Genomic DNA, 132,087 nt, shown 5'->3' on the forward strand with positions numbered 1-132,087 from the left:
GGGCAGCCACAGCTTCTCTGGGCAACCTGTGCCAGCACCTCACCACCCTCACAGGGAAGAATTTCTTTCTTACATCTAATGTAAATCTTCCCTCTGTCAGTTTAAAGCCATTCTCCCTTGTCCTATCCCTACAGACCCTTGTCAAAAGCCCCTCTCCAGCATTCTTACCTTTTAGCTAGTGGAAGGCTGCTCTAAGATCTCCCCAGAGGGATCTCTTCTCCAGGTTGAACAAGTCCAGCTCTCTCAGCCTGTCTCCAGCCCTCTGAGCATCTTCATGGCTTTCTCTGGACTCACTCCAACAGGTCCATGTCCTTCTTCTGTTGGGGGCCCCACAGCTGAACACAGTACTCCAGGTCTGGTTTGCTGTTTGTAATACAGAGAAAACAAGTGGCTCCTATTAAAGGGAAGAAGATGAGGATAGGACAAAGCCTGTACTGCAGCTCATTGCAGGAGCATGATGGAAATCCGGGTATTCTGAGATCATCCATGGCCTTAAACATAGTACATCCCCCTACCCTGGATAATGTATTCCTGGGGGCTTAGAGGATCCTTTTAGAACATCCTTGAGAAGTTCATCAAGAAAAGTAAACTTATTGTTCATAGACTTATAAGCAGGGGTCTTGCTTCCAGCAGAAAGTATTTCACAGGGTCCGCAGTTAAAGAAATGTTGGAAACGATGCTGCAGAACCAGACTGAAGCTGGGCATCAGGTTTTAACAAATTACAGGTTTAATGAAGGTCTTTGCACACTAACAGTAAATTTATTGGGTGGGCTTGGCCAGGAACAGAAAGGTGAAGGAGAAATTTCAGAAAAGTAAAAATGTCACCACCATGTAGGCAGGACCTTCAGGCCTTGCTTCTAGAAGAAGGTTTTGTTTAGAAACTCAGCTAGAGCCATTTTTCAAAGGAACAGATAATGTATGTGTTTCTTTTGCATCAGTGAGAGAAGATGAGAAATTGTTATTTAAGGCTGACCCAAACATTTCTCCTTGTTTCTTCCTACCCCACTCACCTCTTCTCCTTCCTCCCTCACAGTTTTTCAGTTTGACCACTGAACTGAAAAATTAATTATTCTTACAGCTCTATTAAAGGATGATTTATGCCAGGCTGCTTACAGTCAGTCTAGCTGATGTATATAAAATATCTCTATTTCTTATTTGGTTTTCCCTTTCTTTTAACAACTGTCCATTCTTTCGATAATTTCAAAATGCTCAAGTGCTCATAGGGTGCAGTGGATTGCACATTAATATGTGCTAAAATGAAATAACATATGAACCCTAGTGTTTAAACGCCACTATTTTAACGTAGGACACCTACTCAGCAATTAAGCACCACACGGTCACAGAATCACAGAATCCCAAGGGTTGGAAGGGACCTAAAAAGATCATCTAGTCCAACCCCCCTGCAAGAGCAGGGTAACCTACAGTACATCACACAGGAACTTGTCCAGGCGGGCCTTGAATATCTCCAGTGTAGGAGACTCCACAACCCCCCTGGGCAACCTGTTCCAGTGCTCTGTCACTCTTACAGTAAAGAAGTTCTTCCTGATGTTAACGTGGAACTTCCTATGCTCCAGTTTACACCCATTGCCCCTTGTCCTATCACTGGATATCACTGAAAAAAGCCTAGCTCCATCATCCTGACACCTACCCTTTACATATTTGTAAACATTGATGAGGTCACCCCTCAGTCTCCTCTTCTCCAAGCTAAAGAGACCCAGCTCCCTCAGCCTCTCCTCATAAGGGAGATGTTCCACTCCCTTAATCATCTTTGTGGCTCTGCGCTGGACTCCTTCAAGCAATTCCCTGTCCTTCTTGAATTGAGGGGCCCAGAACTGGACACAATATTCCAGATGCGGCCTCACCAAGGCTGAGTAGAGGGGGAGGAGAACCTCTCTTGACCTACTAACCACTCCCTTTCTAATGCACCCTAAGATGCCATTTGCCTTCTTGGCCACAAGAGCACATTGCTGGCTCATGGTCATCCTCCTATCCACCAGGACCCCCAGGTCCCTTTCCCCTTCACTACTTTCCAGCAGGTCAACCCCCAACCTGTACTGGTACATGGGGTTGTTCTTCCCCAGATGCAAGACTCTACACTTGCCCTTGTTAAATTTCATCAAGTTGTGTCATCAGCAAACTTGCTGAGGGTGCACTCAGTTCCCTCATCCAGGTCATTGATGAAAATATTAAACAGCACCGGTCCCAGTACCGACCCCTGAGGAACTCCACTAGTCACAGACCTCCAGCTAGATTCTGCGCCATTGACCACAACTCTCTGCCTTCTTCCTTTCAACCAGTTCTCGATCCACCTCACTACTTGATCGTCAAGCCCACACTTCCTTAGCTTATCTATGAGGATGCTGTGGGAGACAGTATCAAATGCCTTACTGAAATCAAGAAAAACTACATCTACCGCTCTACCATCATCCCTCCACCTAGTCACTTCCTCATAGAAGGCTATAAGGTTGGTCATACATGACTTCCCCCTCATAAAACCATGTTGGCTGTTCTTAATGACCCCCTCATCCTTGATATGCCTAGTGATGGAGTCAAGAATAAGTTGTTCATTCACTCACTCCTCCCTAGTGGGGTGGGGGAAAGCATCAAAAGAGCAAAAGTGAGAAAACTCATGGGTTAAGATAAAGACAGTTGATTGATAGGTAAAGCAAAAGACGTGCATACAAGCAAAGTGAAACAAGGAATTCATTCACTATTTCCTAGTGGCAGGCAGGTGTTCAGCCATCTCCAGGAAAGCTGGGCTCCATTATTCATAACATGTACTTGGGAAGACAAACACCATCACACTGAACACCTCCCCTGCTTGACACCCCTTCCTTCCTCTTTCCCAAGCTTTATAAGATAAGCATAAAGTTATATGGTCTGGGATATCCATAGGGTCAGTTGGGATCAGCTGTACTCGCTGTGTCCTCTTCCAACTTCTGGTGCCCCTTCAGTCTGCTATCACTAGTGGGATGGGGTGAGAAGCAGAAAAGGCCTTGTCTCTGTGTAAGCACTGCTCAGCAATAATGAAAAAAAAAATGTATTTTCAACACTATTTTCAGCACAATTCCAAACTTTATTCCCATGCTAGCTACTGTGAAGAAAATTAACTCCATTATGGCCAAAACCATCACATTCTCCACCCCTTAGTCCATACCGTTTGCATCATGCTCAGGTACAATACTGTCCCATACAATCTCATTACCCACCATTCCCCTTCCTATCCTTTGATATAATATATAGATATCATTCCCTTAGTCCATGAACCACCCCTGTGAAATGCCTGTAACTTGCCTATAAAATATCTATTGAGTCCACTTAGTCTATGACTTTGGGCTCCACCTGTTACGGTGGTCACTTAAGACAGCAGAGGTGGTGTGTTGTGTGGAGTTACTCAGGTTGGGTCACTGCTGCACTTACTCTGCTTCTTGTAAGGCTTGTGCTTCACTGGTTCAGATGGTTCTTGCTACAATAATTCCTATAATATGCAACTCAAATCATGGTCTACAACATTTTTGCTGAGGTGAGTGGCTCGAGAGAGGGCGCCTCCAACACCGGAGCAGGGGAGAGATCAGCGTCCGAGAGCCTCACCTCAGAGCGGCCAGAGCCGCCGAGGCAGCCCGAAGTCCTCGACAGGCCCTGCCCAGGAGCCGGCAGATCCGCGGACGCGAGCAGGGACTCACAGGGGGCGGAGCCAGGAGGGGCGGCACCAGCCCTGAGGGGGTAAAACCTGCCCAGGGAGCGCGGCGACCAGGAGCGCGGCGAGAGCAGTTTGGGGGACAGCTCGCGTGGGCAGGCGAAGGGGATGGTGGGCACTCGCCGTATGACCAGGGCCTGGTCTGGGAGCTCTGCTCTGGCTGCCACGGCGGTGGCGCCGCAGGCACCCAGACAGAGCCGATGAGAGGGGAGGCTGCAGCGCAGAGCTCAGGGTGCAGAGGGTGCCGGCACTGGTCTGGTGAGGGAACGGTGCACGATGGGCAGGGCTGCACCCGGTGCTCCCTGGTGGAGGCCCTCCTGCAGCAGGGGCTGAGCTGCGGGACGCTGTCAATGGGCTGCAAGGTGTCAGGAAAGCTGAGAGGGAGCAGGGCTGCTTGCTCCAGGCCCAAACTGTGCAGGGGCCTCCAGCGTCCACTGTAGCTCATGGAGGAAGGAAGGAGGCCGTTAACCTGGGAAGAAGGTAAACAGTAACAAAAAAGAAAAAAAAAAAAAAAAAGGAGGAAGAGGACACTTAAAAGCAAGGAGCTTCCTCCTAAATCTGCTGTCCCCACCCAGAACCGCTTTTCTGTCCTGCAGGGGGCTGGTGAGGAAACACCCTCACCAGAAACAACCGGCTGGTGCACTGGTAAAGAAGATGGCTACTGGTGCTGCCAGGAAAAAGCAGCAGGTCATAGTAGTAGGGGACTCTACTTTGAAAAGAACAGAGGCACCCATCTGTTGGCCTGACTCAGTCTCAAAGGAGGTGTGTTGCCTACCAGGGGCATGGATCAGGGATGTTGCAGAGAAGCTGCCTGGTCTAGTAAACCCCACTGACTATTACACACTTCTAGTGCTCCATGTGGGTGCTAGTGATATAGATAGGAGTAGCCTGGAGAACATAAAGAAGGACTGCAGAGCCCTGGGAGAGGTGGTCAGGGGCTCTGGAGCTCAGATTGTCTTTTCGTCAATTCTCCAGGATACAGGGGAGGACCCCAAAAAAGGCTAGGAGGATTGGCCAGGTTAATAAATGGTTAGAACAGTGGTGCCATAGTCAGAGGTTTGGGTGTCTTGAAAATGGGACCCAAGTCAGTAGGCCAGGTCTACTGGGGGCTGGTGGAGCTAGTCTGACACCCAGTCAGCTGCCAGCACCTATAATAAATGCTTGGAGCAATGTAGAGATGTTCCAACCGCTCCAGCCAAAGAGCTGGCTTCATTTGGAGCTCGGCTCAGATGCCTCTGTACAAATGCCCGTAGCATGGGGAACACACATGAGAAATTAGACTTGTGTGCACCTCTGCAGGCATATGATATAATAGGCATCACAGAAACATGGTGGGATGGCTCCTATGACTGGAGTGTTGGAATGGAAGGCTACAGGCTCTTTAGAAAGGGCAGGCCTGGCAGGCGGGGGGGGGGCAGTTGCTATTGATGTTAGGGGTAGGCTGGAGAGTATGGAACTCTGTCTGGGGACAGGTGAGCAGTCAACAGAGAGTTTGTGGGTCAGTGTTAAAGGGAGAACAGCTATGGGGGACATTACTGTGGGGCTCTGTTACAGACCGCCTGCTCAAGAGGAATCTGTGGATGAAGCACCCTACAGACAGATAGGAACAGCCTCACGCTTGCAGGCCCTTGTTCTCATGGGAGACTTCAACCACCCTGACATCTGTTGGAGGGACAGTACGGCCCAGCACAAGCAATCCAGGAGGTTCCTCGATTGTGTGGAAGACAACTTCCTTCTGCAAGTAATAGAGGAGCCAACAAAGAGAGGTGCCATGCTTGACCTCGTGCTCACCAACAGGGAAGTGCTGTTTGGAAATGTGACTCTCCAGGGCAGCCTTGGTTGCAGCAATCATGAGATGGTTGAATTTGAGATCCTCAGGACAGTGAGAAGAGTGTGCAGCAAGCTCACTGCCCTGGACTTCAAAAGAGCAGACTTTGGCCTCTTCAGGAGCCTGCTTAGTAAGGTTCCATGTGATATAGCCCTAGGGGGCAGGGGGGCCCAAGACTGTTGGATGATATTCAAGGATTGCCTACTGCAAGCTCAGGAGTGTTGCATCCCAACTAGAAGGAAGTGCAGCAGGAGGGCCAGGAGACCTCCTTGGATGGATAAGGAGCTGCTGAGGAAAATTCAAAGGAAAAAGAGGCTTATAAAATGTGGAAGCAAGGACAGGCGGCCTGGGTAGAGTACAGGTATGTTGTCCAGGAAGCTAGGGACCAGGTTAGGAAAGCTAAGGCCCAGTTAGAATTAAACTTGGCTAGGGATGTTAAGGATAACAGGAAGGGATTCTGTAGGTATGTAGTGAATAAAAGACAGACTAGGGACAACATAGGCCCCCTCCGGAAGCTATCAGGAGAACTGGCTATCCTGGATTTGGAGAAGGCTGAGGTTCTTAATGACTTCTTTGCCTTGGTCTTCACTGGCAAAGGCTCTGACCGCACCACCCAAGTCTTAGAAGGCAGACACAGGGACTGTGAGAATGAAGACCCTCAGCCCACTGTAGGAGAGGATCTGGTTCGAGACCATCTTAAGAACCTGAACAAGTCCATGGGACCTGATGAAATCCATCCGCGGGTCCTGAAGGAGCTGGCGAATGAAGCTCATAAGCCACTGTCCATCACATTTGAAAAATCATGGCAGTCAGATGAAGTTCCTGATGACTGGAAAAAGGGAAATATAACCCCCATTTTCAAGAAGGGGAAAATGGATGACCCAGGGAATTACAGACCAGTCAGTCTTACCTCCGTGCCTGGCAAAATCTTGGAGCAGATTCTCCTGGAAGGCATGCTAAGGCACATGAGAAACAACAAGGTGCTTGGTGACAGCCAGCATGGCTTCACTAAGGGGAAATCCTGCCTGACCTATTTGGTGGCCTTCTTTGATGGGGCTACGGAACTGATGGACAGGGGTAGAGCAGTTGACATCATCTAGGTCATCTTGTGCAAAGCGTTTGACACTGTCCCGCATGACATCCTTGTCTCTAAATTGGAGAGACATCAATTTGATAGGTGGACCACTCAGTGGATAAAGAACTGGCTGGATGGCTGCACACAAAGAGTTGTGGTCAATGGCTCAATGTCCAGCTGGAGACCAGTAACAAGTGGTGTCCCTCAGGGATCGGTGTTGGGTCCGGTCTTGTTCAACATCTTTGTCGGTGACATGGCCAGTGTATTTGTGTGCACCCTCAGCAAATTTGCTGATGACACCAAGCTGTCACAGGTGACACAGACATAACCATGGACACAGAGACTTTGAGATGTACCTGCTCTGGTATGGACTTATTTACTGCCACAGACCCTTTGGTGTGTCCTGCTCCTACATAGAGAGCCATAGTTTGAAGTCCCTTCAACTCAAGTTCATAGTTGAGTTCCAGCCTCTGCAGTACAGCAGCATAGAAACAGTAGTGATGCCCTGGCCATCTGCCAGACCAAACACATCACCATTGCTGTTATCAGAATGTTCGCAGGCACAGCAGAGTTGGATGATAAGCTGCACAGTGAGCAGTGGAATCAAAAAGCAGACACTAACAAGCACTAGGGTCTAAGACAAGTAAGGCAAGCAAGACCCATGGCAAGCTCAGAAGCCTGCTCTGAATAGCTAAACAGCAATAACACCGATAAGAATAATGCTGAATTTGAACTGGAAAGGTAAAATTGCCTCATCACTTCATAATCAGAATCTTGTGTTACACAAAAATCTTTAGGTACATGTTATCTTCACTGTACACAGTGATGATTTTCTGTGTAGCAAAACTGCCTAAAATGCAAAAAACCCTAACATTCATGCAGCTGGTTAAGAGGAGCAGCATGCAAAAAAAAAAAAAAACATGAGGAGTGATTATATTGTGTTCTACTTCTTCTGCTGCCTTGTATTGTCTCTCTACACAGAAATGCATTATCCTGAGATACTCCACCATGTAGGAGCAGAAGGTATCCAGGAACACTTCTCTGCAGCCAGCAACAGCCCACCTTTATGGACAAAGTAAGACAATTCATGGCTTTGGGCTGTTTCTGTTTCCAAGAAATAGCAAATCTGAACAAAGGAGAGCACAGAAGTATAGATTCCACAGGAGAAACTTCTGAGCATGAGCTACAGCATGCTGCTAAGAGATATCACATAAAGCTAGGGGAAACCAGGATACTCACAGGCAAGATCCAGCAGTTAGGATAAAAACGTCAGATGCTTCTTTTTGTAGCTCAGTAAGGTCTTCCTGAACTCTCAGGAAAATTCACTACCTTAACCATCTTCTTGTGTAAATTATTCAGCCAGGAGGGTAGGAAGCACACTGCTTGAGTGAGGTGATGAAGAGAATTAGTAATCAGCTAGAACTAACTACGCCTTGTTCTTCATTTGTCTCTTCCCATTCTCTCAAAGATATTTGTGCTTTGGGGACTTTGTGCTAACTGCTTCCAGCATGGGCAAGGCTGTCACACCTATGCTTTTCATGGCCACAAAGCCAAAAATGAATCTGTCCATTCCTACATTAGAAACTACATGTCCAACTATGAACCAGCAAGGCGGCGGGGTTCACAGCAGATGTAAACCCAAAGATGAAACAGCTGGAAGTAGACATCAAGCATTCTTGGTCTATGGAATCTAAGCTAGGAAATTACTTCCAGAAAAAATTACATAAATATAGAGTCCAGCTGGATTTACATCACATCATGAGACATCTAATGCACTTGGAAGAACCTATAGTGAGCAGCCCCACAGTGTCTTGCTGCAAGAGACAAATGCTTACAAATCCTACCTGCTACTACCTCCTTGCTTGTCTCAGACACAGTAGCACTGGCCATTGGTTCAAAACACAGACAACCAAAGGACCATATAAGTTACAGTGCTATTTAACTTATTACATCATCTTAACCAGCATTTCAGATTGTAGAATACACCCCCTGTTCTGACCAAAAAGGTCTTATTTTTTCCTCTCATTTAATTTCAGACAGGTGTATGGAAACATTTACTTTCTAGCCCAGCTAAGAGAGCTGGCAGGAACAAATAATAAAATGTTCAGAACATCTTAAAGAGCAGAGTTGGTGCTTTTTATTGTTGTTTTACAACTGTGCTTTAATCAATTTTTTTATCCATTGACTCCCTTGCAAGTTCCAACCAATATAATTAGCACTATCTAAATTAGTTATCACTCAAAATTACTTTCTTCTTGGAAAAACAGTTCTATTTTAAAATTATAGGTGTTGCCATAGGCTCTGTCAGACCTATATACATGGGCACATTTTAAGTAGATAATATTTTAATCCTAATTAAAAAAATATTCTCCCCCTCCATAAAATGTTAAGATTTGTGAATGACCTTATTTTCCTTTTGATAGACATATTGTGACGATCAACTGCTTTTCATTCATATACGTACTCTTCACCTTCCATTGAAACATTATATTGTTCAGCTAAGCTCTTATATAAACTAAACATACATCTTGTCAGGTTTATCTTCATTGCAGATTTGATAGAGAGCGGAGAAGCCAACATTTCCAAAGAGTGCCTATTTTAGACCCTGTTATTTACACACTCTCATCAGTAAGTAAGACTGTGTCTTCAGTTGTTGCCAAACACCATCAATTCCTATTAATTTCAGTGCAAAGAGCAATATATCAGTACATCTGATAAAACATCAGCAAGCTCACACCAGCGTGAGATGAGAATGGAGATGCTAAGATACCACATCTCCCAGATGTGGCTTTGGACCCAGGACCTGTCTGGGGTGTCTGGTACTCTTAGGTAACCCAGCTAAGCCACTTCAAAGGCACCAAACTTAGTTAAAACAAGTCCACAAGATTGTTAGCTGACTTTGAAAATGTTGGCCCTGATGGAATTTTTTAGGCATCGATGTTTGGAAATACTGCCAGGAGATTTTATACATTCTCATAATTGCTCAAGCCATGGAGAGGTATGCATGCTCAACATTACTGCAAAAAAGTGTTTGTGGATCTGCACTGAGCAGATTACGGGAACAGGCTTTAGTTCTTAATCTCCAGCTATCTTAAATTGATGGGTCAGTTGCTGCGGTATCTCCAGAGAGGGCGCCTTCTACACGAGAGCGGGGGGAAGCTCAACGTCCAGCAGCCTCAACTCAGAGCAGCGGCAGCCGCCGAGGCAGCCTCAGGCCCTTTCCAGGCCTTTCCCAGGAGTTGGCAGCTCCGCTGCCGCGAGAAGGGACTCACAGGGGGCGGAGCCAGGAGGGATGGCCCCGCCCTGAGGTGGAAAACCCGTCCTGGGTAGCTCTGCGCGGCCGCCGGAGCGGCGGTTGGCCCTTGGAACGTGGGTGGGCGGTCTCGGCTTGGCGAGCGCTCGCCTCATAACCAATGTATGGGAGCTCTGCTCTGTCTGCTCCGGCGGTGCCAGCGTAGGCACCCAGACAGAGCCGGTGAGAGGGGAGGCTGCAGCGCAGAGCTCGGGGTGCAGAGGGTGCCAGCACTGGTCTGGTGAGGGAAAGGTGCGCAATGGGCAGAGCTGCACCCGGTGCGCCCTGGTGGAGGCCCTCCTGCAGCAGGGGCTGAGCTGCGGGACACTGCCAATAGGACGAAAGATGTCCGGGAAGCTGAGAGGAAGCAGGGCTGCGTGCTCCAGGCCCAAACTGTGCAGGGGCCATAGGCATCCACCGTAGCACATACAAGGAAAGGAGGAAGGCATTAATCCGGGAAACTGGGAGCTAGTAGCAGAAAAAGAAACAACAAAAAACAACCCACCACAAACCAAAACCAACCAACCAACCACCACCACCAACAACAAAACCACAAAAAACCCCCAACAAAACTAGGAGGAAGAGGACAATTAAAAGCAAGGGTCTTCCTCCTAAATCCAACATCCCCACCCAGAACTGCTTTGCAGTTCTGCACATCGTTAATGAGGAAGTGCCCACCTCACCACATGAACAACCGGCTGATGCACCAGTAAAGAGGATCACTACTGGTGCCACCATGAAAAATTAGCGGGTCATAGTAGTAGGGGACTTTACTTTGAAAGGAACAGAGGCACCCATCTGTCAGACTGACTCAGTCTCAAGGGAGGTGTGTTGCCTACCAGGAGCTCGGATCAGGGATGCTGCAGAGAGGCTGCCTGCTCTAGTAAGTCCCACTGACTATTACCCACTTCTAGTGCTCCATGTGGGTGCTAGTGATACAGATAGCAGTAGCCCAGAGAACATAAAGAAGGACTACAGAGCCCTGGGAGAGGTGGTTAGGGCCTCTGGAGCTCAGGTAGTTTTTAAATCAATTCTCCAGGATAAAAGGGAGGACCCTAAAAAGGCCAGGTGGATTTGGCAGGTTAATAAATGGTTAGAACAGTGGTGCCGTAGTCAGAGGTTTGGGTATCTAGAATATGGGACTCAATTTATTAGGCCAGGTCTACTGGGGGCTGGTGGAGCTGGTCTGACAGAGAAGGGGAAGAGCAGTTTTGGTAGGAGGCTTGCCAGACTGGTCAAGGATGCCTTAAACTAGATGTGTTGGGGGAGGGGGGGCATCATTCCATCCCAACACACCCAGTCAGTTGCCAGCACTTATAATAAAAGCTCAGAGCGATGCAGAGTTATTTCAGCTGCTCCAGCCAATGAGCCGCCTTCATTTGGAGCTCGGCTTAGATGCATCTCTACCTCTGGAAAGCATGCTAAGGCACATGAAAAACAACAGGGTGCTTGGTGACAGCCAGCATGGCTTCACTAAGGGGAAATCCTGCCTGACCAATTTGGTGGCCTTCTATGCTGGGGCTACAGAACTGATGGGCAGGGGTAAAGCAGTTGACGTAATATACGTTGTCTTGTGCAAAGTGTTCAACACTGTCCTGCATGACATCCTTGTCTCTAAACTGGAGAGACACCAATTTTATAGATGGAGCACTCGGTGGATAAAGAACTGGCTGGATGGCTGCACACAAAGAGTTGTGGTCAATGGCTCAATGTCCAGCTGGAGACCAGTAACAAGTGGAGTCCCTCAGGGGTGTTGGGACTGGTCTTGTTCAACATCTTTGTCGGTGACATGTACAGTGGGATTGAGTGCGCCCTCAGCAAGTTTGCTTATGACACCAAGCTGTGTGGTTCGGTTGATAACACTGGAGGGAAGGAATGCCATCCAGAGGGACCTTGACACGCTTGTGAGGTGGGCTGATGCCAACCTTATGAAGTTCAACCACGCCAAGTGCAAGGTCCTACACCTGGGCTGGGGTAATCCCAGCATAGCTATACCAGGTATAGCTATAGATATAGGTTGGGCAGAGAAGAGATTCAGAGCAGCCCTGTGGAGAAGGACTTGGGGGTGTTGGTTGATGAGAAAATGAACCGGCTTCAGTGTGTACTTGCAGCCCAGAAAGCCAACCATATCCTGGTCTGCATCAAAAGGAGCATGACCGCAGGTCAAAGGAGGTGATCTTGCCCCTCTGCTCTGCTCTCGTGAGACCTCACTTGGAGTACTGTGTGCAGTTCTGGTGTCCTCAACATAAAAAGGACATGGAACTGTTGGAACAAGTCCAGAGGAGGGCCACGAGGAGGATCAGGGGGCTGGAGCACCTCCCATATGAAGATAGGCTGAGAAAGTTGGGGCTGTTCAGCCTGGAGAAGAGAAGGCTGCGTGGAGACCTTGTAGCAGCCTTCTAGTATCTGAAAGGGGCCTATAGGGATGCTAGGAATGGACTCTTCATCAGGGACTGTAGTAATAGGACAAAGGGTAATGGGTTCAAACTTAAACAGGGGAAGTTCAGGTGAGATACAAGGAAGAAGTTCTTTACTGTGGGGGTGGTGAGGCACTGGAATGGGTTTGCCGAGGAAGTTGTGAATGCTCCATCCCTGGCGGTGTTCAAGGCTGGGTTAGACAGAGCCTTGGGTGGGATGGTTTAGTGTGAGGTGTCCCTGCCCATGGCAGAGGGGTTGGAACTTGATTATTTTAAGGTCCTTTCCAGCCCTAACTATTCTATGATTCTGTGTGAGAGGGGACAGCAACTCCTGTGGAGTCACAGTTCCAAATATGAACCTATCTGACAACTTTGAGCCACTGTGTTTTTGGACCCCAAGAGGAGAAGATGTTCAGGGAGCAGTTTACAGCCAGAGGATGACAAAGGCTATTTAGAGAGCCCATTTCTCTGTAGAAGGATCTCTTGGTGACTGGAGGATATTTCCCTTGGCATTCCTTGGTGGCTGTCTTCCTCTTAGAGATGAATTAGAGTACACCTATCTACCTGCACAGCACCTGTCATTTATCCCTTCCCTAGGGAAAGAAGTACGGGGTGGGGATGCTGGAGAACGGCCAGTCTCTTTCAAACACAGAAGAGGGGCAGGGTGAAGCACAGGATGGAAAATATCAGAGCAAGACTGGCTGTGGGCGCATGACTGCAAGGTTAGCTGCAGTGCCTCACTGGGGAAAGCACTGGTCTTACTGAAAGACCATTTTAATTCTTATATCTCAATGTCCTTTAATGAACCTTCAGCACAGGGCACCTGAATCAGCTTTACCGTTCACTCAGTTACTGCAGGAACTCACTGCAATAACATCTATCACAAACTGCTCCTTCCATGTATTCACCCTCCAGTCCCTCTCACCCTCTTATTCCCAGTTTCATGTCTTAAGAATAAGGCAGTGGGAAGGGAAGGTTCAACAGGAATCAAAGAGAACTTATCATTTGAAATTTGGTAAAGAGAAAGCTGAATAATTTCCCACAACCTGAGGGCAGTGTTATCTTTCATCCTGACTTACTCTGCTATTTACAAAAAACTGTATAATTACCAGAGCAAATGCCACGTCACAGCCTTCACCTGCTATTGGCAAGATAGAGAATAGTAATAATTGAAAGTAATAATTAAATAAACCTGTCCATCAATCAGCTTCATCTAGTTTTGTAGCTTCTGTGTTCTTTAAAAGGAGCAAAACAATGCATTTGTGCAAAGAACTTTCTCTTCACATTTTAATGGCAATTATTGCATGTAAACCAGATGTAGTAAGAACTATGAAGCAGATGAATATGGTCTAAATAAAACCCCAAACAAACAACAGAAACTCGGGCAAATATACCCACTGGAAAATCAAAAAGCTAAAACTGTAAGGTCACTGTGTGTATAGTTGTGTGTGTGCTGCAAAATGGTTCTTTTTAGCCTCAGCATCTGAGTATTCCCAATGGAAATGTTATTATAAAAGACAACAGGTTGTTTCAGCAGAACTGATCAAAAAGTGATTGCAGTTTCAGGCATGGTCCCATGATGTGACTGACAATCCTGAGTGAAAGAACTATTTTTACCCAGCAGCTCATTCTTGGGTGGAAGAGCCATCCGGGAAGAGATGGACATGCTTGAAATCCTGGGAAGCAGAGACAGGGTAAGGGTGTGAGGAGAGGATTGACTGCAGGGAAGAGTCTTCTCTTCTGCCCTTCATTTCTACTTTGAGCTATGCCAGTAATACTGCTCCGAGGTCTGCCAAGTGTGGCATCCCTCCCAGGCTGCATCCAAAGAGAGGATTGAGGTTTTCTCTGGGGTTGTAGCAGCTTCCTAATGCAAAATTCATCCTAACCCAAGCCAAGGGAAAAGGCAGATGCTGGACCTTCACATAGACGAGACAAAAGCTTGGGCTCAGATATCTGGACATAGCTCACATCTGTCACACACATCTTTCTACATCTCTTCATTACGTATTTTCCTCTCTACCTAACTGACATCTGTGGTGCACATTCCTTTTGTATTGCACTTTAACATACAACTCTGTTGAGCAACTGGATGGGACATTTATCCTGTGTCACCACTGGCAAGAGCCATATGTCACTGCTCCTTGCCTACTAAAAGTCAAATATACAGTATTAAGCCATTTCACATCACAGTTTTGGAAGATGAATGCAAGGTAAGATCATGAGAATTAAAGGGGTGGAGGGCTGTATTTTCCATTAAGGATTTGCTGACAAAGAATCTGTTGGCAATTAATAGATTAATAGACGTTTTTGTACATGTCTCATGAATTCTTATGAGTTCAGTAAGGCAACAATCCCAGTTCAGCAGCCCACAGAGCACTTGATCTGTGGCATTTACAGCTGTGTTTTGTAACTGGTTTTTCACAACTTTCAGTGCTTAAAATTTTACTACAGTGATCCAGCCCCTGCCCAGTGTATTTAAACCAGTTGCCAGTGTTGTTCTTCATTGCCTCCAGAGACCTCTCAGAGCAAGTTCTTGGATGACTTTGGAAACCCTTCTTTTGGACCAAGCAAAATAAGTAAGTTCTGACTTCAAAATGCTAATTTTTATTGCCAACTAAGCCTTTACAAAGTACTGAAGATTCAGTAATACATTGTTGCTACGAAGTGAGTTTGGAAAGGCACCATGTGCTAAATGTAAAGGCAACAGCAACGGTTCAAGAAAACCCCAACAGATGACTCCCACAGGCAAACAGACCTCAGGAAATACCCTTCATAATCACCTCTTCCGACAGAAAGGAAATTACTTCTACTGAAGATATGCTTCCTTTCCTTTTCAGTACCCTAGATATTCAGAAACTCTTCCTGGGATTTGCAGTGGTTCTTACTTAAAGAGTAATTTATTGACACTCCTAAGAGAACACTTTAGTTCACAAAATTTTATTCATCAAAATGCTACAAAAATGGCAGTTTTATTATGATCCTAATCTATAAAGCTCTTTGTCTATCTTTAAAGCTATGGTTATCTTGAAGTGCTTAGTCTCATGTTCATTGCTTTTATAATTGGACAACATAGAACAATGGGAGATTTACTAGTTTATTAAGAACCAAAATTAATGTAATCCAATATCACCCTTTGTTGAAAGCCACCTACAAAAGAATTGCATGAGGATGTGAAATGAATAATCTTTCTTGTTTTTCTCCTCTTGAAATCACTATAGTGACTTTCCAGAGCATAATAAATGGCAGTATGTTATGGAAAATTAGTACAAGTCTTACCAGGTAAGTAAGTTCCTAGATTTTTGGGCACTGTCCTGGGTTCAGCAGTAGCAGTTATTTTTCTCCTTCTTAGTAGCTGGTGCAGCACTGTGTTTTGATGTTTTGGCCTGGCAACAGTGCTGATAACGCCGATGTTTTTAGTTGCTCAAATGTTTGGTCTGGCCAAGGACTTTCTGAGCCTCATGCTCTGCCAGGGAGGAAGGGAATCCGGGAGGAAGCCGAAATAGGACACCTGACCCAAACTAACCAAAGAGGTATTCCATACCACAGCACATCATGCCCAGGATGTAATGGGGAGTTACCTGGAAGGGCACATGCTCTCTTCGGGGAAGTGGAACTCGTTCAGCGGTGGTATTGTATTCTCTTCTCATGTTATTTTCTCTTATCATTATTATCATTGGTGGTAGCAGTAGTGATCTGTGTTATACCTTAGTTACTGGGCTGTTCTTATTTCAACCCGTGGGAGTTAAATTCTCTCAATTCTCCTCCCCATCCCTCCAGGAGCTGGGGGGTGGGGTGGGAGGAAAGAAAGAGGGAGAAAAAAAAAGTGGGGGGAGTGAGCGAACGAGCTGTGTGTATCGGTTTAAACCACGAGAGGCACTGGCACAGTTTATTTCTGTCAAACGTTTTCACAGAGGAATCCTTTATTTGAAGTGATCTTTACAGTCCAGACTTGAAAAAGAAAGTCTTAAAATCAACAACCTAGTTCTTGTTCTACAGGCAACAATGTGGTCATTAAACCCAAACTCATTTGTTTTTTTCATACCATTAAAGACAGGCTTGTGCATGAAGCAATGTTTCTAAGGTGGGAAACTAAAATTTATACCAGAAAAGCTAGGGCAGTTCAGCACCAGGAAATAAACCAGAAAGAATTGTCTCACTTTACAAGATCTAAATCATGCTCCACACTAGTCTCATTAGTCCTTTAAAGACCAACTGAATGATTAATGCTTGCAGGAATCAAATCCTCAAGGATAAGAGCAGTGAAAAAATGGAAGCAATGTGTCACAGTGATGTGTCACAGAGTTTAAACCAAGTAGTCAAACAGACAAAGGGATTTTGATGTTTCCTTGCCATGGACAGAACTAGTTTTTCAAGTCCTACATCCTTACTAGGTTGAGGTGAAGCTGGAAGAGGCTGAAAAAAATTTCACAAATCCTCTTCTGTGTGAAAATGTGCTTTGAATCTGCAGAATTGATTCAGAAAGTGTCTTTCTTTTACCACCTTGGCCTCCTGAAACCTACTTCAAATCAGAGGACCAATTGTCTATTGCAGTACTTTATCATTGTTCGGCTATATCATTAATTACGACATTCCTTCCTCCCCGCCTCTGGCCATCAAAGTGCTTTTATAAAGAAAGAAAATGGCACTATGCCTATTTTACAGTCAGAGAAACTGAGGCACAAAATGACAAAACATTACTTTCTCATTGCAGACTGGACCTTGAGATGAGACCAATGCAAACTATTAAGAATCATTGTTGCCTGATACAAGGAAAGGTCTAGTCCTCTGAACCGAGCAGTCACCAGGAACGCAGACTGATCTTTGTGTTTGATTCTGGTATGCGTGTTGTTTGTTCAGCTGTGAATCTGTTCTTCTGACTGGGTGAACTGTGCACCAAAGAGCTGTCAGGCAGGCAGTACCTGATCACACACATGACCTGTCACATGTCCGGGTTACACTGCTCCCTGAGAAGTCAATGGTAAAATAACACTTATTAAAAGCCTCTTTGGAACACTTTTTTCTGCATTACAAGAAATTGTCATCTTCAGTTATCTGCCTTCTCCTATCTAACCCACAAACAACAGAGCCATTCATGCCCATTTGCTGTGTTTTGTGTTCCTGGGAATGCTGACCATCTATCTGCTAGCTCAAACAACTCTTAGCTTGCTCTGTAGCTTCTGGGCTTTGTTGTAATGCCAAGTAAAAAATGCATCAAGCCATTTGGAATAGACCTTCAGGGAGATATTGAGAGTTTCGGGAAGGGAACCAGAAGGCAGAGGTGTAATAAATTAATCCTTTAGTTTTAATGTATTTAATGTGGTATTTCTGATAGCTCTTATTCTTACCTCACTTTTCTGCACCATGAGCTTGCAGTTTTCTGATTCCTGGGTGAACAAACAGGATGATGATTTCTGTGAGAAAGATGGGAGACATCTCTTCTGCAAGACAGTTCAGCTCCCCACCTCTGGAGAGCTGGGAAGAATGGTGGGAAAGGCTCAGCATGCAAACTTGCCATGGCTCCTGCCTCCTCACCAGCAGTATTGGCAGTAAGCACCAGCTGCTACTGGGCCAGTACATTTAGATCCTTTCTATGCTGAAAGTCACAGGCAATATGCTGCATTGGTGCCAAAGGCTCCACTGACCTCAGTGGCCACTGAAAACCAGATCCTATGGGATCTTCTTGCAATTAACACCTTGCAGAATATCTGTCTGGTTCTGGGAAATGCCTCAAAGGGCAACTATTGCTTCAAGCTCACTCAGGCAAATCATACCTAAGACTGTTTATCAAATAAAACTTTATGCATTGGCTTAAAGAATAACTAAACATTATTGTTGATTTCTCTGCTTTATTGCAGCTAATGGCAGGGCAGGATGTAATTTTTTTCTTTCCTCAGGACTTGTTAGCTCTTTTGCATTTCCCCATAGATGTTTTCTTATAAAGAATAAAAAATATAATAAATAAATTGAAAAAGAATATGCTTGTAGACCCAAAAGAAAGAATGCATCTATTATAAAATAAAATCTCTTCTAGTAGCTATTAGAATGCATTGAAAATATTCCCAGGACTCTCCCCTCCAGTTATGTTGCAAAAGCCATGCAAATAATAATTGTGGCTAAGTGCACTACAGTGACAGTCAATATTGTACTTCCCAAGCTAGTACTCATTATTCTTTATGGAACTCATGCATTTTGTGAAAGATCAAAAGATTTACATATCATATGGAGTGCTTTAGGGAGTGACTTGCTGTGCACTTTAAATGCACAATGTTCCACAGCCACTTAAATACAGATTTCATTTCTGTCTTCTGTGTGATATTAAATCTGAAAAAAAGAGGGAGAAACAGACAAAATCATCTTGGGTACCTTTGTTCACATCATGAAATACAATTTTAATTTGGTTTCAATATAGAAGTGCATTGTTTTTATGGGATGTTATTGAATAATCTTCTAGGCTCAGCGCTGGCCTTTCCTCGTGAAAGAGATGAAGGAAATAATTTTTTTTATAAGCACTACGGGTGAAATCATCTGCTCTTCCGTGCCCTGAGGAAGGGGACAGACTCCAACGGTCCAGTTGGTCTCCCTCCACCGTCAGCTTCTCTGCAACATCCCGCAGTTAGTCTGATTTGCACTTGTGGGTGGAAAGTAGGAGCAAATGAAGAAGCAGCTGCAACCCACTTCCTTAGTGCAAGAAAGAAAGAAAAAGCCATGATTTCTGTGCTGCCCTAGACTGCGGGAATCGAGGCAGATCACTGTGCCGCAGCCTGCTCGTGTGCCCTTGGGTGAGCCACTGCACACAGGTTACTCTGTGGAACGCAGAGACAGAAGTACTTTTTTTTTTTTTTACCTTGCCAGAATGTTGCGAGGGTGAAGAAATACTTTAAGGACAACTGAGTGGTCAGTTACTACTGTATATAATGTGACCCCATGGCTGTGTAGCGAGGCTTTGAGTCTCTGCCATGCCTGCATTCTACATATTCATGCTCCTGAGACTTGCCTTTTAGCATGTACGTAGCTGTGAAAAGATCAGCCGCTTGGACTAGTCTCAGGCCTTTCATCTACTTTCTCTGCCCGTGTGGTTGTGTCATGGGAGCAAAGATGGTGTATGTGTCAGGCGTGGAACTCTGCCTTGGACATTTCCCATTTGAAGGTGAGATGGAATCTACAGACAGCCTGAGCTATGTTCCTTGGAGACCTGGGAGTACACCAAGGTTGGGACCACTCCTGAAAGTAGATTTTCAGCATGATCTTTGTGACCAGAGAAGCATCATACATGAACACCATTTTTGTGTGGCTCCTAAAGGAAGAATTAAGAGCAGTATGTGTCATTCTAGGTCTGCTCACCAGCAACGGGTGGAGTTGAGCATCACCCAACAAACATATCTACACTAACAATGTTGAGGAAATGTATTCCTCTGCTGAAGAAAGAAAAAAAAAAAAAGCTGATCAAGTAGTTAGCCCTTTATTTCTATGGAAGAATGAAAGGGTTTCATGAATAGGAAGTCTGCCCAATTTGTTTGCTTCTAGTACATTCTGCATTATTTTCCAAATAAAGCAAATGGAAAACCTTTTTAATGAAGCATAACTACGTTGTGATTAAGGCTTACTCTGTCTAAATATTGACTTGGATAGCATTTTCTCGGGATGAACAGACCATAACCCATGAATCTGGCATCAAATTCAGGGAGATTAATAGGAAAGATGAATTTTCTGGTTGTCTGAAGAGATTTGACATAGCCAAGGCAACAGTCAGAGACTTCTCACTATTTATGAGATCAGCCAGAGGGTTTTCAAGAGGCTGTAGCTTTCTTGTTCCAGTGGACTTTTGAAAGCTTAGGATAAAATTAGCTCTGTCCTCTCTCTGGTTAGCACAGAGATAGGAAGAGAGTGGCAGGAAATTCTGTAAAACAACCCCATTGTCTTGGAGCAAAGACTACCCAAGGAGTCTCGCAAGCCTTACTGAAGTGCAACTGCTGGGTCTTTGACCTGCACCTGCAGGTAAAATCAGAATAGATTAGGCATACGGACACTAATCCTGGCCTAAACAATCCAGAAGAGGGGCAGATTGACTGGTTTTGGGGAAAAGAGAAGGGTAATTAGTGCAAAGGGTGTTTGGAAATTTAGCTTAAAAGGGGAAAATCAATTGTCCTGCACATAGTTGGTCTTCTGCCAGTTTGTACGCTGTGATATTTTCTCTCCCACTGCAAAAGCACAGATTCATGTTTCATTAATAAATGAGCTTTATTCTCAAGAAGGGTCCTGTTGTGAGGGAAGGCGTTTAAATGATTTTTGGTTTAGACATCGTTATATGCATTGCAGTCAGAGACCCTAGTGCAAACAGGATCCTAAGAAGGAGAAAACAGTGCTACTGCTGTAGGCAGGACACCACCACAGGTATAACCCAGTGCTGCGCTGGGGAGAACATCAAGGGGAGAATGCTGCCACTCTCCCGAGAGGCCTGCAGCGCAGTTTTCCTTGTGCTTTCTGTGTCCTCTTTCTGCATCTCCCCGCTTTTTCCCTCGGGTACAAGTTTGTCATCTGCTGTCAGCTGTGCAGCCTGCAAAACCAGCTCTGTGCACCAAGACCACTTACAGTGGCCGTAGGTCAGCATTCTTGTGAGGCAATCTTGCATGTCCATGAACTCCCTCATTGCCTCAGCTTGAGCATCGGGATCCTGTTCCAGATGATGGAAGAGGTTGAATGGCTGGGCTCTTTGCAAGGCTGGGGGCAAGACGATCTCCTCGGGAATCTTCTCATTCCCAAAGAAGAAGTGGTCGAGGCGTTTCTCCTCCAAGCAGTGGCACAGGTACCGCATGATGTCATCCAGCCGCAGCAGGAAACGTGTCCTGCGCCAGCCTGACAGGGGTGTGGTGTTCAGGAGGTGCATCACCACTGTCTTCAAGGTATAGCTGGAAAAGCCTGTGCCCACCAGAATGCGGGCACAGAGCTGCAGGCATCGGAGGTGGAAGCTGCCATCTGGGGCATGCCTGGCCGTCAGCTCAAAGAACTTTGCCTCTGCCACAGCGCAGCTCAACGTCCAGGTTGTGCTTGGGGTGAAGATAGACTCACTAGCCTGGCTGCTCATGAAGATGTCCGAGTCGCCTTGCCGCACGCCCAGTGTAATTTCAACGATGGTTTCCTCCTCTGCTCTTGCCACCTTGAATTTGCAGGAGCGGCTGCAGGGCAGCATAGTTAAACGCCACTGGCGTGAAAGAGGCAAAAGCACCCAGGATGCTTTCACCAGCTGATGAAGCCTGCAAGCTGTTTTCTGCACATCTAGATAGGAGCTGGTGCAGAGGGTGTGTAGGAGGCTGGGGCCCTGATTCCTTCTCAGCTCCTCTTCGTCATGGTGGAGGAAGCACAGCATGTCCCCCACCAGCTGCTCTGTCGCGCATGTACACTCCAGCTCCACACGGATGCGGAAGTTCCTCTCTGGCATCTCCCCCGGATTGCAGAGCTCCGGGAGAAAGGCGTGACCAGATGGGGGGGCCAGGGGCACAAGCACCCGGTAGATGATGTTTTCTTCATAGGGACTCCAGCCTTCATGTGCGCTGCCTATGCCGAAGCATGGTTCCAGCACTGGGAAGGGGCTACCTACACGACTTGTCTGGCAACAAGGATAAAAGCATTAACAAAGTTCATCACAGATTCCCGCTTTGCGAACAGGTTCTGATTAGGCCATTGTATGTGCTCCTCAAAATGCCTTGCCAGGTCATTTGCGTATTCACTGTCTTCTTCCTCTTCGTTCTGCTCCTCCCGCTCTTCCTCTTGTCTACTGCTGCTGCTGGAGCTGTCCTCTTCACTGCTGCTGCCGTCCTCATGGCTCCTTTTCCTGAGGCACCAGCAGAGGCCAAGAATCAGGAGGAGCAGGATGCCAGCAATCGCCCAGAACTGCCAGTGCTGCAAGGCAGCAAAGGGCAGGGCTCTCCAGGCCACAGGAGTTTGCTCCTTGCTCCTCTGCTCCTGGCTCTTCTGCTCCAGGTCCTGCAGCAGCCGAGCCATCTTCCGGCTCAGCTGCTTGGCACGGTGCTCCATGCGGTCGCGTGCGGCTTCATCCAGCTCATCACTGACGACACGCACATTCAGCATGAGCTGTTGCAGAACCCAGAGTAAGAGCTTTGTGGCAGCCATGGCCTGCAGAAGAGAGAAAGAATTCAGTGGGGCTGGGAGGGAGGGAAGGAGGAAGGGAGCTGGTGGCGGGGGGAGCGGATGCAGGAGCCACAGAGAGCTGGGGACAGGCAGGAGAGGGAGCGAGGCAGCTGGGAGGCAGCAAGGCCTGTGCCCAGGCGCGGTGGCAGCAGCAGCGTGCCCTGCCCAAGGCGCTCGCAGCCAGGGTTTCGATGCAGGGTGAGCACCCACCCCCAGGGCCCCACGTTTCTGCCCCGGCCCTTGTCCAGCCCAGCCTCCCCCCTGCCTGCGCACTCACTGCTGCCCCAGGCCGTTCTGGGCCAGTGCTGCCCGCTGGCACCCTCATATCCATCCCCCATTGTGACTCGTCCCCTGTGGTGTCACAGGCGCCCCGGGCGCATCACAAGCCCTCCTGCCCTGCAGCCCCAGCCTTCGGCCCCAGCCCAGTTCAGCGACTCATAGCTGCCCTGGTGCTCTGGTTACAGCTTGGCACCAGTCAACTTTGTTCAGAGAAGCTTGCATGGTGCTGTATTTTGTAATAAATATATTCTGCCTGCCAATGAGAATCTCATCATCATAGAATATCCCGAGTTAGAAGATGTCTGAGTAGCCTAGCTGTATGCCAAACATCTCAACGAGCACGGCTCTCCGAGAGACATCTGTGGTCTGCACTTTGCAAGAGCAGGTGGAGGGCAGCCCATTTATGCTGTAGCAGTGTAACAGAAGCACCAACATCCTTCTGTGGCATTTTCTAGACACTCTTTGCCATGCCTGTAGTGATACACGGGGTTGTTGTGACTGAAGTGCAGTACCTGGCACTGATCCGTACTGAATCTCATATCGCTGGCCTTGACCTATCGATCCTATCTGTCCATATTCCTCTGCAGAGCCTTCTGATCCACAATCAATAATGGTGTTCTCTGCAAACTAGCCAAGGCTGCAATTGATCCCCTCATCCAGCTCATTGATAATAATGTTAACAGAACTCGCCCCAACACTGAGCATTTAGGAACACCACTTTTCACAAGCTGCCAACTAGTTTTATCTCCATTCGCCACCACTCTTTGGGTCCAGCCTTCAGGCCATCATGAAAGATTGTCTTTTGAAAACAGAAATTCCTCTTCCACCTGTGAGCTCTCTCATTCCTCATCAGGTATTGCCAGTGCTATAGATGGTGCATAAGTCCTCCAGAATAGGTACAATTCATGTGGAAATATTTCCCTATAGTATTCTGCCATTGTATTTCTATATTAATTGGCACACCTAAACTTTCAAATTTCAGCTGCATTCCCATTATAAACTTCCCAAATCTAAGCTTTGAAGTTTCAAGGATTCCTAGATGGACATGCAGGAGAAGTTGCAGGTTAACTAACTGTAAAAGATAAAATTATTATTCTCTAGGAAAACTAAACAACCAAACCAAACCAAACCAAACCAACAAAACACCACTAACAACAGGAGAGACACAAAATAATAACTCAGCAGATCTCTCAAGCTAATTGCCAAAAACCTTTACAGTGATGCTTTGTCTTCCTACCAGCTGCAGATCCCAGCCCTTATTCTGGCCTCTACACTGCAATACTGGGCTTTCCTTTGCACTATAATGAACTAGAAATAAAAGAAATACAGAAACATAAAGGCTGAAATTAAAGCGGAAGAGCAACAGTAACATGGCAATAGTGGTGTTAGTGCTGAAGTATTCCCTGGGAGCGTGAGCTGGCAAATATAGTGGACACCCAGATATTTGAAATGCAGCCAAATAATTTGGCACATCTCTTACTGGCACAAAGCAGTCTTAGTAAAGCTTCCTACTGCTCCTGGCACTTTTACAGCTGTCTTTCTTCATCTTGCTCTTCCCACTGCAACAGCTACTCAACAGGTGTTTCTACAGACACAGTGTGTTTGGCAGCTGTAACCCTTCAATATTATCACTGAAATACATTTTTCTCCCTCTCAACAGCATCACTTGGGTCTGTTGCTCAGAGGCCAGCATGACAACAGGGACAGCTTACCAACTGGATTTGGGAAAAGGGGACTGCTTGTTTGGGCAGCCAGATATTCGAGTCCATAAAACAGTTGGAGAATATCAATGCTTGGCATGACCAAGCTGGAGTGGTGCTTTGTTTAAGTTTATCTGGAACCCATCTTCTGCTCACCTGGCTCTTCCCTGTTTTTGATGTTCTTGCCCCAGGACCTCTTGGTCCCACACACATTTTCTTCATTGCAAACAAGTCCCCATGCCTTTCGGCTCCTTATGATTTTTCATAAGTATTGAGTGCTTGCTCTGATCATGATGGGTTTTCTTTGCCCAACCCTACACAGCCTTCAGTCCAAATGTGCTTAGAGAATAGATAAGAGAGCTCAGATCCTGGAGGAAAACTGGGAACTGTATGAGTTTCAGAAAGTCTGACCCAGGGACATTCAAAAGTGAATAGTGTTCATGAGAACATTAAAATTAATAACTGTCTTATTTTCTTCTTTTTCAGTTTACCTCTGCAGTTTTTTGGCCTTGTGTAGCCTTTTCTGTTTTGAGATCTCATACACACCAGAGCAATCTCAGTTCCTTCAGTGACGCAGTCTGGGGTTTACTGAATGATGGTTTTTTTAGGTCTCTGGTGAATAGTATACATCAGAGAAACAATGCAGAATGAGTTTCTCGTAGGAATTAGTGCAAGGCCACAAGAATCATAGAATCATAGAGCAGTTAGGGTTGGCAAGGACCTCAAGATCATCAAGTTCCAACCCCCCTGCCATAGGCAGGGACATCTCACACTAAACCATCCCACCCAGGGCTTCATCCAACCTGGCCTTGAACACTGCCAGGGATGGAGCATTCACAACTTCCTCGGCAAACCCATTCCAGTGCCTCACCACCCTAACAGGAAAGAGTTTCCTCCTTATATCCAATCTAAACTTCCCCTGTTTAAGTTTTAACCCATTACCCCTTGTCCTGTCACTACAGTCCCTGACGAAGAGACCCTCCCCAGCATCCCTATAGGCCCCCTTCAGGTACTGGAAGGCTGCTATGAGGTCTCTACGCAGCCTTCTCTTCTCCAGGCTGAACAGCCCCAACTTCCTCAGCCTGTCTTCATACGGGAGGTGCTCCAGTCCCCCGGATCCTCCTTGTGGCCCTCCTCTGGACTTGTTCCAACAGTTCCATGTCCTTTTTATGTTGAGGACACCAGAACTGAACACAATACTCCAGGTGAGGTCTCACAAGAGCAGAGTAGAGGGGCAAGATCACCTCTTACGACCTGTTGGTCACGCTCCTTTTGATGCAGCCCAGGATACGGTTGGCTTTCTGGGCTGCGAGCGCACACTGCTGGCCCATGTTCATTTTCTCATCGACCAGCACCCCCAAGTCCTTCTCCGCAGGGCTGATCTGAATCTCTTCTTTGCCCAATCTGTAGCTGTGCCTGGGATTGCTCCGACCCAGGTGTAGGACCTTGCACTTGTCATGGTTGAACTTCATAAGGTTGGCATCAGCCCACCTCACAAGCGTGTCAAGGTCCCTCTGGATGGCATCCCTTCCCTCCAGCATATCAACAAGACCACACAGCTTGATGTCATCGGCAAACTTGCTGAGGGTGCACTCAATCCCACTGTCCATGTCAGCAATGAAGATGTTAAACAAGACCGGTCCCAACACAGATCCCTGAGCGACACCACTCGTTACTGGTCTCCAACCGGACATCGAGCCATTGACCACAACTCTTTGTGCGCGGCCATCCAGCCAGTTCTTTATCCACTGAGAGGTCCATCCATCAAATTGATATCTCTCCAATTTAGAGAGAAGGATGTCGTGTGGGACAGTGTCAAACGCTTTGCACAAGTCCAGGTAGATGACATCAACTGCTTTACCCCTGTCCATCAGTTCTGTAGCCCCATCATAGAAGGCCACCAAATTGGTCAGGCAGGATTTCCCCTTAGTGAAGCCATGCTGGCTGTCACCAACCACCTTGTTGTTATTCATGTGCCTTAGCATGCTGTCCAGGAGAATGTGCTCCAAGATTTTGCCAGGCACAGAGGTGAGACTGACTGGTCTGTAATTCCCCGGGTCTTCCATTTTCCCCTTCTTGAAAATGGGGGTTATATTTCCCTTTTTCCAGTCGTCGGGAACTTCACCTGACTGCCATGATTTTTCAAATATGATGGCCAGTGGCTTAGCAACTTCATTCGCCAGCTCCTTCAGGACCCGCGGATGGATTCTGTCAGGTCCCACGGACTTGTGCGTGTTCAGATTTTGAAGATGGTCTTGAACCAGACCCTCTCCTACAGTGGGCTGAGGGTCTTCATTCTCACAGTCCCTGCATCTACCTTCTAAGACCTGGGTGGTGCACTCAGAGCCTTTGCCAGTGAAGACCGAAGCAAAGAATTCATTCAGAACCTCAGCCTTCTCCATGATTTTTTTTTATTGTCTTTTATTGATACATATACACATGTACACATATGAAGCTAGAAGAATAGCACTGCTGAAAGGTCCGTTTAACTCATCCTTCCTCCAATAGCTATAGAAAGCAAATGGGTAATGGCAGGTTTACAAACCAGACTGATGTTTCTATAGCACATTTTCCCAGAGTGTAAAAATTTGTGTCTGAGAAACTTCAAAAGCAAGAGGAAGATGGTGCTTAATAACTCACAAAAAACTTTATTTTCATGAATTTATCTGCTTACATTTTGAACTGATACGACCTTAGAGCATCCACCAGATCCTGCAGCAAGGAGTTCCACCACTTTACAACGTTGTGTGCAAAGAACTACCTTTTCCTGTTTGTTTTGCACCTATGACCCAAGAGTTTTGTATGATGTCCCTAAGACTTGTATTGGAAGAGAGTTTGAAAGGGTTTCTCTTCCTCCCCATTTCTACAGCAGCCATGATTTCACAGTTATGATTTTACTGATATATGTCATCCCTCCATTCTCTCTTTTCCACAAAGTTTTTGACACTGGCCTAAGAGTATGGAAATGTCTCAGTGGATCTTTACTCTCTTACGTCCCCAGAACATCTCACCCCCCCGAAGTGTCAGAATAGTATTTCTAGACCATATTTTGTTTATGCTAATATTTCTATTTGTAGACACACTTGTTAAACTACAACTAGGTCAATTAAAGAATGTCTATCATGGTATCTCTGCCACAGAATAAAACAGTGCATTAAATCATTGTCCAGAGCATCACAAGCACTAACTTTTTGATTAAGGCTGGAAGGCCGCAAGGCTGTTAAAACCCTCTTTCCATTCTCCCCAATGTTGCCATTAATATGTAAAAAGCTTAAGCTTGCTAAAGGGATTATTTCCCATCCTATCTGATTGTAAACTGGCATTTCAATGATTACATGTATCTTTTTGTCATTTTCTCGTAAAACATCTTATTCTTGAACAGCATAATTGGCCTTGTAGTAATGTTTAATGAATGATTAAATCAGCATAAATGCAATATACAGCTCTGCTTGGAAATCATGTTTACAACCTCCAGAGCCACAGAAACATATTTTGGTAACATAGATTTAAATGCCTGTAATTTTCTAATTTGGACTTTCTGGTATATTTCACATTAAGTACATGAGAAAGTAAATATGAATTTGCCCATATGAGCTCAAAAGCAATTCAGTCAGTTATCTTTAATTTTTTTAATTGTAATTTCTAACCTATGTATTAACAACACCTCTGTGGTTTTTATTTAAGTATATTATATAATCTTCCCAAATTAAAGGCCAATTAAAATTACATAATTTCAGAGCTCAGGCAGGCAAGTCCTTGTAGAGATGGCCAAGCTAAGACACTTTGCACTGACACATTACATTAACCAGAGACTCTAGGTTTTGCCCAGGTGAAAGAGTCCGGGTGAAACGAAGTAACAAAAGTTTATCTGAGTGTAAAGAGAAATGGAAAAGTATTTCTTCAAAGGAGGAAGAAATACGGAAAGGTATAAATTCAGTTTGCTGAAGTTATGAGGTTGAGAGGCATTTAGGAAAAGTGAAAATCCTATGGGAACATGACGATGATCTCAGGAGTCACAGATGTAAGAGTAGTTTAAGAAAGTTCACGTTAAGGAATGCCCCTTAGCTGACAAAAATCAGACATAAAACTGCAATGCGCTATTTTGAGGGTACCTGCAGGACCCCAACGTCCTGTGCAATGGAAAAGCCAGATGCAGTCCTGGGGTTTATCCAGCCAGATGCAGCCGATGGAGTTCGGAAAGTGTCACTGACCCTTTCCAAGAACACTGATACATTCAGGAGAAATTCTTCCATGTTAACAAGTACAGATGGGAATTTCATTTTTCCAAGAGAGGATGCAAAACATTCTGCTTTCCCTGTAGAAACATGGCAGAAAAGTAAGTACAACAAAGCAAAGAAGCCTACTTAGACAGAAAACTGACATTAGTAGAAGAATATACCAGGACAAGCCAAATAGTTTCAGGGTGGAAGTTACATCTCCCAAATTCTTCAGTGTTGAAGCATTTCTTTGACAGATGCTGCAGAGTGAAGAAAATGCATGGGTTTTAAAATGAAGATAGATTTGTTTATGAGGGGGCCGGAGGTCAGTTTTCCCTTCAAAGCTACCACCTGAATTGTTCAGAAAAAAGGTTGTCTATGGGATCAGGAAGCAAAGTGACACCGCACAACAGCATTCTTGAGATATGCAGAGTATATGCCATGCTGCTGGGTTGACCAGGTCTTCTACCCAGGCTGAAGACACAACCCACACTGAGATGTACAAGAGCTGAACACCTGACCCCTCCAGCATCCTTAGGCTCCTTCACATGCCATGTACTCTGTTCTACTCCAGGTGCATTTAGATAGGTGCCTTTGATGACAGCCAGTGTTTATATGGGGTTGTTGAGGTTCATGAAAGTTGAAGTCCATTGAATAGAGCCATTATAGCCTTGTTCAAGAGTGACAGTGTTGTAAAGGTTACTCTTCCAAGCACAATCTGCTGTCTGGCTTTTCACCGCGAATCTGCATGATTACCTGCTCGCAAGTTACTAAACAAGAGTTAACATACACCAGCAAAGCTTTGCAAATGCTTATGTAGTCAAAATAGGTGCCAGAAGGTTCAAATAAAATGCATATAGGCAATTGCTTGAAGAATGACCACTGTTTACTTGTAAGCAATTCAGGCTCAGGAAAAACTGTGGAAAATATTTGAGGATACATGTGATGGTTCAGTTAAAAACAAGCGTTGGACAATGCAGGCCAGCAAATTGCCTGAACATCTCAGCTTTCTTTGTACTTCTACTCAAGAAATACCTATACTGAATCTGGAGAGGAGAAGAAATGTTTCTTTTTATCCAACCAGTCCAGGGTGTTACTTGTACAAATGTAATTTTCTTCTGGTCCCCAACAGTTCTAACTATTCCTAATATGTTTGTACAGCATGACTCCACTGTCAGGACTCCCTCTTTCTGCCACTACCCATCCTGTGGCTCTGTCCATGGAGCCCAGCTAACAGGAATTCTGCCTTGCAGCCTGCTTCACCAGGTAACCCTCCCATCTCTTGCTTCCCCTATACTGGACTGCAGCATTCTCTCAAGGCCATTAAAAAATTAAGATAATTGAGTGGTCTGTTTTGGTGACAAAGGCAGATGAAACAAAAGAAAAAAGCTAAAACAACTCATTGAAATGGAAAGACAATGTCTTACAGAAGGAACTTCAGTATTTCAAAAAAAGGTGGAAAATTAATTTTCCCTTTTCTGAAGTGTCTCTGTAATTCTTCAGAAGGGACAGGGCAGCTTTACCAGGGAATAACATGGGTCAACTAGTACTTCAACAATTCATCCAGCTACAACTGTACCACAGACTAAATCTGAGTTTGGCAAACACTTTGCTGGTCTCATCATCTGGTTTACAAAATCACTGAGGGATTTTAAAGAACCAAAGGCAGGTGGACTTTTAGTTGGCATCACAATTTGGATTAATGAAATGCCCTACCCACCAGCAGGAGCAAGTGTTACAGCTTTCAGCGAAACCAGCCTAGATTAATTAACTAACAATATAAGAATAAAAAAGCAGGCAATGTAATAGATACAGGTTCACCAATCTGCAATAACGAAAAGCCCAAGCAGGAAATACAAGAGCATAATATTTTTACCAAAATGCAAAGAAAAGGTATCAATCAAAACCTTTGGAAATTTCTGGCCAACCTGTCTGGTGTTACAGCAAGGCCACAGCCTGAAGTTAGTGCCCCAGTTTTCAGCAGGATTCTAAGCTGTTTTATAAATGACAAACAAAACCACAGTATCGTATCATCACTCTTCAGTAAGATTTTGCCCCTGCATACCCACCCCTGACAATTCAGCACTGGGTGATGTGGTTGTCTGAAAGCCAATCTCTTCTAAGAGATACGAAAATGTCTGAGAAAGACGTTCCTTTGAAAATATTAGGTGAAAAATTATAATTGAATCAATTTGATAGGTGGACCACTCGGTGGATAAAGAACTGGCTGGATGGATGCACACAAAGAGTTGTGGTCAGTGGCTCAATGTCTGGCTGGAGACCAGTGATGAGTGGTGTCCCTCAGGGAACGGTGTTCAATATCTTGTTCAGTATCTTTGCTGGTGACATGCACAGTGGGATTGAGTGCGCCCTCAGCAAGTTTGCTGATGACACCAAGCTGTGTGATTCAGTTGATATGCTGGAGGGAAGGAATGCCATCCAGAGGGACCTTGGCATGCTTGGGAGGTGGACTGATGCCAACCTTATGGAGTTTAACCATGCCAAGTGCAAGGTCCTGCACCTGGGTCGGAGCAATCCCAGGCACAGCTACAGGTTGGGAAGATAAGAGTTTCAGAGCAGCCCTGCGGAGAAGGACTTGGGGGTGCTGGTCGATGAGAAAATGAACATGAGCCAGCAGTGTGCGCTCGCAGCCCAGAAAGCCAACCGTATCCTGGGCTGCATCAAGAGGAGCATGACCAGCAGGTCGAAGGAGGTGATCCTGCCCCTCTACTTTGTTCTTGTGAGACCTCACCTGGAGTATTTTGTGCAGTTCTGGTGTCCTCAACATAGAAAGGACATGGAACTGTTGGAACAAGTCCAGAGGAGGGCCACAAGGAGGATCCGGGGGCTGGAGCACCTGCTGTACGAAGACAGGCTGAGAAAGCTGGGGCTGTTCAGCCTGGAGAAGAGAAGGTTGTGTAGGGACCTCATAGCAGCCTTCCAGTATCTGAAGGGGGCCTATAGGGATGCTGGGGAAGGACTCTTCATCAGCGACTGTAGTGACAGCACAAGGGGTAATGGGTTAAAACTTAAACAGGGGAAGTTTAGGTTGGATACAAGGAAGAAATTCTTTAGTGTTAGGGTGGTGAGGCATTGGAATGGGTTTGCCGAGGAAGTTGTGAATGCTCCATCCCTGGCAGTGTTCAAGACCAGGTTGGATGAAGCCTTGGGTGGCATGGTTTAGTGTGAGGTGTCCCTGCCCATGGCAGGGGGATTGGAACTTGATGATCTTAATGTCCTTTCCAACCCTAACTATTCTATGATTCTATGAATAACCAACTTTCCAAATTGATGCAAGATGCCATATTTGCATTTTACATAAACTCAAATAAGCCAATCTTGTGTTTTGCAAAAATATTAGTAATAAAATATAAAAATTATGCATTGTCAAACTCCTTCAAGCATCTGCTGAGCTGTCACTAAGGAAATCCTCATCAGCTGCGTTTGAGGGCTTCATATGAACCTAATAGCATGTACTAAGCTCCTCTGTTTGCACTCTGTGCCACATTACAGTAGCTTTGGTCAACACAGATACCTGGATATGACTGACTTCAAACACTGTTTATTGAGCAAGCATCCACCATACAGCTCAAAAGATGAAGAAAAGTAAGAGAAAAATACGGACAAGTATCCCAATGAATGTGACTCAGGGGGGACACAAACCAGCCAAGGATACTGAAGAGCCAGTGGTGAATATCCTATTGCCAGAAGCATTTGTGTAATGAAACAGCCCAAGGACAAAACACCTACTGTACCAACACCTAGAGCCAAAAGTGGACTTGGATGTCTAGATTAAAAGCTCTGCTTAACACTCAAGATGATGGATGCTGCAATTTCCACCAGAAAAGTCTTCATAGTACCTGAATTTCAGCTGTTGGGCACTCACCTGCCCACCTAGGTCCTCCAAAGCATTGGTGGGATTCTTACACTGGATTCTTCTAGAGAGGAAAAAAAAGAGGCTCTACTTACTCAAAAATAAAAAGGAAAGGGCATAGACATGCTAATGGTTAATATGTTCTGTTATACCACCCAGATTTCTCACATGTCCTGTGCTGAACCTTGTGTAAATCAGTGTCAGAGAGAAAGTGGCTCTTGCCTGTATGTTCAAGGTACTAATTGGTCAGATCTGAAGGAACAGTTAAATATTTATGTGCAACAGAACAGTCTCCTCAGTAAAAGACAGAGAGAGACTATACTCAGAACATAGGCCAGTAGCCTGAGCTTCCTTCCAGAAATGGGTTAGGAAGGAGTTCAAAGCCCTGGTCCTTCTCACAACTCAGGTGACTGGTCCCACATCCGCCCAGTCACCTTCCTGTGCATCATGGAGGAAGAAGCTGTCCTGTCCCAGTACCTAGTGCCAGGAGAGAATTTACCTGCATGAACCTGATGTTGCGGAAGCCACTATCACTGCTCCTCAACGTTTCCTAGCTGTTGGAAACAAGCTGCTGCTTTTTCCTTCCAAGACTCTTCCCAGCCCCTTCTAATGAAACCTACCATCTCTCTGTCCCTACCAGTAATTAATATTGCCTTGATAGACCTGACTCTGGTCTTATCACCTGTCTGTTGCAGTTCCACATGTATTTTCTTCCAAGCTGCCTCTAATGCCTCTGAGGACATTCTTCATGTACATTCCATATCTGACCATCATTCCAAATCTCTCCTCTGCACTCTCGTAAGTCCAAATGGTTTGACAGCTGTCAGACTGCTGGATCAATGTAAGTGATGTCAACCATGTGAGCTAACACTGTCCCCTTGTTTCCACCTCTCCACAACTCTCTCCATTTCACTCCTATACTGAGGTTGTCAGCTCCTTGGGGCAGGCATAATCTTTTTGTTCTGTATCTGTACAGTGCCTACACAACAGCACCTTCTGATTTTGAGAGCTCACATTACTACATTTGAGTAATAAATGTGGAGCTCAGCTTGAATTCCTTCCTCCTTCCAATGTTATAGCTGAGTAGAACTGTACTGTACCATGTATAAACTAGGAGACCTAGGGATGTTTCCAGCTTTGAGGTTCAGACAAAGGCTCCAGCTGCATCCCTGACTCCATTTTGTTGTGCGAATTGGGTACAAATCTTCCTTCCCTGAACCTGATTTCTTACCTGTGTCATTTGCTGATTCCTCCATTAAAACCATTCAGGAAATAGGATTTATGGGCCTGACTTGTTTCTTAGCCCAGCCATGACCCCCCTGAAATGTGAAAGAAAGGTCTGGTGAGACAAAGAGCACTTGGCTCATTCTTCAGCTCTTTTTCCTGAGGTGTCTTAGCCTCGGATCCACTTAAACCGTATGGAAGGCTTATGTTCTGTGGCAAGATCACATGAAAGGGAGACCATGTCTTCTGAGTTCTGGCAACTCCTTAGTCTACAGCCACAGTGGTTTAGTTTCTAAATAATAATAAAGTTTCTCACAATCCTTAGCTATTCAGTCACGCCACTTGTGTGGGGGGACACACTGTTGTTATCATGTTGTAAGGCCAGGCGAAGGAAGCAGAGACAAAGAAATCACTTATTTTGCTATTTTAGAATGGTTTCCAGGGGATTACAAATCTACGTGCTTTTGATGTGGCTTACCTGGAAAGGTACATAGTATGGTAAAGCCCTTTTTTCTCTGGAAATGTCATCCCTCTATTGCTAAGGTCAATCTTCTTTTTTTTTTTCACACCAAAAACATAATCTAGAAAAAAGAACTAGAAATGGAGTCAAGGTTATACTGTTAGACGTTACAAAGAGAACTGTGAAAGAGAAGGATATATGCAGAAAAACAGTGAGGAGCACAAGTCAGAAAGGGAATATGGAACATACAAAGCTCATTAAGAAAATCATTGAAGCCTTTCTGAGTTTCTCCACATGATGATAGCTAAAGGCTGTGCAATTGGAACACCTTTTGTACAGCACATTAGAGGGAGAGAAAATGTAAGAGAAAGATCAAACTGGGCAATACGTCATGAAAGAGAAGAAAACATATTATTCTACATTCACGTGGAGGAAGAAAATATGTCGGCATCCTGTTCTGCTCTAGAGGAAGGCTGGGCACTGTGTCTCCTCATTGCCTAGTTGTTGTCACAGTTGATCACCACTGCTGAGCAAGCTTTAGCAGTCTGTGTATGGGGCTACCCTGTATCACTCCTTCCCAGGGAGGGTATGCCCCATTTCTGTCTCAGGGCAGGCCATTTGGCATGGCAGAGCCATCACAGATGGGTGGGCAAAACCACAGCTGGCATTGCAGCTTGCGTTTAGACAATAAAATAACCTGCCGGCGGCCATGCTTCTTGGAAGTGCTCATGCTGTAAATATTTCACTGAGTGTTGCCCATGGCTACCAAATACTGACAAATGCTTCTACAGCAAAGGCTTGGTATCTGGACCTCAAATCTCTTCAGTCCCAAACTTCAGCCTTTCTCCCACTGACTCATCTTCACACTGGTAAGATTGCTGTGGTGGGACAAGGGCAACACAGCTGTACATACTTCCTGCAGTTCTTTTTCTTATTTCTGCCTTTTTTGGGTGGTTGGGGGTTTTGTTTTTGTTTTTTTGTTTGGTAGATTTTTTTTCCTAAATTCTTAAAGTTCTATTGTTTCTGGAGAATTAATTTAAGAAAAAGGCTTAGTTTTTCTGTTTTCTGGGGTTTGGGTTGTTTTTCAAATCAACAAAGCCCACTACAAACCTGTGCCTCCAGTGAAAGGAAAACTTCCCTTGCCACATTAAGTGGAGGTGGTAGAAATGAGGATATTTGAACAAAAGAAGCAGTAGTGATCACTACCTCATCGCTGGAGCACACAGGGAAAGGACAGAGAGAAATGGAACAGCAGCAGTGAGAAACAGGCACACATATTCAGTCCCTTTGTCAAAAACCTTGTGCTGCAGCATTTCAATTAACAAAGTAGGATGGTTTACCTGATAAAATGCTCCCTGTGTGAGTGTAATTACATATTTGTGCCCCACAGAGATTTTTTAATTTCTCCTCAGTTTGTTTGCCTTGAAAGTATTTGTCACTGGAAATGTTCTTGATGTGTAATTTTAAGGCAGGGTTGGCCAAATGTGCGGTTTGTTTTCATTTTAGATTTACTTCACTGGAGAAGGATTAGAAGATAATGTATATTTTCAGCTCAAAGGAAAAAAATCAGTAAGAAAGGTGTTACATCAGCTGGTAGCAGGAAAAAAAAAGAACTCAAGTGCATTAAGAAATGTCGTTGTCTTTTTTTTTCCTCTGCCTTTTGCTTCAAATATATTCTCAGGTGCTTGAACTAGCTTATTGTTCTGCCCCTTCCATTTTGTCCTTGCACCCCAAACCCACCTCTTGTGTTTCCAGAGAGACTGCAATGAACAGGCAGACTTTTGGTCATTGTTTTCTTATTATTTGACCCCCTTCCTAAGCAATCCCTGCCTTGGAGTCTTTGTGCTGAGAAACAGCCCACCTCCAGTAAGATGTTACAGATGTGCTCAAGCCTAAGCATGCAAGTAACTGCATGGCATTCAATAAGCTTCAAGTTACACTTGTCTAAGTACTCTGATGGGTCAGGGGCTGGCAGAATATAAGTGTTGTAAGTTCATTGTCACAGCTTCATTTATCCATAGAAAAGCACAGGCAAGACTTTCAAGAGCTTCTTGAAAGCTTAGTGAAGAGCAGAACCCTAGCCTGCATCAAAATCTAGCATATTGTTGGTTTTCTTCCTTATTTCCCCTAAACTTCTTCAGAAAGGATGGAAAAGGGTCTGAAGGTCAAAACTCTGCATCAGTTTTGGCTGGAGAATAGCACAACAGAAGGTCACTGCTGGCCTTGGCGGTCAGTATCTTTCTAAGAGATTATTAGGGAGGTTTCCACAAGCCATGCAGTAGTTCAGCCAGTGTTTGAGAAGCCACCATGTGAACCATTTTACTGAGGATTATGCTAGCTTAACCTTGCAGGAAGGGAAAAAGTTTGAATGGTGTCAGGAGGCAAATCTGCAACCACATCTGCAGCACTGGATCAGGACTGTCACAGGAATGGTTCTGCTGGAGCAAGAAGAGCTTTAGCTCTGGAGATGACAAATATCCATATTCACATCCTAGACTTAACAGCAATTTTTGACACTGACATGACTGAGTTCATCTTACAGGCGTGGCGGAGATAAACGGAGTCATGAAGTTGGCTTTGCTTATCCCTCTCAGATGGATCCTGGGGGGTCCTAACTAGCATCTGTTCTGTCTCTTTGAGGATGCACAAGGCACGTCTTCTTACTATCAGGTTGTGTGAGAACTCCAGGAGTGAGACTCAGAGATGTTATTTGACTTTGGTTCTTGCCAAACTGTGACACTTCCCTATCACAGCCAGAATTGTCTTTTCTCCCCCAGCTGCCCTGATGCTTGTAAAAGAAAAGATACTAGATGAAAGACAAAAAAAGCTGGCTAAAGCCCAAGACATGGTCATGGGAACTGATCTTGGGGATGAGGAAAACAAGCTAAGGAAACACCCTAAAATCTCAGCCCCTTCAACATGCCACCAGAATAAGTGTTCTATACAGCTTCTATGCAATGTGGAATGGAGGATTTTTCTCCCCCACTTTGGTTACCCAAGAAATGTAAACTTACTTTCATATACAAACCTGAACTGCCACTACTGTGCTGTGTATGGTTCCTGTTCTGCACAAGGGTGTCAAAATCCAAGGGAAAACTGGTAAGGGTTAACATACAAGGGAGAGCATTCTGCTGCTGCACAAGATTTATGCACCCGTTTAAATCAAATGCTAAGCTGCAAAGCATTCACTGGGCCATTACCATCCCAGACACCCTCCCTGTAATCCAAGATGCTATGTGAAACTGAGGCAAGCCATTCTCAGATGCACAAAGTCACATCTGACAACCTAGGCGCAGAAAAACTAGGGTACTGCACACTGGCTTTAAGCTTTCCCCATCCTGCTGGGTGAGATGTCTCACAATCTTTATATGGATCTATACAATGTTTTTCAAATGTTTTCACAGACAAGAAATGCTTGTACTATCACACACATCCTCAGTTCAGCTGGATACCTATTAACTATTTCAATCCTAGCTGTAAGCAGTAGATGTTCCAGCTTCCAGGGGCAGCCATTTGGCTCTCATGCAGCTTGAGTGCAGCTCCCCTGGAACCCAGCATCCCAGACCTGCCATCCAGACCTGTGCCAGCCACAAGAGCTGCTTGGCAGGCCCACTCTGCAGGTTCTGGAGAAAAGTTAGCAGGGACTGCTGACTGGGCTGCCAAGCATCACAGCACCCCAACCGTGCCTAGCCATGTGCAGCATACACAGTGGGGAGTCATTGCTACCTACCACTCTTGAAACCCCTTGAGCTCCCAGAGGCTTGAGGTATGCCTTTTGGGACTTTTTACATCTGAAGACTTTGACACTGAGCCTGTAGGGACAGAAGAGACACCTGCTCATTGATTATATGATCTCCTGAGATTCCTTCTGGCAGCATCTTTCTGCGATTACTCACGACCACTTGCTGTCAGGATGGTTTTGTGATACTGGCAGCTGTTTCCCAGCAGCTGGACTGAGGTCAGACACCCTTTAGTTGTTGACACCAATTTGTTCTGCCTTGAAAGGCCGAAATGATCTGTTCATGTTGCAAGGTAAGGCTACCAGTAACAACAACAAGAAAAGACCCCAACCCAAAATAAACAAACAAAACCCACAGCCTTTTAAATTGTATTAGCTTTCCCTGCTACCTCAGTACAAACTGTAAGACTCAATACACACTCTAGTCTCATATTCTAGTGATGTCTTATTATATTTATATTATCATGAGACAGATAACCTACTATGCTGCAGCCATACGTCCCTCTCAGAAGCAAAAGGCTTCTTACAAGCTTCCAGCTCCAATTCTGGCATATTCCCCTTCCTTACCTACACTTCTCTTTGGCCTTTCCACCATCATTTTTACTCCTTAACCTAGGATGCTCTATCAGGGGCCTATGTCATTGCTGAGTGTTTCTGAATGTATGAAAAACTCCTAAAGGATATTTGAGGGGGTTGCACACCACTCCACATATCACCTTAGAAATATCTGCTCTCTAAAGCTATATGATAATGCACGCTGCATCTGAGATTACAATGGCCCTAAGGGACAAAATACTCTTCCTTACAGCTGACAATTCATGGCTTGGTTTTTTGAGATCCTTATTTTCAGGAGATTGAGCTCTGTTGTTTGGCAGCTGCAGTTTCAAGGGAAATCTCCAAAGATGGTTTAACTTTGAGCATTGCCATTTCTGCCCCTGGGGTACAAGCAATCACTGGATAACATTGACCTGTAGCCTGTGTGCCTGAAGTGGGGCTGAGCATTTCAAACTCAGCTGGCAAAACCTGCAGCCCTCCACCAAACGGCCTCAAAAGTCTCAGGGATGATGCATGCACAATGAAAAGATGCTCTCAGAAACCCCAAGAAGATTGCACATTTCTTGTGGCCTCCTCTTGCTGCTTTGTAGCAGTCTATCACCCACCATTTCCTGCCTTCTGCTCTCATTCCATAGTGCTCCTAGGAGCAGACCCAGCATCCACAAGTCCAAAGGGTGAGACTTTCTGAGGTGGGTTTTTGATCATCCCTTTAAACTATCCTGCTCCTCCCTATTCATTAGCAAAGAATTCAATACAATTCTCATCCCTTCTTTTAAGCCACAATAGGTAGATTAAAAAAAACCAAAACAACAAAAAACCAAAACTGAAAAACACCTGGAGAGACTGGGGGAAAAAAATATCTTTTCTGGTGGGGGGGAGGTAATCTTATAGGACCAGAAGAACTGATCACACCTGTAGGAACAGTTTGCATCTCACTTCAAAATAAAGTTGATATATCCATCTTGTCTCCAGCCCGATCAATCTGAAGAAGCATTGCCTTTGAACTGCATCACTAACGTTTGTACCCAAATATCATTTCAAAAGCAGAACAAATGGGGCAAAAATAAAGAAACTGTTAAAAATGGGAACATCATCAGCACACCGGGAAGCAGACCAAGAACCTCAAGACTCTGTGTACTTAGACTGCCATGTTCAGTGTGCTTGTACAGGGCCCACCACTCTCCTGGCCTGATCCTGTCCAGTCTCTGGTCCGCCACAATAACAGCAGCAACAATAGTGAATTAAGTTCTGCCTGCAGTAGATGTGGCTATTTCATTTTGGCAGCGCAAATGTTGCTAAGTGAAAGCACGTCTTTCTGAACTGCCTTGCTCATGGGAACCATTTAATCATTATAGAGCAATTATAGAGGTCTTTATTCAGTTGTTCCTTAAGTCCTCATTCAGGCAAACCTATTTCAATGGGAACTGTGCCTGAAAGGGACTCATCAAAACCTGACCAGGAAATGGCCAGTAAGAGTAACCTATTTCCAAGAGAGAAAAACTCATGCATTACATCCATAATGGGTAACTTCTTATGAATACACCTATTGAAGTGTGTTATATTCATTAAACTCCATTTGCAGAGGAAGGGCAACCTTCCAGTTAACACAATTTCTATGGGCTCATGAGAGCTACATTCTGTTCCTGGCTTTGACATAGACTCCCCCCGTGACCATAGTCACACCACTTCGTAATTTTACCTTGGATTTAGCAAAATAGGTAATAAACCCGGACAGTGGTAAGCATCAGTTTAACTGCATTTATGGACTGCAGTCCCTGGTTCCTCCTCAGCAAACCAGAAAGAATAGTTTCTCTTCTTTTTTTTTTCTTTTTTTTTCCCCTCCCTTTTTCTGTTTCCTGTTCACATTCTGAGGCAGGGCCAGTCTTTTATTCTGTGTACACCCAGTGTATCGTAAAATTTGCCTTTGATCAGGGCTGTGCTGTATCACAGAGTAGTAATACTAATTGTTATCAATACAAGCAAACAATGCTGTGCTTTTGTGACAAATGTCCACTAGGAGCTTGACTGAGACCATCAACATTTCATTTGGGACTTAAGCCTCATTTGAACTTTTCTTCCAAAGAGAGAGTTTACAAACAATTTAGTCCCTATTTGAGCAGTGCTTTGAAGATGTAAAGTACTAAATTGAGTATCTGTATGTACAAGAGACAGAGACAGAATGTGTAATTTCTTTTTGCATTCAAGGAACACAAGATTTCCTTTTTCCCCCTCTTTTTGGAAGGAAGTTTACTGCTGAGACTATTAGAGAAAATGCAAATGTGCAGGCTGTTTGTTAAGTCTCCAGGAGAGAAAGCACAGGCAGTTGTTACCATGAGTATTTCTAGGAAAGCGGGAAATCTTTGTCTTTAAGTGTATTTATTTAGCTAAAGAAAGTTTGCATAGCTTGTAGAAAATGATTCTGGAGGAAATTAAATTTCAGTGGCACCTCCGTATCATTCCTACATCTGCCAATTCTTCTAACCAGCTAGTAACATTTTGCACCTAGGGCTCCAGCCCGCAAGCACATTTGCAATGCTCACCAAAGTCAGAGATGAGCTGATGTGCACCTTTTCTTTATTTACTCTTATCCAAGAAAGAGGTAACAACAGTACCCCTGAACACAACAGATTACCTGTTGTAGTAGAACCAACCAGCTCCCTGCAGCAAAAGCATAAGACATGAGAAATTTTTGAGGCAAATTCAAGAAAAATAAAGTAATATTGCATATTTGTATGGGCTGGTATAGATAGATCCAAGTGTAAGCCAGGTTTGGTCCAGAAGAAACGGAGCCATATTAGGGAGCTTATTAGAACCTATTAACTTGGACACTGCCCCATGCTAATGTGTATACAGCTTCCAAACTGGATCTAGCTTGTGTCCAGCTAAGTTGGAGAATAGCTGTGGGTGTGATTCCCATAGCCACACTTTATTGCTCTTCTCTGAACACTTGCTTTCAACTTGTGAAATCACCAATCCATAAAAATGCTGCACTCCAGGCAGGTCTAAGTATGCCTTGGAAGCAGTAAGCCAGGATTCCAAACATGAGATAAACCAAAGGACAGCTAGGTGCCTTAAGGGAGGGGGAAGTCATAAGGCTTGGAGGAGAGACAAAGGCCTTTAAAGAGAAGTCTGGACAAGGGACGTCAAAGGAAACATGCTGGAAGAGAGGTCTAGAAGATGTGCTCAGAAAGAATCTGGCCGCAGAGCCCAGCGCTAGCTGTACTTTATGAAAGCTGGAAGATACAGGGAAGCTGGGAAAAAAACTCCAAAACCTAAAATACCCCGACAAACAAACAAAAAACCCAAAACACTACGAAACAAAAACCCACCAAACCCAAAAGTGAAGTGACAAAATCTTTAACTTTTTATGTGTTTTGTTGGCAAAGAAGATCTGAGAATGGAAAATGGTCAAGAAAGACAGAAAAAGGAGGGACATCTGCAATCATTGCCAATGACTTTGGAAACAGAAGAAATGAGCAAAACCAGAGGCCGTTGGTGCACATCACATCTTTCATGAAAGACAGACTGTGGTCAAACAAACTGCACAGCAAGTTAATTTAACTATCACAAATAGTTTTGATGAAAAATACTTTCTAAACTAAATATTTTGGTCCCTCAGTTTGAAATAAATGCTTCCATTTCAAAACACACTTAAATTGTATTAAAAAGAAAAAAAAAATCTTAAGAATTAAAAGAAAGTAAAATCCTTCAAACCACATTGAGATATGTTGGCTAGGATGCAAAGACCTTTAATCATATGTAGAGAGAAATTTTTTCTAAGATTTTGAATATTTAAATTTTTCAAAAACCTTACATGACCAAAAATATTTTCCCAATTTTCAGTTATCAACACTGACACCCCCTACCTCCAAATCCCATTTATCAAAAAGGTTTGTCATTAATTTCATTTAAAGCACGGACATAAACTGATACATTAGTGTTACAGACCCTTTTCAGAAGAGTTAATCATATGCTGTTAATATATTCCCAGTAATAGTTCCATAAAGATTCTGGAGCATCAGGCCTCAGTATGTGCAAATCAGTGCAGCTGCACTGTTTTACAGTACCACAATAATTTCAATAAGGATGAGAGCCAGCCAGCTCCTTTATATGTTAACCTTCTGATAGGATGTAAGTATTATCAAGAAGCATAAGCTAGTTGCCATACTCTTCCCACACACAAGCATCTCAACAACAGGATGAGAAGGCAGAGACATAATGTCACATCATCAGGGCATTGCTAACATTACAAGTGGAAGGGTCAGGTGAATAAAAATGGCTGTAGATTTGGCTCTGAAAAGTGGTCACTTTTTAGGGGGTGAGCAGTTCTTGCTCTACGCTCATTTTGGCACTTTTAGTAGTTTATACATGTCCCAGATTCTAGGCATTCAATTCTAGGAAACATCTAATGTTCTTCTAATTTGTGCAAAATATTTGCTACTCTTCATTGAAGGAAATATTAAAACGTTATTTGCATTTCAGCAACACCAAGAAAGCCCAGCTGGAATCAGAATCATGTCGTGCTGTATTTTATATAGTGCCAGAGGCCTAGTTCAAAGTTACAACAAAAAGGATAAGCAGAGGATAGGAGAAACTATAGAATTATAAAAATAAGTTAGTTATACAGCCAGCGTTAGATTCCAGTGATATGTTTCACCTGCCTATATGTACATGTCTGTCTAAGCTAATCACTCTGGGTTCCCTCTAAAGCCACTGAAGATCTAGTCAATAGAATCAGTGGAGTGTGGGGTGCAATTCACTTTTTCTTAAAATAGCTGTCAGAAGCTGGTCAACTGAGTTGTACAGTAAAAGCATCTTTGTTTCCCACCAGAACCACAGAGTGACTAGCACAGCTGCATGTGTCTATTTGGCATATAGACACATATGCTCACTTACTCAGCTGTGTACGTCTGGGGTTAACCTACCCCAGCTCTCTTGACTTTCCACACAGGTCCCTGTGTACTAAGCTGTGTTGCCTCCCTGCATAGGTAGAATAAACTCATTCTTCAACTCTGCAGTTTTCTACTTTGGTTCAAAACAAAGATCTTCCCCTCTCCAATCATCTTGAAAGAGAGAAAAGTGAATGTACATGGAAACCCTTAACACAAATCGGTAGGATCCTAAAGAACAGCATGGTATGTTCTTGTGTTAAGAGATCTATACTTTGCTTCGGTTTGATTATTTCAGATCATATGCACACACACTATCAGCATTGTGGGGGGAAAAAAAGGAAATTAAAACTATCTTCAGTAGTGAATTAAATTATCTTTCCAGTGATAATTTTCCCCTCTATCTGAATTTAAAATGAGTTGCATCTGGATGGAGGAATACCACTAGATACTTTATGTGCATATGTACTGCGCTGCATGTGCTCCTATACAGGTTTTGTGTATGTGTGTGCATTGTGAATGTGTTAATAATGACTTTTTTTTTGCTTATGGGTTTTTAGTAGATAAAGAGGATAGATGTAGTGTGCTTATACATGGCAGTACACTGGCATTAAAAAAAAATGCATAGTAAGAACTTAATTAATTTATCTGAAGAAAATAAATTCTTTCAAACACCATGCAGAATTAAGACACATTCAGCTAGGTTTCTTGGAGACCAAAGTTGCAGACAGATGCCAAAAGGAACCAACAAACATTTCTTGCAAGTTACCAGCCTAACCTAATCTGTTTAATTGTGTTTATAAATATATGAGGCACCCAGCTGTGTATCCAAATACCACACTTCTGTGGATCAAGTCCTAAAGTACAATGTGTGTGGCATATTACTTCGAGTACTAGACTTCGTTAAAGATCAGTCCCTTTCCATTCCTGTAGAGATGAAAGCTTCTGTTCAGAGCCAGCGTGTCCTCACAGATCTCAGTGGTACATTCCACATTTAGTAAAATCATCCTTTGTAGTAATTATATTTTCTAAGTGAAAGCAAAAGAAATCAGTAGCCTTCCCAAAACATAGTTTCTTTCATTATCCTTTAGCAAGCAGGCTTACTCTGGTTAGATATAGCCAACAGAAGAAATGGATGCTGAGAATCACCCGTATGAACACAGAAATATTGGCCTGAAGAAGGGAAAGAGACAAGGAAAAGAGTATTTATATGTGGCTATTCTATTGAATTTATTCTCTACTGGGGGCATACTGACATGCACTCTTGGACATATTTTTGCAGCATGGAAATGGGTTCATTTCAAATGCTAGCCAAACAAGAGCTATCCGTTTGACTATAAATACCCATTACAGGCTTCCTTACAAATAAGGCTGAGAGAGGAACATAATTTCTCAACCCTCCTCTTGCCTCCAAACTTCTCTCCTCTCAGGGGTCATAAAATTCAAGATAGGAAAGTCCTAAACCACTAATGTTTCATGAAAAACTAATGTTTCATCATAAAATAGAATCTCAGTTTTGAAAGTAACATCCTACTACACAGAAGAGCTAAGAGCCATTCATCTGATACAGAAACCATTGCCTTTTTTCACTGAGCAAAACCACAACATGGCAGGCAGTTGCAGAAATAGCTCTTATTCATACAAGGCTGTATTCTTATAGATATTATTTCTTTTTTCTGGGATAATATTTCATTCTGTGCCACATCCAGCAGGTCAAGTTTTCCCAGGTAGCTGGCAAATGCTAATGGGATGTTCTCAGTAATATTTCACATAATTTTCCTAAGACAGACCTAACCAAAAAACCTACTCAGAGCTCAATATCCCACATCATGAAATCACCCCAATGAAATTGTATTATTTAATTATTTTTTTGTTATACCCCCGACTATTTGGTCAGTGTCAAACCGCCACATGAGAAAGACAATCCAAGTTGGGTATTTACAGTCCTGCATAATGTGCCATAAATATTTTTGGAGCACTTTGGTCACTTTGGAGGGTCTTGAGAGAGATTATACTCTTTAGTGCTTGAACCCTCCAGGAACTGCTTGATATGATACAGACTTTAGAAGGGGGTTGATGTCTTGGTGTGCAAGACTGAATATCTGTTTTTTTCCATCTGATTAATAGAAGGAATACACACCTACTTCATCCATCTACAGAGTCTGTCTCTCCAGTTCAGTTAGTGATAACCGCAGAAATGCTAAGCAGAACAAACAAGGATTTACCCTAAAGTAATCTGCAGGTGCCACATCAGCCAATCTCCCCTTCAGATACACATACAGAAAAGATAACACACAATATTTAGCAATCCATTTTTCTATTCTGTTTCATTACCCCCTCAATGGAATATGTATAAAAATACACACATACACACATATAAATATATATGGAATGGAGTGGGGACAGGAAGAGTGAAGATACAGGAAAATGTAATATTTAAGAAACTTATTGCTTCATAAACAAATAGACAAGTAAATATAAGAATTTGCAGAAGTTCCAAGCTGAGATCAAAAGTGGAACTTGTTTTCCTTCCCCCAAACATTGTTTGACTTTAAGGCATTGTAACCCAAAGCATTGTTTGACTTCAGGGTGTTGTAGCTTTCCACCTTCTATCTGTCCTCAAAATTAAAAAATAATTAACAGTGTAATGGGTATAGGTGCCAGTAATAAAGCCTAGAAACTCTATTTGTCCTCATAAGCAATTGTCATCTCCCTACGTAAGTACAGCCTGGTGCTGTCAATAAATATAAACAGAGTTTTGATAAAGATAAACTGGTTATTTGATCTTCTAAAGAGACTGGGTATTCTGGACAGCTGTTTGGCTGCTGGAGCTGCATGTAATGAGATTCATGCACAAAATTGTTTGCACGTTTGAGTGAGATATTTCACAATGGCACTGAAAACAATTGGGTGTTGTGGGATAAGTACCTTTTACAGTATATCAAGGTCAAACCTCTTACTTGATGTACTTAACTAACCATGTAAAATATTACATCAGCAAGCCTATGAGGCACTTAGAGATATATTCATATTTGCATAATGTCCTCTGTAAGTTAGTCTGCGGTCCTTAAGGGTGTTTAGAATAACTGCATGCAAGAATATACTTAATCCAATCTCATTTTAGCTTTTGCTCTTTTAAGATTTCAAAATTAATAAATCCTCCTGATACTCCAAATTACCATGAGCTTTTATAAGCATAACTTTGTAACTTTAACCCATTTATGAACATACCCTACAGGCATATGTACTAATGAATAAGAAATAACATTAGAAGTTTAAAGATGGTCTCTTTATGAAGTAATGTAAGAAAATCCTGTTAGCTGGATCAAGTACAAAAGTGTGATTTCTTAAAAATAGAAAATCCTTCACAAAATTACTTGTAATTACAATAACCAAAGGATAAAAAGTAAGAATAGTTTAAGTATTGTGCATTATTTAACTTGGTACATGAAATGTTTTATGTTTAAACATGCAAATAGAAATCTGATCTAAAGTGTGTTCCATGGCTATGGGATTTTTATTCATTTATTTATTTATTTTCTACTGTGCTTGATTGCTGTCAAGAATACTGACAGATAAAGGATTTCCAATTACCTTAAATGCTTAGTGCTTCTTCAAGTGTCTTAAGCTCAGCTCTTGTTTCCCTCTAAGACATTTGAAAGAGGTGGGGAAAATCTTCCTAGTCAAAGCTTCTTCCAGCATCCCACAAGTTCTCCAGAATCCACAAGCTACATACCTTCTTTAGAGAATTAAAACTGTGATAAAATCTCAACACAATTAATGGGTCAATAACTAACATTTCTCCTTCTTCTTGCCATGGTATTGAAGCAGCAACTGTGTCTGCTCACCATCAGGAGTCATTACAACACATTAAATTAAATATCCTGGTGACCAAGCCCTGCTAGTAGTGGAGGGAAAGGGGACCAAGTCCCAGACACTGATTCTAGTGGCTTACTGGAAAAAAAAGGCCATGTGAGAACCACATGGAAGTGGGAAAAAGAGGTTTATTTTGCCCACCACCTATTTAATATGGACAGAAAAAGCCCTGAGCATTTCTTGCTTCCCCCCCACCCCTTCCCACTTAAACATTAACTGTCCAAAGTATAGGGATCTCCCCTTTCCCAGTTATTATGATAATCCATTTTGTTCTGTTCACAGATCAGCCTTAATCACTATTCTCCTTGCACAAAATAACTAAAAAAAAGGGATTTTATCTGGTATGAGCAGTCGGTGTGTATCATCAGAGCTGCTTTAGATCAATGGAGCTATGATACTAAGAAAAGCTGAACAGCTGGCCCTGAGACCTTAGTGTTCCCAATAGATTAACTTTGTTGATTTCCTAAAAGTGGCATTTCAGCATATCGAGAATGTATTGCTTTCAGAAGGAGGACAGGTGCAAGTCCCAGACGTCAAAGGAGTCACCCTTTTATTGTAAGGAAGCTGAAGTGTATTGACAGGTCCCACAACAAAACCCATTTCATTCATCACATGTTGACTTTGGCAAGTTTTTGCCCTGCTCAGTAGAGCAAGAATAAAATAAATTTAAAGCAATGACAACTGTGATTTTGCCAGGTGGGTGTGCTATAGAGATGCTCTATCGCTCTTCCACTGGATGTCACTCTGACATTGAGCTGAATTCTAGACTTTCTGCAGACCTAACTGCCTTTGTTCGGGGAATAATATAAGAGCTGAAAGTTGAGAGAAAAGCTAAGTGACTTCTTCTTAATGCAGCTTCAGATGTCCAATAACCCTTTGAGAAGTAGGATCATGATCGTGTCACAGGGATTTGTACGGGCAAAACAGCATGTAAACAATAATACTTCAACCTTAGAAAAACAAGGCTGGGAGGGGATAGATATGTTGTAAATAAATCTGTAGATTTAATGCCTAGAGGTAGAAACCACTGAAGCTAAAGGACAGTAATGCACATGAACATAAGAGAACCTTGATCTTATTTAGACTGGAAATTAAAGGAAGGATTCAAAGTGTAAGATCAGAGAGTACTGATGGAGCTGCCTGGCTAAGTGGACTAGCACTAGTGGCGCTCTCCCTCTCCACCCAAGAAAACAAACCCCAGCTAGGATTAAAATTGTAATTATTCTGTTTATGAATAACGCTTCATCACTGTACGGGTCAGGAGGTGACCTGACTGTGACCCAGGACATTTCTTCTGTTCTTCAGTTATCAGCAGCACCTTAGCTACTACCCATCTGTACTACGCACTAAGGTAAAGGATTTTATGTGGAGTACAGTCCATGGCTGAGAATGCCAGGAGGCAGAAATATTTCCACTCATTCTCCTGCCTCCCCTACCCTTGTTTTGTCACATTCACAGCACGATGGGACAGTCTAGTGGGACTAAGAGACATTCTGAACTGGGCAGGTTTTACACACCCATAGATGAAATCACTAGGACCTGTATTTAACTCAAGTCATTAACACTTGGTCTAGTCATAGGACTCAAAGTGAAGTGATACCTCATGCAATGCTGATAGCTGCTAGAGATGTTACCTGTGGTATCCCAGGAAATTCTTTAATAGAGGCAAGTTTGCTTGCAGAAGCAATTTCATATCACCTCCCTTGCGAAGCCTCAGAGGCAACGCTGGTTTAGGTGTTTTCCACACTCCTGCTCTCCCCCATCTACCTAGCAGGTGTGATACCATCATACAACTGAGCCCACGAGCAACAGGTTCAGAGGGCTTCAGGCCACCTTCTGCTTTCCTTGTGCAAAGCTGCACTGGAGTCTGGCAAATCCCCCCTTCAGTAGAAACATCTGGATTCCCTCATCTCTGGCTTCAGGTAGTGCATCTGCTCCGACAGCGCTAATGGCCAAGGCTCTTACAGCTGCTACCCTCCACAGCAATTGCATGAGGCACATCCAGCCTGCTTTACCCTGGATCTCCTCCTTTCCAGGCAGATTATTAGAAAGACAGCCAACTAAATCACTACCCTAGTAATGAAAAGAAACCCCATTTACAGAGAAATTTACAATATTTTTTGCAGAAAAATACCAGCATGTCCTTGGCAGAGAGAAAAAAGGGCAACTTTAAACAGAAAACAGACTTCTAGTGTCTGCAAAGCCAGCAATAAGAACATTTTGCAATAGAAAGATTATTCTTTACATCCAACAATATGAATTGTTGTCCACAGAATGTGTCTATTTGTGAGTGCATAGTAATTTTATGTACACAGTCAACAGTGTCAAATGTACAGCAAAAAGATGCCACTGAACCTTAGTCATATGACAAGGCTGAAGTTATTTTACCACTGTTATTGAAATTATCAATGAAAGAAGAGTCTGATGCTCCTAAATTTCTCAAAGGATGAATAATTTTTCTTCCCACGCTGAATAACAGATTTACTTGTAAATGCTTGGATGTTCATTCTTCACATAGGGTAAGCACCCTGGACTTGGGGAAGAAACAGTTTATTTTCCTTTATATATAACAATAAGTTCCCCTCATTTACTGGGCTATCGCTGATGCCTCCATAACAGCAGAAGTCAGAGATTTGGGAGTTTTAAAAGGGTTTAGATACTCAAGTTCCATTAGACTCATGGGAACTGTTCCTGTAGATCTTTCAGGCAACTCTAAAAAAAAATCAGTCTAAATTCCTTACCCCTCCCTTTGCATATTTTAAGGAAACTAAAGACAGCTTGGGAGATGAGCGGTAAGCAGAGAGGCAACTGCATTATCATCACTGTTGTCAAGGTGAAACAAGAGAACTGAACTTGATGGTAGGAGAGTCTAATGAAAGCCCTTAGAAGTGCCATCATATTTGTCCTGCATGTGTAGCTGTCATACATGGTATCAAGTAAGTGATGCTGTAACACCATGTAGTAGAAGGTAACATTAGCTGCATATAGCGGTTCATTAGACATGAAAATGCTTCTGAAAGACCGCAAGTTACTACTGAACATAACAAGAAAGATGAGTTGAAAAAGCTGAAGAAAGAAAAGAAATTCATCCCATTTCAATTAACTGAGAAGGCTGAATAGAAATATTTACTCCCAAATAGCACTATCAGCTTCAAGACTTATTCTCCTTCAGGGGACAGAAAGTTTGATAAAAATGTAACACCCTGGTGCTGATTATGATAAATGCTCGTTGAAGACATATTTTGGTGGTGATAAGGAGCTGCATGACCTTGTGGAGACTCAGCGCTCCGAGGCAGACACTTGCAGTAGCAGCAGATGCACTTCCATACAGGAGCAGCCCTTCTGCAGAGAAAACAAATAAAGAAATGAGTACAGCTCTGACACAAACCATCTTTTAACTCAATTAGTGTTTACAAACACAGCTCTGCTCCTGTCTGGGGAAGCAGAGAACAGTTACTGTCAAACTGGATAATGAAATGGAAAAGGAAAAGGAAGGAAAAAACCCAAAAAGCCTTTACACCAGCATCCCTCCTTCTCCTAGCCGTGGTCCCCTGGTCATTTGGAGAAACACATCCAATCCCACCTGGAGATACAGTGGGAATTGGCCTCCCAAGAGGAGCAGACAACATAAAAGTCTGGAATGTACTCTTGTCCTACACCCATCGCAGCATGGCATTTGGATGTTGGATTTAGTGCTGTGCTTCCACAGATATAAAATTAGGCCGACAGAAGTCTGGATTCAGGCCCTTGCTCCATACTGCTAACTTGTAGAGAGCTGGTAGCCAAAAGCATTTGGAACGGTTGTCTCTCTCCAGATGCTGCCATTCATTTCTGTGGGAACAAGACCATTTACATCTAATTACAGTTTCTGCTCAAATTAACAGGACAGAAATGACAGCACAAATACCCCTTGTGCAGGCTAACTGGGAGACCTTTCGTCGTCACGGCTTATAAAGTAGTTGACTTTCAAACACACCAGCTTTTAAGTAATTTAAAGTTCACACCCTGACTTCTCAGTTTCTCTCATCAGCATATTAAAGCAACAGCAAAAGCAAAAGAAATGGGACATTAAAGAGATTATTAAAGAGATTATTATTATTATTATTATAAAAGAAATCTGTGAAAGATATGTTAAGTGACCATGCAGTCAACTATGGAATTGGTATCGTCATGGCATAAAGCATTGCTTTCATTATCAAACCAAATGCCAATTGCACATTACATTGTGATGTGGACTAGGAGTTATACAAAGATAAATGTTTTCACTGACATTGCATATGGACTGAGGCATACTTTTGTAGTCTAGTCTTACAGTTGCATACACGTCTGTGTCTCATTTAATTGTGGAATTGTGTCCAGTTTCACTGAAAGGTAAGAAAATATGTGGTTTTCAGATGAGAATCAAGCCACTCATGTACTGCTTTCCTCCTTGCATTACATTTACCCTCAGGATCATACCAGTAGTCCATTGGATGTGGAATATTTTTGCCTTTTTAAGTCCATAGGAATTTTGCTATTGCAATTAGCTGGACTATGTAATCGTCATTGGTGTTGACTAACTTTGCTTTGACTGGCCCAGTCATGCAAAGGAGGAAAACAGAAGAAAGTGGAAGCCTATGAGATTCCTTCCTTACGGTCCATCAGGCAGTACTGATGCAGTTGCTACAGTCCCATAAGTGCTCTCCACATCCCTCTGGTGCATCAACACCCAATTCAGGTTTTCTTCCTGCCGAACAAACAATTTGCACATGAAAATCATTCTGTGCTATTAGTCATTATAGATTTATTATTATGGTCCAGATAGAGTGTTTAGATTATGATTTTATGATTGGATAGTTGCTGTTTCTTTTAGAACCTAATCAATGTGTAGCAGATAAAATAATTCATGTTATTCCAAAAGAGGGGGTTACACCAACATAGTTAATAGCTTATACATTCAAGGGAAACTTCTGTTCCTTTTTTAACATATATTCATTAGCAAACTGGCTCTTTCGCAGTTTCTTGCCTGCAACACAACTGCATTTGGATATTACATGGATGCATAAATGCAGCCCTGTTCTAAATATGAAAGCAGGACATAGAGCAACATGCAACTGTCACTGTTTAATAATTCCTAATCTCTGAGTGAATCTGCACCAGATACATGCAGATATATACAAGCAAACACTTATCAGCTCAGAATAAGCAAATTACAAACTCGAAAAGGAATGGACAAGTTATCTGGACAAGTCCATTCATGCACAGAAGTTGCTGCTAGACAGGAGCCCTCTGCTTGATACTGCAGGTAGGTAAGGGCCAAAAAAAAAGCAAATAATTATATTTTGAAGACAAACATAACTCATCTTAAGACCCATACTTCTATTAAAAAGCAAAGCAAAAAAAAAAAAAAGGTTTTGTATCGGACTTCCAACACACCAGCTACGAAATTCTCACAGTCATTTCTCCTCCAGATTTCAAAACTGGACATCATTTTGAAGACTCTGATGGCCAAGTCCAGCTCCTGACTTGTGCCAAGAGGCAAAGTAAAATCACAGAAACCATCAGACATCCATTTTATATGTGCCAGTTGTGAAGGCAGGTGATTATGGAGAAAGAATTTACAGACTGCAATGTACAAAATTTGGCTTTCCCTTCTATTTCGGCAGCGGAGCCCTTAAGACTCACCTTTAGCAGAGTCTTAAGACACACCAAACAAAATAGAAATATGAACTTCACCTCACACTGGACAGACTATAGGAAACATCTCAAGCCTGAGATGGACAAAAGAACAGGAGGAAATACTATACAATATATATATATACAATATACAATGGATCTAGACAAATTTGTAGCAAAAACATGGATTAGTTTTAACTGAAGTTTTTCTCCCATTGTGTCTTTCCTTATTATTCTCCCATTGTGCCTTTCCTAAATTATTCTAAAGACGTAGACATCATGTTTCAGCACATTAGGCCTGTTTAAAAGTGATATTTGAAAAAACACTAAAATCTATTGGATGTGCATAGAATTTCTTGCTAAGGGTCCAGCCCAGTTTCCATTGCATTCAGTACTTGGAGCTCTATGACAGCTGTGTTAGACCTTTCAGACGAGATTTTCAAAAGCTTCCCAGGGACTCACAGTGTGTTTACACTGTTAGTTAAGCTTGTGTCTGAGCCTGATCCTTAACTCCGTAATCATCTGCACTGTTAACCCTCAATGTACCAATAATTGATGCTTGAAGAGCTTCAGGAAGTGTAGTGTAAGAGAAGAATCAGTCTTTTCGGGGACCTGTGAGAGAAGGGGATGTGACCTCCTTCAATAGGTGGTGCAATGGGAGCCAAGGCTTAAGGAACATCTTCTCAGGATGCTCCTCAGATACTTAGCTGGTGATGTTAACTCCACTGTTTGACTTTGCACTGAAGGGGAATGCAAGTGTTCCCATGGTTGGTGACAGCAAAGCAGAAACTTAGAGATTTATGATCAACTTTACAATAGAAGCACTGTTAAGTACAGTAAGCACATGAATGCTGCCACTAGAGCTGAAGTCATTTGCATACTTACAGGCACAATCACCTCTTTTGCTGAATCCAGTCTCTAGAACTTCCCTAAAAGTGCTAGCTGACACAGAATTGATATCCTGGCCTACCCCTGCCTGGGAGGCTTCATGGAGCAGGGGACCAAAGCAGTTGTATGGAGTTGTAACTCCATCGTGCTGTGTTTTTTAAAGCACATTAAAATAGTTTTAGTTCCCTGGAACTAAATTCATGCTGGTAGTTTAAAGAAGAAACCAATAGGTATGAACCAGGTAAAATAGAAAAGAAACTTTCAAGCTGGTAGAAGATTCAAAGTTATTTTGTAAGGGACTAGCCAAGTGTTGTTTTGGTTTTTTTTTTTTTTGGGTTTTTTTTTTTTCCCCAGTGGAAAAATTAGAGCATTGAATTTGTATAACAAGGAAACAGACAACTATCAATTTGTGTTCAGCTTGCACCACCTTAGTCTTTCCCATAAGGGATTTCTTTCTAGCCAAATATTAGGGGTATTGTCAGTTCGTTCCAAGGACAAATTCCTGGAATAACAGCTGCTAAGTTGACAGGTTTAAAGCTTTATCTAGAGGGAACTTGATAGGGAATGTGCAACAGAGCAGATTTTTCACTTGAGAGTCATTCCAAGACCTGCAAAACTACAACAGCTTCCAAAATGTAGGACAGACTTCCTCAGGTTATTGCCTTACGCACATGTCCACACAGCCAACAATTAAAAATTCACAAGAACATCTTGTCATACAGCTCAGCATTCAACTTGCTTTCCAGCCTCTGAATCTAATGTTGCCTTGAGCATTCCTTATCTCAGGAAGAAGCTGGTCTTAGAGTTAAGGCTGCAAAACCATAAGAGTTCAAGACCCGGCCCTGCTTCTGAATTTTGAAGAACTTTCATAAACCCTTCAAGATACAGCTTTCCATATGTAGAATGGGAATAATACCACCTGCTTTGAGTTGTCTGTTCAGTCTCTTCAGATCTTAAGTTATTTAGCAAACAGTTTGTTACCATATATTTGCCTTTTACTTTGTGGAGTAGGACATCCAATGCCAACAGAGCTCTTAAGAAATACAGCAATATTAGTGTAAGCTAGTGAACCGAAATAATGTCAAAGGATATCATGGTGTATAGAGTTTTAAAAGCCAGGTTAAGGAAAACCAACAAACAAACAAGAAAGAAAACACAACCAACACAAACAAATAAACCCACCCAAACCACCACCACCAACAAAAAAACCCCAAAACACAACAACAACAAAAACCTCTCCAGAATGTTTTAAACAAAATTGATCCTCTCTTGAAGACCAGCTGCAATACTGCTTCACAATATGGTTCACCACTTAAGAATTGGTATGGGGTTCCTGTGCCTGAAGATTTAATATTTATTCCATGAACAACAGGAAGGCATCATTGAAGATGGAAGTCGGTTTTGTAACTCCTACCCTGACAAAAGCTGAACTGCATTTCAACCTAAAATTGATGGGCCCGATAGAGAGTTCAGGATGAAATTCTCTGGCTAATACAGGGCAGATGTCAGGACAGATGACCGTAGTAGATCCTGCTAGTCTTGCAAAAAATTGGCTAATCCACTGTCAGCTCAGGCTCCTAAGTAAGCAGTGATTTCATACTGTATCAACACGCAGACCATACAGGAAGTAGTCATAGGGAAGCCTTTGCAAAATTCCAAGGAGCAAATACCCCAAATATTGCAGGCCACTAGGTGATTTTTTTGCACATTGGAAAAAGGTAAGTGTTTGGAAGAATACAGCCTGCAAATACTTCACCCTGTTCCACTAAGCCTACTAAATCATCTGGAGGTGTCCAAGTTAAGCAGAACTACAATCCCTGTTAAGTGGCACTCATTGCCACTAAGCATCATTGGACTTACATGATTTCCCTTGTAGATGTCTGGATTAAGTGGTTTTGCCAGCTAAGCACCTCCTTTTTCTAATTCAGTGGAGCTGAATCGTACTGAATCATACGTGTTTTACTGCTTTATGTATTTCAAATAGCAAGAAAACTGGCTGGTTTTGTGGAAATCAAAATACAGTTTATCTGTTGCACAAATTTGCAATACATGTGAGCTCCAAATCACATGGAATACATTTCATCCCATCTATATATACTGTCCTGCATTAAGTATATAGTGGTTTCCAGAGAGTGGCAAACAGCCTTCCTGTGCACTTATCCTGGTCTGATAACAGAATCACAAAATCACAGAATCCCAAGGGTTGGAAGGGACCTCAAAAGATCATCTAGTCCAACCCCCCTGCAAGAGCAGAGTAACCTACAGTACATCACATTCTTATGAAACAGAAATCATATGCTGAACATTAGAATAATGTCAGTTCACAAAGGAAGAAAAAATAAATAAATAAACCCAAAATCCAGGCACCTTGAAGCAAAGCTCTGAGAAACTGTCTCAGTGGAAAATCCTATGGATTTTCCGTATGTACCTAAGGCTGGTACATTCAGCCACTTTCATAGCATAGTTCAGCAAGCAATGCCTCTTTCATTGGACACCCAAAGTTCTAGAGCCACATCTGTTTGTGCTGGCTTGAGATTGGCACGCTGCTCCCACTGATGAAGGCTGAAGCAACGGTGCTGACCTACAGGGAAAAGCATGGTTTTCAGTATTTTTCCTTTATTTCCTTTTGCTGCGAGTATTCTCCTACAGTGCCAAGGTGGTGAGAGGCGAGCACACACAGGTTTTCTTTGGAGGACAAGGAGAATAGAAGGAGGAGGGGGTGAGGAGTGCAGAAGGGTAGAAAGGCTTCTTATCTGAAAGCTGAACCTGCATAGATTTTTATTTTTTTTTAATGATAACAGAACAGGTCAACAATGACCTGCACTGTGGAAAGCAAGGAAGGCTCTCCATTACTTTCTGCAGACAGCTTCAGTCCCTGTGCCTCAGTGGGGCGGGCACACGTTCTGCCAGCCCAGGGTGTGAACATGCCTGATTTTCAGAATATAATCTTTAAAAATTGGTTCCCTTTCTGGTGAGGCAGATGAAGCACTCACAGGTTTTTGGACTCACACGTTTGACCCAAGCGTTTAGGCACATAGGAGTGAGGGGTTACAAAGCCTAACATCCAGGTGCTTGGTCCCAAGGGATCCTACATCTTTTTCATGCATGCGTAGGTTCCTTTATCAACAGATGGGGAGAGCTGGAAGCCTCTGAATTTGGCCGATGAGTCTTTTGCAGCTCATACTTGAAACAGGAACTCTGCCGCCTTTATTCAGCATGGTCTGAACAACTCACATTTGCATTTTTCTCCATTCTGAGATAGGTCAAGGAATAATATCCGCATAGGCCACTCTATAACCCAGGAGATGCAGACTAGTTCCAAGCTGCTACCCTCTCCACAGCATAGAAGGGATGGGACAGGGGTATGCACTTAGTTTCTAGATAGACTTATTAATCTTATTAATCTAAGAATTGATGCTATATTCCACAATATAGGGCTCATCAAGAAATAAATGCAAGACCCAGGGCTCTACACTTCTGATGGAACAGAGGCTGCAAATTGTTTGAAACACAGGTTTCAAACATGGCTCCCCAGACATCAAATGAAAAGCAGGGCCAGGAAAACAATGCATACCCTACTTCTTGAAACAGCATCACCAGAAAGAAAATAGCACATGATTCATGAGGCCAGATCTCAAGTAGGTTTTTGGTGCCTTCACAGGGGAAGATTAAAAAAAAGAAGTTGCAGCAGGACTGAGACTTCACCTGGCCTTATTCTTATGCCTTGTAAAATATCTGAGAATAATTAAATCTGTTTCCCTTCTTTAATTAGCCACTTATTAGAACAGTTCACTGCCATGTATTTATTTACTTGATTATATCATCTCCACACCTTTGCCTTCCCTCATTCACCTAATCTTAACATCTCCCTTTTCCTTCCCTTCAAGCTCTGTATGTTAATGCTTTGATGTTGTGTTGGCTTCCCCACCCATGCTTTGTTTTAAAGAAAAACAAAGATAGAAAATCTATACAGAAAACGGAAGAGTCAACTACATCTTGACAAATCAAGCTTTTAAAGTCACGAAAAGCAGATTTAAAGATGAAAGCTCACTCTTAGCCCAGCTTCCTTCTTCAGAGACCTTAATGTGATCTCTTTGTGTAATGCCAATTAATTCAAAATATAATGCAAGCTGCAATTTCACATAGAGACACGTGTTCATTAGGTTTGTGTTGAATATACAGTTGTAGAGTTTGACTGATTTCTAAGTCTTATTGAGATGTATAGAACAAGATGTCTTTTAAAAACGTCAATTGTCCAAGCAGCCACTGTTTAAATCTATGAATTCACAAGAAACGTACACATGGGTGTACATTTCACGTAGGTGGAAAACATTTATCCTAGCAGAACAGTAACAATCTTGAAGCAGTGACAAGTCCTGTTCAAGTTATGACCCGGATATGGAGAAAACAGCAGTTCATCATCACAGAGTTTGCCTTGATCAACACATTACCAAAGCTTAAAGGCAGCTGCCATGTCCCAGGCTGTGAGACATCATATTCCTAAATATATAAGATTTTAACCTGGAAAGGTTGCTGTAGGCACTTGTTTTCACTTCCATCCTCTTGAATGTGCCCTTGCATTGTACCTATAGTAGAAGGGCACATGGCTTTACAGGTAGACACATACACATACCTAAATCCAGGCCAAATAAAAATAGAAATATGAAAGTTCTTTCCCAATAATTCTGATTGAGAAATACACATCTCAAATGGAAGAGACAGTAATTGCAGGGACATAGGTTTCACTGGCACCATTTGAAAGGCCTTTCTGATTTTATACTTCAATAGTGATGCTACCTCAAAGTTGTTCAGCTGATCCTTCATATAATTGCTTGCTGGCATACTCTGAAATACAAGGAAAGATAATAAGAAACCATAAGCTATGGAATATGTTATTAAGGTTTACTGGCATGTGTTTCAGGTACCCAGAGTATTCATTAAACAGGAAAGGGTTTAATTGAGCTCAACAGATTCAATTTTCAAGGATTCCTGAGTGGAATTAAGAGTCCAAACCCCAATGCCCTTCAGGTCTTTCCAATCCTGCCTTACTGAAAGTCCCTGCCCTGCTTTGGCTCCAGCTGCAGCATTGTTACAGAGCAATGATACTGCTGCAATATGCTGCAGACACAGCCTGAGATCCCATCAAAAATGGGGTTACTGCCTGGGAAAAAAAAAAGAAAAAAGGCATCCAAATCCTGGTATAAACCAAATATTCCCTGCATTTTTCACATGTAAATGGCCTGGAGCATCAAACAGGCTCCCATGCTGTCGCATTTAACAGGACCAGGGAGGAAGATGGCCAGAATCTTTCTGACATACGTTGCAGTAGGCACTGATAAGCTTCCAAGTGAGCCCTCCTCTGCAAGCCTCACATTTCAAAAATTCCTGCCCAGACATTTTTGTCTCATCAACTGAACACACTAGCATATCGAATACTAAAGCTAAAATAAACTGCTAGTTGAGCATTGTCACCTGTAGGATTTGGTTGGAGACCATACCAGCTCTGGAGGCATAAAGACAACCCTCAGGCCCTATTATGTTCTTCAAATATGTAATACAGACCTTACGTTGAACAGTGTACAATAATACTTCTTCAGATAGAGCTCTCCAAGTGTGGTAGGACTCAAACGTTTTATGCCACCAGATCTTAGGTGATGCAAGCCAGGTGGAAAATGAAAAATAAGCCTAGAAACAGCCTGACAAAGGAAGTCAGTTGACAATGAGAGGGAGCACAGTACCAACAAAAAGCAGAAAAAGGAAAGCATGACACTATTGGGTGAAGTGGTCAACTTCAAGTGGTAGAAAAGGAGCAGAAGAGAAAGTATGTTACCAGCAGCATGGAAGCAAGGCACAAAATGAAGTGCCAGACTGTAGCCCAAACACGCTGTCTCCTTAAGCCAGGAGGGGGCCAGGGTTAATCATACTTACTGATAGTTCTACCCTGCATTCTGGGATCAAGGTCTAGTAACAAATGCCAAAACTGCAGCTGATTATGCTCTGACCAAGACCCCTTGCCTACCTTTGGCCACCCTGTTGGTACTCTAGCACCTCAGCATGCATGCCAAACAACCATTCCACAGGCACTCACCACTTATACTTTATTTACTAGTAACAGATCAGGCTTCCCAGGGCTTTTCTCTCCCAACATGTGGCATCTTGCCAGCTGAGTTAGAGGACCAGGAAAAGCTGAGTGCTCAGCTGTAACCCATCAAAATGCCTCTCTCAAGGAGAGCACAAGATATTGTGAGGACATAGGACCCAAGCTGCAGAACAGCTACAGCTGGCTCACAAGACAGGAGGGCAGCATGGGTGGCAGCACTGCACTGCAAGTGTATGAGACACCAGCTTTCAATTTATGGATCTCTGAGCTTCACATTCAGTGCATGAGACCAGAAAAGTAGTAAAGTGGTGATGCTTTTAGCATAAGAATGAATGGACACCAGAATACAGCCTTAGACATGGTTCAGAAAGCTTCCAGTGGTGTCCCCAGAATCCAATGCAGTGAAAGATTATGGGGAAAAAGAAAAAGAAAAAAAAAAATCAACAAAACCTGTAAAAGATGATAATATGGATGGGTTCCTCAAGAGTCACGGATAATCAGGATCCTGGCCCTGTCCTCTTCACTCAGACAAAACTACTGATGAGAGGATTTTCCCCTGTGACAGAGTATGCTGGAAGCATGCCCAGGCTCACTGCGGCTCCATCCCAGTAGTTCAGGGCAGAGCCCCTAGTGCTATTCACAATCAAGAGAGTAAATTCTAAAGCCCCCTGCTTCCCCTTGCCCCACTGGCAGCCAAATTCCTACACTGGTATTACGCAAATCCAGCTCTTCCTTCTGCCCTCCAGTCCTTAGGCTATATAAAACATTTTATTGAGCTAAAAATATCACGTATTGTCTTCCACTGTCGGTCTCAAGCCACAAAGGAAAAATATTCCTGCCCTCACAGATAAGATTTGCAAGGACAGAGCACATGCTTACACCTCATTGATGGTAGCACACTCTCATGATGTACACCAGACTGTAATTGAGTGCAGCCTATTTACCCCTGTCACTGTCCCAACAGTGGGTTTCATCCCTCAGCCACCTTAAAGTCCACTTCTCCAGCATCCAAGGTGAAAAGGTGCAATCCCAGGCACAGCTACAGGTTGGGCAAAGAAGAGATTCAGAGCAGCCCTGCAGAAAAGGACTTGGGGGTGCTGGTCGATGAGAAAATGAACATGGGCCGGCCTCAGTGTGCGCTTGCAGCCCAGAAAGCCAACCGTATCCTGGGCTGCATCAAAAGGAGCGTGACCAGCAGGTGGAAGGAGGTGATCCTGCCCCTCTACTCTGCTCTTGTGAGACCTCACCTGGAGTATTGTGTGCAGTTCTGGTGTCCTCAACATAAAAAGGACATGGAACTGTTGGAACAAGTCCAGAGGAGGCCACGAGGATGATCAGGGGACTGGAGCACCTCCCGTATGAAGACAGGCTGAGAAAGTTGGGGCTGTTCAGCCTGGAGAAGAGAAGGCTGCGTGGAGACCTCATAGCAGCCTTCCAGTATCTGAAGGGGGGCTATAGGGGTGCTGGGGAGGGACTCTTCATCAGCGACTGTAGTGACAGGACAAGGGGTAATGGGTTAAAACTTAAACAGGGGAAATTTAGATTGGAGATAAGGAGGAAATTCTTTCCTGTTAGGGTGGTGAGGCACTGGAATGGGTTGCCCAGGGAGGTTGTGAGTGCTCCATCCCTGGCAGTGTTCAAGGCCAGGTTGGATGAAGCCTTGGGTGGGATGGTTTAGTGTGAGGTGTCCCTGCCCATGGCAGGGGGGTTGGAAATAGATGATTTTGAGGTCCTTTCCAACCCTAAGTATTCTCTGATTCTAGGCACCAAATATCATCCGTAAGTTTGCCCACTGTAGTTTACAGGCAGCTGCATTCCCTGCAGATGGATTTGTATAACTGGAGTTAAAACACTGTTTATAGAAAAGGTCTACAGAGGGCTCTGGACAGGCTGGATCAATGGGTTGAGGCTAACTGTATGAGATTCAGCAAGGTTCAGTGCTGGGTCCTGCACTTGGGTCACAACAACCCCTTTCACTATTACAGGTGAGGCTTGGAAAAATCCCGGTGGAAAAGAACCTAGGGGTATTGGTCAATGGCCAGCTTGTACCCAGGCAGGCAAGAAGGCAAATATCCAACCATATTGTATCAGCAGCAGTGTGGCCAGCAGGCATAGGGCAGTGATTGTCCTCCTGTACTGGGCACTGGTTTAGCTGCACCTCAAATACTGTGTTCAGGTTTGGGCCCCTCACAGCAAGAAGGACATTGAGGTGCTGGAGCATGTCCAAAGACAGGCACTGAAGCTGGTGAAGTGCCTGGAGCACAAATCTTATGAGGAGCAGCTGGGGGATCTGGGGTTGTTTAGTCTGGAGAAAAGGAGGCTTGAGGGGAGACCTTTCAGTCTCTGCAACTGCCTGAAAGGAGGTTGTAGTGAGGTGGGGCTGGTAAGAAGCAACATGACAATATGAAATGGCCTTGCTTGAAGTGTGCCAGGGGAGGTTTAGGCTGACTACTCGAAAACATTTCTTCACCAAAAGGGCTGTCAAGCATTAGAACAGGCTACCCAGGGAAGTGGTTGAGTCATCATCCCTGGAGGTATTTAAAAAATATTTAGATCTTAGAGACATGGTTTAGTGGTGGACTTGGTAGTGCTGGTTTAACAGTTGGACTCTATGATCTGAAAGGTCTTTCCAGCCTGAAAGATTCTATGATTCCAATGGCACTGGGCTCTGCAGGAATTCTCCATTGATTCAAGGAGCCGGGGTGTGTGTCCAAAGCAATTACAGAAGCATGCCTCATCGAGGCAGTTCACTGGTGTAGCAACATTTTATTTCTCCCACCTGAGAAAATAAAAAGCAGGGGAGAATTATTCGTCAGCTCAAGCCCTGTGTTAATCTAGTTGCAAGTATAATGTGATTTCCCTCCTGCCCCAGTAGTAGGTATTGCAACACCTTACATATGGATCATTTTAATCTATTATAATCTGGCTGGCTAGAAAGAAGGTTTCTCTCTACCACAGCTGCTTGTGATTAATACTAAATATACATGCCAAGCTTCAATCAGCAAGAGTGTGCATTTTAGCTAGTCTGTATTTGGTAAATCAACAGTAAACCCTTTAAAATGCAGAAGATGCTGCAAAGCTTTACATGCTTAAGTTATAACCAGCTTTTTTTCCAAATGCTTCTTCTATTTGCCATTTCTAATGTATCATTATCTTTTACTTCTTTTCTTTAAGCAAAATTGATTTAAAACCTGCTGATCACAGAAGATAAGTGTCACCTCACCTTTATATATAAACTGTGGGCAAATATTCATTAACTGCTTTGTCCTCTTCATTTTACATTCACTTACTGCAAACTTCAGCAAGAGGAGAAGCATTTCAGTTGAAATTAAGATCAAGCACATGTAATAATAAAAAAAAAGCCCAAAGGCAATAAATTATAATTCCATAAATCATTATAGAATACAAACATGTATTCTTATTTTACTATAATTATCAAACTAGGATTAATATAATCTTGTATATTACTTCCCTTCACGGTGAATTAAATTATGTAAAAAGTCTCCCACTAGTATTCTTACCCAGCAAGAAACATTTTAATTGTAAATTTGACTTTTAGAGTCTTTAAATTACACACACATTAAAAAAGGCCAGTACTATGGCTACTGTGTATCCACTAATCTGTAAATAGACTCCCAGTCCAGGACTCATCTCTGAAACGCGGCATCAATTGCACAGGCTCCCATTTAGCTTTAGTTGAATAAAGCCATACTAGATACGCAAATAACATCAAACTTGCCGGATTAGAAAGGGGCACCTCATACTCTAAATCATGATTGTCAATCATCACCCAGGATTAAGGGATATAGTTTAAAAACCTAAAAGCAAGCACTTCCTTTTAACTTCTGCCTACTGTGCATTTTGGATTATCGCCCAGAAGCGGCATTACTTGAAACAAGGCTGCCTCCCTTCTACCATCTCAGGGAAGTGCATCTTTACCATATGCTAACCTCTGCTTGGGGAAAAAAAAATTAAAAAGTCTCAGCAAAGCATACAATTTAGATTTGAGATCTACCGCTGACTGTGATTATATTTATAACTCGCTTTTCACAGAAAAATGGGGGGTTATTTTTGGCTTAATAAGTGCTTTCTGAACACAGTCACCACTTTTATCAGAAAGATGTAAGGCAGTTAAAAACCAGAGCAGCTACTCTGTTCTTACACAGAACTGGCAGCAGTCCTGAATCACTGCTTTTCACATGAAGGGTTTTCAGGGAATTACTTGGAATGAATTTCATTGTACTCCTAAAAGCAGAGCAGCATCCCATGAATAACTCCCTGTCCTCCTGCACACAAGACAGTCAACATTCAGCCTTCCAACTCTGTCCCTCACCTCTCCCTTTACCACTTCTCCTGTGGTCCCCTGGTTGAGCTACAAGACACTTTGGCAAAGCTGGAGTTGCCACTTCGAAAGTCTCTCATTTGGCGTCAGAAAAGGCCAAGGGAGAGGGAGATTGGTCAACAAATGTTAAAGTTGAATGCGTATGCAGGTTCAAAGAACTGAGCTCAGGATTTGGTTATAAACTGGGAATTACTTGTGGCAACAGCTAACAGAACTGGCTGCTCAGTTTGGCCCCTAACTCGTGATTTATCACCTAATCTTTCAGGCAAACATGTATGTGGTTTTCCTCATCTGATGTAAAGTTCAGGTCATTCTTGGTCTTTTGGCTATTTCTGTTCAACAACTGTCATGCCAACTGATGTACCTGCATGTGCAAGTTATATGGAGAGCTGGACACAGATGAACAATTTTGGAATTCAAGTATGGCAAAATCCATGTAGAAGAGAAGGTACACAAGGAATCAGTCAGAGAGGGTAGCTGTCTACACAAACAAGGACCTAACAACTGTTTTAAGGTTCTGAGGTTCATCTGTGTTTCAGTGCTTCCATGTCTTTGGCTACTACCACAGACAACAAAATACACGCCATCATGCACATCCATCCTGTCAAACCCAGCTAATACAGAGTACAGCACAGACCCCTTGAAGTTATTCAGGCATGTAAAGCCTCTTCAAAACTGTGGGATTTAGATACCCTGGCACTTTTGTGGATCTGAGCTTCTAAATTGGATGCTGGAGTGTTCAGTCTACTCAGGTCTCCATTGCAGACATCTCAAATGATCTGGCAGGTAATCCTCCGTAAGCAAAGGTTTCTTCTGCATTTGCTTATGAGTGTGTCTCCCCTTCTCTCTCTGTATTTATGAAAATTTATTAAAATGCTCTAATCATACATGTACATGTGTGCAAATGTATGGTATATAATATAGTCAAGTTATGAGGAAGAAAAGACAAACTAGAAGAGAATGAAATATCATCAATGCTATCCTAGACTATAAAAATAGGATTAAATCAACTTCTACAGCTAATAAAAATATTTTTCAAAATCAGTAGTTTGGGACCATCTTTATAATTGAGATGCTCACCAGAATCTGGGGACACGGGTCAGATCCTCAGCTGGTGTAAACTGTCACAGCTGTACTGACTTCATATGCACTTTCACAATCTAATTGAGTCAATGATCTTGCCCCTAAGGTACAGTTTATGGCTGCATACTGATTAAAGAAAATATACACTGGTTCTTTAAGCAAGAAGGGGAAAAAAAACTCAGCTAAGGCTAATCTTATCAACATATAACCTTTTAATCAGATTATTGAAACAACATGTTAATTTATGAAAAGTTTGGCATTCTATTAAATTGCAAACAACGTAGTGAATTGCAACCCAACAGGCTGCTTCATTGAATTCATGCAGCCACTCCTGGCAAAGGCATTCCAAATTTGAACTTAATTAATATTCCTACTCCTGGTTTCCATAGTTTCTTTTTAAACATGAGTACTAGCAGAAACTGGCAGTAACTTTACCCATATTCTCAATAATAACCCCCCTCTGGCTGTCAATATGTGTGAAAGGAAAAATTTTTTGCATACCCCAGCCTGTCATTTCCCTGTCTTTTGTCAAAAATATGTTGGCAAAAAATCTCCTTTTTTCTTTTTTTTTTTTTTTTTTTTTTTTTTTTTTTGCTTACACAGCTTAAGATGCTTAACTGTTTCTCTGCTTGGGTTATGAGCAAAGCACCTTCCCTCCTTTGTGTATTGGAAAGAGAGCTCAGGAGTCATGCTTCTCCAATCTCAGATGACAGCCTTATAGAAAAAAAAACAACCAAAACAAACCAAAGAACAAAACAAATCAATACAACAAATTTCAGAGTTAGGGGGAGAGAAAAAAAGCTTTCCTTGGAGAATCAGGAACTCAAGTAGCTAAAATGCTTGGGGAAGTGTTTCGCATTTTACTTTCTTGCCTAGGAACTTCAAAAAATGGCTACTGTCCATACTGAACCAAGAACTTATTCTAAATATGCTTTAAAGCTGTTTTTCTATTCCTATATAAAAGAGTGCTGCCCTTCATACAAGCAATATCTGAGCTAGCCCGAAAAACAGGAACACAGACTAAGAAAGTCTCACCATCCGGACAGAAAGCAGGGGAGAAGCACATCACTGGATCACGCATGGGCAAGGAGAAAGGAGTGGACCTTCCCATCAGCATCCCACTCCCATAGGAATCTTTCTAGAGGGCACAACTTCTACTCTGCAGCTTAACAACACTTCACATTCTGAACAATGTAGCCCCAAAACACATCTTTCACCATTATGCAAGACTGCTCATGGAACAAACCCATCATTCACTATATTCAACCCAGTACCCTCTGACTTTTGGGGAGTATTCTTTGTCTTTTGTGTTGGGACAAGGGAAACACAAATATAATCTGGGAGGGTACCAGTAGAGCAAAGGGCCCAAATGAAGAATTTCAGGTAAAAATCTTCATAATAAATATACCCTAAGCTCCATACTGCTACAGGACACTGTAATAGGCCTTCAAGCCTGGGAACCAGTTACTTCAAATTTAACGTGGCCTTTGGACTGCAGCACAGGAATAATCCTGTATCACTTTCCATGGGAAGTTCAGTGTCTCTGTTTTATCTGGCCCAGCAAACCCAAGTTATTTCAGCTACTCTCTGACCAGACCTTACACACAAGCAGAGTTGACCAGCTAAGTTTTAACCCAGGTGTAATTGAAGTGACGGTAGCTAGTAGGTGGAAAACCTGCTAAGAATTGGAGATGGGTCCTTACCTGAGGGCCTGTGATTTACCCCAGCTTCTAATCCAATAACACTATAGAATCTGTCTTTTCCTAGAAGACCACTTAATGGCAACAGTTAAGGCACTTTTTCAGCAGTTTCCTGCTAAATGGCTAGTTGTTCCCTTAAAATACAGATCTTGCTATTCCTTGCAAATCTCCATTACAGACTTAATGATTTCCTATGTTAGCTGCTATACCTTAAGCTTTTTCCTAAACTGAAACCAGCGTAAGCAAGATCAGGGTCTCACCATGGATATATCCAAACTAATTCTTCTCTCTGGGTTTCTTTAGCCATATTGGCCAAATGTGGCAGAGGCATAGAATTAAAAAAAATTATGCTGCAATAAATTTTATACAAAACATTCAATGTAAAGTTCAGAAATACAAATTAGTAGCCCACTGAAACAAAGGCTACAGAACTGGTATTCCATTTGGACATATGTTAGCATAGTGAGAGATGTGCGAGACGTTAATGTGTACCCGATGTCTATCACACAGATGACCACTCATCCACACAGAAGTTGTGATCACAGCAGAGCACAGAGAGTACTCCAGAGTGTCTTAAGGGAGTCCTGGGAGCCTTCAGAGGAAAGAACCTGTTAGACATCATTCCTCAGTAGATCAGACTTGGTTTACTCCACTGTTCAAAGAGTAACTGTGACACAAAAAAGCTATTATTCACTGGCAAATGCTCTGACCACACCACCCAAGTCTTGAAAGGCAGATGCAGGGACTGTGAGAATGAAGACCTTGGGCCCACTGAAGGAGAGGATCTGGTTCAAGACCATCTTCAAAATCTGAACGCGCACAAGTCCGTGGGACCTGATGGAATCCATCCGCGGGTCCTGAAGGAGCTGGCAAATGAAGTTGCTAAGCCACTGGCCATCATATTTGAAAAATCATGGCAGTCAGGTGAAGTTCCTGACAACTGGAAAAAGGGAAATATAACCCACATTTTCAAGAAGGGGAAAATGGAAGACCCGGGGAATTACAGAGCAGTCAGTTTCACCTCTGTGCCTGGTAAAATCTTGGAGCAGATACTCCTGGAAGGCATGCTAAGGCACATGAAAAACAACAAGGTGCTTGGTGACAGCCAGCATGGCTTCACTAAGGGGAAATCCTGCCTGACCAATCTGGTGGCCTTCTATGATGGGGCTACAGAACTGATAGACAAGGGTAAAGCAGCTGATGTCATCTACCTGGACTTGTGCAAAGCATTCAACACTGTCCTGCATGACATCCTTGTCTCTAAATCGGAGAGACATCAATTTGATGGATGGACCACTCAATGGATAAAGAACTGGCTGGATGGCTGCGCACAAAGAGTTGTGGTCAATGGCTCAATGTCCGGCTGGAGACCGGTAACAAGTGGTGTCCCTCAGGGATCGGTGTTGGGACCGGTCTTGTTCAACATCTTTGTTGGTGACATGGACAGTGGGATTGAGTGCACCCTCAGCAAGTCTGCTGATGACACCAAGCAGTGTGTTTGGTTGATACGCTGCAGGGAAGGGATGCCTTCCAGAGAGACCTTGACACACTTGTGAGGTGGGCTGATGCCAACCTTATGAAGTTCAGCCATGCCAAGTGCAAGGTCCTACACCTGGGTCGGAGCAATCCCAGGCACAGCTACAGGTTGGGCAGAGAAGAGATTCAGAGCAGCCCTGCGGAGAAGGACTTGGGGGTGCTGGTCGATGAGAAAATGAACATGAGCCATCAGTGTGCCCTTGCAGCCCAGAAAGCCAACCGTATCCTGGGCTGCATCAAAAGGAGCATGACCAGCAGGTGGAAGGAGGTGATCCTGCCCCTCTACTCTGCTCTTGTGAGACCTCACCTGGAGTATTGTGTGCAGTTCTGGTGTCCTCAACATAAAAAGGACATGGAACTGCTGGAACAAGTCCAGAGGAGGGCCACGAGGATGACATACCTAGGTATACAAGAAGTAAGCCCTGTACTTGCCATGCAGCTAAGTACAGCCATAGTTGAATTGGCCAGTTGCATAGGTTAGACTACAGAAAAATCCAGCTCAAGAAAGATTAAGCTCACACGTGATAACCTGGCACAGTGAGTCTATGGCATACTCTCAGCAGGTACAGGAGACAGATAATGATGCCATGAAGCAACTAATCAAATAATTAAACACAACAAAGCAACCTTAGGCTGGACATTCATTCCATCAAGGCTGTTATCAACCAGAATTTTCATGATTTTGCAGAGTAAGAAGCTTGCCTTCAGGGTACCACAGTGCAAAACCACGAACTTTCATCCTGTCATTCCAAATTCTTCTGTTTTATTGAGTTGAATCAACTAGGCCTGTTAGCAGTTGACTCCTGTGTTGCCAGGTGGGGAAGCTCAAAGCCACCTGTGAATTAGGAGAGGACAAGATGACAAGCAACTGCTTGACAGATAAAGATCCTGTTCTTGGAATAGTTCCTGTCTATCCTGCCAAATATGCCTTGGCTGAAAAGTGTGTGGTGGCTTGAAAGGAGGGAGGAAGAGAGGGGAGGGAGAGGTGAAGATCAAAACTGTAGCCAGGTAAGATAGCCCCAAGGCAGAGTCAAAGGAGAATGGTGGGTCAGACGGAAGCACTGGGCATCTGAGAGTATGTCTGAGCCAAATTCAGGATTTTCTTCAGGAGACAAACAATTTCTCCTTGATGTTGGTGGTAGCCTTCAGCTTTAGGGACAAAGTCTTAACTCAAAGGACCTAGTAAAAAAAAAAAAAAAAAGTCAGGAAGCCCAAGTGGCCCTTTGGTAAGACAAGATGTTTTGTGATTCACAGTTCATAGTATAGACAAAGGCAAATGTGATAGCTAAAACACCATCCATTGTTACACAGGGAAAAAGTCTCAAATACTTCAGCTCCCCTGGGAAGGACAGCAAGCTTTCTTCTGTTACAGTCTGACAAGCATTACCTAGAAGATGGATCCTGGAAAACAAGAGGGTGAAAGTAGTGAGGACGTATAAGCGTAGCTCATGAAAAGAGCCCTGGAGGAAGCAGACAGACATGAGGTGCTCCTGCAGCAGACTGCCAGAGCAGCTCCGAAGTACCAAAAATCCTGAGAAATCACTCAGACCAGGACCAGCACTAGCACTGCAGAACTCCACCTATGAAGGAAAGTTCAGGGTGTTCAGTGTGGAAGAAGAGATCCAGAAAAGAAACTTCTGAGGACAACAGAAGAAAGTCCGTTTGTACAGGGAGCCAGTGATGGAACAGATGGATGGCATCTGTAGATTGTCTAACTTGTATCGTACCTCATTGTACAGTCTTAGACAAATGCACAATCATCAGTCGACCAAACGGTCAGACAGCAGCTGTCACTCATGCAGGCAGAGCTGGGATCCAAGAGGGAGCAAATTGAGAGGGCCTGTTCTTCTTTGCCAAGGACCAGCAGGTGTGGAAGGAAAGAGATGCCAAGCAGAAGGGAACCAAGCTAGAAGAAAACTCATTTTGTTTGAAGTTAGCCAGTGTCAGATTAAAGAAATCAAAGACTTGTTTAGAGTAAAGCAAAGAGAAATAAAGGAAGCATTTTTCAGATTTCAGTCCAAGCCTTTTGTCCGGCTTAACCCCTTTCCTCTTGTTCTTCCATTTGCTTATTTTTTTCATCAGTCACAACAGAACGGCTCCTCCAGAAGAGACTCATCCCTTGGCTTTGAGACCGTTAAAGAGATCAATACCACAGCAATCTAGGAAGCACAGTTTTCATTCTTGCACCACCATATACACTAATATGCTTCTTCACACAGCACTGTCACTGGAGATGAATCCATAACCAGTGCTGTGCTATAGCAGCATTAGTGTGCAGCCTCCATAGAGACAACTACTAAACGCTGAAAGGCAGCATTTGCCTGTCACCAGATGCTTTGTTCTCTAGTCTACCAACAAGCTTCCAAATAATATAAAATCAGCTCTAGATTCTTCCATTTGCCAAGGAAAATGAAATCCAATGAGCCAGATGAGCTGAAAGGGCTGAATTCACTACAGACAGTCTTCAGGGGTCAAAATAACAATTATCAGTGGGTCTCTATAAGTAGGTTAAGACATTTTCCTCTTTAGGAAGCTTATTTTACCTGGTCTAAAGTGGCTTGCATTTCTTCATAACTGATGAAGTAACTGAGACTCTTCTAGGAAGCAAATCTTCTGCCGTAATTTAGTTCTATGCCAGGATGAATCAGACATCGGAACAGCTTCTTTCCTCTGTTAGTCTATGATATAGGGAGCCTACTCAACTAGCACAGTTCACCTTTAAATTCACAGGAAGGCAATTTGGTAATATTAGTCCCCATGATGTTACCACGCTTTGAGAAATGCTCCATTTTTGCCTCTTTTGGCTCCAGCTGCATCTTGTATAGCGGTGCAGAGTAGCTACATTGTCTTCTATAATCTTGTTTCATTGCAGAACTGGCTCCATTCCATTTTCCCCTTGGAATTCACATAGTTTGACATCCAGATATAACCTACTACTAAATTATATTGAAAAAAAATCAAAAACTGTTATGTCACTCTCCCCTAGCTTCCTCAGCAGCTTTCTATGTTCTCATCATATCTTTTCTATGTCTTTCTATGTCTATTTTATACAGAGCAAGTTCTTCTCAAGAATGGGAGTCATTTCTTATTTTTCACGGAATTAAAGCAGTTTGCTGACACTTAAAGGAAAGTACGCTTCAATTCAAAATTCAAGACAAGTGTAAGAGTGAGTACCTGACAGCACTCTATATAACTCATGCTATTTTTTAAACTAAGTTGACAAACCCTCACAAGTTTCTAAGAGTAAAGGGCAGACATTTTCTGAGCCTGATTAGGACCTTTTTCTGTACTGGAAATAAAGAACCAAGATGAACTCTCTTTAGCTGATACTGATGTTGATTTCTGCCTTCACAACGTGACTGAACAGTTGAGCACTAAGCACTCCCGTCGAATCATTATTTTCTGCCTTCTCTTTTTAAGCTAGGCCCCTAATGTTGCTAAATGTGCCATTTTTACATGAAACAAAACAGAAAACTGCCCACCTTCCTGTTCATTGCCTCATATGGTGGGCCTGAATGGAAAACACCAACATGGAGAGAATTACGCATTGCACAAAGAATAGCTTGGGTTTTCTCAACATGTGTAGTGTCTTAAATGGGAAACAAACTACGTTTTGGATCATACCGCTGCCGCACAAGGCATTCTCCCTCTGGTGGTCTGAGCTGAGGGTACGTTCTGGAGTAATTTCCTAGAGAGAAGTTGACAGCTCTTTCACACCCTTCCCTCCTCCCTCTACACAAATGGCAGTATTATTCTTACAGGATTGCTATTTATCAAGACCAAATAAAGTAATTGCCTTTAAAGCAAAGTGCATTTGTAGTGTAAAGACTTCAAAGGGACCTTTGCCTGTGTTTGTAGGGACTACCACCATCTTGGATGTATGTCTTTTTGTCACTTTAGCCTACTTTTTAATTTTCAGAAAAGAGGCCTTTCTTTATTGCTAACAAAAGCAGTACCTTAGCGTCTTGCTTGCCAAAAAATTAAGTGCTATCAGCTAAATACGCTTCACTGTCTGCTCCGAGTTATGCACCAGTCATGGTAGGTTTTAATTTGATTAGTGATTGGGCTAAAAGGAGCTAAATAAAAATTATAATGCCCAAGAGCCACTTAGACTTGTTCAGACACTTTAAATACCAAATCCCTTCAGCAATATAACAGTATCTTTGTAGACAAAACTGAGTTTAAAAGTACAAATCTAATTGATCTCAAGTGCATTGGAATTACTATATTTAGGCATTGGATTATATTCTCCAGAAAGCCTCATGCTATGTAAGCAACAAAATTAATTGTGGAAAGACAAAGGTATGTGTCTAACATGCTTATGGATTTTTAAAAATTCATATTTTCATTGAAGCTGGCAACGTTACAGCTGCTCACACCAGCAATGAATTTGGCACAGAGCCCTATACATTGAGCAAATATAAGCTGGCTATTCTGGTCTCTTTCAGAAGACCTGGACTTCAAGCCCAGCCTCAAAATTTCTGTTCAAGGCTCTCACTGTTGCAGGAAGAAAAAAGTAAATAAAAACCCAGCAAGTTGATTCTGAACAGCTAAGTAAGACTTTTTTTCTTTGGTCTTAACTGGGGGCTCAGTCCATGTAGGCATACATGGCTGATGCTAGACACCACAGAAGGATGTCATTATTCTATTTCAGAATAAACAAGCTACCTAAACCGAAGGAAGGAGCAATCCATCATCAAAGCCACTTTGAGATTAATAAAGCACATACTAAAAAAAGGACACAAATATATATATATATTTGTCTAGTTGAACAGGGAAGTCATTTTAGACTTCAGATGGATGCACGGATTCTGGCTGCTTCAATCTCTGCTGCTTCATGCAGCACAGTTGCCTGCCTGCAGACAGACATCCCTGGTAGGGAAAAGCAACAAAATCCATTTTTTCATGAATACAACCCCATATCTGCATCTCAGAATAAAATAATCACCAAAATCACACTTGCAGACATGATTCAAGATACCCCTCCAAATTTCAGTGGCTGACCCTGCGTTGCACTTTCTGCTTAACATGGGATTTCTCAGTGACAAGTCCCAGAGAGGAGTCTTGTCTCGATCCTCCTTCGTAAGAGGAGATACATTCATGGGTTAGACAGACTAACTTTATCAAGGTCGTATTCCACTTTTAATACATGGTGCTGGGCTGGGTCTTGGAAGTCTCACTTTAAGATGTTTCCTAACAGGCTAGGGAGAGCAGGAGTGGATTTGGATCGAAAATTCCACAGACGAACAAAATGTTTTCTAGGTTGAAGGGTGTTGTTGGCTTTTTTTTTTTTTTTAATGAGAAATTAAACCCACACAGAGTGGGAAACGAAGTTAAGTTAAATCTAGCCCAGCTTTATGCATTATAGCAATTCACTCTGCTGTCTGTAGAACACAACAATATAAATATTGCTATCTCTGTTAAAATGAATTATTGACAATTTTAATACATGTTGCACAGTACATATTAATATAGAAAAATACATGTTATCAGCAGTGCAATGTTGACCATGTACTAATCCATTCCACCTGCTCAAATATTAGTGCAAATAATTATATATTTGTAATGCATCATTGCTGTCTAGTTTGAATCTCTGCCTCCAGAATAAATGTCTCTTCTCTGAAGTTGTTTGCTATTATGAGTAAAATGTTCTGTATTCATACTCAAATTGACTTTGGCTGGATAAGTAAAATGAGCAACCTTCAAAAATCCACTTGTCTAAGACTTAGCAAGTAATTTTAATGAATTGTTTACAGTAAAATGAATGTTATAAAAATGTTTCAAACACAAGCTTATGTTAGCTGGCTTCTCTACAACACTCAAAATACCACACATCAAAACAGTGTAGAGCTCAAAATGACCGTCTTCAGCTGGCAGCATCAACTGAGGTGAACCTTAAACATATCTTTCAGTGGGAGCTATTTACCCTGATACCATGCAGTTATCTACCTATGAATCGATTCTGGGAACATCTTCTCTCCAGAGTCTCATCTTTCTTTTTAAGCCAAGAGGTGGCCTTGGTGAGACTGGACACTTGGTAGAACAACAGCTCTCATTCCCAACAGACTGATCATCAAAATGGGAAAAGCAGATGTGCAACCAAGACACTCCAAGGGATTGTTTGTGCTAGGATATACCCTTGGCTAGATATGAAGTTGGGATAGGGCTAAGAAAAACAAAGCATAGCCCTGGGAACAAATGAGGTAGGGTTAAGGTGAAGAAATCGCAAGGGAAGACTGTGGTGCAACCAGCCAGCCAACAAAGCGGTGAGGAGCAAAAACAGCCCCCAAAACTTACAGAGCCTCATTGTGCACACAAAGAGAAGGAATGAAAAGTAACAACATCTCTTAGTCTATTCTCTCCTCCACCCTTGCTAACAATAAAACACAGCATGAAGAAACTTTCAGCAACAGCTGCTGCTGCCGTGATGCCTGTCTCCCAAAACAGTATTTGTTCCTTCCAGCTCTGGCTCCAGCAGCCTTATCAACAATTCTGGGTTTCAGTGAAAGAAAAGGGAGAAGCTTTAACACTTCAGGAAGAAAGTATCAGCTTTCAAAGAACATTGCATAATAGAAGAGCAGCTGAACAACCTGGCACTTCCAGCTATGGGTCTCGAGACAGTCACACATGCTCTAAAATTACATTACCAGGGTGGAATAATTCCGAACCTCCAAGGATGACAGACTATAGCTCAGAGCTACTGGACCCTTTTAGGCAGCCTATGCAGGGCTAGCGAACATCTTTTCTGTAGCACAAGGGTGACCTTTGTCACCCTTGTGACAAAGCCTCACATTCCGCTGAGGCTACACAACCAGGGGAGGGTAAGGGCAGGCAGAGAACATGCACGCTGACCCCTCGCAGCAAGGGTGAGTGGCTTGGCTGAGACCAGGACAGCCTTTAGCATGACAAACGTGGGGACCACCACTGCCTGCAGCTTGGCCAGCATTGCAGCCTCGGATCCAAGGTCTCCCCACTTCAAAGAGGGGAAACAGCTGTGCGGATGAGCAGGATTTTGGATCGCTGTAAGAAAGTCTCAAGTTTATTTTCATCCCGTATCAGGATGAGTGTAAATTACAAATAAATAAAGTGCAAATAAAATTTCAAGATATAACCATTGAGTATTCATTTTGGTTTAAGGTGTTCTCAGATATACTATTCAGAGATGGCTCAACTTTACATTTCATGTTACTTTCCTGACATGTTACCTAATGGATGCTGAAGCTGAGATATTTTTCCCCACCATGCTTGGTCCCTTACCTGAAGTTAAAACATAATGCACTGTGAAGCCTACTCAGGCGAAAGCATAGAGAAACAGAGACCTACAGAGATGAGAGAATATGAGAAAGCTAGAGGAATCAAGGGGAAGGGAACTAAACTCTTTCTACCAGGCTACAAGTGGATGAAGAACCACCAAATAATATGTAAAGGTCTCCTAGGAGTTACAAGTTAAAGTGTGGTAACAGAGGGGAAGGGATAGTGCAATCCTGAGATCTGGAAAGGAAAACAGGGCATAGGGATGTAAAGCTAGCAGAATAAAAGTAGAAATCAAGGCTTCCACATACACTATGGGCTGTATTGACACAGAGTAAGCAGTGCCCCATACAAGAGAAAAGATGACAGGCAAACACAGCTGCTTCCCCACTCTAAGATAAGCAGAAGACATGGTATAGAAATCTACCACCAAAAGAAATTAGAATGAAGGAAATAAAAAAGACGAGCAGAGCAGTGAACGTGACTGGGTAGGAGATCTGGCTCCCCTCTCTCGTTAAAACAGGTATAGAAACATTGGGAAAGAAAATAACGTTGCCAGCTTTGACATACAGGGAGAAAATATTCCAATGTGGACAGCGAAATGGAAACTTGCCTCCACTTAGAACTAGCACAGAAGTGAGGGTGGTGGCGGAAATATTGCCTAGATGCCAATATCCAGCAGAACGTCAGATCAGGAAAGGTGATCCTAGTTTTCAGTTGTTCTCTAGAATAGCTTCTGGCACTGACATTTCAGGATGGGACACATACGTGGAGGGTTTTAATTCCAGCCCTGTTGATGCATATTCTCTTAAGAGATTCAGAGCAGCCCTGCAGAGGACTTGGGGGTGTTGGTCAATGAGAAAATGAACATGAGGCGGCTTCAGTGTGCCCTTGCAGCCCAGAAAGCCAACCTTAACCTGGGCTGCATCAAAAGGAGCGTGACCAGCAGGTCGAAGGAGGTGATCCTGCCCCTCTACTCTGCTCTTGTGAGACCTCACCTGGAGTATTGTGTGCAGTTCTGGTGTCCTCAACATAAAAAGGACATGGAACTGTTGGAACAAGTCCAGAGGAGGGCCACGAGGATGATCAGGGGACTGGAGCACCTCCTGTATGAAGACAGGCTGAGAAAAGGCTGCGTGGAGACCTCATAGCAGCCTTCCAGTATCTGAAGGGGGCCTACAAGGATGCTGGGGAGGGTCTCTTCGTCAGGGACTGTAGTGACAGGACAGGGGGTAATGGGTTAAAATTTAAACAGGGGAAGTTTAGATTGGATATAAGGAGGAAATTCTTTCCTGTTAGGGTGGTGAGGCACTGGAATCGGTGGCCCAGGGAAGTTGTGAATGCTCCATCCCTGGCAGTGTTCAAGGCCAGGCTGGACAGAGCCTTGGGTGGGATGGTTTAGTGTGAGGTGTCCCTGCCCATGGCAGCGGGGCTGGAACTTGATGATCTTGAGGTCCTTTTCAACCCTATTCTATAATTCTATGATTCTATATGTGATGTTTCTATTAATCACATTTTAATGACCTCCTTCCATGTGCTAAGCTACTTCATTTAAAACTGCTTGTTCTCCACATCCTTTCAGTTCATGCCTTCCTCACAGATTACCATGTAAGTATCTTGATCCTATTTTTTCCAAACACTTCCATTTCAGAGTTTTTTATATTATTGTGTTGTATTCTTACAAAACACCAACAACTCCTTCCTGCCCTCTGTGCATACACAAACAGAATACAATACCAAATCATGTTAATAAATTATAGGACTTGTAAAAACACAGCTTATTTTCCAGCCCACAAGAGTTTACTGCAAAGCTACTTTCATCAGCTGTAGACAACATAATTACACACACATACACACACTTCTCAGGCATTCATTTGGCTGCCAGCCTGTTAAATGCCTGTGTTCTAGGAGGAAACATTAGAAAGGCAATACTTTAACTCAGTACATGGACATTAAAAGGCATATTTGTATTTTGGATAGTATTTTATTGTATTCAGAAGCCACTGGAATTATTTTCCCCTATTATGTATTGTAAGAGCTCTAAACTTAAAAAATGGGTGAAAGTTATAGTTCCCTGCCCCATTCCAATCCAACTTGTAACATAAACTTGGTGGCACTGGAATCATCCCCAGAAACAGAAACCTTCAGTGTGTGGAAGGGGAGATTTTTTTAAAGGAGGGGGAAAGCTCACACCAGTGATAAATTTGGTCAGTAAAATTACCTTTTTTTTTTGTTTGTTTAATAGAAGGGCTCATACAATTGAGTGTGAAGATATTTGAAGAACATGGAAATGAAATGAAAGAAGTGTGTGGAAGAAATTCTTTTTATTGAGGAAGAGTCTACATATCTAAGTTAAGTATTCATCTACTTCTTGCTGCCTCCTGGTAACAGGCATAATGAAAATACTGCACTGAGCATATGTATGGAAAATGGCTAATAAAGGAAGAAATACAGTAAATACACTTCATACAACCTTAAAAAAATTCAAACAATCATACAACAAATTCTGAAGCACTTCTGTGATTCTGCAATTTACCATTATGCTCGCTGTTCAGAAGTGCTTACAAATTGATGCTTTTTTTGTAGAAAGGTTTTGTATTGGTTAATAAAACCACAGCCTTAAAATTGTTGGCTTTTAGTTACAGAGGTAAGAGAGGCATCATCTGAATTCACACCAGAGCTTTTGGAAAATAAAAAAAAAAATAATTAAAAAAAAAAAAAAAATGGCAGCAGCACAAGCATGTGCCTCCTCCAGTGTCCAAAACTCTGTGGCTTTGCCATGGCTAAGGAATAGAGCTACGCTCAACAAAGCAGTCGGTCTCCCCAAATACTTTGAGACAGCCTGGCATCCATTCTCTTGTTTACTGATATAATACTCTACTAAATTTATAATGAAGCAGAAGAACCTCAACTGACCAAGAGAAGTTCCACACAAGACTGTCAATATTGACGACACCTGGAAATTCATTATCAAAAGAGAATTAATTTATTCGACCAACCAACCTATAAAGTAAGACATATGCTGCTCTGAAGATGGGAGAGAAAGAAGTTTCTGTAACATATGCTGTGCCCAAGCAGAAATAAAGTGTTACAGATGATTTGTTCACTGATGATGTAAAGTCAGATTAAAGATAGAAACCACAGCAGTTCTAAGATGTTTTCCACAAGAGCTCCCTCTGAACAAAGGTCTATTTACAACAATTTTCAACAGCTTATGGAAAAGCTACCCCTGATGTTTGAAACATCACTGATGCTTCAATGCATTCTATGGGGCCATCTCAGAAACACCTTGAATAAATACTGGAGTACAACAGAAACAAAAGTAGCCTGTCTGCAGTATTAAAATTATGACCAGTGGAAGAGACTCTTTCGCACACTTCAACATTTTATATTGCTCAGGCACTGAGTATCAATTATCTTGAGCACAGGAATTTTTAACTCTAGGTTTTTGCTAGAGCCACTGTCCATTCCTCCCAGAAATTAAAAGCTGGGCTACATTTCACCCTTTCACTTCATTATAATTTGAATTTATTTACATACAAAACAAGAGACAGGAGAAAGTTCTTACATTAATCCAACAAGGGGCACCTTCACCTTGTAATAAGAATGCTTTAGGCAAGGCAGCTGCATTTACTTCAAGAGCATATATAAAATTCAGAGTACCAGTATCAAACAAACAGTAATGTCAGATTATACACTGCCAATAGATTCAGGTGGGCCCTTGACTATTAGGTACAAAAAAAACCCAAAAACAAAGTCAAAGAATCAACTCCCCTCCCTCCCAAAACTTTCCACCACTTTAGTTCTGTTTAGAATGCTACACAATGAATAAATTACATCTTTCTGGGATAGTGGTGCTTTTACTCCTACATCTCAAGGAAATTCCAAGCTAATTAATTAGAGCAAGAAATTACACTGAGCGGGATAACGTTTTAAATGAAAGAAATGACTTAGAAACACCAATCAAAGATGATTTGATTACGATTAGCTGTGCTGAGGTCTAAGTCATTAAAACCGATGAAGAATGTTTTTACACTGGTCTATTCTATGTAGTCCATTACCTACACTATCTCTGTAGTTCAAGTCTAACAAATGGTATCTGATAATTCAATACTGAAGAATAACATTCTTTCAATGCACGACTTGCTCTCCTACACTGACATGTTTCTAATAAAGAGAAAAAAATAAAAAGAATCAGTAGCAAGTAGATTTGCAAAATTCTTCACTGGGAGAACTTTACATGAAATATTCAGATTTTTATCTGCTCACCTTCTACATAGTCTTGTTTAAATATGGCTGCTGCTTTATTCTGAACAGTCATTATCCCAACAGAATTTACAATCATGGTTTGATAAGAAACCATTCCCTGCGCTTTCTAACAATTGAGGCCTGCCCAAAGGTACAGCACTTCTTTCCATGCTCTCAGCTGAAGTGACGAGCAAGACGAGCAGACCTATAATCAACACGCAGCTGAACAAAGGAGTGAAGGATGTTCTTGTCCAAATTAGCAAGTTGTTCTCCTGAGCAAACTTGCTTTAAATTATCCGGGGCTACAACCAGAAGATTGCAAAGTGCATGCAAGGTATCAAAGAGTTGTAACACCAGCGCAATCTGTGGTTAAGAGAAAAGAAAGAAACATATTGAGAGTTAGACTTGCTTGAAGTCTTATGAAACAACATCCATCTAGATCTTCAAAATACTTCCTCCTAATGGAGGATTTACATCCATCATTCTCTCATGTGCTTAAATTTATATATAAATACATGCACTTATACATCTGTAGGGAGATACACATGCAGGCAAAGTTATACATAGAACACATAATAATGCAAACTCAATACTTCTTCAGCATACACATATAGCCTGCAAGCAACAAAATGCTACCAGGAAACTGCTGGTATAGTAGAATATGTAACACCAGTACGCAGAATGGCGATGTTCAAACAGAAACAAACTGTTTTTATGAAAAAAACCCTATTTGATTAAAAACAGAGTCCTGCTACTGATTTCGACATGGCTGTACATCACCAACCTGTACACGCTTACCTTGAAGTCTTTGGCACACTTCCTATATTCAGCCACATCGCATATAGCTAACATGCCTCCCATGCAACTGTAGGAATATTGCTGTAGGTGTTCATAAATAAGTCGATGAAAACGAACTCCAAGCTCCATTAAAACCGTGTCCACATTCTTGCCATCCATAGAATTTCTAATTTTTTCCACCTGCTTTCTAACATAGCCACAGACTTTAACACAAGCCTAAACAATAAAAAAAAAAAAATTAGGTAACTTTCTAGAAACCTGTTCTTCTCAGAGTGGCTTCCACATCATAAGCTGAACATCAGCCACTAAGTCTTTAAACTTCCCACAAGACATAACTGAAATCAGTCATTTTCCAATTAATAATTTTTGAAAACTTTATTTGCCACGCAAAGACTTAAAAATGCAAGTACAAAGACAGATGCAAGACAATATTCACTTAAGGTACAGTTCATACCAGTTCAGAAAAGTCTGATTTGGTCTCTTAATTCAGAAAAAGATCAAGGGGTGGGGAGGAGGAGGAAGTGATTAAAAACCTTGTCAGCTGCAATTCTGAACTGAAATAAACAGCCATACAGGCATCATCACCCTTGTGACACAGTACCAGACTCTACATCCATTTCTCCCATTCCCACCTAGCTGCAGGCATTGAGGCAATGCTCTCACTTCTTATCGACTGTAGCTTCTTCTCCACTCCTCTCTGAATCGTTCCCTAACAAGAGCTTAGCATAACCTAGCACTACAGCTCCTCAGTAGCCCACAACCTGGTATTCAGACATTTGGTGAGAGAGATAATGTTCTGCAGCAAAGAATGCTCCTGCCATACACATGATGCTTTGTCATGCCCCTGCCATCCTAGGGAGAAAAGTGGCCAGCAAATAGAGAGTACCTGATGATTGATTTTCTGAAACTGATAGCTTAAATGTAATTATCAGCTAAAAACCTTGTTCCAAATCTGTGCCTCTTGTGAGATGAAAGAATGTGGCAGTGTCTGACATGAGATACAAAACTGCTAATGTGCTTTTCAGATCGAGAAAATAGTCCAAAACAGAGTTTTGACTTTTAGTGCAAAATGGAACAGCTAAGTTAATGTGTGTTTGATAAGAAACATCTTGTACCCAGTAACACTCATGAGCATTTGAAGCTATACTGATGAACTTGGACTTAGCTTACTTACATTAGTATATTGAATCAAAACATTGTTTTCATCTTCTGGTTTAAAATCTGTCTTCTTTTGCTCGGCAGCCAAGATGTGTTTCATCTGTCCGATCATACAATTCAGTGTCCTTTAAAGTTACAAATACAGGTTGGGTTTCGAAGGGAACACTTTGATTTCTGTGATTTTTATATTTAGATATACACTAATATGATTCTACATAAAAGTAAGCAGCATAAACCATAAACCCTACTACCTAATATTTGAGTAATCTACAGAAAACATCTATTATAAGAAGCAAGCAGTGCTAGACCATGTCAAAGGAAGCACTTCATTTAACAGAAATACAAACACATAAGCACTCTTCTCAGAGAGGATACACTTCATTTCACGTAAGAAGTTAGAAAAAGGAGAATCAAAAAAAAAAAAAAACCAAAAAACCAAAAAAACAAAAAAAAACAACACCCCAACAACCCTAGAAACTCTTTCCTCCAAGTTCTTGGAGCAGAGCATACAGGATGCTGGCCAGCTGGTTTTAAAAGGGACACATTAATTGTAAGGTAATCAGTTCAAATACAGCTCTTCAGAGAGATTGAATACCATTCTTCAATGCAGAGGGAATCAAAAAGCCAAAGGAAGCATTCCAAAATGTTTAGTAGAATTAGATCAAATTCCATATTACTCAGAAGCAAGCATCAAAAAACACTTGGAAAATGAAGGCAGGAGGGAGAGGGAGGAAAAACCTCTCCCTTTGCCAGAACCTAGTGTTTCTCTTGTTCTCAGAAATCTAATAGAGTTTTATAATGTCATGTATTTCTGCCTTACAGGATTTATCTTTCTGGAACCTTATCAAGGCCCTGGTTTACTTCAAGTCCGAACCAAAGGTCAAACAGCAAAGCACCCCTGAGAGGAACCTCTGTTTGTCTCTTTTTTTCCCTCACATTTTCTTTACTCTCTCATCCTTCCAATCTTCCCAAAGGAAACAGTCAAGGTCATTACAGGCCCTGAAGGATTCCAGCTGGGGTGAAGGGGATGAAAATATATGTATCTGAGTAAGGGTGAAAGAGAGAAGCATATATGTATCCAAAGGAAATAAACTCCTTTTTATTATGCACAGAGCTCAGACTTGCATTTTAGGTGTACTTCATCCAAGCAATCCAGAAATGGATAGAAATTTAAAGAAATTCTATCTTGTATTCTCTTCAATTTTCATTTTAAATAAATACTCCTAGAAGGCTATTTACAGAGAACACACACTGAAAGAAAGCCAGCTGAACTAATTTTGTTTGGCTATCAAATCGCTTTTATAGTGGTACACAACTGCTATGAATGGCATTCAAGAAGCTGCTATTGGACTTTTTCAGACTGGCTACTGTTGAAACCATCAGTGTTTATAAATTTGCTTTCATCTTTTAAATTCAATCATTCCTTTAAGCAAGACAATTTTTTAACAGCATCAGTGGCACCCCAAAGCAGCACGTTAGCAGGCCCACAAACATTTTACATGTTTCAAAACTGATCTCTCATATATGCTCCAAAGCACAAGTTTGGTTGTTTTTTTTTTTTTTAAGTCTCCGTGCACAAATATTTGAACATACCTTTTTCCAGCAGGGAGTTGTTCTCCTAAATCTTACTATCACTTTTAAGAGATTAATTATTTTACACAAACAGTAACAAACTACTCTAATGTTGATGACTGACCTATATGTCTGGATCTGAGCTTATGGCCTCAACAGTTCAAGTATTTCAAATCTGTTTGTAAACCTCTATAGAGTCACTTCCAGCAGGAACAGCTAAAATCTCAATTGCCACTTATACATTTTTTTATCTCCATCTCTCTTTTTGCACCTACAGAAAATGCAGGTGAAAATAATGTATCAATCTTTCTCAATCCCACTAGGACACAAATGCAATGCCTGTTTTTCCTATACAGTATTCCTGTTCTCATCCCTCACCAATATGGTGTGATCCTCACAAAAACCTCAATAAAGTTTTCCAGAGTAGCCCTTGTTACCCTCAGGATGGCTTATTTCTGATACTGCAGAGAGAAAACAGGCACAGAAAGTTTAGGTAATGTGGGGGATTGGCTTGTCAAAAAGGGTCACATAGATATGCTGCAGCTGGTGGAGCAGGAATGTGGTAAACACCACAATCAGCAGGTTTAAGACCAGGAGGAGGATGGAACAGCGAATCATCAGCCAAGGACACTAAGCGATAAGTGCATGAGAAAGAGGATGGTGGGGGGGTGCACGGTGTAGCTGCAAGAATGTAGAGCTTACGCAATGCCTTATTTGTGCCAGAACCAACCAAGTGCCTAGTATTTGCATATTTACTGTTATATTAATCGAAGGTGGTAGCCCAATAAATGAAGCTTGCTGTTAACTCATACTGAGTCGTCCAAGTCTTCCTTTCACGACAAGGCAATGTGCTCTAGGTTGACTAATGCCACCTTTAAATATGGGAACATTACATGCTCCCCAGACCAAAATGCATTGTGCAACAGCTCCATTTACTAATATTAAACATACTAGTTTGTTATTTTCCTCTGCTGCAAAACAGCTATGATTTTATTTTACAATTTTTATAGCTATCCTCTCATCTTTATTTGGAGAAATGTAAAAATAAATAAATAAATAAATAAATAGAAAAGAATTAAGTGAGTCAAAGCAAGTCAATGTCAGGATCAAAATTATTCCAGGTCCACAGACTTCTCTGACTAGGTCTAATCCATAGCACTGCACAAACTCAAGCAAATCATCTAACCTATTTTTGTCATACTTTTCTCCTAATGGAAAGCCTTTAGCCTATTTCAATCATCATTCCTCCCTGCTTCAAAGTAGAAAAAAGTAGTGTGAGACAATAAGGTAAAACTGAATTATTCCACTCTTTCTACACAGCCAAAATCCTTTAATGTCCTTCCAGGAGTACTGCAGAAAACCTGCCATGATCCTCTACACAAATTCTAAGTTTTCTATGCACAATAATGCATATTCATAGATTAAAAAAAAAAAAGAAAAAATTAAAGAAAAAAACCCACAACAATTGTGTTTAGAAATACTACTAAAAGTAGTTTAGAACTACTACTAAATACTAAAAGGAAAGCTAACATACATCACAAGAGTTTTACAAGAATTAATAATTAACAGGAAGTTTAAATCCCTACTTGCCTATCAATGCCCATATCCAGCTTCACTTCCATTTGTTCGATGATATCCTTTTTCTTCTGAAGACACTCAGATAATTTAGGAGAAGAACTGCAACAGTACATAGGATTGGGTACGTGACAATGTTAAAATAGAAAAAAAAAATTAAAAAACTAAGATTTGTCTGCTGAGTCTGCTACTCAGAACAGGATTTTGTGAAGATTTCCCATCCCATCAGAAAGTGCTATTTCAAGTGTAGCTAGCTGGGTTTGTGAGTGCTGATGGACCGCACTGTAACGTGCTCCAGGCAGCATTGTGTCTACTGAGCGGTGCGCCTCTCAGCTGTTGCCATCCCCAACAGGTGAGCAAGCAAACCCAGCTTTTCACATACATTTGTTCAGAGCACATCAGTGTGCTCTACCTCAAGTGTATCCAAAAATGGGGTCCCAATAACATGCAGCTTCTACATAGTTCATGTAGCTCCCAGGGCATGGCCAGCTGCTCCCTCCGCAGGTGCTGCAAGGTGCCCCTAGGAGTCTCAGCAGCCTCAGTATCATCAGCTCACCCCAAAGCACACCCACAAACCCCCTCTAGTCCTGGCCTGTAACACACCTGTGGGGTCTCTCAGGAGCAACTTGTCTCTCCTTCCTATCAATACTCTTGGAGTTCCCTCTCTCCTATTAGTTTTCCGAGGAACCAATTCATTTAACTTCCCTTCTTCCCTCTTCTGTTACAGCATTTTATCTTGTCTCATCATCAAGCTGAACCACTCCAAGAATAAACTCCTCTTAATAGAGATGAAGCATGAAACAAATTGCTTTCTTCATCAAAAATGACCATTTACAAAAACAAAAAGCTAATCAAAATAAAGGTACCTGATCAATGGCATCAGATGATCATTGAACTGTTTGTCAAATAAATGAAAAATAGTATTGGCCTGGTGGACAACATCCAAGAAATAAAGATTTGCGTTCTTTGAATCAGAAGAGGGAATGCCTACAGCAAAGAAGGTTTCATCAGGATTGTAACGATATGCAGTTCTTCTAATTAGTATGATGATTTTTTTAAATATGCAGAATTTTTCCATGACTGCTTAAATCACAGGCTTAGAGTTTCAAAAATTTACCATGGTGCCATATATAGAATACTTATAGCTATAAGAGGTAACAACCATAAGCACAGAAATATGTTGCTTTTTGAAATTTCCAACAGCAAAATGGACCAGACAATTTAAATATTTCTTCAGTACATGAGTTTTATGCTTTCATGTAGGAAAGCTAGGTTCTCACTGTCAAGATTTTAATTTCCTTAATACAAGCAGTTTTCTTATTTACTGTCACTCTTGAAAATGCACAGGTATACAAACAAGCATGAAATTCTTACAAAACATAGGACACTATGCTTTAACATAAAAACATTCTCCTGCCACAGCACAGAGAACAATTAAAAGAGGTATGAAGTGCTGATGTACCAACTTTGTGATACAAATGTTTTTGATACATAGATGGAAGCATGCTGTCTTCTATTCCCCAAATGGAAGTTGCACTTTAGAAGACATTAAATGCCGACTCCCAAACACATAAAACAGATTTCATTTAACCAATACATTCTGAACAAGGCCAATCAATAAGGCACAGCAAAGACCTGCAAAAGATCATCTACACAAAAAGGCCAATGAGATGAAATTCTCAGAAAATACTCACCAGCGAGGCCTGTTTCTAATGCATAATCAATGTGTTCAGTACATAAGAACTCTACAAGCATAGAAAAAATTCTGAAAGCATTCTTCGGTAAGTCAGATGGATCAGAGAGCTTCAAAGAAAAAGGAAAAAATTTATCCTAAAGGTCAGTTCTACATACATTTGAAAGTTTATCCGATATTGCACAGGGGATAAGCTGAAAATGTAACAAGTATTCCAGAATAATTGGAATTTTATTCTAAATGAAAAGTATTCATAGCCTTTAGTGTTCAGCCTTTAGCATCATTAAAACCTTCAACATCATCAAGTAAACTGAAGCTAACATGCCACAGGATGCTAAAAAAGCAGAAGTATAGAGTTTCTAATCATGACAACAGTAATAATGAAGGAAGATATTAATTAATAGTTCTTAAAACACAACTGTCCAGATAAAATCTCAGATATTACCTAAACTGCATGCCACTGTATACTAGAAAAACATAGGCAGAAAAGATGACTGCATCCATATCCTGCCTTTTAGGTTTTTACTAAGCTTCTGCTACTGGCCACAGTGACAGGCAGGACAGTAGGTTACATGGACCTTCAGTTTCACCCAGTGCAGCTAGTCATTCATCACTGCTACAGTACTGCAGACAAAATAATACAGACTGAAAAAAACTCAGCTACACAGTTCAGCTGGAGTCAACGGAGCATGAAAATTTTTTATGAAGTGAAGTAATGCCCATATACACACATAGCACCTGCACCTTCATGAGCTGTAAGCAACACCAACTTGTCAGTAAATCCCTTTTCCAAAGAAAAATGTGATAGGGCTTTTTTATGCAGGAAATACAGCTTTGTTTTTTAAGGAATTACATGAAGACTTTATGAAGCTAGCAGTAAGCAAAGATTACTATTGCAATACAAGCTAGTTTACATAACACCACTCCCAAAGATTTCTGCTGTATTCACCCCCCAAAAAAACCAAAACAAAACCCCAACAACAAAATACCATTACAGAGATTTCCCGGCACTGAAATGATTCACTATATGGTTACATACTGTATTACCAACTTATTTTTCCTAAAGCAATCGCAGGCATTAAGCTAATTTACAGTGTTAATGGCATTAAAATTTGTTAGAAATCAGTATATTTAGCTAATTAAAAAAAAACCAAACCTCTAGCATTTAATTTTGTAATTACATTTCAAGGAGTTTCATTTAAACTGAAGTACCAGACAAATAGTAACTGACAGTAAAATAAGCAATTTCATCCGAAGAAATACACTTTTTTTCAGTTGTTGTTGGACTAAAGCACTTAAAGAACAGTAGAACATTACCCAGGTAAACAATGCTAAAGATTATTCCTCTCAGCATTTTATTGGTCAAAATTCTCTAATGCAAAAGGAAATGGCACTTGACACAGAAAACCAACTGTTGAACTATTCTTTATATTTTTAAAGCAGGAAAAAGGCTTCTCGGGTCTTGGGTATAACTTAACAAGAAAAGCAGAGTAGACAGCAGGTTTAATCATCCTCACTTGTTCCAAAAATAGACAGTATTAAAAGCCACAAAATACAACTAGATCCACATTTAAAAAGGAAACCCTTAGTCTCCACCATGACCTTGCTTCAGTGAAGAATGCAAGAGAATTAATTTTTTTAATAATGTCCTTCCTTTCTTCCTATCATGCTTCAATCCAAACCCGAACCTCAAGATTTAACTTCACACAAAATTATATCACTAATGGAGATCACAGGAAGCAAACTTACCCTGTGACACCTTTCAAAAGCTTGTTTAGTTTCTTGCAAAAGGTTAACCACCACTTCTTGTGACAGAAAAGTTTCTCCATGTGTGTCAATACTTGGCCCCAATGGTAAGTTTGTACGTTGCCTTATTCTCTCTTTGAGGTCTTGAATACTAGAACAAACATATACCAGAAGAAGATTTCACTGGATAGAAATTTTGATGCTCAATTTCAACAATGATTTAGGATATTTTGGTTGTTAACTTAGACAGAACCCAAGACACAGTTTGGGATACACAAGCATTAAGACAGTCTTGCAAGCTTAACAAAAATTGCCAGTAAATGCAAAACTACCACTTCTGATTCCATGGTTAATTGTGTTCTACCATGGCACGCACACACCACACGACCAGCTATTTCCCATCATGGAATAAGAGTAATTTCAATTGAATCCTATGACACTATGTTCTGTGGACAAAGTTTAGCCTCAATACATTCTGTCACACTGTACTTTCAAAGCACTAACAAAAGTTTTGTATCTCATCCACATCCTCAAATCCTCTCCATTCATCCACTGTCTCAGCAATCCTGATTTAGTCAAGCATGCTCCAACACACTGCCATGCATAAAACAACCCATAAAATTACTCACTACAATTTAATGTTTCCCCAAGAAAATTTAATTTTCATCTTTGTTTTTTAACTAATTTAATTACTTTGCTGCTGCTCTCTCCAAATCACTTTTCATTCCTGACACACTGAACCGAGCAGCTCTTTGAAAGGTGCAGTAGTCTCATCACTTCTGCTTCACACAAGTTTTAATTCTTCCTTTCCCATTTTTCACTAGTCCTTTATTATTTTCTCTACTCTGAGGATAATGAAGTCTTGTTTTACCTTTCTCTAAGTCCATTGCATCTTCTGGACTCATTAAGAGCTTTCTCACTGACATTGCTATGGTCTTTTCCCCTTCCTAGGTCTTGGGAGGGGACCACAAGACCTGGGCAGGTGAAAAAAAATGTATGCTTTTAGATACACACATACACATGCTTTAGGTACCTTAGTTTTGCTTCAGTCCTTTTGTGGATCTGGATCCTAAGTTGAAACATAGGTTTAACTGGTATTTTTCATTTCCCGTGACTGTATAAATACCATGCATCACCTTTCATATGTACCAAGAGCAATACATTTTTTAATCAGAACATAAAGTGACAGCAAATTATAAAAAGCTGTAGGTCATTTTAGAAGCCTGCTCTTTTGCAGTTCATGACTATATATCCAATGTGGCAAACACTATGTTTCTCCCCGTACCGCCTCCCTTCCATTTTAAAAGTACAGAACTTCACAGAAGAAACTTACCCTCCAGTGCCAATGGACCTTTTCTGGTGGTTTTTGGAATCATAATAGCGTTGCAGAATCATAGCACTCCTACTTTTCAAATAACCAATTTCCACCTCAATGTAATTCTCCAAGTAGGAAATGAAAATGGATTTGATAAGCTTAGACAAGAAAGTCTGCTTATCAGTACCCAAGTTAAATTCCATCAATTTGCTTGACAGATTAGTAGTTCTTTATGCAAAAGAAACAAAGAGGAGAGGAGGAAAAGGTTGAATTTGTGTGAATTACATGTTTGTAAGTACACAGCACAACGAAACCCTGATTGCATTAAGACTTCTAGCAGCCTTACATTTAAGTAAAGAATTTTGCATAATTCATGTTTAATTACATACAGTACAACTGCAGTCAAGTAAGTTGCCAGTGAGATGCGGAGGACTAGCTTTTACACAGTATAAAAATTTTTCTCAAAGATCGCTATATTAAACACTTCCCATTAAAAATAACAATGACAATTTAAAAGTTTCTTTAGGAAAGCAATAACTGTAAAGGTTCATGGCCATAATTTATTTTTTTATTTTTTTAAATGACAGTTTACATTTTTGGCTTTTCTTCCTACATATTGATAATAAACAAATTACAGGAGAATATCTACACCAATATAAAATACCTTGTATATAGATCATAGAGATTCTTAAGATACTGTTCTGCATCTGATTTCCTGTGTTCTTCCAGCTGGTCCTTTACATAACTCTGTAAAATTTGGGTACATCTGTTAGAAGAACTAGAAAACACACCTCATACTCAGTATTTGCCAGATTACATTTAGTTTACTGCAAAGGGTGCATCTTAAGGTAATTTGTATATTCTTAGAGTTTACATATCCAATTTACAGATCCTGCATTATCTACAGAGTTAAAAACATCATTTAGAAGAAAATTATTTAATAATACAAAGCAGTAGCATGTGAAGCAAAGACAAAAGACAGATTGCTTTAAAAATGTGACTGACCAAAAACCACAAAATCCCCTATTTTTATGATTCAAAAGCACTGGAGGCCTAGGGGCATTTCTGCTTGACAGCAAGCAAAGGAGATGCTTACGTATTTGCTTACAGCAACACATACACAAACTTGGTATTTTATGGTAAAGAATTTTTTTGTTCAAATATGTGACAACAAGAAAGCCCTAAGTCAAAACTGACATATGAATTTGGTTTTCAAACACAAGGTCAATCTCTACACTATAAGGTGAATAACATCTACAGGCAAATTGCCTTTTGCAATAGTCAGCTATGATTCCACACCCTTATACAAAATTACAAATATTGCAAGTTGTCATTAATTGTTATTACTAAATATTTATTTATTTTTTCCTCAAGTTAGATACCTGAAGTTTAACTTCAAAGATATTTTGAATGAGTTTGGCTAGTACAGTCTCTGGATTGCTAAAGACTTCTCCAACTTGCTTATTCACTCGCTGGCAGAGAATGGCTGCATCTTCAAAGACATCATTCCTCAGGAATGCACCCTAGGGTTTTAGAAGCACATTTCATAATATATTTACAACAACCAGTATGACTAAATCAATGAAGACCCAAAGAGATACATTTGAAATAAAACATGTTACCTCTTGACACTGTTTTATGTAGACATCAACACAATGGGAATAGCCCTAGGGAAGAAGCAAAACAACTCAGTGTTGAAGCAGGTTGTCCATACTTCAGTATAGAATAAAATCAAGAAAATACAACCCTTGTGAAAAAGTTTTTTTTAAAAAAACAAAAGCAAAAAAAAATTATTCATCTAGACTCCTTCAAAACCATTGTTGTCTCAAACTTAAAAGTTACTTCACTTATCCCCACACCACATCGATATACACCAGAAGTTTCAACACTCTTTCTCAAGCATGAAAACCAGTTTACATGCATACAAGAAAAGATCTTAGAATGGCCTCTACTGACCTTGCCTCCAATCCCCTATTATCCACCTTTATTCCCCTGCATTTGAGTTGATATAGAACAAACATAGAATAGAATCATAGAATAGTTAGGGCTGGAAAGGACCTCAAGATCATCTAGTTCCAACCCCCCTGCCATGGACAGGGACACCTCACAATAAACCACCTCACCCAAGGCTCTGTCCAGCCTGGCCTTGAACACCGCCAGGAATGGAGCACTCACAACTTCCCCGGGCAACCCATTCCAGTGCCTCACCACCCTAGCAGGAAAGAATTTCTTCCTTACATCCAATCTAAACTTCCCCTGTTTAAGTTTTAACCCACTACCCCTTGTCCTATCACTACAGTTCCTAATGAAGAGGCCCTCTCCAGCATCCTTGTAGGCCCCCTTCAGGTACTGGAAGGCTGCTATGAGGTCCCCACGCAGCCTTCTCTTCTCCAGGCTGAACAGACCCAACTTCCTCAGCCTGTCTTCATACGGGAGGTGCTCCAGTCCCCCGATCATCCTCGTGGCCCTCCTCTGGACTTGTTCCAGCAGTTCCATGTCCTTTTTATGTTGAGGACAGCAGAACTGCACACAATACTCCCAAGTGAGGTCTCACAAGAGCAGAGTAGAGGGGCAGGATCACCTCCTTTGACCTGCTGGTCATGCTCCTTTTGATGCAGCCCAGGATACGGTTGGCTTTCTGGGCTGCGAGAGCACACTGAAGCCGGTTCATGTTCATTTTCTCATCGACCAACACCCTCAAGTCCTTCTCCACAGGGCTGCTCTGAATCTCTTCTCTGCCCAACCTGTAGCTGTGCCTGGGACTGCTCCAACCCGGCATTTTTAAAGTTACATATGTTATCTGAAATAGTTGTTGTGCCCATGCAAATATGTTCAATTAAAACAGGCACTTACTGTACCATGGGCTGTTTTACTTACGTATTTAAGTTAAAACCCTCGAGTTTTACCTTGAAATGAAGCAAAACTGCTGCTACTTCTCTCATTCTGGAGATTTCGCCTCTCCGTTGTGCGCTGGTAAACTCTTGAATTAGCTGGCACTCTAAGTCATGGTACTTACCTGTAGAGGAAATGGGATAACAACGAAAATCCATCAGGTTATGTAACACAAGCACCAACAAAACCTGTAATACTGACATTACTGCATACTTCTTTAATCATCTTTAACAATTCAAATATAGGAATACGGATCAAAGTGGATAAACTTACTTGCTATCTTTGATTTTACTTCAGAAAACCTGTTAACAACAAAAAATACCATGATTAAATTCAAATCCACATCACAAGCAAAATTACAGACATCCTAGATCACAAGTAACAGGCACTCTACTTAAAATGAGAACATACAACACAAAGACGGCAGAAAAGTTACACACTTTAGATCCATAAAAACCTACAAACATCTAATTCAAATCTAGCATTAAGTCAGCACAGCAAAATTATCCCATTAAAAGTCTGTTAAGCAGTTTAGGATGTGTATGTAAGGATGATCCCGAAACATGAGCATGTGAACACAAATTTGAGAACAGAGGAGATAGAAATAAGAACACAATCCATCTCAAAAGCTACATGAATCACTAAGCACCAAAAAAGTAGACAAGGGAAGCATTAGAAAGTTATAGCTGTGTGAAGATTATTTTTTTAAAGATGTTCAGATAGAATATTACCTGTCAAAAGGCAGTTCCTGTGCAATCAAGTGTAGTTTTTGAATAATATCAGCTGCCTCTTTAATCTGTTGAGAGTAACATGACAGAATTACTAAAGAAGGTCTGATTAAGGGCTGTTCCTTTCCTTCCCCTTCACTGTCCAATTTTCCATATATGTAATTCCTATTTCTAAAGCTCGCCAATATACCCGTGGAAGAGATATCCGCCTTAAGGTTCCTGTGTGTACTTTCATGATGCTTTAAGGGTTGGGATTTTTTTTAACATAAAGTTAAGTAGGTCAAAACATGATAAAAAGCCTTGTTATGTGCTCACATTGGGCACATCTATGTAAGTGTGTAAGCCACCTGGACAAATACCTCATCACTGCACTGTGCCAACATAGTTATATAGCTTGCAGACCAAAGACTCCCCAGGGCTGATTAGATCAGAATGTGGCTAGAGCAGTCTCATGAAAATCTGCACCCTTCCAGGTGAGAATAAAATATATAGCTGTAACTCAGTGCTGACTGAACTGTGATGCTATCTTGTACAAGTGATTAGGATAGAAAACTTAAAGAATCAGACCCATACAGAAAAGATCTCAGTTGAACTCCAACGCAAAATGGCTAGCCACCCTTTCAGACATGTCAGGAAAAGCCATGACAACACCGGCATGGAGAGGGAAAAAAAGGGAATCGAGGAATCAAAGCAGAGCCTAGTTAGAGTACCTCACATTGTCCCAGTGAAGGACAAATGGAAGCTGTATTAGAAATTACAAACTGTGAGGTCCAAAGTAAAGATCAAAATGAAAGTCAGTTAATCATACACCTACAAAATAGGAATAGTCACTTGAATAGAAAAGCTAACAAACGTAATACAGAATGCAGATTTCTGGTCATTTATTCTTCCACAGTTAATCAGCATGGGAAGTGCACCTAAGCAGGGCTTAGTAGTGTTTCACTAGGCTGACTCAAACTATAGAAAACACCAATTTGAAAATGTGGGGAAAGAGCTGGCTGCAAATGAAGCTCAATGGATTTAAGTACACGATGTCAACTGGCCCAAACCAGCCACAGCTCTGGGACAGTTTTAGAGGCTTTGTTATGCGATCTTGGTCACTGGAAGGTACCTCAAAGAGGGCAATGAAAGCTCTAGCTACTACATTCAAGCAAAACCTTTATAAGTTGACACAATGGAGAACATGCAGTTTATCTTGTTCTTCCTGTTACTCATGTTCCAGGGATCTGGACTTTGAGGAAAGTAATGAAATCCTATTCTCCCACCACTTAGAGCAGGTTGGGATTAAAACTTTTCAAGAATCAAACAAGACACACAGGTAACGATAAAGAGTACAGGCATTACACGAGGCTGGCTGTTTAGCAAAAATAGGGGCTCTCATGAAGTATATCCACTCTGCTTATTACGAGCAGCTTATGTTTTGAACTGTCAGTTTACAATAGCCTCTTAAGTCCAAAGTAGCTACGCTCCTCACATAAATCCAATGAAACAGCAGTTATTTCTATAAGCTTACAGCAACCTTAATACCTAACAATTGTGATCAATGCTGACGTCATTAGAATAATCTATATATATCAGCAGTTATTCATCAATGTTAAAAAAAACCAAAACCAACCAACCCACAAATACAGTATTTTTTTTGTTTCCTCTTCAGGTAATAGCTGTCAACTAACTTATTTTTTATTGAATTCAGGGCCTTTTCTTATGCACAACAGAAGCCATGACAAATCAATTCTCCGTGGTTTCTGCTTAAATCTAGACATACGTAGTTTTTAATTGAATCAGGCTTCTGTAAACTACCAAAATAAATATAGAGTCTATAAAATGCAACTTAAAGGCTGTAACACACCCGGAGAAAAAAATCTGAAATACTGTGGGCAAATAATGGCATGAGAGAATTTTAACAAAATATTTTTATGAACAAGCTAAAAGGCATAATGGAATAATGATGAGTACAGGAACTAAATTGAGAACAGGATGAAAGAATTATAGTAGACACATTAAACACAGGACAATGCTATTGCATGATAAGCAAGTGAGCTGCCAGATCATTTTGATAGTTTGTTTTAACTGATTTGCTCACTTCAAGACTCTTCAGTACAGGACAAGGACTGGTTAGCTGGCAGCACAAGGGAGATTATACGGATTCAGAGGACAAAGACACACAATACATAGCATGGAAGAACACAGCAAGGAAAAACCTTCATAGAGACAATAAGTTAGAAATTGCTATATATGGCTAGGAGAAAGTAATGTGAGAAGCAACACCTTGAGTGCAGGGAAAAAAAGGAATCCAATAGATTTTAAGAACTGACCCTACTGAGAAAAATATGAATTCCCTAGGAATAACTGCATTATAATTGTTTTCCTGCCTCTCCTTGCCTTCCCTTGCCTTCAATGTCTCAAAGGAAAACCCACACTTGTGAGGGATGGCATAGTACAAAAGAGTCATAACATCTTCCAAGCCACTATCTAAACTCCACATCAGTTCAAAGATCAGACAACAATGAGAAAGCATTTGATTTTACATTCAAGAATCTTTGTTACTATCTCATGTTTTAAAACTTATTTTTAGTTCAAAGATTCATTAAGATGTTACAGCACATGCCTAGGCAGGTTCTTCTAAAAACACTACTTCTAGTTACTATTTAAATAAGGAGGCAAAAGTTATGGAACAGTACTAACCCACCTACATGGAAATTAGCTGCAGTAAGATAACTTGGATCCAGAAAACCTTGTTTGTGTTCCCACATACTTCCCCTGCAGACTAGCACAAGACTTCTGGCCTTTACTACATTTGCCTTCCGCAGATTTGCTGAATATCTTATTAGTCTTCAGACTGTATAAAGATTAATTTGTTTACCAATTGCCAGGTTTACCCTATTTATCTACTTTTTTTTTTCAGATCCTCCAACAGAAAGTAGTATGAAACTTCAAATTATAAGTGAAAGTTGAATTATATGAGAGCCTCTTCAGCAGACAATACAATTCTCTTTCACTTATACTTTGTTATTTACCATGTTGCTATTAAATATTTTTAAAATGAATTTTTTATTTCTACTCAGGAAACAAAAGAAAAACTTATGCAGATCTGGAAAAGGCTGTCCGTAGATGAATTTCAGTTATGTTGAAACCTTTTTGTTTGACTTGGAAGTTACAGAAAGTTTTATGAGCTCCCTCTTTGATTAGGGCAAACTATCAAATGGTAATTACCATATATCCACAGACCACGAATCAAAAGTCACTATGCAACTGACTTGGGAATACAACTATATGAAATGATTAGTTTTTCATTTTCCTGAGAGATACCTTAAGGCTCAGTTGAGAGGAGATGACTATTAACCTGTTCTTGGGCCCTTTGTGAGCTGCATTTCAAGCACATATTTTTTGCTGAATGTGCAAACCAAGTTTTTGCTGTTCCCACATACTGGGGGAATTTTTTTCAAGAGTACAATCATAGCATTGCACAGAAGTTAAGGAGAGTGTGAAGATTCTTCAGGATGCACCTCAAAAAAAAAAAACCCCAAAACCCACAAAAAACCCACAAAACCCTCAAACCAATAACTTACCTTTCAAACTAAATAAGGAAATCCAGTATGTGTCCATTTGCTTTCAGCTGGACACTTTTCCTTCAGTTTATTTCTATTAGCCACACCATTCTGATTGCATTTGCTTCATGAACATACTCTTGAAGCATAAGAAAAACAAAATGCTTTAACATTTCTTTGAAGTTTTCCTGCCCGGTTCCTCTAAATTCAAAGGGTGGAGACATATCCACAGGACTATACAAAGCCCAAAGGCATGCTGTGACAAAAAGGTATCCAAGGCCAGTGGACTGACCCAACAGAGTAAAGTTTCACAAAGAAGTTGTATTCAGAAACGTTCTGCATTACAGGGTGGATCTGAGGCAAGGGGTTCAAAGGAAAAAGGCAGATATTTGTGCACTCTAAAGTTGCCCTCCCAGCATTTCTCAAACCTCGATAATTTCATAAAATGAAAAATGCCAACACTGCCACATTAAGCATCACTGAATACAAATGCTTTATCAGCAATCTGCAGCCTAGTGTTGTTAATTTACATTTCAGAACAATGAAACTTTAACAAGTCAGTCACTCACTAGTTTGAAGTCTGACCATGGTAAGTCATGGTAGCAGCTTGTAATTAGGGCAGTACTGCTTATTGCTTTGAACTGCTTTCATCCCGCTGACAGCTCTTACCTTTTCAGAGTTTGTAAAAACATCAGACTTCAGCTCTCCGTCCAGAAACTCATTAAAGTATTTCATCAGCTTCTGAGCCTCCACAGCCCGTTGCCGTGGCGTGTTTACCCCCTCTAGTTGGTCACCAAGGTGACAGACCTTAGTTGCTACATAGCTGATGTGCTCATCTAGTTCTTGGAAATGTTGGAAGGCAACCTGGGAGAACACAGGCACGCACAAAAAACCCTCATGATTTCTGTTTACTGTACTTTAGGAAACACTAGATTTACATCACTAAGAAACACAGTGATCGAAGGCATTAGCTTTCCAGGTACTGTATCTCTGAACTACAGAACTAATCAGAACCACTAATGAAGTACACACAACCACTTAAAAGTTCACTGTCTTCCTTTTAACTATTGTGAAGACTCAGTACTTTCAGAATAGCTAACACTCATTAATGGAACATGCAGATAAGCCCCCTTTGACAGGGGAAATTGTTCTCCATCAAAACTTCTTTATTCTTATCTCAAACAGTAGCATTCTGTACCAAGAAACGTTAATAGAGCATGTGATGCTTTTAAAACTTGCAAAGCTTAGCACTGACTATACTCTTTAGATTTTACCTGGTTGCTTTTCTGCAGCTCTTGTACTTTCTTGGCAAATTCCTTTGCTTCCTTCTGGCACTGCTGTTCTAGTTTCTCCACCTTCCTCTGAATCCTTTCATCCATTACCTGTAATTCTTGGATATGATTTACAAATTCTTCCAGTAATCTGATTTAAAATAAAATGCAGGAAAGCAGACTTTAGTTTGAAAGACATTGTCTTCTGCAGAGAGCTTAAAAAACCTCAAAGAAAAGAACTTGCCTACAAGGTTGATATAATCAGGTATAACTTACAAATGCTGTTTTGTTTTAAACTACATCACCCTAGCTGTGTAGAACTCTATGTCTACATAAAAATGATGTAATCACATAAAAGGTAGGCCAGAGGAGAGGGGAATACCGAAATACCAATCACCCAGGAATGCGGCTCTGCCACAGGTACAAAAAACCCTACATTCCCATCTTCCCTAAAGAAGTCTCATAAGGACAAAGAGTTTAGGCTACCACATCCCTTCACTGTAAGAACTATAACAGGGTAATATTGTCTACCGTACATGTTACAGTAAACTTGTAAATCAGTATCCTATTAACAGGCAACAAATACACTCATGTAATCTCATAATGTTGTTTTGCTTACAACTATTTTCTTTCTGGATTTTGCTTGTTTTCTTCCTCTAACGTATATCATTTTGAGACCTTTCTTCTATCTTTCCTATCACTTTGATTTTATTTCCAGACTCACTCTTCCCAAATATAGGAATGAGTTCCTAAATTTCCTCTCTTCTTTTTCATTCCATTCTCAATGTGTGCCTCTCTCGTTCCCTTTTTTTAATCCCATTTATCCCATTCCACTCATCTTTTCAGCTTATGCTTTCTTAAACATCCCAGTCACTGATGCTCAAGGAATGAATTATTCCCAGATCCTCCATAGCCATAAAACTCAATGCTAATAACTGAAAACATGTGAAAGATCTGATAGCGCTGCTGCCCAGGTTTAATATTAGATCAGAAGGCAAAAGGAAACATGAATCTCTTCCAGGGAGCTATTTCTAGACTACTCAGGAATTGCCTTTTTAGAATACTGTGAATGTGAAGCCCTTCCGACCTGCAATGCTGCTGAAGGCAGATGAGCATGCTACTCTTCTCCTGACTTCCCATGAACAAGCTAAAGACTCTCAACAACCAGAAGTGAGAAGCAGAATGTATTATTCTACCTTCACGACTCCTTTCCAGTAACAATTGCAGCACCTCTCTTGGCCAACAGCTTTCTCCGAGCAACACCTAAATGATACTAACTCAACTCTTCAGCTGCATGGAAGGTCACTGCAGTTTCAGTTTGAACTTCTGCTGTTAAAATGACTGGCTTGGAGCACTGCTCACTGTACTGGTCTAAAAACCTATTTCAAATGATATCTTTATATGACTTAAAGGCACAACTTACTTAAGAAAACTAGATTGAGGCAGACGTTTATGACTGCCTTCCTCAACTTCCTGCTTGCCCAAAGCCCAAGTGTAAGCATCTTGCATTAGATTCCACAGAAAATCACAAGAAGCAAACTTAAGTTTACAGAAATATATTTAACATAAACTTTAAACAACAGTGACACGAAGCATACTTTTCAACAAAAGCCTGGAGAAAGGCAGACAGTTTCTATTCAACAAGCTGATTCAGTTCCATTTGAGATTTGTTTTTTAAACAGTTATTGTGCCAGCTCAGCACTTATTCAGCAATAGTACCTAATATAATGAGAGAAGAAAGAATGCTCAAGTAGAAGAGGTAGCTGCTGGTCACATTTCTCAGAATAAAGACTCCAACATTCTTTCTACCAAACAAAAGCATCATCTTCTAAAAACAGAAAAAAAACATACACCAAAAGCTCTGGTGGGTTTTTTTTTTTTTGATAATAATTTTGGCTCCCTACTCAATATTAGAAGATCTGACAAGAAAAATATTTCCTGTTGCAGGATTCTCCCACTTGTCCTGAAAAATTTGAAAGTGGATCACAGGAGTTAACACAGACAAGCCAGCAGAAATATAGAAGATAGGTTAAACTGAGTAGGCATTGGTACAAATCATTAACTACCCTAAAGCATATATTAGGCCCAACTGTGAAGAAAGAGCTACAGGAAATAACGCTGTATATTTCCAGGCTTCTTCCTGCTTAGATCACATGCAAAGCTCTGCATAGGACACAGGCCCCAAACTGAATGTCAAACGTTCAGCACCTTGCAAGAACTCAAAACAATATCCTTTCTTTTCTTTCATACCTCCAAAGAGCCAGACTGCTCCAGAAGGAATGTCCTTTGACCAAGTTAATGAAGTGTTTCATGTTTCCTTTTGAGTAACAACAGCTTGTCTATGAAGTTGATAATTCCTAAATTTTGTTTTGGTACTATCTCAGGTTACTACAATGAATGATCATGTGCATGAGAAGTCACTAAGGAACAGTTATTGCACTTGCTCATCTCCCAGTGTGAAAAAAAAAAAAAAAATCAGTTTTACCTCTAGAAAAGCTACCAATACTGGTACAAAAGCTAAACAGTTTGAAAGAGTCACTCTTCAAAACAAAAGAATTTCTAGAGGTTTGCAGTACAGAAGCTTAGTTGCTGATGTTCAACAGATGGTGCTGTATAAAACTGTGCATCTGAGTTACCAAAACAACACCCAATGTCAGCCCAGTAACTGAAGATCTGGCTTCTTAGGGTTAGGTTTCTCACAGAGCCAAGCCAACTCACCACAGAGTAGAGAAGGTCCTACACTACCTCTTCCTTCCCCACTTCCCATACCCTAGCTTTGAGCTTTTCCACACCCACATTCCTTCTCACCACCAGCTCACAGACACAGAGTCTTCCCTTTGCACCTGCTCCCAGGCTTTTTCAGTCAGCAAAAATTGCTAACTGAATGAGAAAATGTTTTGGTGGGGTTTTTTTTTTTGTTTGTTTTTGCTTTTTTTTTTCTTCCTATCAGTTTAGTTTTCTGACATTTTAGTAAGTTACATTAGCTTATCATGAGATTGGATGCCCAGAGCTAGCTCAAGATGAGCCATCATGGTGTGCAGCTCAGAGCAAGAAGGGCAGGAGCCCATTCATCAGCAGCGAGCTGTTCATTTGATTCAGACTATACAAATTCATACAAATTCAGTTTAATACAATCTAAGTTAACATTGTCATGTTTCTCCCACGACACCATCCTACCTTTTATTTGCACCAATAAACTACTGGGTCTTAAAAAAAGCCAGGTCAGGGAGCTAAACTGGCAAGAAACTCATTAAATTAACTTAAATATCATAGCAGCAAAGCCTCATATTATGCCTTAATCCAGCAACTATAGTGTTTGGAACATTCATGTCTGACAATATCAATTCTCCTTCCTTCAAAAGGTCTAAATCAGAAAGTGACTTTCCTTACTCTTGTTACTGAATAACTGGTTCGTGGTCACAAATTCTAGCAATTCTCCCAGATGAAAACCTCCCTGGACACACACCAATACTGCCTACAGGCTTTTTGTTATATATGTTATAAAATGGTACAATTAAAGATACATTCACTTTGACCATTATGCAATTTTACTTTACCTTTTTGGATCAAAGGCTTCTCCACCTCTGGAACCTCCTCCCGGTGTTCTCCATGCCAGGCGTTCAATGTATTCATCTGCCACAAAAGGCTCCTAGCCACAGAAAAGAAACTCCTTATAATGTGCCGCCGCAGGTTGTTCCTTAAGCAGCTGCTTACACATAATTTTAAAAGTGTGTAGAAGCTTTGCTATAATCAAAAGCAAGTACAGTGTTGACAATTACCCCCGTCACCTCTTATGTTTACGTATTAAATATGGGAACACTGCTCTTAACACAGTGGATTTGAACATCTAGTCTACAGATAGGCTACTAGCAAAGAGTTTGCTACAGGTCTGGGAAGAGTTGGCTCCAAATTACCTCTTCTGATTTCCAGATGAGCTTATGGCTTGTCATTAAAAAGTGTGAGGACTGGAGCACCTCTCCTATGATGACAGGATGGGAGAGCTGGGGTTGTTTAGCCTGGAGAAGGCTCCAGAAGATTTTAGAGCAGCCTTCCAGTACCTAAAGGGGCTGACAAGAAAGCTGGAGAGGGACTTTTGACAAGGGCCTGTAGGGACAGAAGAAGGAGGAATGGCTTTAAGATGAAAGAGGGTAGATTTAGATTAGATGTTAGGAAAAAATTGCTCACTGTGAGGGTGGTGAGACATGCAACAGGTTGTCCAGAGAAGTTGTGGCTGCCCCATCCCTGGAAGTGTTCAAGGCCTGGTTGGATTGGGGCTTTGAACAACCTGGTCTAGTGGAATGTGTCCCTGCCTGTGGCAGGGGATTGGCACTAGATGATCTTTTATGTCCCTCCCAACCCAAACCATTCTGTGTTTCTGTACGATTCTGTGAACCTGCATGATTCTATGAACCATGCAGCAACCACACTGATTTGACATACTACATTATGAGCCCCAGCCGTCAGCTGTGCAGCAAATCAGATAGAACTGATCTGCCTAAAAAGTTAAGTGGCAAAGTTTTCTTTACAATTGCTCAACCCTGCAATGCAGTTCACAACACAGCATCACCAGCAGACACCAAGACACTACCCTCTGGCAAAACCAGTGTGAAAATGCCACTGGACACTATGCAACACCAAACTGCAGCTGCAGAAACAAAACAGATAAGGAAAAAAAACAAAGCAAGCATAAACATAGATGATGCACTTGACCTTCCCAAGAAGTAAAAACAAGGCATGAGTGATGTTAAAAATGCAAGGTTACTCAGTTTCTTCCACAGTTTTTGCTGGAGCTTCCACAAAAATACTGCACAATTGTGAAGCATTATTTCTCCACCCAACAATATTTTCTGAAGGCAGAGACCTCATTATAAACCCAAGACCTCCTATTTAACAGAAGTATCTCAAATATTTCTTCACATAGTTTAATACTAAATACTCAAACCACAGTCCAACACCCACCCTTTAAAAAAAGCCCTAAGAATTTGTCACTTCAGATTAACTGTCAATCTAGCAGCGTTGTTAAGGTGCTAACATCAGCACACCTTAGATCAGTAAGCAAAGCATTCTCATAACCACCAGGATTTCATGGAAAGCTTTTAGAACCATTGCTGCATGTAATTTAACACTACAAACAGAGCTGGGAGTGGTTCTGGTTAGAAGTAGTATTTGCCACAACTTATTTCTGATAACAAAACATGTGAAGATGCCACAGCTACTTTTGATAAAGCTTGGTTTTTAAAAATAAAAATAAACAGACCTCCACAGGTACCAAATCGGTTCCTGTATCAACAGGTCTAAAATCTCATCAGAAGCAATAAGGAGGAAAAAAAAAAAAAAAAACAACAACCCTCCATTATTATAGTGTTATTTTACTAACAAAAAACAAAGGTTGAAAAGCAAACACTGACAGTTCAAAGTCTGTCATTCCTCAGAAACACATTATGGTCTATCCAGTCAGGCACAGCTATTAAACAAAAATGTAAAAGTTTTTTTTTAAATACACTTTGCAACATGCTGAATCCTACCAGGTAAGATGTTTCACCATTTCAACAGATCACCCAGAACCCACTCGTTCAAAGACTGACTATAGTAACTGAGTTTTGCTCAGGCTTCTTGGTTAAGCTTTAAAAATAAGTGCATGATACCACATACAAACAATTTCTCTCCAAGTCACTAATCTCTAACCAAGTTGTTTCTGATACACACTGTGAAGTTTCCTTTACGTGAATTCTTTTTATCAAAAGCCTAACACAATCTTTTCATATCAAGTCTAAATTCTCTCTTTATTTCATCTTTCCATCTAAGCGTTTGGGAACATTTTTGCAATTTCAATTATAAGTGAAATCAGCCATTCAGTACAGTAACATTTCCTTCAAGGGCTTCCTAATTACCTTATGGCTCTTTGCACCACTTCTCCTTTACATGAAAATCCCAACCACAGTCTTTCCTCTTAAGATCCTGTAAGTCAACTGGAGTACCACTCCATTTACAAGGATATCAATGCCAAGTACATCACTATGGAAGAATCCTATATATGGGGTGCACTGTTTACTGATGCTTTGTGTATCTAACATTTTCTACATTTTACAGTTTTCCTGCAAGCCTGTTAAAGCCTTCTCTCCTACAGAAATCTGATATACATGCCCTAGACACTTGAAAATAATAATAATGATAAAAAAATACCCATCTTGCTTATCCATCTCTATAGTCCTCTAAAGCTCCCTCAAGTGCATGTATTCACAGAATTCCTGAAGTTCCCTCCCATGCATCCCCAAAACCAGCCAGATACATAGCAACATACACTGTGATTGACCCCAAACCCAGGTGGCACCTGACCAGCCACGAGGCCAAACCAAAGCGGCAGCAACCCAGTCCTCTCCACTGCCCTCCCCAAGGCACAGGCACTCATCTCCCTCTTCTGCAATGCTCATCCTATCTCGCAGTCTGCCTCTCTCCTGCAACATCTGCTATTCCACAAAAATTATAAACCACCATTTTGTTTTAGCAACCTGACACATCAAAGTATTAATTAGTTTAGTTAGACCTAAATGACAGCAGAATCACTGCATACAGGTGCAGTAATATTTTAAAGGGGCATACCATGGAAAAATTCTGTTTTACAATAGCACTTACACAGGAATCCTGTTCTTCAGTTTTTAACCATACAAACCTAGTTCTGTATCATTTAAGAAGTAGTAACTGCAGGGGATATTATTATGTGCAGAATACTGACCAATAGGAAAAAAAAAGGAGCTTTTTCATCCAAATTTTTACAAAGGGTGTGCTAAAAATAATCGACTTGATTTATAAAGAATAAATGAAGTTCAACAGTCTTTTTAAGACATAATTTCACAGATTCCACTGCAAACCCAAAACTTTACAATTTCATTTGTATATTGTGTCTTTAACATGCATTTGCTCTCTTCAGTGCTATCTTGATAATAGGGTTGCCTACAGCTGACAGCTTCCTATTTTAAGTCTCCTATCCCGTTTTGCAGAAATTGCTGAAAATCAACTATTACAAACATCATTTGCAAGTCCTTTGCCTGTTATCAGATGAGCTCCAACAGTCAATTTCTTCACAGCTTTGAGCTTCCCTCTAGCTCTAGATGAATTAGCATGATGTTATCCATTCAGCCAATACTACTGATTTAATAAGAGATATGCCTGAAGTGGATGATAACCTGCTTTGATCTGGCCTGTACAGACAAAACTAAACTGGACCTAGCAACATTAAAAATCAGTTTAGAAATAATCATGGTTAAATAACACTTTGAGTTACATGAGGAACTGATTCCATATTGTGCCCATTTTTTAGCACGGATCTTTCTACACATCTCTATTAAAAAGTACTTTCATACACATACTCATGAAAACATGGCAATCAAATACCACCCCCAGTATGCAGCTCTGGGTTACTCCCATAATAAGTACGTTTTCATGGTCTAACATATATGGCAGTGACTTCAAACTAACACAGTAGGCAACATTAGTTCAATGAACGTCAAGAAAATCTCTTGCCTTTGGAGAGAAAGAAATACTGGCTTCCATACTGGAGAACATAATTTCAAGTCCCATCTCCAGGCAAAGGTGTCCCCTACACTGCAATTTCACCTTTATTACTATTGCAAAATGGAACAAATTGTTGCATGACCCAAACATGCAGACAAAACAGTTTTCTTTCCACAGCCAAGTTATCTCACACTCAGCATCCCACAAAGAATAGACCCACACAGTCATCACACTGAGAAATCAATGGACTCCTAAGACAGTAAGGGAAAAGAAAAAAAACTACATCCAGCTATGTATAACATATTAGTCCTGCTATTTTTTTTTTAAACCATGCAAGCCAAAAGATGCAATTCGTAACGCTCATGTGTCATAATAGTGACTCATAAATTCAAGCACACACAATGCATTTAGGTAAACTGTAGATAGAGGATGTTCCAGAGAAACAGGAAGACCTTTCCTGAAGGCTGGGCAAAGCATGTCCCAGTATTAACACACCAAATGAGCAACTGGCTCTTGAGAGACTCAAGAGAGCAAATACAGGATACCTAGTAATGATACCACATCCCCATGGACTAGCATGAGAAGACAAGCGCTTTTCAGACTCACATATAATGACAGTCCATAATGCAGGCCAAAAGAGGAGAATTCGCCAGACTCTTGCTATATTCCTGCCCTGACATGTACAGCTTTGGGCAAGTACTCAAGTTTTTTTGTGCCTCAGTTTCACAGTAGCTAAAGGGAGGGTGAAGTTATCTTCTTCTTTCAGAAAAGTAGAAGCTGTGACAGGACACCGTGGTGCTGGGGTAAAATGAATCTGTGCATTCGTAAGAAGGGTGGCGGTCGGGCCTGGCACAGCCTGGCACCATGCAGAAAGCGGCACCCCGCGTGCTGCAGAGCCCTGCGGAAGGAGGCCCCGGCGTAAAAGGCACCGCTAGCTCCCGCCCTGGGGAAGGTGAGGGAATGCTCCCCCCCACGCCCCGGCCCGCCGAGGCATCAGCCTCACTCCCCCCCCATACTGACATCCCGCTCCCCACGTTCTGGCACTGCGCCGCTCGCCCCCAGCACACGCGCTCGCCCACGGAAGCAGATCCAGCTTCCCTCACCGCCCGAGGAGGAAGAAACTCGCCCGCGGGAGCTGCGCCCCGGCAGCAGCGGGGACGCCCTCCGCATTCCCTCGGAGAGCCAGCCGCCCTCACCTCCACCTCCTGCCCCCAGGCCCAGCACGGGCCCCTCCGCCCGGGAAAGCCCGCGGGGAAACCCGGCGCTGCCCGCACCCACCTCGAAGAGCTCGGCCGTGGTGGCCATGGCCGCAGGGAGGGCGGCAGAGCTCCTCCTCAGCGGCGCACCACCAGCCCGCCGATGCCGCCCATTGTGCTCCACAGCCCCAGCAGCACTAGCCGCCGCGGCACCGCCTCCACCCGCCGGAAATGGGCCTGCGCCGGGCGGTCGCCGCCGCGCGCAACTCCCGGCTCCTCCCTGGCCGTGGCCGCCTCTCCAGAGCGGGCGGGCTGCCTTGCGCGCCGCACTGGCTCCGCCATGGCCTTGTGGGCAGTGTGGGTCCTCAGGTACGGCCCTGGAGCTGGCGGCGCCGTGCTCTCCTCTGGGTAAGGGCAACGCGCCGGGCTGGGGGCCTGTGAAGACCGGGGAGGCGGGGATGGGCGCAGGCCCGGCAGCCAGGGTAGGCTCGCGGGTCGGGCCGGGCCGGGCCGGCCTGGGTGTCCTCAGGGGTCCGGAGCGCTGTGGGGCGGCCGGCGGCGGTAGCGGCGGAGTTCTGGCCGCTCTGGCAGGAGAGAAAGCTGAAGGGGTCGCGGCAGCTTTAGAGAAATCGCGGCTGCCTCGGCTCTGAAACGTGCAAAAGCACCAAGCAGTGTGATGCTGACTGAATCTCTTCAGCAGCATCAGTGCGCTGCGGGCCGCTGTCCTTTTCTGAACCTGATTTTGGGAATTTCTGTGTTCAGGTAATGTGCTTTTATTTAAATCTTTTTTTTTTTTTTTTTTTCCCCCCCGAGTTCTGCGTTTTGTGCCTTTCTTTTCACTGTTCCTCTTTCTGTTACTGTAAAGGTTTTACCTAGCTCTTCTCTGCCCTGACGTGGAAAAGGGCAAGGTGGAAATTATTAAATAGTCAGATGAACAAAGTGGGTAAAGTAGAAAGCGTGCATTTTGCTTATATTCTCTTCTTGTATTATTCTGTAACTAAAAAAGTATGATATTTTCAATCAGAAATGTAACTTTTGATTTGATTTTATTTTTTGCACACAAAGACAGGGTTTTCTTAAGTTAGTGGGGGAGTCCACTAAGTTCTCCAATGCAGGGCTTTTTATTCTGAACTGTGTAAGAGTTCTAAGTAAAACTTTGGGCTAGGCAGGCTGCTTTTGTTGGTCTGCCAAAATTTGTTGCTATTTCAGAGGACTCAGAGGAGCAGAAAAATAACCAGGGTAGGAAATGAAAAATGTTGAGACCTGGTTAAAGAGATGTGATCTACAGTCCTTGTCTAGATTTGCTAAAACTGAAGAAGGAGGCAAAAAAACTCAACCAAAACAACAAAAAGAGCAAGTAGACTATCTTCCATTTTCAGGTGCAGACAGATCTCTGTATCAGACATTCCTCTTATTGTTTTAGGATTAGTATTATGGTCCTTGTATTACCTACAGGACCAGAGATGAGGCCTCCCCTCTACAAACACAGAGAAAGAGAAAGCCTTGTCCAAAAAAAACTGAGAGTGTAATCACCATGGAGGAAGAGGGGGCTGGTGACAGGGATATCTGAAGTAACTTGTCACACAGTAAGTGGCAGAGACAAGGAATAGTGCTCCTTTGAAAAGGGCAAACTATACTTGATACTTCAAGTGATTTCCAGACTTAGATCTTTCAAGTTCCCAGAGGAAATAATAGGGCTGTGGAAACCCTAAGTTTATCCCCCTAACTGACCTTAAATTCTACAAAGCATGCAGACAATATAAAGAATGCCGGATCACATGGAAACTGTTGGTTTCAGGACTTACACACTCAGCTGGAGATACGTGAGCCCTGATCTTTAACCTCGGAGAAGACATCTGAGACATCAAAGCATTCTGCTTTTCTTGAGCTGGTCATAACTTAATTCGGGCAACAATTATGGTCTCTCTTGAATCACCAAAGCTCATTCATCCCTGGAAACTTTAATCTTTTTAAGTTTTCATAGCTTTCTAGAAGCGAATACTGAAAAACTGAGATCCGAAGGGCTAACTAATCATCTAATTACTCAGCTAAAGCTGGGAAGATTCAGTGAGAGTAGGAAAAGATTGCTGTGGTATGGGGGACAGCTTCAACAAATGGAGCAGACAGATGGGAACGTAAGTAAGACAAAACTAGACTGAAGTATCTCCCCTTCCTTTGTTTTGGAAACACTGGCCAAAAATAACAGCTGCTCACTGTGATAAACACATAAATGTATTGGCTTTCGCAAATCATAGGTGTTGCTATGTGGATATAACTGTATGAGTTCGCAAAGCTCGCTAAAGACACAAGATTAGGCAACAAGTTGAAAATGGCCAGAACTCGAGCAAAATGCAGTCACATAGCAAAAGAATTTGTAAAGGTAAAAGAAAAGGGGGGGTGGGGGGTGGGGTGTTGATAGGAGGAAAGCTAGTGCCTGGAAAACATAGGATTAAAGTACTTTTATCCTAACTTAGGTCGAAGATAAAGAACAATGTTTGTGTTGTAAGTCTGGAATTTAGTGGCCCCACTAAGCATGAATGAATGATTTCACACCATCCTTCTACTTATCAGCTAGTTTAGAGACAGTGCCTCCCAAACATCTGCTAGCTTTGGATACTCCTTGTCTGCCCATCCTGCAATAAATTTTGCAGGAAGGTCACACTGTTCTAAATCTTTGCCAGCTATCAGAAGAATTACAGATATGGCTGGTTTCAGCTAGTTGTGTGATTACTGGGGCATCCAACTGTGCCAAAGGTGAAAAGTACACCATGAGGAAGACCGCTTACTTCATCTTGAAGACCCCTACTCACATGAGGAAGACTGCTTACTTCATTCTCAAGACCCCTGGCCACAATCACCGGAGAGCAGTGTGCCGATGCCAAGATGAGACTTATGATAATAATAAACACGGGAATTATGAATATGTATATGACTAATGCAATAGCAAAAGTATATAAACCTGTAACAAATGCTAATCAGTGCGCCTCTGGCTACAGTCACGTGCCCAGCACTGTTGCTTTTGCTTTATTGACTTTGTCCCTCAGTAAAACCCTGTTATTTCTATTAGAGGAGTGAGCTCTTATTTCACACTCACCAAGGTTACATGTAGCTTCTTATTAACAGCCTTGCTCTGGAAGTCCTCACAAATATTCATGCTGCAAAACCACTCTGTATCTTTGCACTGTATAGTAGGTGTGAGGCTGCACGGGGGTGTCTTAACTGTCACTTGTATCCTGTTTATGGATCTTGTAGTTCTGGCTTCTTTCTACCTGTGCATGTTTTTTCCTTATTGACCAAAAAGAAAAGCAAACCAAACCAACCAACCAAACAAAACAAAACAAAAAAACAAAACAAAAAAAAAAAACCAAACAAAACCAACCCTAGATGCCTGATAAAGAATCAAAGAAAAAAGCAGTCACTGAAAATAAGAAGCATAACTGCCACCAGCAAGAAACTTCCAAACTCTGCTTCGCAGTTAAGAAAAAATAGTGTAGGTGGGAGCTACAGGCAACAGGGTAAGAACCATGCTACAAATGTGGGTCATAGATGCAACAAAGTTGCTGGAATTACAAGTTCCATGGCAATTTAAGAAACAGTCTGGCAATGTGTCCCTAAAAAGACAACATAAAAAGGAGAAACGAATGTGTTTCTCCCATGTTTGTGTGTTAGCATGGTTCTGAATGCAAACAAACTTGCAGCCTGAGAACAGGTCTGCTAAGGAGATGATTCATGAAGTGATTTAACTACTTGCCTGGTGTGTAACCTGTGATATGCTCTTTGAAGGTTGTGGATAACTACTAAGGGAATCCAAAAAAGAGAAGATAGAAAAGCTAGCCTGTTACCAAACTTAATGTAAGAGAGACTCATAGGAGTCTGCAGTTCCAAAAAAGGATGAAAACCAATCCATTTGTAGAAGTAATAATTTTTCTTTTCTCAGATATTTATTAAAAGGCTAATTCTTTGTTCCTCTTGGTAGTTTTAAGTTAGCTTGAGAAGAAATTCATCCTTCTCTCCTTTACAAGTAATACTGCTTCAGAAGAAAATATCCCAGACACAGCATTAAACAGCTAGTATAATTTTCCTCAAATATTATCTCTAGGAAATTTAAAATTAAATATATACGTGGATGCAACATAGCAATTTTAAAATATACAAACCTGTGTGTCTCTGTGACATTATGATTACTTAAATACTTGAAAAAATGAAATGATGAAACAGTCATAAAAGCTTAAAGTCACATATACTGCATATGCAGCATAGAATCTGTTTTGCTTCCCTCCTCCCAGTCCATGCAGCCCATGCCAGAAAAATTGACTTATGTACAGTGAAATGGTGTTGGATTTATAATACTGTAAAGATTTTAGTTAATCTCATTAATCAATTAAAGCAACTGCTGCAGATCAGTTGTGTAAGTTCAAAACAGCAGTGGTATATTAGCATACTATAGCTAGGCAAAAAGCTGTTGTAGTTGGATTTTATTATGTGGGACATCTGTTTTCTTAAGTGTCTGAAAACTTGTCTTCTTGAGTGTAATTTCACCTCTTAGAAATAGTTCGCTGTTACAGTTTTGCTGCACTGGTGTCAGTCATGATTGGGTTCATTAGTGTTGTTTAAACACCCTATACCTTTGTGCAATAGGAACGGTAGACAGACAGGTTCACATTTTATCTAAAAAATGAGTGAATATGTTTGCTCAAAGTTTTCAGGAAAAATCCACCTGCTATAATGAATTCTAATTACTCGTGAAATAATTTTATTGACAGTGATTTAGATCACTGTTCCTGTCACTGTTTCTATCAGGGAGCTGCTGGCTTCCATTTACACAAGGTTCCTTTTAGTACCAGAGGGGCCTTTAGGAGTTACGTGAATACCTAAGAGAAACACATCCTTCATTATAACAGTGGATTGTGTGGTTGGTATGATAATTTGGGTGGGAAAAGATGCGCAATATTAAGATGCTCTTATTTCCATGTCACAGATGTTACCCTGCTGTTGAAGTGTGTGCTAAGACCTTATCAACAGATGTGCCTGTAGCCTCTGACAGTGCTTTTCTTAAAGCCTTGTATTTTGAACTGGAACTCACAGATGACCATATCTTCGTGAAGCATCGAGATACTTGTACTCAAATCCATCATTCATCGATATATTCAGTTCTCACCAAAGGAGGGGATCTCTGGCCCATGATTGCTTTTCAGAAGAGTGGTCCAATATATGCATGTCTTCCAGTAGTTTAGGAGACCTTGGAGACACAGCCACCCCTCCTCACTGTTAGTGGGCTCTTGCAAGGACTGGCTTTTTTGTTAGGCAGTGTGGGCTACATCTCTTCAAGTTGGAAAAATGAAGCTGAGTGTGAAAATAGGCCAGCTTCAAAATTTGCTTATACAGACCTGTCTGCTTGGCACCCCCTTAAACACAAACATACATAATTTAAACAGCTTGTTTGATGTCATTCAGGAAATACCTACAGATAAGAATCAACTGGTTTGGAGATCCAACAATATAAAGGCAAACCTCAGGTGAACATCTGTATCACTGAAAAAGTCAAGTGTATGCAGTATGACACAAGAGATGTGTACATGTAGCAAGTTTATGGAACTGTAAATTGCAACATGACAGCATTTTATGTGCAAGTCTGATCAAAGTATTTTTCACACAAGCACACTGGGAAGGTAAGTACTTATGCCATTTTACTTTGGGATGTGAACAGTGAATTTTTAATACTGTAGTATTTTAAAGTATAACGAAATATTACTTACTAGACTGATGTGTTAGTGTTTTTTGTTTTGATCTTTACTGACTTTTTTTCCTGCATGCTTCATGCATTTTTTCAGTAACTATTTATGGGACTTAAATGGCCAGAATTCCGGGTTTTCATTGTTTAATATTAAAAATTGGGGAATATTGACTAAACAGATCAACAATAATTATGAAATACATTAAAATTTGTGTTTTCCATAATTGATGTATTTAACATTCATTCTGAATTATGCTTAGGAAGCACACTATGTTATCAGAGTATTTGTAACTGTCAGTGTTTCGAGAAGAGAAAGGCCTAATAAAGTGGATCATGACACTTCAGTTAATTGCAAGAGGTGGGATATTCATCTCTGAAGGAAGCTAACTGCACTTCCAAAGACTGGGCTATTTCCCACCAGCTATGCTGGTAGGAATTATAAGGGTGTACAGCTTCTTGCTCTCAGAGGGATAAGTTTCTAGGTCATCTTGCAGAGGGGATGGCCTTACATAAGAAGAAAGCCCTGGTGTAATCGTGCGCTGCTGAGCTGGCACACGGAGAGACAAGACAATGGATGTGCTGCACATGGTTGCTGTGAGAAAGCTGACTTGGGACCGCAGTGGCCATTAATAGCATGCTTGAATCCATTAAGCGGATGTTGTAAAAGTAACAGAATTAATTAGAGTGTCAGCAAGCATGTTTATGTAACATTTGTCATATTGTAGCTATACATTAGTCCTTGGTTTGCTTATCTGTTGTTTTCTTGCTGAGGAGTATTTGTCAGTTGAGAGACACTTAGCTAAGACTGCGTCACTAGCCCTACCACATGGGAAAAGCTACTGAAATGGGAAAGGGACTTGGTTTTGACAGTATTTGTCAGTACTAATATTTGAAGCCAGCTGAAAATTTTTAGTGTGATTTTATTATTTTTTCTTCTAATGCTTATATTTGATTTTTGAACATCTAATTCTGACTTGAGGGAATTAATCTGAAATAACTTGACTTCATTTTTTAAGTGTGACATAGAGGGATCTGCACCAAACATAACCCTCAGCTTGAATCTCCCAACTAATGGTCCTCCGCTCCAAGATGTCGTGGTCCGTCATTCTGTGAATTCCATTGACGCTGCCATGCTGATGTCCGGTAGTGCCGAACCACTGGATGATTCTGTGTACACCGGACCTTACAAATTTCCTTTCATTCTTCCTTCAGATTCCTTCAATTTGTGTTACTACACTTCCCAGGTAATAACATCCCTGAGGCTTGTTCTTTTTGAGTCTTCAAGCAGGGATAAAAATACCTGTGTTGTTGAACGTGTCTGAATGAGTTTCAGTCTGATAGAGGCAGGTAATGTGTTTTTTATATAATAAACTGCTTCGAAGGCCCTTGAGTCATCTGAATCACGTTCAGGAGATGCCAGTACCTTTGCTTGGCATGGCTGCTCTTACTTTAAATTAACTATTTAGATGTCTGAATTAGAAAAATATATCAAGGCTGAGATATGTCAAGTGCGTATACCACAAGTCTGTGTATCACAAATAGCCTGAAGAGTAAAACTGATCTTATGATGATGGTGTTAACTTATCTTGAGAATTAATATATTTTTTTCCCAGGTTCCTGTTCCACCAATTTTGGGATTTTATCAACTTGTTGAAGAGCAATCACAGTTAAAAATAACAGTTAATTTAAAGCTTCATGAAAGCATAAAGAGTTTTTTGAGTACTGTAAAGCTCGTATACCTTTTTTCAACAGGTAAGAATAAAGAAATCCTAAATAAATTTCTTCCATTTCTCCGTAATCTTCCTGAAATAAACCTATCAGGAGTCAATATAATAGATTATGGTCCATCAAAGTACTACCAGTGGATAGTGGCCTTGCAGTGTTCTGATGCCCACTTAGAATTCTTGTAATTTCCAGAAAACAGAATCATACCAGAATATTTGGTAATGTTCTGAGTACTTCTGTTGTGCATCTCGTTCCCCCATGGTATTTTCTCATGGGAAATACTGCCACAATCCCAGGTGGATTAAATCTCAAGATCACTTCCAACCCAGGGCTACCCGTTCCTTAAGACTGCTAATCCTAGCTACAGATCAGCTTATCAAAAATATAGTTATTTAAAATTAAAACAATAGTTTTCATTTAAGCCTTTCTAACAACTGCCGTGACTATGCTATCACATAATTATCATGAAAATTGAAAGATTAAATGGTACCAAGTTGCCGATGCTGATCATAGAGTTAGTAAAACACTATCAGTGAACTAAGGACAGTAAAATATCATTAGCTCTTTGATTACTAGGTTGAGACCGTGGTGATTTCTTCCTGCTCTGTAATTTTTTTTTCTTTTTTTCATAAATTAGCTGTGTGCTCAGGTATGATTTGTTTCTGTGCACATAAATAATATCTTTCAGCATTGTGTTGCTTTCTTTAACAAAACGGTGTTAGCAAATACTGAGCGATACTAGTTCCACTGGTTTTAGTTGTTCTCTCTTACTGTAGGGGCCTGATCAGTCTATTAGAGTACAAAGTTATGTTATGGCCAACTGGATTTGTCCCAAGAGAAAGGCCTACTGCTTTGGGTCATTGGTAAGCAGAATACCCATGTTACTTCCTCCCCTAGTCATTTTATACAGTGCAAGCATAGCTGTGTAATTTCTTATAGATGCTGTTTCTGGCTTTAGGACAGAAGTTCCCTAAATCTTTGGAAGTTTCTCTGACAGGAACCGTGCGTTTTGGCACTGCAGGCAAGGAGCACCCAACTGATTATATTTGCACTGGGAATGCTGCTTATGTAAAAGCAAATTGCTGACTCTGTGAAAAGAGGACTTAGTAGTAATTGATGTTATTATCTTAAATTGTCTATGAAGATACCCTGATTTAAAATCAGACATAATTATTAGCCTGTTTGTTCTCAGCATGGAATTTTTTGTTTTCTTGCTTACAGGATTGATGTCCTGTCATTTTGTAGTATGTTTGCACACCAAGAGCATGTAACAGATTGCCCATATTTACACAGCAAGCATGACAATACGCATCTTATCGTGTTTTCCCTCTCTTTCTATAGTTGTACTTTAGAATCCCAGACTTTACACTTACTGGATGTTACATAGATCATCATCCTGTTCAGATCTTTCTACCAGGAAAACCCAAAATTACTGCGAGTTGCTAAAAATGTCATTTATTTAACTGAAACTACCTATTGAAATTATGAACTGAATGTCAGTGACTAAAATTATGTAGCTAATGTTGGACAAAACTCTTTCCTGTTTGCTTGGGATATCCCAGAAATTTTGTTCTCTGCTTTGTACTTTCTGTGTATGTGTGTGTGATGCTTAAAGTGTCCCTGGTATAGGGACTGGCATCTTGTTTGAAGAACGCCCTTACTGCTCAGTTACAAAGACATTCTGTCCCTTGGGCTCTTTCTCTTTCACCCTGTAAAGTGTTACTATGCTCTGTATAATGGCAAAACTTCTACTGGGGGCAGAGAATGACTCTCTGCAGTCTGGCCTCTTATTTTGAATCCTTTTGCCTGCTGTGATGAATTGGGAATACCCAGCTACAGAACTCGGCTCCTGCATGGAACCTGAGACATTTGCTGTCAGTGTCACCTAACCAGCATCCCTTGGTGGTTGTGGGCTTATGTGACTCTGGAGCAAAAACCAGATCTACTTATTCTTGAGTTAACACATGACTACTTGCAAGTCTACACCGAAAATACACTGATTTGGAACATGGTAGGTACACATTAAATCTGAGCAGTACTAATGGAAGCATTTTTATTTGTAGCAGTCTATCTGTTGCGGCCTCTGTCAGTCATGTTAGCTGAGTCTGTAAATGCCTTTTGAAAACTGTGGTCTACACCACCAATTTTGTGACAGGTAATATTCAGTCCTAAATTGTAACACAAAAAAGAGTTTTTTCATATTTTATGGTTTATATCAAGTATGTAATTTATATTCATTGAACAAAATCCAAGCCATCCCTCTGCTTTTGATTTAACCTCTGAATTTTAAGCTTATGAGTAGTAAAGGTAATTGAAGCTGATACTTAAATGTCTCATTATCAGAAACTATTTCCAAATAATAGTAAGAGTCTTAGCAGGTTAGAGAGGCTATTATACTTTTTTTGTAAACTAGTAAGGATGGATTAGTAGTCTCTTAACTTGGATGAAGGGATGTCTGATTGTAAGGCACCCTGTAATGATTATTTTTCTTGCCTTTTTTTTCTAGCCTGGGAACTTCTTTCTTCCGGTTACTACATCTGGAATTCCAAAGCACCAGCACCTATGTTTTTTTACACCGTAGACTTGATTAATTTTCTTGTGAATGGTTTTTGCATTTAAACAAAGCAGAGAGCTAATGAGAGTAGTATCATGATACAGTGAAAATAAATGTTTGCCAGTGCTTTGTATTTTGTATGTTTGCTTAAAGATTTCTGTTAAGGAAAAACAGAAGTCACTTGTCTTAAAAACATAAGTTGGTCTTAAATCAGTTAGTCCTGTGTAAGAGCGTAGAGAAGACAATTTGAAACGTACTTGCCACAGCCATTTTCACTTTCCATTCTGACATTAACTGGTACAAAATAAGTACCTAGTGATACAGATACAGACTGGTATGATTGTGCTTGTCTTCTGGGAGGACTCCCAATTACTTCATTGGTTTTGTAAGCCAGACAGCTCACAGGACATGAATGCTGTCAGTGTCTTATTCCTGTCCTGAATTCACAAGAATCTGATTAGATTAACAGGACATTTAAAAGCAAGAGTGCATACAGAATACATACAAGTCAGTAATTTACAAGAATTTTGAGAGGGGGAGTATGACATGAGCAGCAGTTCTAAAAAAAGAGATGATGCAGGAGGCCTTTTGCCTCTGTCAGAAGTGGCAAGTCCCCTTTCACATGTGCTGTGAAATGCGAGGTGTGAACCTGGTTTTTAAAATCGTGAGCCTGGCTCCGAGCAGACTAAACCAGCTAAGTTTTCTGGATGTTCCAAAAACATCACTGAACTTTTTTTCTTGGAAAGATAGGTGGAAAAGGACTCAATTTACAGAGGCAGACCTCTGATTTTGAGAAGAAAATTGGTATCTGCAGGAACACTGGAAATGAACTTTGAGAGAGTTATCAGGAAATTAGCAAATTTTGAGAGGCTGGTGAAAAACAGAACCTGGAGGGCAGCACAAAAGAAGAGAAGAATGCTTTCTAATAACTGAGCATGCTGGCTACATCTGCCGTATCTCTTGTTTAACTGTGTGCTGTGTGATAGATAAGATTAATGATGACGTAAGGAGAAGAGTTTTAAGTTATAGTTTAAAAAATGCTTAGATTGAGATAGTAATTTAATTGGTTGATTAAAAGTTCTGAAGGGTGGATTAATTAATTTGAAACACGCCGTTCAGGTCAGAGTGCTGTGCAAATTTATAACACAGGTCTGTGCTGCTGTGACCCATTTTACACAGGTAATGTGTCGTAGAATCATATAATAGTTACAGTTGGAAAGGACCTTAAGATCATTTAGTTCCAACCCTCCTGCCATGGGCAGGGACAGCTCACACTAGACCATGTTCCCCAAGGCTCTGTCCAATCTGGCCTTGAACATTGCTAGGGGTGGAGCATTTGGGCTACCTGTTCAGTGCCTCACCACCTTCATAGTAAAGAACTTCTTCGTTATATCTAACCTGAATTTCCCCTGCTGAAGTTTGAACCCATTGCCCTTTGTCCTATTGCTACACTCCCCAGTGCAGAGTCCCTCTTCAGCATCCTTGTAGGCCTGCTTCAGATATTGGAAGACTGCTGTGAGGTCTCCAATGTGTCCATTTTGATTAGCAGGCAACAGGTGAATTAATGATTTTGCCTAGAATCCAGCCGCTACCTGTTACAGCCATCTGCATGCCTGAACACCACAAAGTCAGTGGAGAGAAAGGGTCTGTCTATTTGAAGGGTTTAGATAATATTCTGTTCACCAGGCACCCACCACAGGATTTCAGTGTGTGGTGTTTGCTTTCCACCCGTAAGATGAGAGCTGTCTGCTCTGGACAGCAGCACTGTGGAGGAATGGCATTTCTTCACCTTCACAGGTTTACAGATTATTCCCCAGTAAATGCTGTGAGGCAATGGGACTGTCAGAATTCACAGGGCACTAGAAGAGACCTTGTGCTTAATAACAGGGGTTCCCTCCCAAATCATGATTATTTTTGCTTCCCTCTTGCCCGTGTCTAACTTTTAAGGTGAGGAGAACGGCAGTACTCGCGAATGGAGGCTGCTGCTCTAGATTACTTTGCACTCACCTATCAATGAAGGTTTGGATGGAGGGAGGGAATGGATGATGTTTCTCTTCTAGCCCTGAGCAGTTTTATACCACTTCATGCAAGCCCTGTGCAGTCTTGTGCAACATCTGTGAGACACTCATGCTGATGGAGAAAGTCAGACAAAGCTTTTCACCTGACCTGATGACTATGCTTGTTCTTGGGAAGGGGGAGGGCCCATTCTCATGGAAGCTTCATAAAACTTAGTAAGCTGGTAAACTGGTAAAGTAAGCTTAGTAGTGAACTCAGTAAGCTTCATAAACTAGATGAAATCAGAAAAATATCATTGAGAGCTCACCTGAGCTTGACAGAGGTGGCATCTAACAGTAGTTCTGGTGGGCTTTAAAGAAGATTAAACTCTTTGTCAGTGGTATTCATTTAAAAATAAAAACTTTAAAAAATCAAGGTTGTAAAATGAGTTTTTTTAAAACAACAGTTTCTTTAATACAACAGTTTCTTTAAAAATACTATACATCAAAGGGAAAAAATAAGAATTCTCTTGTGGTACAGAGGGCTGTTTCTTCCACAAGACTGGAAGTGCTTATATTTATAATTTCATCAGAGGTATAGACTGTATGATATCTGTTCAGATAACTTTGCACAAAGCCTTCAGAAGAGTTGGCTGAAGAGTTCTCCAGAGTTAGCACTGCATTTCAGAGGGCTAGAAGAAAACTAACATGCACGTAATTGGAACGAATAAACATATGGATGTAAATAAATACTGAGTTGTCAACCCAACATTTTCCCAAACAAAATAATGGGTATAAATAAGTTAATGCAGAACTCCATTAAAAAAATGGATTTGATTCATGTCATTCAAGTTTTGGGGTAATTAAATAATGACAATTAGCATGAATTTAAAGCAAATATATACTGCCAAAACTTTTTGGATCAGACTGCACATTTAGTTGGCAAAGAGAATTGGTGTAACAGACCTCTAAGAAATTAAAATAATGCAAAATCCATGTATAACTCACTAAACATGGTAAAAACTGGCTGACATTTCCAAATGGGAACCATCACCAAACATGTTTAGGAGCCCAACTGTGTTATTTAACACATTGTGGAACGAAATGAAGTTCCCAGATGATGCAATAGCTGAGAAGCAGCTATTACTGAAGCTGTCATAGCCCTCATTCAAAGCCTGGTAGTATGAATATTTCAGGGAGGGAAAAAAATCAATGGTCCAGGACAAGCAGGTCCGTATGGAGGTGGTATGGATCTGAGAGCAGATGCCATCAATACAGGGTGAGAGGAGAAGGGGATCAAGAAGTGTCACAAAGACCTAATATGAGGCTTAGGTGTGCATTGCTGTGGCCAGAAGGACCAGTGCAATCACTGAATGCACAAGAGATAAAAATGCAGGAATACCTGGCACTGGTGTGATTCTCACCAGTCCATATGGCCCCCATTTCTAGAAAAATGTTCAGACCCTGAAGCTTCTGAGAACTCATGATCCCACCAGAATTTCCCCTGTCCTTTGCCTCTACCCCCTTGCTACCCCTGGTACAGCCTGCCTCCCCCTCCAAAGTATTGTGTCCAAAGATTTGTACTGAGGTGCCACAGTGAAGAGAGGGATGTCTTCAGGTGCCTTATGTGCATTCTTCCCACTCCAAATCCTGAATCGTACTAGAAGCAAAACTGGACCAAGAAGCCCACCTTTCCTTGACTGGTAGCTACTGCTGGAGAACAGCTTCCCAGGCCCCTGGGAGCACCCTCCCACTGCAGTCACCTCAACACATCTCCTGAACTTGCTTGGCACGCTGGGAGATCAAAATCAAAAGGAGCGTGACCAGCAGGTTGAAAGAGGTGATCCTGCCCCTCTACTCTGCTCTTGTGAGACCTCACCTGGAGTATTGTGTGCAGTTCTGGTGTCCTCAACATAAAAAGGACATGGAACTGCTGGAACAAGTCCAGAGAAGGGCCACGAGGATGATCAGGGGACTGGAGCACCTCCCGTATGAAGACAGGCTGAGGAAGTTGGGGCTGTTCTGCCTGGAGAAGAGAAGGCTGCGTGGAGACCTCATAGCAGCCTTCCAGTACCTGAAGGGGACCAATAGGGATGCTGGGGATGGACTCTTCATTAGGGATTGTAGTGACACAACAAGGGGTAACCGGTTAAAACTTAAGCAGGGGAAGTTTAGATTGGATATAAGGAGGAAATTCTTTCCTGTTAGGGTGGTGAGGCGCTGGAATGGGTTGCCCAGGGAGGCTGTGAGTGCTCCATCCCTGGCAGTGTTCAAGGCCAGGTTGGACGAAGCCTTGTGTGGGATGGTTTAGTGTGAGGTGTCCCTGGCCATGGGGGGGGGGGGGGGGGGGGTGGGGGGGGAGGTTGGAACTAGATGATCTTGAGGTCCTTTCCAACCCTAACTATTCTATGATTCTATGAGATGGTCAAAAGTGTCACCAATGTCTGTATGTGAGACAACAAGTATGTCCCCCAAATTCACAGTGCCTGTACATCTCACTGCAGGAGGGAATTAGTCCATCCAACACAGTTCAAAGTTGTTAAATCTGTGCTGGCTGTTACTTACAGTACTCAGTAATTTGGTGCTTTTATAAGTTTCTTGAAGCTCTTTCCTCCCACAAGGGTCCCAAGGTATTTGGTGACAACTGCAAGAAGGTACATGCCAGTTCTTAACGTACTTTGAGGTAAATCCTGTTACCTCAGGTAACTTGTAAGCAGCTACTTTTCCTGTGTAATTCAACCCTTCCCTTCTCTGTATTTTTATCCTGTTTTTACCAGTGTTAACTACTTTGTTAACAAGTGAGCATTGAAACAAGGCATTAAACTTTCAAAGACAGTTGTTCTCTATTTATTCACGCTATCCTAGAAATTTGCTACACTTCATCCTATTTGTACAAGGCCTGCTGAGTTTCAAGTCATAATAGAGCTTATAAGTGCATGTTCATCCTTCACTACTTTTGCTGTCTCCTTCACTGCGCCTTGTTCTCTCATGCTTTAGAAGATAGCAACACTTTAGAAAAGACCCACTCCCCCAGGCAGCCTTGTTCCTTTGACTTATTGCCCGTAGGCTCCCACTTACCAACTTCCTGAACATACTGAAATTTGGTCCCATTCCTCCTCTTTCCCATGGCTAGTTATCCAAGCTTTGCTTTACTGTCCCCATCTCCCATATTGCCTTCTGCTGTCACATCATCTATTAGCTCCTCAGTCCTCAGACCACAATCTGAACCTGTTCCACATAGTATCTGCAGTAAGAATTCACCTCATATCAGGACAAAATACAAAGTATTACCAACAGCATCTTTTAGGGGAGAGAAAACCAAGCCCACCCCAAACTGTGTCCATCCTGAGAGCACCATGGCAGGAAATCCCTGCAGCCCTCAATCCCAAAGGAGCCATTAGATGAGAGTTTCTTGGATCGCAGTTTGGGAAGTGCAAGCTTCCTTGGAAGAGCTGCTATATTGCCATATGGTTGTTAGTGGGAATCAACAGGGGCACCTTGGGGTTGTTCCTAAATTCAGTTCCCTTCATGGTAACTGTGGTGGATTGACCCTGGCTGGACAGAGGTGCCCACCAAAACCACTCTATCACTCCGTTCCTCAGCTGGACAGCAGACAGAAAATAGAATGAAGGCTCATGGGTTGACATAAGGAGAAGGAAAGTTCCCCACCTATTACTATCATGGGCAAAACAGACTTGACGCGGGGAAATGAATTTAATTTATTACTAATCAAATCAGAGTAAGATAATGAGAAATAAACCCCAATCTTAAAAACAGTCCTCTCTTCTTTACAGACTTCGCTTCTGGATTCTCTACCTTCTTCTCCCTTGCCAACAGCACAGAGGGACAGGAAATGGGGATTGCAGTCAGTTCATCACGTGTTGTCTCTGCTCTACTGTCTACTCCTACCTCCACAGGGGAGGACTCCTCACACTCTTCCGCTGCTTCAGCATGGGGTCCCTCCCACAGGAGACAGTCCTCCATGAATTTCTCCAACGTGAGTCCTTCCCACAGGCTGCAGTTCTTCATGAACTGCTCCAGCGTGGGTCCCTTCCATGGGGTGCAGTCCTTCAGGCACAGACTGCTCCAACGTGGGTCCCTTCCATGGGGTGCATCCTTCAGGCACAGACTGCTCCAGCGTGGGTCCCTTCCATGGGGTGCATCCTTCAGGAACAAACTGCTCCAGTGTGGGTCTCATAAGGGGTCACAACTCCTGCAGCCAACCTGCTCCATTGTGGGCTTCTCTCTCCATGGAGCCGTAAGTCCTGCCAGGAGCCTGCTCCAGCACAGGCTTCCCAATGGGGTCACAGCCTCCTTTGGGTGTCCCCCTTCTCTACCGTGGGGTCCTGCATGGGTTGCAGGGGGACAACCTGCCTCACCAGGGTCTGCACCCAGGCTGCAGGTGAATCTCTGCTCTGGTGCCTGGATCAACTCCTCCCCTCCTTCTTCACTTGCCTGGGTGTCTGGGGGGCTGTATCTCTCACATATTCCCACTCCTCTCTCTGGCTGCAGTTGCCCCTGTGCAGTAACTTTTCCTCCTTCTAAAATACCTTATCCCAGAGGTGCTATCATTGTCACTGATGAACTCAGCCTTGGCCAGCAGCAGGTCCACCTTGGAGCTGTCTGGCTCTATGGGACATGGAAGAAGCTTCTGGCAGCTTCTCACAGAAGCCACCCTGTAGCTCCCCCCATTACCAAAACCTTGCAATGCAAACCCAGTACAGCACCCCAAGTTATTCAGGTGCAGGGAACAGAGAATAGAGTTTTAATTCTGACTCGAACTGACACCAACGCTAAAGATTCCTTGGGCACAAGTAGGACCCTGTACGGGCCCATTGCAGGCCACTTGGATAGGTGCATCTCCTTGATTATCTAAAATTTTCTTCCTTATTTCTGCACATCTCATGTTGCCCTAAGATGCACTGATCTGCCAGTTTTTGGAGGAATAAGATGGTGATCCATGCAGGGGAATAGGATCTGATGAAAAAAAAGGGCTCTGTTCTAAAAATACGATTTTTTTCTCTTGTGAGCAGCCTGGCAATAAAGCCACTGGCTCTCTCCACCCATACCCAGATCTGACCACAGTTTCATTTCTTACTGCAGCCCTACAGGAGACAGGATGACTAGTACCATGTTCCCAAGAGACTTACAGAAGAAACCAACATCCTTGGAACTTGAGTGCAGGTCCATAAGGAGATGCTGAATGTACAGCCCCACCAGTCCAACCCAAGTCAATGGGTCAGAGAGGAGCTGGAAAACAGAGGAACTGTGCTTCTCCCAGGGGCAAGATGACCCATTGTACCCCGAACGCCCACAAAGGGGCTGTGAGGCTCTTCCAAACCACTTCCCATTGCTTCCCATAACACACCCATTTGACTACATGGCTCATCCTTAACAAATCAAGCCAAATCCTGATGCGGAGGTCTGAACCCTCATGGAGTTTTTTTCAAGGATCCACAATGAAACTTAAAATCAGGTATTTTAAGGCAATGTTCTGCCTCCTTTTCTTCTTCCTGTTTTCATGGAGCCTCCTAGAAGCCTGATGGAGCTCTGGGTAGTTTTTTGAAGGCCTGATGCCAACTGTAGCAACATGTAACAGCAAAGAACTAAACCCGACCCATTTTCTCCCCAGTGCAATCAGCTGGTCTTTTTTGATTTTCTCTAGAAATGTATCTCTTTGGGATCTTATTTTTCCTTCTTTTTCGTTTTTATTTCTTTATTTCTGTTTTTTTTCTTTTTTTTTTTTTTTTTTAAGTCAAAGTCTGTTTCCCGTTTGGTAGGTGACCTGTTTAATGTTTTCCCTGTGTCTGGGAACTCCTTAGTGTAATTAGCGACCTTTGAACTCCACAACTAATCCTGAGCTATTTTGTATTCCTTACTCATCTTTAAGGCTGGACCTTTCTTTTCTTTTGAGTCCGCTGCCACAATTAAAGAAGAAACAGCTGCATTTCAAAGGGATTCCAATTGCAGAAGCTTAATCGTGATTGACATGTTCTTATTCTAAGCTATAAGAAAGTCTAAGAGTCCTTTCTTGGGTTAAAACTTCAATCATTTTCTAAAAAATTATCTCAATATGGATTTTATTCATTTTCTTTGAGAACCATTCTTTGCATTTTTTTTTTAACTTGAAAGATGCTTTGAGTTTGTGATGAATATGAACTGCACCCACTGAAAGAATGAATGGTGCAGGCTAGATGCAGAAGTGGCTAAATTCCATTTATTGTCAAAATCTGATTATGAAACCTGACGTCCGCCATGTAGCTTGACATCCTTCCATATGCCCGAAAGGTAGGAGAGGTGGAAGTGCTTGCAAATGAACCCCTGGAAGGCTGGGGAAGGAAATGGCATAAAGCGTTCTCCAGAAATCTACATTTTTTTAACTGTTTTTCTCAATTTTTATAGTGCAGATTAAAAAGCCATTGCCTACCAGCCCTAGAAGAGCCCTACTTGTCTCTTTGAGAAATGAATTCTCCATGAAAAGACTCAGCAAAAACAACTGCCATAAACTAGGGATAATTCCTATGGCTTTAAATCATTGCCACAACTGCACAACAAACCCCAAACAAGGCTGCAGTGCTTGAATCTCTTTCAAGGACTGATCATAGAAAATGATGGCAGCCTGTTGGGTCCCGTTATTTAATTATCTCAGTCTCACTTACATTTGAATTCAGCGTGACCTCTGAAAGATGGGTTTAAAAAAAAAAAAAAATAAAAGGAAAAGCCTGAAAATCTGTTTGTGTGCATGTTTGCACAGATCCACATGCATGGTGGGCACGCACATCCACGGGCATCACTTGCAGACGCCGCTATAAACCTGTACAAAATGATCCCAAAGAGCCCTGGGTAAGGCAGCTGGCAAGACCTGGTGTTTCTAAGACAAAGGTCAAATAAAAAAGGGATGTTAATAAACAGCCCTCTGGTTTAAAGGGACTTTTTTTTTTTTTTTTTTTTTTTAAGGATTACATCTTAAATTCCAGCAAATCAGATTTAGGAGTTACTGAAAGTGAAATTGATCCATCCCTCAGCCAAACTTTGCAATACTTTCCTGTTCTGACATCATTTAGATAGTTAGCTGTATTATCAGATTAAAAACCATTGTACAGGGCCGCTGAAAGGAAAAGGAGCCAAAAGCTAAACACTGCCTGAATTCTGAACCTTTTAACCTGGTTGAAGTACGTTGGTCCCTGTTATGCAAATACCTTCAATCCTCTGCTAAGTTCAGTGGAAATAATTTTCTTGAATGACAGGTTTATTCAGCAAGGATTCAGTTGGCGATTAATCCCCCTTTGATCTAAGGTATTTCACTTAACTACCAGTTACCTCGTCCTGACAAAGTGCAACCGAGATTAGGGAGATCACTAGAACACGACCAGGGTGTGCGTTTATTCTCCCTAACCGTTCAAAGCAAAGCACCAAGAATGCAATCTATTTTCAGTATTTGAAGATGGAAAGTCCTGTCTCCTAAGTTAGAAAGTCAATTGAATACCAAATGGTGTTTGGTCCTGATGGAACAGGACAAGTGGCTGAGACATCGTCTTCAAACCCAAGATATTCCCACTGGCTGTGATTTTTGCTGTGACCTATCCCCAAGCCCTGCTTTCCAGACAGGTTTTCCCTTGCTCTTACAAAGCTGCCTCTTTATTTCAGATTAGCACATGGCACGTGTAAAAGATCTCTGCTTTTAAAAAAAAAGCAGATAAGGCACGACATTTTCCAGTTTTAATCTGTTCAATACTATTCCTTGGGATTCAAATTGCTTTTTGCTAGAAAAACTCTTTGCTACTTCTCCAGTGAGTATAGGAATGGTGCAATATTTTTGCACCAAAATGTGTCCACGAAGGAAATGCATCATGAGAGGTTACAGAAGTCATTCCCTAAAATAAAACATTTCAGGCAACTGATCTGTGGCTGTCTGATATCTGAAGTAATATTTTTTAATTTTTTTTATTATTCATTCACCAATATGTTGTCTTTTTGCTGAATTATGACATCATTTTGTAGAAATGTAAACTGCAAAAGAATGCAGCAACTCAGATGGCCCCATGGAAGTGCGGTCCTGATCTGGGGCTTAGCTGGGTCAGCCCATGAGAAGCTGATTACGGGATTGGGCATAAAGCTGTATTTTGTTATCGCAAGTGGAAAGGTGGAACAAATCATTTGCGGGATTTTTTTTTTTTTTTTTTTTGTTAAAGTGTCTCCCAGGATTTTCACTCTAAACTCTTTGATTTTAAGGCGGTTGTTTCTATGTAAACATGCCTGGGAGAGGAGAGAAAAATTATTTTATTTAACCTCAAGGACTTTACCTGTCTTGAGATGTTAGGCAGTTACTTAGATAAATTCCTTGTCCACAGAATCTCTTAAAATCAACATCTTAAAGCAAAACCATGTATATATGTCCTTGAAGAATCAGGGCTGTATTTGGCATTTCTATGATCCACAGGCAACATTTAAACAACCCTTCAGTTGTGTTATTGGCTTTTCCTTTTTTTTCCCCCTTATGTTAAATACTTCGAGTTTTAAAAAGCTGCACTGAAGGGTGAATCCTTCCATGTGAAGGGGCTGCAGCTTGCAATGTGGTGCCTTCCTCCCCGGTTGTATCCCCTCCCCATTTACTCCCATTTCCAATGGAATTTCCCAAAGCATTTCCTTGCGGGACTTCTTGCCCGCAACAGCCGAAAAATCCCCCCAAAGCCTCATCGAAGGCCCCCATCACACTTGATCAGGTCAGTAATACACAAACTAAGAAGGATTTGCACTCGAGACAGTAACAGCTTCTTAAGAGCCATTACAGTGTAGTGGGTTTAAGAAAGAAATCCCTTTTAAGAAACGCCAAAATCTGGAGTAATGTGATAGTCTGTAAAGCTTTAGAATCTTTCTGGTAAATATAATGTTACATGTACTTACAATTTGGTAAAAATAAAAAGGGAGGATTTAAAAATATATTCCATATTTACTATATTGACTACATGAGCTCTGCAATGAGCCAGTGAAGGAAAGAAATTGAGCTTTGAAAATTAGCCCAATTCCTTTGTGCCTAATATTATAGAACAACAAATACGACACCACAGCCAGAAGCAATCAAAGCAAAGACCCGCAAGCCCCGTGCTGATTTCTGTACTGCCCCACTGGTGGCACATAGTTGACGACTCGATTTAGCTAATGATTATATTAAATTATTTAGGAAAATTTGGTTGTATTTGTAGGAGATATAGAAAATGGTTCAACTGCATCACTTGTGTTTTAAGCAAAAAGAAAAATGTGGAGGGGGTGTTCTTTCTTTGCAGTGGTTGTGTGAGTCTGTGTTCATGTATATACAAATAGGTATATAAGTGTATCTTATAAATAAGATGGGAAATATCTTAAGGCACAATATCTGAATGGCATTTATCAGCTTTGTTTGCTGTTTTTCCCAAATTGAGCAGTATGAAACTTTGATCAAGTACATAGTATAAGATGATATTCTATTCCAATTACATTAAAAGCTATTTCCTAATTAATCATAGTAATCTGTTGCTTAATTTCTTAAGAAATAGGGTTTTGTTCAAAAACAGAAGGCATCTCCAACATCCCCAGAGTGTGGATAATTTATCTTTTCAAACGTCAGCAGCATTTCTAGAGAGCAAATACATTAAAGCACCGCACAGAGCTCTGTTTTAAATGTAATGTGCAATAGGTCAACCTCCTAATTTCAATAAAGGGCAGAGATGTATTAATAAGGGAAGAACTTTCTTCACTTCAGCAATGCTGCAGTTTTCATGAAAAAAGCTGATATTCTTCAAAGTCCTTTTCTGCCCTCCGGTGGTGGCACTAAACCAGCGCTTCAGCTGCAAAAACCTGCTTTGCAGGAAGAGATGGATGGCTTCTTTTTTTGTCATTTATTTTGTGTTTCTTATATATGTCGTGTGGGCTAACCAGCAGGTCACTGCTCCACTGGTGCAACTGGTTGCTGCACCTTATATCATACGAGCCTTGCAAACTGCTTTGCTCTGCTGCCTTGGATTCAGCCATCTTGGTCTTCACTCTTTTTCTTTTATTCTTCCATTTACTTCATAGAGTCTGGCTAGGGGTAGCTTAATTTTGAGGATGGAAGAGGGTCGGGAATGATTTTGTTACCAAATTTTGGCATTTGCAAATACTTAGGCTCACTCTCAGTTCAATGTCACAGCATCTTCCATCCCCTTTGAGCCCAGAGCAGCCAGGGGCCACAATATCCCTGGGATGATGGTCCAGGTTGGCAGAGGTACATCATTGTGGGAAAACCTCTGATAACTATGACAAGCTATACAAAAATTGGAAATAGATTCAGGATTATATTTACAAATCGCTATGAAATCACTTTGCCACTTGCAGAACTTCTACAAGGTTTCTTCCAGTTTTCAGACACCACACTTGCAAGACTTGAGAGCACAATGTTCTGTGCCTTTCACCCATAAACCTCATTAAAAATGTAATAGCAAGCATTAACTATGATTTTTATTTCCATTTATCTACTTTTTGGCAGATAAGTTGTGTCCATACTTAACCCTCATCTTAGCTGAAAGGCAGTAGAAACAAGGTCAGACTCCAGTTGGGATTATCGTATTTTTGATACCAGTTGGTGAACTGAGAATGCAGACTAAGCAATTAGAAAAACAATGCTTCACATTGCTAAAATAGACACACTTGGCCTCAAGCTGCAGAGCGAACAAGCGGCATGAAACGACAGCAATCCATTCCTACAAAATCACTTTTTAAATCACTGCACTCCCAATCCTTTCTATAATGCACAGATTATGCTTCTCAATCTCTTTGTTTGTCCAAGGAGTAGGCTGGAGAATAACTGGTGCCAGATGAAGGGAGTTTTATTGTCTGACTGAGTTGAGAAGAGATTCAGCGGCTATCACCACGGGAATAAGTCATCTCTAGACATTTCTTCACCTTCTTTACAGGTGCACGTATCTGTTTCTGCGGCCGAAGGGAGCTGCTTTCCTACATGAAATCGTAGATCCTCAGGCAAGCTCCTGGTGGCACTTCTAATTCAATTAACTTACTCACTGGAACAACCAGAGAAACTAAATATGACGAGAACAAGAGGAGAAGCTGGGCCAAATTAACAGGATGAGATCCTTTTACAGGCTGGCCAGCAATCCTGATCAGCAGCCCTGAAAAGCAAATTGGAACAAGCAAATTGCTGTTGAAAAATTCTTTCAGCACTCAGCTGTTGCTACTCAGCCAGTCATTGCCGGGAGTCAGAGGTAGAAAAATCCCAGGTTGGTGCTGACAATGGAGGCATTATTATTACAAACATTTACATTTTATTTATTGAAGTGTTGGAGGTAGATTAGTCTCATCTTCAACTGCTCTGGATGGACTGCATCAACTATGAAGGAAGACTAGCAGAAACAAGCATTTTATTGTTGCAGCGGGGCGGGGGGAATCATTATTTCCCACTCCCAGCCTAATGAATGGAAACTCAGATTTTGAAGATTACACTCAGGAGAGAGCTTTCGTCCTCCAAGACTCCTTCTTTTTAGGAAAAAGCACAGTACAGGGGATTTTTCCTTATTCCAAATCAAGTTTTCTTGAAACATAATGTAATTTTATGCATATATGGCTGACTTGACATGTGCTTTATGCAAAAGTCATCCTGCTTTCCTTCATGGAGACCAGTGTACACAGCAAACCATCCACTCAAAGTGTCCAATCAAAGCTTTATACAGATGCAAACTAGTGTGTGGATATTGTTTAAGTGGTTGTGTAATTGAATATAGTGATCACATATGCATGGGATATTTGTTAGCTTGTAAAAATAATTGCATGTTCATAGCTGCAATTTCTGCTGAACCTTTTGACTTTAAATAAGCAGTGGAGAAGCAAAGGGAGGGGAAGCTGACTTGGGGAATTGGAAGCAAGTAGCAAACCATAGGCACATCATGAAACATCCTTCTCTGACTTACATCCCAGATTTTATTTTATAGATAATAAAGCACCAATGCATCTGTAGAATAAAATGCTGCGGGAAAGAAAAGGGAAACATTCCCAGTTAGAGCCCAAGTGAATGGTTTCAACTGGAAGAAAAATTACAGCAATTAGAGAAATTAAAGAAAACTTACAGCAATTAAAGCTGTAAGTTCCTGCCCTTCTGGCAGTGCTCCCCTGCTAATGGGGCTTGTTTTTCTGGGGAGCACCCTGTCCTTGGATGTCCAAGCGGGGGGCACCATCCCCCCCTAAGTCTGATGTAAAACGCTTGGTGCCTGCTGCTATAAAGGAACAACATTCTTCGCCACTCTCCTCCTCAGCTCTCATGTGACGGAGCACACAGCACACAGCAGCTCTGGTGCTGATGTTTTTTGCAGTAATGACCTGAAATCCAGCTCTGTCCTTGTCAATTATTTGGGAAAAATAAGCCCCAAATCCTTTTACTCTCTCCTGCTGCTCTTGCTTGCTGGCACAAGCCAGGGGTGCGCTTGTTCAGGGGAAGATTTTTTCAATTTTTCCTTGGTTTTCTTCTCTTCTCCTTGACATATGGGAGCAGAGTCTGGAAGAAAAGATGAGAGCGAGTGCTGCAGCCAGTCCTTGGGTGGGATTTGTATGTTGAGTGCTCTTGCCAAGTAAGGCTGCTGGTGACCTACGTGCGCAGGCCTTGCCTTTCTCTAGAAAGCTGAGTCTCCGCTGGTCTTCCTCAACAGGAGAAGCCACACTTGTCTAGCCTAACTTGGCGTGCGGTTATGGTGTCAGGCAAAGGCTATGGTAACACAGTCGTGAAGGCTAAGAGCATTTTGGGAGCGACCTTTTACCTGTATGTCCCAAAGGGGAGCACTCCATGGGCCACAGCATCTCTTCTGCACCACACTCCAGAAGCAGAAGTCCCCAAGCAATCCAGGAAAGCGTATCTGACTGTAAAGACATGTGTGTTCACTCTGTCTCTCCCTAGGCAGAAAAGTCTTGAACAAGCCACAGCAACCGCAGCCTATGCTGGAGGTTTGATGCCTCACCCAGCCAGCCCTAAGAGCTGAGATGATAAC

The 132,087-nt window shown here is 41.8% G+C and overlaps 3 protein-coding genes across 3 annotated transcripts; 1 reads left to right on the top strand and 2 right to left on the bottom strand.

Annotated features, from left to right (window-relative positions):
• Positions 1-20,672: 20,672 nt before the first annotated feature.
• LOC136017465 (inositol 1,4,5-trisphosphate receptor-interacting protein-like 1) lies at positions 20,673-22,460 on the bottom strand. The gene is given in 2 exon segments (XM_065685785.1): positions 20,673-21,904; positions 21,907-22,460. Coding segments are annotated over 2 exon segments (1,764 nt in total). The 5' UTR covers positions 22,439-22,460.
• A 56,327-nt stretch (positions 22,461-78,787) lies between these two features.
• On the bottom strand, positions 78,788-107,316 carry EXOC5 (exocyst complex component 5). Its single transcript, XM_065686089.1, has 18 exons — positions 107,159-107,316; positions 101,926-102,017; positions 98,372-98,519; positions 97,767-97,961; positions 93,553-93,617; positions 93,095-93,123; positions 92,836-92,945; positions 91,552-91,596; positions 91,312-91,452; positions 90,594-90,676; positions 89,948-90,157; positions 88,618-88,765; positions 86,870-86,978; positions 86,042-86,162; positions 85,191-85,277; positions 82,045-82,153; positions 80,871-81,086; positions 78,788-80,435 (listed from the first exon to the last, which is right to left on the bottom strand). Exons 1-18 carry the CDS (start codon positions 107,183-107,185, stop codon positions 80,247-80,249), a joined length of 2,124 nt encoding a protein of 707 aa, XP_065542161.1. The 5' UTR covers positions 107,186-107,316; the 3' UTR covers positions 78,788-80,246.
• Positions 106,998-119,519, top strand: AP5M1 (adaptor related protein complex 5 subunit mu 1). Its single transcript, XM_065686091.1, is given in 12 exon segments — positions 106,998-107,484; positions 112,055-112,423; positions 112,425-112,570; positions 112,573-112,681; positions 113,823-114,054; positions 114,424-114,520; positions 114,523-114,562; positions 115,312-115,342; positions 115,344-115,398; positions 115,494-115,609; positions 115,877-115,973; positions 117,042-119,519. Coding segments are annotated over 12 exon segments (1,650 nt in total). The 5' UTR covers positions 106,998-107,239; the 3' UTR covers positions 117,155-119,519.
• The last annotated feature ends 12,568 nt before the right edge of the window (positions 119,520-132,087 follow it).

Source organism: Lathamus discolor, chromosome 6 (genome assembly GCF_037157495.1).
Source record: "Lathamus discolor isolate bLatDis1 chromosome 6, bLatDis1.hap1, whole genome shotgun sequence".
Lineage (NCBI taxonomy): Eukaryota > Metazoa > Chordata > Aves > Psittaciformes > Psittacidae > Lathamus > Lathamus discolor.

Coding starts and splice junctions, on each gene's coding strand:
- EXOC5 (XM_065686089.1), bottom strand. CDS start 107,185: ATGGCCACCACGGCCGAGCTCTTCGAG. Junction 86,163..86,869: donor ATTAGAAACAGGCCTCGCTG/GTGAGTATTTTC, acceptor TCTTTGCTGTAG/GCATTCCCTCTTCTGATTCA. Junction 85,278..86,041: donor CATCTGATGCCATTGATCAG/GTACCTTTATTT, acceptor GTACTGTTGCAG/TTCTTCTCCTAAATTATCTG.